The sequence below is a fragment of the Oncorhynchus kisutch genome, linkage group LG11 (assembly GCF_002021735.2).
Source record: "Oncorhynchus kisutch isolate 150728-3 linkage group LG11, Okis_V2, whole genome shotgun sequence".
Taxonomy (NCBI): domain Eukaryota; kingdom Metazoa; phylum Chordata; class Actinopteri; order Salmoniformes; family Salmonidae; genus Oncorhynchus; species Oncorhynchus kisutch.
The window spans coordinates 65,025,005-65,169,183 of record NC_034184.2 but is presented as its reverse complement, the minus strand read 5'-3'; the positions used below and the strand labels follow the sequence as shown (position 1 = coordinate 65,169,183).

Sequence of the window (144,179 nt, the reverse complement as noted above, 5' to 3'; positions counted from 1 at the left end):
AGCTATATCCCTATTGGTTACGACCGTTTATTCCCAACAACAAGACACTTGCCCTGTAGTTAGATCTCTCTCCCAGGGGGTTGTTTTCACACGGTGTGCGTGTGTGCATGTCTGAAGGATTCAGGCACAGATCTGATAACCTCCTCCCAGCCAAAGTGTGGCCAGAACAAACTTGCCAATAATGATCAGTATGTGATGAGTTCTGTGCGTGCCGGTGTGTGCGTGTTCTTCAGTGTAGACTGGATCAGAACTGATGAGGTCCTAAAGAAACTGCAGGGAAGAGGAGTGTTGTGTTTTGTTAAGATGAATCGAATCAAGACACGTTATTAAAACCTCACCTCCCTTTTGTCCTTTGAATATCCGTTAAGAATGTGGGAAAGTGTTTTGTTCTCTATTGGCGGTAAAATAGCCGTGTTTATTAGTAGGGTCCTCAGTTTTGTTTCTGACCACATGGGGACCTAACCAGACAAACTCTGGGCCCCAGCTGAGTTTTCTTTAGCTCAGGTCACATGGTCAGGGAGTCCTGTCACTACTTGTGAGGTTTTAGAGTAAAGTCAGATTCTGTTGTGTGGTATCCTTCTAGCTGGAATTCCTCTGTTGGATCAAAGTGTCAGAGCTCGTGAATATTTAGATCTCTGTAGGAGTTAAACATGGGATGCGCATGCCATTTGGGACAGTATTTAACCTCTCTTTGGTCTCAGGCCTACCGTCTCTGCCTGCCAGACTGGAAGCTTCCGACTGAGAGACGGAAAGAGAGGGAGGATGAGAGAGGGTGAGGGAAAAGGGGAGAGGGAGGATGAGAGAGGGCTAGCCCATTCTTTGATGCTTGAAAAGTGTCTTTGTCCTGCATTTGTTCTGGTTTTTGCGTTGAGATTCTCCCCCAGATAGGAGGGTAGAAGGAGAGGGAGGGAGGCCACAGGGTAAGAGAGCGGTATCCTCACTGCCCTCCCAACAGAATGAATGGAAGAATATCCTTCCTTGGTATTCTGCCAGAGGTGAACCTCGGCAGAACTGGCCAGGAGTTCACTTTTCTATGACTGTGTCCAAAATGTAACCTTTTTCCCTATATAGTGCACTAGTTTTGACCAGAACCTTACAGGATGTGGTCAAGAGTAGTGCACTATATAGGGAATAGGGTGGCATTTGGGACAGGCGCTATAAGTTTATGTGCTGATGGTACTGACTGGGTAATACCCACTGTGTAGAAGCACACTATCTTTAAACACAGCCAGCACCATTATTTAGCTTTCCCACTGATAAACAATGACGGGGTACTCTGAGGAGGATGACCCTCCACTGTGTGTGTGTGTGTGTGTGTGTGTGTGTGTGTGTGTGTGTGTGTGTGTAAACCCAGGCTGTCTCTGTTTGAACTGGGCTGGATAAAGACTCATCCATTTTAATATATTGCCCCCACAGCGGTCAGGCTAGAGGGAACAAACACAAAACCAATGGGGGAGAGCTATTTAGTTAAGAGAATGAGCTCCAGAGCTCCTAGTGAAAGGAAGAGGACCACAGTCTTGTGTTTGTGAATACAGAGCTGTGGAACTGTGTTTGTGGAGTTGGGTTGTCAGATTCAGTTTGTGGAGTGAGGTTGCCAGGTTCAGGAGTTAGTCAGATCCATAGAGCTCCTATAATTCACAGAACCTCAATCTCTTCTTTTTGGTTTTCGCTTCGCTGCCTCTCAGCCCCTGTGGAGATGACATCAGAGTTTACAGGGATTCTCTGTGCCGAGTGCTGAGCTTGTAGACATGACTGCCAAGAATATGACAAGCTGTGTGTATGTGTGTTACTCATGTTACTTCCTCTTTATTCTGATTCAGAAACAGCGGATGATCAATGTCTCTGCTCATCAACTGTGAAGTGATATTGTTAGAGGTGATTGAAATAAATACATCAATGTGCAGATAATAATGTACATGTATTTATTACACAGCAATTGAGATGTGTAAAGTAAATCTGTATTTCTCCATGCTGTGATGGACTAAAGGGTTATTGGCTGAGTAACAAATTGCCCCCCCTTTTCCCTATGTAGTGCGCAACTTTTGCCTAGGGCCCAAAGTTGTGCACTTTGTAGTGAATCGGGTGCCATTTGGGACCTGGATCTGGTGTTTGCCTGAACTCTACAGAGGGCACGGCTAAAGTGTACAACCCCTCTCACTAATCCTTGTGCCCTCCGGACCTCTCAAAGCCAGGGTCAAATGATAGAGGTTAGGGCCACTTCCCACAGTTCTGGCCGTGTGTGATGTCGCCAGGGTCAAAGTGTCATGCCGGACAACGGCGTGACGCTTTGGCGAACGGTCCCTTCAAAAAATATGGGAGTATGGAGTAGTACTTTGTAGCAGCGGTAGAATTTACTAACCACTTGACCTGAAAATACTCTGAGGTCCTGACTTTGAACTGTAATTGAGTTAACAACTGCAAAAAACAGTAAAAAATAATCATTTAGCGTACACAGCTCTCTGGCACCGCACACACGCAGACACGCATGCACACACGCACACACATGCAGACACGCATACGCACACTCACTTGTGGAGCCTGCGAGTGATTTGGAGTGACAATGCAAAGCGAAACCCTCATCGAGGTTGTGTGCGAGATCATCAGTGCTTCATGACGTACGTTTCCATAGGATCAAGACGGCGGCCAGAAGCTGAAGCCTTGTGTCTGAGGATGAATGACAAGTAACATGACGACCACTGCTCACTTTCGAGACGGTCCGTGTCCCAAATGGCACCCGATTCCCTATGGTCCCTGGTCAAAAGTAGTTCACTCCAAAGGTAACATGGTGCCATTTGGGACGCTCTCACTGCGTGATAATATAAAGCAGACCATGGATATATAATTCCAATTCTATGGTACAGACAGGCTTGTTTAAGTTGGTTGTGGTGTGTGTGTGTGTGTGTGTGTGTGTGTGTGTGTGTGTGTGTGTGTGTGTGTGTGTGTGTGATCTCCGTGTGGCTGATAAAACTAGAGGACAGACTGCATAAAACATGGGACCCAGACCTGTGAAGAGACCGCCAGGATAGGTCTGATGTTAGAGTCCAAGACAGAGTGTGCGTCCCAAAAGCCACCCTATTCCCTTTCGAGTGCATTAGTTTTTGCAGGGCTGATGGGGAGTAGGGTGCCATTTGTGACTCAGATCAGTTACTAACTCTTGGGTGGTCCGACACCACTTTGAGACAGCACAGGGTTAAAGCTTTTTTTACCCTTCAGGACACCGTATCTTCCCAGTTTACCAACCCTGTCTTGCTTAGCCTTACCTATAGCCTACCTCAAGTGTGTGATGCTTGACGCACTGAAATTCACATTTCCCATGAGCTGGTGGGTTGCAAGTCACATGACACTTTATTTCTTACTTAGCGTGCTACTTTTGACCAGAGCCCTGTAGTGACCCCATGGACTGGGAGTCATTGTCAGCTGGCTATGCCTCACACACTGTGTGTGTGTGTGTGTGTGTGTGTGTGTGTGTGTGTGTGTGTGTGTGTGTGTGTGTGTGTGTGTGTGTGTGTGTGTGTGTGTGTGTGTGTGTGTGTGTGTGTGTGGCAGAATGGATTACATGGACGCTTTGGAAAAGTGTATGGAAAACACTACAGGGCATTACATATTTAGTTTGGTTTTTACCCCCATTTGTTTTTATTGATTTTGTAGTTGTCAAGTTGCCTGGATATAATTTGGGTTGTGGACCATTCTTGATAAACACAGGAAACTGTTGAATGTGGAAAAACTCAGCAGCTTTGTACTTCTTGACACAAACCAATGCGCCTGGCACCGACTACCATACCCCGTTCAAAGGCACTTAAATCTTTCGTCTTGCCCATTCACCTTCTGAATGACACACATTCTCAATCGTCTCAAGGCTTAAACGTCCTTCTTTAACCTGTCTTTCATCTACACTGGTTTGAAGTGTATATAACAAGTGACATCAATAAGGGATCATAGCTTTCAACCGGATTCACCTGGTCAGTCTGACATGGAAAGGTGTTCATAATGTTTGTACACTCAGTGTCATTTTATATTCAGTTCGTATTCACCTGCCACTCAAAAATAAAAAACTGTTTTTTTTAAAGGTAAATACAAAGTATTGATCATTATGATCATATTAAAGAGTAAAAAAGGAATAATACATTTAGAATGTAAAGGAAAAGCAACAAGAAGTCCATCATCCCATTCCCCCGACCCCTGGAAACCGTGGTTACCACCCCCTCTTAGCAACTAGGGCTGCTTGTCTGTCTCTATGGGTTACCTGAAGCCTACCTATCTTAGTATGATACCCTTTTGGGCATATTGTAGGGTAGGCTATATGGCAACTATGTTTGCTTTAACATCAACCTTTCCTTGCTCTGTTCTGTTATTTGACTTCGTCTCACTTTCATTCGGTAATCGCCAAGCTTTCAATAGAGTAAATCCTCAATGGCACCCTATTTCCTTTATAGTGCACTACTTTTGACCCGGACCACAAGTAGCGCACTATAAATGGGAAGGGTGCTACTTGGGATGCAATGCTTTCATTAACAGCTCGTACAGTTGGTGTTGCCGCCTACAGTGAAGTGGCAATGTTGTCCATAAGTACAGATAATGCATGCGTCCCAAATGGGCCCTATTCCCTACATCGACCTTATGGGCCCTGGTCAAAAGTAGTGAACTATGAAGGGAATAGTGTTCCATTTGGGATGCAGGACAATGTTATATTCCTTTTTAAATTTAGATAATTTCTTTAGGAATCCAAAATGAACCTTCCTACAACGTTCAGCCATGGGAGTGTTCTCCATCAAAGCATAAAACAGGAAGAGTTGATTTAATGCAGTAATAATTGAAACAATTCATTGCGATTTCTAAATTAGCCTGGTTTGATTCATTATCATTCTAGCCTAGCCAGATACATATTGGTGACAAAGGGTACACTATTCCTACATGGACCACTACTTTTTGCCCACGGTCTATGGGAATAGGCTGGTCATTTGGGAAACACATAGCAAATACTTGATCAAATAACTATTTACACCGCTACAAACATGTACAGTATTTTTAAATATAGGCTTGCGTTTAAAATGGCACCCTATGTAGTGCATAGGGCTCTGGTCGTCAGTAATGCCGTATATAGGGAATAGGGTGCCGTTTGACTTTCCCATTGACCACCTTCTATGTCTGGTTGAGCACCAGCTGAACATCTTGCCCAGGAGACAGCCTTTACATTCTGGCTCCATCCCAAATGGTACCCTTTTCCATTTACGGTGCACAACTTTTGACCACTACTCTCTAAAGTACTGTACTATATAGGGAATAAGGTGCCATTGTGTACGAACACTTTGGCTTATTTTGGCATGTAGAAGATACATTATTTATTAGAATAGCACAATATGGGTGTGGGCATATACTGTGCTGAATGTCAGATACGTCAGGAAATGCTCTCACACCCTCTCGCCCTCTCTCTCTTTCTCTCCCTCTCTCTCTCTAAATGAAATGAAAGTGTTCAGTCGATCCGTCACGGATGTAGTGAGGATTGCTCGGCCATCTGTACACACACACACACACATCTGGGTCCATATAGGACCAGGAAATGAAGAACAAGGAAGTATTAGGAGCTTTATTTTAGGATATGAAAGGGACTGGAAAATAAAATAAAAGATTACACTGTTTTCCCAGAGTACACCTGGGCTCTGGTTGCATACATAGGAGGGATATAGGGATAGAGGGATAATTCTAGTGTGCTGTTGGTCTGAATTCCTGAATTCTTTGTAGGAATGCACTATCCCTTCCTCCTTCCTTTGAGTTTTTCATCCCTCTTTTACCTTCGGTTCTTATCAGCTGACGTACATGTCTCTATCCTGCTCTTACCTGCCCTCTTTTCAGATCAGTGTAGATGATACATAGGAGACCAGGATAGGAAGCCATTCTTGCTTACTAAGATCCACCCTGAGTTGCTGGCATGATTAACGGAAAATGCTATTGTTTCCATAGACTAGAGAGACAGCCCATTGAAATGGGATGTGCCCTCTTGGAGTATTTGACTGTCATTGAACAATGTTTCCAGAGGATGGTGTCCTCCCCCTTTACCACCACTCATACCTTGTCAGTGTGCCCGAGATTCCATGCCTCAGGAAGATAGATAAGCCGTCACTGTGTGGATGTTCGGAATTCTTTATTTATTTATTTATCTATTCTATCTGTTTCTCTCTCTCTCTCTCTCTGTTCACTTCAGCCCAAATGAAGGTGCAGCCTATGTAATGATAAAACCACATCACTTATCTCTAGTTGGTTGGTTGTGGCAGAAAGGATTTCATGTTTTACAAACCAACTGAACTGTAGTATCTAACCTGTGTTGAGACACATTACACTTAGGGAGAGAGAAAGAGAGAATGAGCGAACACCATCTCTCTCTTCTTTCCTTCTCTCTCTGTTCCAACATGTATGATCAGAATCTCTGGCCCGCATTGGCCACCAGATATCACCTGGAGAGAGAGAGTCTGCAGACTGATATGAGCATGGAGGGATGGGGGATAGGAAGTGAAAGAAGAGAGAATCCCTCTGTCAGTGTTTTATGAAAGAGACGGGCATCAAGACATCTCTCCGAAAAATGTACAGAAGTCTCCTTTATTTATCTCTTCCCTCTTACCCCTCTCGCCTTCCCTCTCACTCTGTGTACAGCAATTCCAAGTGTGTGTGTGTGTGTGTGTGTGTGTGTGTGTGTGTGTGTGTGTGTGTGTGTGTGTGTGTGTGTGTGTGTGTGTGTGTGTGTGTGTGTGTGTGTGTGTGTGTGTGTGTGGATTGCAGGTTAGGGGAAGTGAGGGGCTGGTAAACTCTCCCTCTCTCTCTTTTGTCCTGTCCTTCTCCCCCTCTCTCTCGCTCTCTGTCATCCCTGGGGCACTCTTCTCCTCTGACAGTTGTTCGGACAGGAGAGGAGAGGCACAGTTCCTCTCCCCTCCCTTAAAGCCCATCCTGAGAAAAGAAAAGCAGCCGGTTATCAGGGGACTAAAGATCCCTGCTAGACAAGACAAGGGAGCTGCTTCCCAAATGACACCCTATTCCCTTTGTAGTGTACTACTTTTGACCAAAGCCCATTAGGGTTGTGTCAGAAGTAGTGCACTACATACGACATAGGGTGCCATTTGGGACACAACCGAGGGAGCTGCCTCCCAGCCAACCAGGACAGTGGAACAGAGCTCGAAGCCCCGGCATGTTTACTAAGATCTAAAACCTTCCCTCTAAAGCTCTGTTTGCATTTTATTCAGTGCGCCAGCTGAAAGGTACACAGAAAAAGCCCCTCTCTCTCTCTTTCTCTCCCGCTTTTCTCTCTTTGACTCGGTTCCAATGGGACATTTAGTTGACAGAATGTGTACTAAAGGGAGTTATATGCCTAATTGGATTATTAGGCAGTGTTGTTTGAATGCGGGTGTACACACACACACACACACATACATACACAAACAGTTTTCTTTCCAGGGCGGAGGGCTCAGTTGTGGTTTCCTTAGGATGGGCCATTTGATGCTGTGTGACACTCTCAAATCTGAACTTCTGGAAACGTTCAACATTTGTTCCCATGCAGTTCTATTACTGCAGCTCCAGAATCTGCTAGAGGTTCTGTATGCTGTTGAATTCATTATGGGATATGAAGCCTTGTGTGTTTAGGCGTTCCATTTCTGTGATGTCGATAGATTCTCCTCCTCTGTCACTTCATTCGCACGGAACTTACAATGCTTCTTGGGGATCCACTTTGTTTTACTGTCACACACACGCACACAACATCAGAACTCGGTGCCTGTGTCCCAAATGGCACCCTATTTCCTGTATAGTGCATAAGGCTTTGGTCATAAGTTCTGCACTATGTAGGGAATAGGGTGCCATTTGGGAAGAAAACCAGTGACTTGGTCTATCCAGTATGTCATTTGACAGATGACCGATGATGCTGTCGGCACATAAAACACACAGGCATTGCTGGAATGCTGCGAAAGAGAGACTCCCAACCTCGCCATAATAAACGTCATCTACCTATTGCCGCTCTGCCACTGAAAAACATAAGCAATCCGAGAATACTGTTTAATTCTTTGATTTAACTCTCATAATTATTATTGTCTTAGGATTACTGGGATGGGAGTGTGTGTTTTTGTCTCTTCTTTGTGTGTAGTACTACCTCTGATTGTTGCTGCAACTTGTCGTTGTGAGTATCAGTGTGTCCCCCAGTGTAACTGATATACTGGGAGGGGGGGGGGGGCACATCCTTCCTAACACACTGACTGCCTTTGTCCTCACTAAGTCTAATTATAAAGGGCTCCGTAACCAACACTCTACATTTTTACATTTGAGTCATTTAGCAGACAGTCTTACCCAGAGCGACTTGCAGTTAGTGCATTAATTTTTAAGATTAGCTAGGTAACACAACCACGTCCCAGTCATAGTGTCCGTGTCTGAATACACAAACTTGCGTCCTAAACAGTAGACCGTTTGAGTGTGCAAGTAGACAGTGAAATGGCAGGCGACAAGCTTCTGCTGTGGTGTTCAAATGTAGGCTGAGTAGTTTTTATTTTCTTTTTTTTATGATCATGAAGACTGCATCACAGGCTACATTTTTGAAAATTGAAATATTCTTTGTTTTGGATTTCTGGTTTCTCACTGAAAAGTGTTTCTTGTTCTCTGGACCTTCTTCAGAGCATTTAAACTGAATACTAAACCATCTCTTGATTTTCTAAATGTGTCGGCAACAGGGACTCGGGATGTGGCTGTATTGTTCATGTCATGTTAATCAGGTCTTTTGACTTTAACATGTGGATTATTCTAGTATTGTAGGCCACCTTTTTAATTTATGGGTCAAGCCTCGGCAGTCATTCTGATCTCGTTCCCAATGATCAGTGCTTTGGTTTATTATTTTGCTGTCCAGCGGTTCTGAATTTGCAATTCACCCGACTGTCCACATTATTCTGTGAAATAGGCGTTTGATTTGAACATTTTGAAAAGTGTTTGTGTGTACTAGGCTATTTGATTTAAGTTATATGTGTTACAGCACTTTGGTTTCACTAATAAATATGTTGAAATGGAAGCAAGGACTCTCCTCCCTTCTTCCCTTCCCACCCGCATGCAAATCACAAATCAGGCATAGTCTCTCTGCTTCCTCTGGGTCAGGAACCCAACAACACCCATTTAAAAAAAAACACAGCCACAACGAGGGGTTTCATCTTCCAGAACCAAGAGAGGAAGGATTTTTACAAGGTTTAATTAAATGCAGTGGAGAAAGAACTTTCTTTTAACTAGTCATTTGGGCTGGAGTGTTTGACCAACATTGGCCAGTAATGTGTGCATGTGTGTATGTGCCTCAAATCAAATCAAAATGTATTGGTCTCATACACAGTTTTGCAGATGTTATTGCAGGTGCAGCGAAATGTTTGTTTCCAGCTCCAGCAATACAGCAATACAATGACAATTACACACATTATCCAAAAGTCCAAATAGAACAAGAAATGGAGACATATCAGAGTAATAGAAACATCGTCCGGGAATATAAATATATGTGTACGTGAATGGTGTGTGGAAACATCGTCCGGGAATATAAATATATGTGTACGTGAATGGTGTGTGGAAACATCGTCCGGGAATAGAAATATATGTGTACGTGAATGGTGTGTGGAAACATCGTCCGGGAATAGAAATATATGTGTACGTGAATGGTGTGTGGAAACATCGTCCGGGAATAGAAATATATGTGTACGTGAATGGTGTGTGGAAACATCGTCCGGGAATAGAAATATATGTGTACGTGAATGGTGTGTAGAAACATCGTCCGGGAATAGAAATATATGTGTACGTGAATGGTGTGTAGAAACATTGTGGACAGTCTATGAATAGAAAAGGTCTGTACAGCAACACTTATATAGGATCACCCCTGACTAGAATACAGCATGTACAGTTGAAGTGGGTTAAACAATATGTAAACATTTTATTAAAGTGACCAGTGTTCAGTAGGCTCTATGGTGCACGGTTGAGTGCCGGGTGATAGCCGTCTAGTGACGACTGTTCAAGAGTCTGATGGCCTGAAGCTGTTGATCCCCTCCACTGTGGCTGTGTGGATGTGGGGGACGTCCTGTCTCCTGTAGTCCACGATCCGCTCCTTAGATTAGTTATTTTCCTGGCCTCCAGGGGGCTTTCGCCTCCTCTGTAGGCTGTCTCGTTGTTGTTGGTAAATCAGGCTGTTGTGTCATCAGCAAACTTGATGATTAAGTTGGGTACGTGCGTAGCCACGCAGTCATGGGTGAACAGGGAGTGCAGGAGGGACACGGTGAGCACGCACCCCTGTGGGGTCCCTGTTTTGAGGATCGGTGTGACCGAGGTGCTGTTGCCGGCGCGCGTGAGTGTCCTGTGTGATCTCATTGACTATCTGCCTCACACACAAATCCTTATTCTATCTCTCACCATGCTGCTGACAGCATGCTATACAGGATTATGACCCTGTCCAAAATGGCACCCTGTTCCCTATAAAGTGCTACGTAGGACTCTGGTCAAAAGTAGTGTACTATATAGGGAGTAGGTTGCAGAGGAGATGGGCCTTCCTCCTTCCCTTCCTCTCTTCTCATCCCTCCTCCTTCCTTCCCTCCTCTCTCCTTGTCTGCTTCCGAACTGGAACCCTGTTACCCATATAGTGCACTACTTTTGACCAGGGTCCTGTAGTGCACTATATAGGAGCTAGGGTCTCATTTGGGACAGATCCCTTCTTCCTCCTCCCTTCCTCCTTGTTTCTGTATCAGCCTGAGGGGATTAAAACCTGCATCCGGACACGGAGCGTCGCGCTGCGAAGACGAGACCTCCCAAAAGCCCCTTGGAGACGGGTCTGCATCCCAAATGGCACACTGCTCCCTGCACAGTGCCCTGGTCAGAAGTAGCACACTATATAAGAAATAGGGTGCCTTTTGGGATGCAGATGAGGGAATGGCAACAATAGAGCCTCCTCTCTCTCTCTGGGTTTCTAAGGTTCAAGACATTTGGAAGTCTAAGGAGACTTACTGACCCAGTTTGATTGTGTACTCGAGCCTTGTGAGTGGAGAGGGGAAGAAAAGTGAAGATGATAAGAGAATAGATGAGAAGATAGAACACATCCCATAGTTTTCACATTCTCCACTTTAAGATCCAAAGCCAGGTAGACTGGTGCTAGCTAGGCATGCTGAACCTCTTATATCCCATTCAGTCTGTTTGTTTCCTAGTCCGAGTGCAACAGCAACCCTTCACCAGCTATACAGACAGACATGGACTGACCCTTATCTCTGGCCCTTTCTAGGTTCGTCTCAAATAGCACCCTATTCCCTACACTGTTTAGTGCACTACTTTGACCAGGGCCCATAGTACCCTATTTCTGGAATAGGGTGCTATTCGGGATGTGTTCCTCCCAGACAAACAGATGTATGTAATGACAGCCTCCTATCCCTCCTCTCCTCACCAGCCCTATTGAGACAAGACAAGTTGTTTTGTCTACTGAGGGAGGTAAAGTGTGTATGCTCCAATACATGGTGTGTAGCTTGTCAAGGGTCTCTTCGCTTAGTCTCTTTAATGGTTCCATTTCTGTCGTAGGAGGTTCGAAGGCATGTCCGAGGCTTTCTGTGATAAAAGGAAGAGCCGAAAGGTCCTGGATGGCAGGTACTGTAGCTTGGCCAAGTCCTCTCCCCTGTAACTATTCCTCAGGTCGTTGCTGTAAATGAGAACGTGTTCTCAGTCAACTTACCTGGTAAAATAACGGATAAATAAAAAAAACATCATAAAAAAAACCTCCAGGACCTCTATGCCAGGCGCTGTCAGAGGTAGGCCCCTCCCCCCAGAAAATTCTAAGACTCCAGCCACCCAAGACAGAGACTGATCTCTCTGCTACTGCACGGCATGCGGTACCAGTGCACCGCGTCTGGAACCAACAGGACCCTGAACAGCTTCTACACCCAAGCCATAAGACTTCTGAACAAGACTGCTAAATAGCTAATCAAATGCCTACCCAGACTACCTGCATTTACCCTTTTTTTAAATTAACTCTCTTGCACTGACTCTATGCACACACACTAGACTCTACCCCCACACTCACACATACTTACACTGACACCCCAATACACACATAAACACACACACACACACACACACACACACACTAGACTCTAACCACACACTCACACATACTTACACTGACACCCCAACACACACATAAACACACACACATAAACACACACACACACTAGACTCTACCCCCACACTCACACATACTTACACTGACACCCCAACACACACATAAACACACACACACACTAGACTCTAACCACACACTCACACATACATACACTGACACCCCAACACACACATAAACACACACACACACTAGACTCTAACCACACACTCACACATACTTACACTGACACCCCAACACACACATAAACACACACACACACTAGACTCTACCCCCACACTCACACATACTTACACTGACACCCCAACACACACATAAACACACACACACACACTAGACTCTACCCCCACACTCACACATACTTACACTGACACCCCAACACACACATAAACACACACACACACACACTGGACTCTAACCACACACTCACACATACTTACACTGACACCCCAACACACACAAACACACACACACACTGGACTCTACCCCCACACTCACACATACTTACACTGACACCCCAACACACACATAAACACACACACTGGACTCTAACCCCACACTCACACATACTTACACTGACACCCCAACACACACATAAACACACACACACACTAGACTCTACCCCCACACTCACACATACTTACACTGACACCCCAACACACACATAAACACACACACACACACACTGGACTCTAACCACACACTCACACATACTTACACTGACACCCCAACACACACAAACACACACACACACTGGACTCTACCCCCACACTCACACATACTTACACTGACACCCCAACACACACATAAACACACACACTGGACTCTAACCCCACACTCACACATACTTACACTGACACCCCAACACACACACATGCACACACTACATACGCCCACACACACACAACATGCGCACACATGTGTACTAATGCCTCCACACAAACACACGCTCACACCACATACGCTGCTACAGCTCAGTCTATTATCTATCCTGTTGCCTAGTCATTTTACCGCTACCTATACATATCTACCTGTACATTAGCTACCTCAATGACCTCGTACCCCTGCACATCGACTCGGTACTGGTACTCCCTCTATATAGCAAATGTCTTTTTTTACTCTTTATTGTTATTTGTTATTCACTGTGTAATTATTCCTTGTCACTTATTTTCATCTTTACCTTTAACTCTGCATTGTTGGACCCATGAGTAAGCATTTTGCTGTTAGTCTACACCTGTTGTTATTGAAGCATGTGACAAGTAAAATGTGATTTGATTTGAAAGAGGAGAAAGGGGGGTTAGACTCATTACAAAACCAGGGGGAACGTGGGGCTACCAGGCCTACCTGAGTCCATTAGTAGCATGTAGAGTTGACAGTCCCCTCTCCCTTTCTCTCGCTATCTCTCTCCTTTATCTCTCTCTCTTTCTCTCTAACATACTCGCTTATTTTCTCCCCTTTCCCTCTCTTCTCTCTCTCTGTTAGTGGCATGTAGAGTTGACAGCCCCCCCCCCCCCACCACCGCCATCTCCCAATAACACACAAGGCCAGACAAAGACCCCCAGACAGGAAGTGGGCTGCATCACATACCCTGTTTTTCTTTTTCTCCCTTTCATTCTTGCACCATTCATCCTTGTCCAGCACTTTCTCTGTCTTACATACACTGACACTCCCTCCCTCTTTCAGTCTCTCACTCGTGTCCACCACACAAACACGCACCCACCTTCTCTCTCTCTATGTAGTATGAGTTGAGTTTCTCTCAGTCCTAATTGACAAAGAGAGAGGATCCAGAGGCTGAGGCCGAGACTTTGAAACATGTCCCTTTGCATTAGACTTCAATTTTTGCATCCCGACAGGGAAAGGGGGACACCTAGTTAGTTGTACAACTGAATGCATTCAACTGAAATGTGTTTTCAGCATTTAACCAAAACCCTCAGAATCAGAGCGGTGCAGGGCGCTGCCTTAATCGACATCCATGCCATCGGTGCATGGGGAACATTGGGTAAACTGCCTTGCTCAGGGGCAGAATGACAGATTTTTACCTTGTCAGCTTGGGGATTCGATCCAGCAACCTTCCGGTCACTGGACCAATGCTCATACCCTCCAGGCTATGTGACGTCTAAATGACACCCTATTTTCCTATATAGTGCACTGCTTTTGACCGGGGTCCATAGGGAAACCCAGAGAGCTCTGGTCAAAAGTACTGCACTATATAGGGAATAGGGTGTCATTTGGGACGTAGCCTGCACTACACTGTCTGACGGGTTGAAGTGAGTGGTTAGAGTTCATTCATATCACGTTACTCTGTAACAGTTATGTTTACCATGCCAAACCCTCTCATAGCAGATTGCACTCAGCACGATTTCAATTGCGTTTTTTTAAAGCATTATTTCCATAGACTGTTTTAGAGCTGGATATTCAAAGAAAATAAGGTGGAATCAAAATGGTCAATCGTTAAAAAGTTGACTTATACCAGTTTGTCCCGAATGGTAGGTTGCAGGTTGAGTTTATCAAGGCTGTGGCAAGACAGTAAATGAACTGGTGCAATCTAACACAATGTCATGAGGCTAATGTCTTACTTGGTGTTCCTGCATGAGAGAAGTAGAATACACTGACACATTGTGCAGGCTAATGGGTTTATTATGAAAATGATGTGGGATATGTGGATTTGGAGTGAAGCTATTGCAAAGGTGAGATATATATATTCAAATACCTCAGCTAATATGGTGTCACAAGGAAGTTAATCATTCATGAATGTGTCTCTGTGAAGAGAAAGATGGTGTCCGCTAACTGTATATGAACCACACTACATAGGAAGTGATTCTCTTTGAGGAAACTATTTGATCAAATCAAGGTAATTTATTTACAGGTAATTGAACCAAAAACATCCTGTTGAACAACTATCAAAATTAGGGCAGATTTGCATATCTGGTTGAATCCCTCCTGAGTACAGAGCAGCACATCACACTTCATAACACACTAACTGCTTCCACACAATGAGACAAGTGTCCAAAGAGCTTAGTTAAATAGCCAAGATGATAAAAAACAATGATTATTTTTCTTGGAACAACATGACCTTCCTTTGCACATATTGTATGCAGATGATGGACACACTTCTAGAACGATCTCTATTTCACAAGGAACTCTGTGTGGTTGTGTCCCAAATGGCACCCTATTCCCTATATAGTGAACTACTTTTGACCAGAACCCTAAAGGAGTAATTAGAAATGATGTAATACTCTACTCCCCTTGTAGTACACTAATTTGACTCGATTCCCTTTGTAGTACACTACTACTACAACCAATGATTTCTATACACAGTGCATTCGGAAAGTATTCAGACCCCTTGACATGTTCCATATTTTATTTTGTTACAACCTTATACTAAAATGTATTAAATAGTTTTTTCCCCTCATCAATCTACACACAATACCTCATAATGACAAAGCAAAAACGTTTTTCTTTAAAAAAAAACATTTTTGCAAATGTATAATAAAAAATAAAAACTGAAATCACATTTACATAAGTATTCAGACCCTTTACTCAGTACTTTGTTGAAGCACCTTTGCCTGCGATTACAGCCTTGAGTCTTCTTGGGTATGACGCTACAAGCTTGGTACACCTGTATTTGGGAAGTTTCTCTTCTTCTCTGCAAATCCTCTCAAGCTCTGTCAGGTTGGATGACAAGCGTCGCTGCACAGCTATTTTTCAGGTCTCCCTAGAGATGTTCAAGTCCAGGCTTTGGATGGGCCACTCAAGGACATTCAGAGACTTGTTCCAAAGCCACTCCTCTGCTGTGTGCTTAGGGCCATTGTCCTGTTGGAAGTGTCCAGAGTGTTCTGAGGTCCTGAGTGTTCTGGAGCAGGTTTTCATCAAGGATCTCTCTGTACTTTGCTCCGTTCATCTTTCCCTCGATGTTGACTAGTCTCCCTGCCACTGAAAAACATCCCCACAGCATGATGCTGCCACCACCATGATTCACCGTAAGGATGATGCCAGGTTTCCACCAGACGTGGCGCTTGGCATTCAGGCCAAAGAGTTCAATCTTGGTTTCATCAGACCACAGAATCATGTTTCTCATGGTCTGAGAGTCTTTTAGGTGTCTTTTAGCAAACTCCAAGGGTGGCTGTCATGTGCCTTTTACCAAGGAGGGGCTTCTGTCTGGACACTCTAACATAAAGGCCTGCTTGGTGGAGTGCTGCAGAGGTGGTGGTTGTTCTGAAAGGTTCTCCCATCTCCACAGAGGAACTCTGTCAGAGTGACCATCAGAATAGTTTCCAACTGAACTGTACACTAGATAACTGATAGGGGGTGCTGTGTTCCATCTTGGCACTCCCCCAACATTGTCAAAAATATTTTGGAACCTATAGAAATGCATTTATTCATTTTCTACTTTTGCCTCATTTATTCTATTACATACACCTTAACACATACTTAAAAATTATATTATGTGAGCTAAACATCTTTACGAAACATAGATTACTGTTACTATTGCCCCTACAACAACGAAAATACATGAAATACATGTCATGTTGTCCTTGAAACATTTAATAAAAAATACTGTAGAATTCCATTTATTCCTATGGAGGACTGCTGCCACTGGGGAGTGCCAATATGGCCGACTGGTGGCTTCAAAGTCTTTCATTGGCCAATGCATAGCATCAGCAATACAGGGTTTATGTACATCATTGACTACTACACTACTACTAAACTGCTACTTTTCCTCTTGCAGTACACCACAAAGCCCCTTAGACAACTGTTATCAAATTATGGGCCTGAACCAGTTGTGGGGTTGTGACTCTAGCTTAGATTAGAGATAGTGTTATATTAGCTTCATTAGATTTAGTTCAATTAGCTACAAATGTCATGTTGCTTATCTGGGGGGTTCCAGGGCAGTTAGAATCAGGTAGAGATGAAGAGAACAGAAGATAACCTCTCTGTGGGTAGAGGTAAGCAGATCAAAGACATTCTAACCCACCAGATGAGTGACAGCCATGTAATGACCAGGGCCCACAGGGCATACCCCAAGGCACTCTGGGATACGAGAACAACCGTCTGAGGATGCGTCACAAATGGCACAATGTTCCTTATTGTGCACTACTTTTGACCAGAGCCCTATGGGAATAGTGTGTCATTTGGGACACGGACAGGCAGACCATGGGAGGATGGGCTGAATCACTGATTTGACACATTTTGAGGATGAGACTAATTCCTATCAGGAATATTAGATATTGATCTTGGTATGTGAGAACCGTCCTGACATTGATCTTGGTATGTGAGAACAGTCCTGATATTGATCTTGGTATGTGAGAACAGTCCTGACATTGATCTTGGTATGTGAGAACAGTCCTGACATTGATCTTGGTATGTGAGAACAGTCCTGACATTGATCTTGGTATGTGAGAACAGTCCCGACATTGATCTTGGTATGTGAGAACAGTCCTGACATTGATCTTGGTATGGGAGAACCGTCCTGACATTGATCTTGGTATGTGAGAACAGTCCTGATATTGATCTTGGTATGTGAGAACAGTCCTGACATTGATCTTGGTATGTGAGAACAGTCCTGATATTGATATTTTATGTGTGAGAACAGTCCTGACATTGATCTTGGTATGTGAGAACAGTCCTGACATTGATCTTGGTATGTGAGAACAGTCCTGACATTGATCTTGGTATGTGAGAACAGTCCTGATATTGATCTTGGTATGTGAGAACAGTCCTGACATTGATCTTGGTATGTGAGAACAGTCCTGACATTGATCTTGGTATGTGAGAACAGTCCTGACATTGATCTTGGTATGTGAGAACAGTCCTGACATTGATCTTGGTATGTGAGAACAGTCCTGATATTGATCTTGGTATGTGAGAACAGTCCTGATATTGATATTTTATGTGTGAGAACAGTCCTGACATTGATCTTGGTATGTGAGAACAGTCCTGACATTGATCTTGGTATGTGAGAACAGTCCTGATATTGATCTTGGTATGTGAGAACAGTCTGGATATTGTGTAAATATTTAGCCCATATACAGTATTTGTGGTTTTTGTCTTCACGTATAAGAAACCAAGGCCTGTACACTGACAAGAAGCTTTGGTCCGTGTAACAGATGCTGCCGCACATACACAACCACATGCGTGTGTGTTGTGTCATACAGTACGTGTAAAGCCACGTGCGTGTGTGTTAGTGGGGAACATGCGTGTAGCAATAGGCGGGTGGCGTGAGCTGGGTTCCTCTACATGCGTGTGCAGCGTGTTCAGCTGTCGCCCAGGACCCGGGGGCACATTAGGAATTCACTACGGTCGCTTCGTTCCTCCCTCCTCTCACCCTTCCTCCGGAGCGACCCCGGTGTGTTTGTCTGCATGTGACCCTAACCGGGGCTTCAGGGTCCTGGGAACCAGTGAGGGGACCAGGGCCACTGATAAATATAGACTCAGAAGGGTATTATTAGGAACTACCCTACACACACCAACTCTACAGCAATGTCACCTTGGCTTATCCTACTACATCCGCCACTGACCAGCTTGGCTTGCCCCCCATCATCCTCTGGGTGTCACTTTGTGTTACACCTTGTGTTACAAGCTGACAGACACTCCCAGCATGCACCATTCAGCTAGCACTTTGATCCTGGTGCCTCTCAAATGGCCCCCTATTTTTTGTAAAAAAAATTAAGTAACCTTTATATAACTAAGCAAGTCAGTTAGGAACAAATTCTTATTCACAATGACAGCCTACCCGGGCCAAACCCTCCCCTAACCCGGACGACGCTGGGCCAATTGTGCGCCGCCCTATGGGACTCCCAATCACGGCCGGTTGTGATACCCTGGTTCGAATCCAGGCTGTGTCTGTAGTGACTCCTCTAGCACTGAGATGCAGTGACTTAGACCCCTGCGCCACTCGGGAGCCAAAATATTCTCTATATAGTGCACTACTTTTGACCAGGACAGAGAATCGAGTGCCATTTGGGATGCCGATCCTGTCCTCTTCTCGACACCTGACACCAAGCAGAGCCCACCATACCACCCGCCTGCCGTTCAGTCCTAGAGCAGGGCGTTAGTGTGATGTTAGCATTCAGTACTCCATGTGTAGTACAAGACATGCTAATGTCACTCAGGTCTGCACATTCAAGTCTGCATTCAAACCCCCCTCCCCCTTCTTTTCTGTTCCTCTCCCTCCGTTCCTCTCCCTCCGTTCCTCTCCCTCCGTTCCTCTCTCTCCCTCTCCTGTCTTAGCTTCCTCATTGACGTAGAGCTAGGAACAGGACTATGACACCATGTGTGTCTCATTCAGGAGGTAATGAATGGGGCTAGTGAACCGAGTAGCCCCCCAAAATTGCCTGCACCTGCAACAAGCCCCACTGAGGGGTGAGGAGGCTGGGGGAGGAGGCTAGTTGAAACGGTCATATCCAGGGGCTGGGGTGTTTTGGAGTTGGGGGTCTGAGTTTGTGGGGGGGCGGGGGTGTTGTTGGGGCTTGGTGTGTGGAGGAAGAGCAGGGGTGGGGGTTGAAGCTGGAGGGATTCCCCTAGAGGTAGTTGGGGAGGGGAGAGAATACCAGGGAAAGTTGTGGTGATATGAGGCTGAATCTGTGTCCCAAATGGCACCCTACTCCCTACATAGTGCAGAACTTTTGTCTCCTCAGAGAAGTAGTTTTGGGTGGGAGGGAGGGAGCGAAGGAAGGAGGGAGGTGGATAAGTAGTGTTGGGAGGGAGGTGTAGAAGTAGTGTTGGGTGCCGTTGGTCTTATTTAGCCATCTGTTGGGCCATATCACAGTTTTTTTTTGTTCTCACTCCATCTCTCTATTCAATTCAATTCAAAGGGCTTTATTGGCATGGGAAACATATGTTTACATTGCCTAAGCCAGTGAAATAGATAATAAACAAAAGTTAAATGAATGGTAAACATCACACTCACAAATGTTCCAAAGGAATAGAGACATTTCAGATTGCCATATTAAATCAACTGAGTAGCCCCCCAAATCAAATACCATTTTATTTGTCACATTTGCCGAATACAACAGATGTAGTAGACCTTACCGTGAAATGCTTACTTAGAAGCCTTTAACCAACAATGCAATTCAAGAAATAATTGAGAAAATATTTACTAAATAAACTAAAGTAAAAAAATAAAAATAAAAAGTTACATGATAAAATGACATAACAATAACAGGGCTATGTATAGGGGGTACCGGTACTGAGTCGATGTGCGGGGGGGTACAGGTTAGTTGAGGAAAGTTGTACATGTAGGTAGGGGTAAAGTGACTATGCATAGATGATAAACAGCTAGTAGCAGCGGTGTAAAAACAAAGGAGGAGGGGGTCAATGTAAATAGTCCAGGTGGCCATTTGATTAATTGTTCAGCAGTCTTATGGCTTGGGGGTAGAATTCCAATTCGCATACCGCCCCAACAGATCCACAGATGACGGGATGCTCTCGATGGTGCAGCTGTAGAATTTTTGAGTATCTGGGGACCCATGCCAAATATATTCTGTCTCCTGAGGGAGAAAAAGTGTTGTCGTGCCCTCTTCACGACTGTCTTGGTATGTAGGGACCATAATAATGTGTTGATGTGAAACTTTCGACCCGCTCCACTACAGCCCCATCGATGTTAATGGGGCCTGTTCGGCCCTCCTTTTCCTATAGTCCACGATCAGCTCCTTTGTCTTGCTCACATTGAGGGAGAGGTTGGTATCCTGGCACCACACTGCCAGGTTTCTGACCTCCTCCCTAGAGGCTGTCTCATCGTTGTTGGTGACTAGGCCTACCACAGTTGTGTCGTCAGCAAACTTAATGATGGTGTTGGAGTTGTGCTTGGCCACACAGTCGTGGGTGAATAGGGAGTACAGGAGGGTACTAAGCACATACCCCTGAAAGACCCCAGTGTTGAAGCTCAGCGTGCAAGATGTGTTGTTGCCTACCCTTACCACCTGGGGGCGGCCCGTCAGGAAGTCCAGGATCCAGTTGCAGAGGGAGGTGTTTAGTCCCACGGTCCTTAGCTTCGTGATGAGCTTTTTGGGCACTATGCTGTTGAACGCTGAGCTGTAGTCAATGAACATCATTCTCACATAGGTGTTCCTTTTGTCCAGGTGGGAAAGGGCAGTGTGGAGTGCAATTGAGATTGCAGATCTGTGGATCTGTTGGGGCGATATGCGGATTGGAGTGGGTCTAGGGTTTCTGGGATGATGGTGTTGATGTGAGCCTTGACCAGCCTTTCAAAGTACCTCATGGCTACAGACGTGAGTGCTATGGGTCGGTAGTCATTTAGGCAGGTTACCTTTGCATTCTTGGGCACTGCGACTGTGGTGGTCGGCTTGAAACATGTAGGTATTACAGACTCGGTCATGAAGAGGTTGAAAATGTCAGTGAAGACACTAGTATGTGTCACACCCTGATCTGTTTCACCTGTCCTTGTTATTGTCTCCACCCCCTCCAGGTGTCGCTTGTTTTCCCCAGTGTATTTATCCCTGTGTTTCCTATCTCTCTGCCAGCTCGTCTTGTATGTTCCAAGTCAACCAGCGTTTTGCCCCGTACTCCTGCCTTTGCTATTCTCCTTTTTCTAGTCCTCCCGGTTTTGACCCTTGCCTGTTCTGGACTCGCCTGCCTGACCATTCTGCCTGCCTTGACCTCGAGCCTGTCTGCCACTCTGTACCTCCTGGACTCTGAACTGGTTTTGACCTTTTGCCTGTCCACGACCATTCTCTCTAGCCTACTCATTTTTGGATTATTAAACAGCTTCAACTCCAACCATCTGCCCCCTGTGTCTGCATCTGGGTCTCGCCTTGTGTCATGATAATTATGTCTAGATACAGCGTTGTAATGATGTACAAAAGGGAAAATAAACATATGGGTTGTAATTTACATTGGTGTTTATTCCTCACTGGTTGCCCTTTTCTTGTGGCAACAGGTCACAATCTTGCTGTTGTGATGGCACACTGGGGTATTTCCCCCTATAGACATGCGATTTTATCAAAATTGGATTGTATATGCAGTTATTTTAGCCAATTTAGATGCTGTTCACCAATTTCTTTAGCAGAGGGTGAGAGCTAGTGAGAGAGAGAGCATTTATATTCTCGACAGCTCGTTCTAATATTACTTCTATTCTATTCTACATTACATTTTAGTTAACTATTTATACACACCACATATTTATTTACATACTGGATTCTTGACATAGCTCATTCCTAATATATCTACTGTTGTCCATATAATTCTTAGTATATCTGGTGTAAATTCTCCAGCTATACTGCACATACGTATAGATTGCATTTTTTTTCTGCTACAGTGCTCTTTGGGTTGTTAATTGTATTCGTTTTGATATTTCTTCATTTCTCTCTTTTTAACTTTTTGAATAACGTGTGCATTGTTCTGTATTGGTAGCTCTTACCCCCCTGTTGGGGGACACAAGCATTTTGCGACACCTTCGATAACCTCTTCAAATGCTTGTACGCGACCAATTTTGATTTGATTTAGGAGCGAACAACATGTGTGAATGGAACACTGCTAGGGAATGCAAATATCTCCACTTAGAAGCCTTTTTGTTTCATGTTTTACACCACTGATGAACTAACTCCATGTGTTCCTCTATAAAAAACGATTTTATTTGTCACTTGCGCCGAATACAACAGGTCACCTTAAAGTGAAATGCTTACTTGCAAGCCCTTAACTGTAGCAGTACCCCTCCTTAACCAACAATGCTTTAAGAATAAATACACAAAATAAGAAAATAAAAGTAACAAATAATTCAACAGCAACAGTTAAAGAACAAGCGAGGCGATATACAGGGGGTACTGCTACAGAATCAATGTGCGGGGGCACCGGTTAGTCGAGGTAATTGAGGTCATATGTAGGTGGAGGTAAAGTGACTATGCAGATATACAGGGGGTACTGCTACAGAATCAATGTGCGGGGGCACCGGTTAGTCGAGGTAATTGAGGTCATATGTAGGTGGAGGTAAAGTGACTATGCAGATATACAGGGGGTACTGCTACAGAATCAATGTGCGGGGGCACCGGTTAGTCGAGGTAATTGAGGTCATATGTAGGTGGAGGTAAAGTGACTATGCATAGATTATAAACAGGGAGTAGCAGCAGCATACGGGTCTTGGTAGCCCTTTGATTAACTGTTCAGGAGTCTTATGGCTTGGAGGTAGAAGCTGTTAAGAAGCCTTTTGGACCTCGACTTGACGCTCCGGTACCGCTTGCCGTGCGGTAGCAGAGAGAACAGTCTATGACTAAGGGTGGCTGGAGTCTTTGACCATTTTTAGGGCCTTCCTCTGACAGAAAGGACCCTGTTTGTGAACAGAGCCCCAGGACCAGCTTTCTTAGGGGACTCTTCTACAGGTCCATCTCTCTGTAGGTAATTGCTTTGTTATTGAAGGTTTGGGAATCACTTCCTTTTAGGTGGTTGTATAATTTACCATCTCTCCCCTGCCCTCTTTTTAACTTATGGTGATAGCTGTGTGTGTGTGTGTATATAGTCACTTTGTGTTAGTACTGTGTTGGATGTGTATTAACCCAGCAGTGGTAACCCTTTGGTACCCTGCTGAAAGATGATCAAGATCCTCACTGAGTTAACCCTTCATGGATCAATGAGAAAAACAAGGGGGTGTGAGAGACCCATTGACACCTACTGTATTGCAAGGAAGTGTGAGTAGGTTGCTCAGAAAGACATTCATCTTCATTGAAAGTACATTGACGACATTAAGGACATTGAAGACATGTCTTAAAGACATTCATCTAGGTCTGTTTATTTGATTGTTTCGGGAAGTCTGGCTATAATGGGATTTGGGACTTGGAAGTCTTTTACTAAAGGCAGATAGGTGTGGAAAGGTGAGATCACAGCCTACCACTGCCTGCTACTTGCACTCAATGTAACCCTTCACTATCGGGGATTGTTCACTGATAGAACGAAGGAAGAAAAGAAAGAGGGAGCTATCTCTCTTGTTCTCTCGGTCTAGCTCTCTTCCCCTCTCTCCCACTCTTGCTCCCTCCCCACCTCCTATTCAATTCAAGGGCTTTATTGGCATGGGAAACATACAGTTGAAGTCGGAAGTTTACAGACACGTAGGTTGGAGTCATTAAAACTCGTTTTTCAACCACTCCACAAATGTCCTGTTAATAAACTATAGTTTTGGCCAGTCGGTTAGGACATCTACTTTGTGCAGGACACAATACATGTTTCCAACAGTTCTTTACAGACAGATTAATTCACTTATAATTCACGATCACAATTCCAGTGGGTTAGACGTTAACATACACTAAGTTGACTATGTCTTTAAACAGCTTGGAAAATTCCAGAAAATTATGTCATGGCTTTAGAAGCTTCTGATAGGCTAATTGACACCATTTGAGTCAATTGGAGGTGTACCTGTGGATGTATTTCAAGGCCTACCTTCAAACTCAGTGCCTCTTTGCTTGACATCATGGGAAAATCAAAAGAAATCAGCCAGGACCTCAGAAAAAATTGTAGACCTCCACAAGTCTGGTTCATCCTTGGGAGCAATTTCCAAATACCTGAAGGTACCACGTTCATCTGTACAAACAACCGTACGCAAGTATAAACACCATGGGACCACACAACCATCATACTGCTCAGGAAGGAGACGCATTCTGTCTCCTAGAGAGGAATGTACTTTGGTGAGAAAAGTGCAAATCAATCCCAGAACAACAGCAAAAAAACTTGTGAGGAAACGGGTACAAACGTATCTATATCCACAGTAAAATGAGTCCTATATCAAAATAACCTGAAAGGCTGCTTAGCAAGGAAGAAGCCACTGCTCCAAAACCGCCATAAAAAAGCCAGACTATTGTTAGCAACTGCACATGGAAATAAAAATCGTACTTTTTGGAGAAATGTCCTTTGGTCTGATGAAACAAAAATAGAACAGTTTGGCCATAATGACCATCGTTATGTTTGGAGGAAAATAGGGATGCTTGCAAGCCGAAGAACACCATCCCAACTGTGAAGCACGGAGGTGGCAGCATCATGTTGTGGGGGTGCTTTGCTGCAGGAGGGACTGATGGACTGCACAAGGAAGAAGCCACTGCTCCAAAACCGCCATAAAAAAGCCAGACTACGGTTTGCAACTGCACATGGAAATAAAAATCGGCGGGAATTATGTGTCTCTAATATGGTCATACATTTGGCAGGAAGTTAGGAAGTGCAGCTCAGTTTCCACCTCATTTTTGTGGGCAGTGAGCACATAGCCTGTCTTCTTTTGAGCGCCAGGTCTGCCTACGGCGGCCTCTCTCAATAGCAAGACTATGCTCACTGAGTCTATAGATAGTCAAAGCTTTCCTTAAGTTTGGGTCAGTCACAGTGGTCAGGTATTCTGCAACTGTGTACTCTCTGTTTAGGGCCAAGTAGCATTCCAGATAGCTATGTTTTTTAGTAAATTCTTTCCAATGTGTCAAGTAAGTATCTTTTTATTTTCTCAGGATTTGGTTGGGTCTAATTGTGTTGCTGTCCTTGGGCTCTGGGGTCTGTAGGGGACTCTTCACCAGGTTCATCTCTCTGTAGCTGATGGCTTTTTATGGAAGATTTGTGAATCGCTTCCTTTCAGGTGGTTATAGAATTTAACGTCTTTCTCTCTTGCTCTCTCCCCCCTGCCCTCTTTTAACTTAAGGTGATAGCTGTGTGTGTGTGTGTGGATGATTTATCACACTAAGGTGTGAGGGCTGTAGCCTGATCTGCTCTCTGCCCCTGTGTGTGTCTGTCTGCAGATGTTGCTAGCTAGTGCTTTAGTGCTAACGGTTGTCACACCATGGGGCCAACTGAACCTAAAGCTTTATTAGTTTGATTCCCTCGAACACAAACTCTGAGTGGGACAGGGGGAGGGGTAGAAAACAGGACATGGGGAGAAGGGGGATAGGTGGGTAGGGCTGGGAGGGGAGAAGAGGGGTAGGGCTGGTAGGGGAGGGGAGAAGGGGGATAGGTGAGTAGGGCTGGGAGGGGAGAAGAGGGGTAGGGCTGGTAGGGGAGGGGAGAAGGGGGATAGGTGACTAGGGCTGGGAGGGGAGAAGAGGGGTAGGGCTGGTAGGGGAGGGGAGAAGGGGGATAGGTGAGTAGGGCTGGGAGGGGAGAAGAGGGGTAGGGCTGGTAGGGGAGAGGAGAAGGGGGATAGGTGACTAGGGCTGGGAGGGGAGAAGGGGGAGAAGGGGGATAGGTGGGTTGGGCTGGTAAGGAAGGGGAGAAGGGGGAGAGGGTGGTGGCTCGTCAGGGGCTTAGGTGGAATATGGGACTGCCACTGTACGTGAGTGTGAAAGGGTGTGTGTGTGTATCCAAGTATCTTTTGGAATTCTGGGGAGCTATGTGAACAAAAACTGTTCAGTTGACAGTGCATTTTTTGTCAACTGTCACAATAATTTTTCATTCTTTCTCTCAATTTTCAATTAAATTCAATTAAATTCAAGGGCTTTATTGGCATGGGAAACGTGTTAACATTGCCAAAGCAAGTGAGGTAGATAATATATAAAGTGAATATATAAAGTGAAATAAACAATAAAAATTAACAGTAAACATTACACATACAGAAGCTTCAAAACAATAAAGACATTACAAATGTCATATTATATATATACAGTGTTTTAACAATGTACAAATGTTAAAGGACACAAGATAAAATACATAAGCATAAATATGGGTTGTATTTACAATGGTGTGTGTTCTTCACTGGTTGCCCTTTTCTCGTGGCAAGAGGTCACAAATCTTGCTGCTGTGATGGCACACTGTGGAATTTCACCCAGTAGATATGGGAGTTTATCAAAATTGGATTTGTTTTCGAATTCTTTGTGGATCTGTGTAATCTGAGAGAAATATGTCTCTCTAATATGGTCATACATTGGGCAGGAGGTTAGGAAGTGCAGCTCAGTTTCCACCTCATTTTGTGGGCAGTGAGCACATAGCCTGTCTTCTCTTGAGAGCCATGTCTGCCTACGGCGGCCTTTCTCAATAGCAAGGCTATGCTCACTGAGTCTGTACATAGTCAAAGCTTTCCTTAATTTTGGGTCAGTCACAGTGGTCAGGTATTCTGCCACTGTTTACTCTCTGTTTACGGCCAAATAGCATTCTAGTTTGCTCTGTTTTTTTATTAATTCTTTCCAATGTGTCAATGTGTCTCTCTCTCTGCCTCTCTGCCCTGTATCTCTCTCACTCTCTGTCCCTCCCTCTCATTCTACTCTCACTTTCTGTCCCTCCCTGTCCCTCTACTCTCCCTCTGCCCCCCCCTCTCTACTCTCACTCTGCTCCCCCCTCACTCTACTCTCACTTTCTGTCCCTCCCTGTCCCTCTACTCTCCCTCTGCCCCCCCCTCTCTACTCTCACTCTGCTCCCCCTCACTCTACTCTCACTCTCTGTCCCTCCCTGTCACTCTCTGTCCCCCCTCTCACTCTACTCTCCCTCTGCCCCCTCTCACTCTACTCTCACTCTCTGTCTCTCCCTGGCACTCTCTGTCCCCCCCTCTCACTCTACTCTCCCTCTGTCCCCTCCCTGTCTCCCCAACACACAAACACACACTCTCACTCTCACTTTCCCTCTCAGGTTACTGTGGCTAGGGGTTTTCTGTACTTGTGTCTCTCCCATAGTGTGTGTGTGTGTGTGTGTGTGTCTCTCCCCTCTCCCCTCTCCCCTCTACCTCCTCTGTCCTTGTCCCTGCCTCCTGGCAGCAAGGAGCCACCCAGTAAGCCAGCCTACAGAGAGCTGTGATTGGTTAGGGTGGAGTGGGACTGGACTAGAGGAGGCGGTAGGTCTGCTCTGCCTCTCTGCTCAGGGACGTGTCTCAACAGATGGTTGGGGTTAAAGAGTGTTATCACATCGTAGAGAGGATTAGAGCCGAGAGGTTGTCCTCTTCTTCTTCTCCTTCTTCCAGAGGAGCTGAGCTGTGTGGTCCACCTCTCCTCTCCACTTCTCTACCACCAAGACCAGAACTCTGCATGAGAACAAGAAGAGAAGAGGAGACGGGGAGAAAAAAAGAGATCCTTATCCTTCTTTCTCACACTCTCACTCCAGCACTCTGCTCTCTTGCCTTCCAGGTAATGTGAAACGTTTTCTTTGACACTTTCTTTCACCTTCTATTTCCCTTTTTCAGTCTTTTTATGCTTCCAGGTTTCTTTCTGCTGTCAAGAGCTCTGGTTTTCCCAGTAGAGTCTAGAGAGTTTAGAGGTGAGAGAGAGAGTCAAACACCTCTCTTTCTCGGTCTGTTGGCAGTGATTTATGGCAGCATGCAGAGATGTGCTTCTGTTCACTGAGAGACAGAGTTGTTTCACAGTCGCTCTACTCAGCACAAGACTGTGTGTGTGTGTGTGTGTGTGTTTGTGTGTGTCGCAGAACTTCAGAGTTTTCTCTGTGAATGACAGGAATTCCCTCCGTTGCAACATTCCACAGTCCTCAAGGAGTCGAATTTTAGAGAGCTGGAGCAACATTCCATGAATGGAACATTGTTGTTTCATAAATACTGCATGGCTTCCTTCACCATTAATTTGGAGTTTCTGAAACGAAGAAAGCAGTGAGTGCAGTGAAATATGTCAGAGGTGGTTGCGTGTCCATTTGTGACGAGTATGTTTTTATTTTATTTACGCAAATATATCAAGTTTGAATTATTGGGAATTTCATATAAATCTCATCTCATCCACACGTCGTGTTTGATTCCGCAGATTCTTAACCCATGCTAGTGAACATTTTATTTTGGAGTTCGATTTTGGACTTGTTGAACAAACTAAAAAACTCCCCTTGGTTACCGCAACTCACCCACACAATCAGCAACACAGAGTACATTGATAAATCAAACTAAGTGTGTTTGGTTATTTGGCTTACAGTGGCAGTAGAGCCAGACTGACTTAATGAATGTTGCTGTTCGGATCGTCTTCCCAACTGACTACCAAATGGCACCCTATTTCTCTATATAGTGCGCTACTTTTGAACTATGGACCCTTGTCAAAAGCGTTGCACAATATAGGGAATAGGGTGCCATTCGGGACTGTCAGAGAGTGCTCCTGCAGAATGTACGCCTGACTTCAGCCATTTAATTCCATTCAAGTGAAAAGGGAGTCATTGAGAATGGAGTGGGAATGTGATGTATAGTATTTATACCTCTCGCTCGGGACACTGTGTGTGTGTGTGTGTGTGAAGTGTTTGTGACCTGACATTGTGCAGCTGTTTGGTGAAGAGGAACAGAGTTTAGTGAGAGAAAGCTTTTGTGTGGATATGTGTTTACCTTTCTAAGTCAGCCATTGGTCCACTTCCTGATTATCATCAAAGAGTGGGCTAATGCAACCAGCTTTGCATATAGATCCTCCTGTGTGGATTTTCACACCAAGTCTGTTGTATTGATGAGGGGGCTGATGAGCAGATAATATAGAGGGGCTGTGAAAGGTTGCTCGATTAGCACGTCTGCTAAATGACTCAAATGTAAATGTAAAATGGTTTGGCTGTATGAGTAGCAGAGAAATTTGATCCAATTTCTTACTGACCTAGTGACATAACATTTATTGAAAAATCTGCCATAAATCCTCCCACAGTAACTCATTTGGAAGAGGAAGTTTTTTTATTTGACCTTTATTTAACTAGGCAAATCAGTTAAGAACAAATTCTTATTTACAATGACGGCTTACCGGGGAACAGTAAGTTAACTTCCTTGTTCAGGGGCAGAATGACAGATTTTTACCTTGTCAGCTCAGGGATTCGATCTAGCAACTTTTCGGTTACTGGCCCAACACTCTAACCACTAGGCTACCTGTCGCCCCTTTAAAGAAAAGTTAAACGTTTCATACAGCATCTCTTTCAGTGGTATTGGTGGAAGAGAAACTTCACCACCAACTCTAGCTTTAACACGACCGATGTAAAACCTATCAAATCAAATGTATTTATATAGCCCTTCTTACATCAGCTGATATCTGCTGTACAGAAACTCAGCCTAAAACCCCAAACAGCAAGCAATGCAGGTGTAGAAGCACGGTGCCTAGGAAAAACTCCCTAGAAAGGCCAAAACCTAGGAAGAAGAGAGAGGAACCTAGAGAGGAACCAGGCTATGAGGGGTGGCCAGTCCTCTTCTGGTTGTGCTGGGTGGAGATTATAACAGAACATGGCCAAGATGTTCAAATGTTAATAAATTACCAGCATGGTCAAATAATATATAGGTTAGCAGTAAAACCTTGAAATCAGCTCTTGCCTTAACAGGCTAGCACTGGAGTAATATGATCAAATTTTTGTGTTCTAGTCAGGATTCTTGCAGCCGTATTTAGCACTAACTGAAGTTTATTTAGTGCTTTATCCAGGTAGCCGGAAAGTAAAGCATTGCAGTAGTCTAACCTAGAAGTAACAAAAGCATGGACTAACCTTTCTGCATCATTTTTGGACAGAAAGTTTCTGATTTTTGCAATGTTACGTAGATGGAAAAAAAGCTGTCCTTGAAACAGTCTTGATATGTTCGTCAAAAGAGAGATTAGGGTCCAGAGTAACGCCGAGGTCCTTCACAGTTTCATTTCATATGTTCCATAAGTATATATGTAATTCTGTGTAGAGCCTCTGTACATACAGTCCTAGGGTTGTGTGGAAGATCTCTGTATGTACGTAGTTACTGGTATATAAAAGGGAGATTCTCTCTCCTCTGCCCTAGATTAAGTAAATGGAAAGTTTATGCAGTGGCGCAGTTCAAAGCCTCTGCCAATTGGATGCACCAGGAACAATTAGGGTAAAATGTACACGACTGGTTCTGATTTCCGTGCCTGTCCGTCCGTTCCTGCCATGTGCTATCGTGTCGGGGGAGAAGGCTCGATGAGCACTATTGAGAGATTGAGAAGACGGTCGTCGATTTTAGGAAGAGAAGGCTACAGTGAGATTGAGAAGGTACAGCAGATAAATGGTACTGTAGATTGTACTGTATCCAGTGCCAAGTAAGTCCTCCAAAGTGCTCATTTTGACCGGCATCTAATTTGACAAAACAATTGAGATGTACAGTATTTTAACTGTTCTATTTGCCAAATTCAGTGCAACAGTCGTTGTTCTGCTTTTATTTGCCATAGTTTGTGGTGAAGATTATGCTTCGTCTAGATTATACCTAAAGTCTAGATTCTAACTCAATTCTAGTGGTTGATAGTGCCAGCTCTTATAGGGAGACCCTCTTATAAATTGTAGTGAAGTAGTAGTTATGTGGTCACTTGTCATAGCCAAATCATATTCAACACTATTCCCAGGAAAGTTTTCTTTGAGTTTGTGGTGCATATTGTTCTTAAAGTGCTGGTGGAAGGTATTTCCAGCCCGAAGAGCTGTAAGAGGGGAGACCCTTCACACAGGTTAGTGTTAGCGTGTTGGCAGCGACACAAGCAGCTGTTAGGTATAACGTCAGTGGGGTTCCAAGGGGGCAGCGCCGTGCCAAGACAAACATTGTCCCAGTAGCGATCTACCTCTCCTCTGCCTCGTTCGCTGTCGTTTCCGTCTGACTCGGGCTCTCTCTCTCTCTCTCTCTCTCTCTCTCTCTCTCTCTCTCTCTCTCTCTCTCTCTCTTTCTCTCTTTCTCTCTCTCTCTGTGTGTTTGTATTCACGCACTTGGCTTGAGTAGAGAGCGAGAGAGGGAGAAGGAGAGTGAGGGAGAGAAAGGGAGAGCGAGGGAATGAGCGAGCGAGATAGATACAGGCTGACTGAGTCTTTATAACAACACAGAGAAAATCTTAGTCATGCGAGAGGAACAGTGTGTGTGTGTGTGGCGGGGTATGCCAGCATAAAGCCTGCATGGCTGTATGTGTTGACTGACTGGTGGAAAAAATATCTATCGTGTGTTTAAGACCAGACTTTGGAACGTGTGTAAAGCATCTTACCTTCCCAAGTCTCTCATTTATGAAGTCCATATACAAAACATAGGACTATAGTTATTCCCCCCCTTATTTTATGTTTATAGAATGCCCCTTTATCCTCAAACCAGAACCACATTTTCACGGGTATTATGTCAAACAAACGGCTGTTACTATAGTGGACGACGTTTCATAGCTTTCTGACTGGCTGGATACTGTTGTACTTTATAAGACAGGGTAGAGTCGGTGGTCAGACTCTCTGCTAGTGTAACAAACTGCTTGGTGTAACCCTGAACTGTAAACCGTCACGGTCAAAACATATTGATGCCGCGGTAGCTAAGACGGGGAGAGGTCTGTCCGCAATAAAGCGCTGCTCTGCTGTCTTACGGTCCTACAGGCCCTAGTTTTGTCACACCTGGACTACTGCCCAGTCACATGGTCTAGTGCCACAGAGGGACATAGGCAGTTTACAGTTGGCCCAGAACAGAGCAGCATGGCTGGCCCTTAAACGTACATTGAGAGGTAACTTCAATGACATGCATGTCAATCTCTCCTGGCTCAAAGTAGAGGAGAGATTGACTGCATCACTACTTGACTTTGTGAGAGGTATTGACATGTTGAAATCACAGAGCTGTCTGTTGAAGCGACTAGAACACAGCTCGGACACCCATGCATGCCCCACAAGACATGCCACCAGAGGTCACTTCACAGTCCCCAAGTCCAGAACGGACTCTGGAAAACGCATTGTACCACACAGAACCGTGACTCCATTAACTCTATTCCACATCAAGTAACTCATGCAAGCAGTAAAATCAGAGGAAGAAAAAAAACAGACACACACACACACGCACACGCACACGCACACGCACACAGGCACACAGGCGCACGCGCACGCACACGCACGCACACGCGCACGCACACGCACACGCACACGCACACGCACACACGCACACATGCACACATGCACACATGCACACACGCACTAGCACACTCACTCTACACACATGTAGGTATGACAGTATTATAAATGTTGTATTTGAGATATTTAGTGACGTAATAATGTTATGTGAACTGTTTTATTAAATGTTTTGCTTAATGTGTTTGGACCCCAGGAAGAGTAGCTGCTGCCTTGGCAGCTAATGGGAGATCCTTAATAAATACAAATACAAACACAATGTCTCTCTGGGACCAATTGGGAAGGAGAGAGGGAGGGATGGAAAGAGAACAAGCAGAGATGATGACAGAGACTAAAGACAGACCATCTCTGCATGGTTTACATGCGGAGAAGGGTAAAGAGGCAGAAATTGGGATGGAAAGAGAGAGTAGATGGAAGAGATAAAGAGAGCATAAACGACCGTGTGAGTGACACTGTTTAAAAGAGCTGTCTCTTCTCAGCAGGCAGTGTTTTAGGAAGGAAACTCAACCACCCTCCTCATCCCTCTCTCTCTCTCCCTCTTATTTCTCTCTCTCCCTCCCACGTTCTCCTTCTCCCCGCCCCCCTACTCACTCTGTCCTCCCTCTCTCTCCTCTTTCCTGGTTTATCTCTCTATCCAGTCTTGATGACAGTACAGCTCCTCTCTGCAGGCTGATTGCATGGTAGAGACCAGAGAGATTGTCTATCCTCCTCTATCATCCTCTATCAAACTAAATGACCAGTATTTACCAAACAGCAGGCAGTGAGCTCATCTTTACCAGGTTGCATCCCAAATGGCCCCCTATTCCCTAAATAGTGCCCTACTATTGACCATGGCCTATAGGGCTCGGGTAAAAAGTAATGCCCTGTATAAAGAATAGGGTGCCATTTCCCCCGAATAACCTCATATCCTTTGTGTGATCACAGTCTTTAGATCTGTTTCAGAGAGACACTTTCTTTCTCTTTCGGTTGCCTTGTAGTTGGTAGTGTTCTATCAGAGATAGAGAGACTGTGTGTTGTTGGTAGTGTTCTAGCAGAGATAGAAAGACTGTGTTGTTGGTAGTGTTCTAGCAGAGATAGAGATACTGTGTTGTTGGTAGTGTTCTAGCAGAGATAGAAAGACTGTGTGTTGTTGGTAGTGTTCTAGCAGAGATAGAGATACTGTGTGTTGTTGGTAGTGTTCTAGCAGAGATAGAGAGACTGTGTGTTGTTGGTAGTGTTCTAGCAGATATAGAGAGACCGTGTGTTGTTGGTAGTGTTCTAGCAGAGATAGAGATACTGTGTGTTGTTGGTAGTGTTCTAGCAGAGATAGAGAGACTGTGCGTTGTTGGTATTGTTCTAGCAGATATAGAGAGACCGTGTGTTGTTGGTAGTGTTCTAGCAGAGATAGAGAGACCGTGTGTTGTTGGTAGTGTTCTAGCAGAGATTGAGAGACCGTGTGTTGTTGGTAGTGTTCTATCAGAGATAGAAAGACTGTGTGTTGTTGGTAGTGTTCTAGCAGAGATAGAGAGACTGTGTGTTGTTGGTAGTGTTCTAGCAGAGATAGAGAGACTGTGTGTTGTTGGTATTGTTCTAGCAGAGATAGAGAGACCGTGTGTTGTTGGTAGTGTTCTAGCAGAGATAGAGAGACTGTGTGTTGTTGGTATTGTTCTAGCAGATATAGAGAGACTGTGTGTTGTTGGTATTGTTCTAGCAGAGATAGAGAGACTGTGTGTTGTTGGTAGTGTTCTAGCAGAGATAGAGAGACTGTGTGTTGTTGGTAGTGTTCTAGCAGAGATAGAGAGACTGTGTGTTGTTGGTAGTGTTCTAGCAGAGATAGAGAGACTGTGTGTTGTTGGTAGTGTTCTAGCAGAGATAGAGAGACTGTGTGTTGTTGGTAGTGTTCTAGCAGAGATAGAGAGACTGTGTGTTGTTGGTAGTGTTCTAGCAGAGATAGAGAGACTGTGTGTTGTTGGTAGTGTTCTAGCAGAGATAGAGAGACTGTGTGTTGTTGGTAGTGTTCTAGCAGAGATAGAGAGACTGTGTGTTGTTGGTAGTGTTCTAGCAGAGATAGAGAGACTGTGTGTTGTTGGTAGTGTTCTAGCAGAGATAGACTGTGTGTTGTTGGTAGTGTTGTAGTATGAAGCTACAGAGCGAAACTGTCGCCGTAAGGTTTCCTTGGGTTTTTAAGAGCAAGAAATGAATGCACTCACTGGCACGTACACTCTGCAGTGGTCCGTGCTTCTACACCTGCATTGCTTGCTGTTTGGGGTTTTAGGCTGGGTTTCTGTACAGCACTTTGAGATATCAGCTGATGTACAAAAAGGCTATATAAATACATTTGATTTGATTTGGTCTGCTCCGGGTGCTCACAATAGCAGTCTTCCTTTCTGGACCTATAGGTGTCATGGAAGGTAAATGAGAAGGTAATGAGAAGCTAATTGAGACCCTACATCCTCCACCTCTGTGCGTTTTGTTTTAAGTAGTGTCTCTCCTTTCTCGACCTTGATGAGCAGTTGTGAATTTCCGTGTTTTGGACTGTAACCTCGCTCACAAGGTAGAGTGCTGTGCGTTCAGTCAGAACAAAGTTAGAGCCTGTAGTTATGTAGCGAGTTAGTTGAAAGACACATGGGCCCTTTAGTTTGTTGCAGTGAGTGAGAGTGAATGGGAGGGGAGAGCGGGGGAGTCCTTCGTTGTGTTACTGCACGTGGATGCAGCAGGGGCTTATAGCGAGAACAAGAGAGAGGGGAGGGAGGGAGGTGGAGAAAAGGGGGACGTTGAGAGCAAAGAAGCGGGGAGGAGAGAAGAAAGGGGAGGTGTGAACATGGGAGGAGAAGAGGAGGGGGATGAAGAGAGGAGAGAGATGCCTCTTAGGAGGGTTGTGTCAGGGGTGAGTATGTTGTGATCAGAGCATGGGCCTCACGTTATTATACTGTTATTTAGGCGCACATTCACACACACACACACACACACACACACACACACACACACACACACACACACACACACACACACACACACACACACACACACACACACACACACACACAATACATATGCATGCTTATGGACCCACACAACCATCTTTTGAGCAAAGGGCAGGCATGGGAGCAGAATCAGGCAAACATGGTTAACATGTGTGTACACACACGTGTACACACACACTAACCACAACCACTTGCCCTCCCCTCCTACCCACCAGAGGCCTGCAGTGTCCCTGCCTTGTCATCCCTGTTCCCTGGGGAGCAGCAATCTGTTTGGGATTGTCAAGAGAAAAGGGTCCTGCCTGTATCACGTACCACGAGGCAGGCTGTCAGAATGCATCCATCCAATGGAAGTGGGCTGAGGGTTTGGGAGAAGTGGTGGCCCCTGGAGGATCCAAACCTTTCATCCACCGACTATACAGAATGGAGATAATAAGGGAGAAAGGAGAGAGATTGAGGGGGGAAGGAAGGGAAAAGAGGGGGAGGAGAGAGGAAGGGAAGAGGGAGGGATTTGTGATGAACACAGCCCACGGCTCTTTATTATGCTCTCTCTCTCTCTCTCTTCTCTTCTCTTCTCTCTCTCTTCTCTCTCTCTCCTCTCTCTTCTCTCTCTCTCCTCTCTCTCCTCTCTCTCTCTTCTCTCTCTCTCCTCTCTCTCTTCTCTGTCTCTCTCTCTCTCTCTCTCTCTCTGTCTCTGTCTCTCCTTCCTCTTGATGGTTGGACAGCTCTACTAATAAAAGCCAGCATGCATTTGCTTCAGCTCCTCTGCTCCTTTTCTTCCCTCTGCCCCTGGAGCGCACACACATTCAGATGCTGCCAGTGCCCCTCGTGTGTGAGACTGTGTGTGTATATTAGTGTGTTATGTGACCATGTGCGGGCGCATGGCCCCTAGTCTTGTGGTCTGTTTACTAGGGTCTTCATTTTATAGAGTCATTGTGGCCTTTATGGTCTAGGGTCTTATGGTAAAGGGTCTTTATGGTATAGGGTCTTTATGGTATAGGGTCTTTGTGGTCTAGGAGCTTTGTGGTCTAGGATCTTTATGGTATAGGATCTTTATGGTCTAGGATCTTTATGGTCTAGGGTCTTTGGTCTAGGGTCTTTGGTCTAGGGTCTTTGGTCTAGGGTCTTTATGGTCTAGGGTCTTTACAGTATAGATTCTTTATGGTCTAGGGTCTTTACGGTCTAAGGGTCTTTATGGTATAGGGTCTTTATGGTATAGGGTCTTTGTGGTCTAGGAGCTTTGTGGTCTAGGATCTTTATGGTATAGGATCTTTATGGTCTAGGATCTTTATGGTCTAGGGTCTTTGGTCTAGGATCTTTGGTCTAGGGTCTTTATGGTCTAGGGTCTTTATGGTCTAGGGTCTTTACGGTCTAGGGTCTTTATGGTCTAGGGTCTTTATGGTCTAGGGTCTTTATGGTCTAGGGTCTTTGGTCTAGGATCTTTGGTCTAGGGTCTTTATGGTCTAGGGTCTTTATGGTCTAGGGTCTTTATGGTCTAGGGTCTTTGGTCTAGGATCTTTGGTCTAGGGTCTTTATGGTCTAGGGTCTTTATGGTCTAGGGTCTTTATGGTCTAGGGTCTTTGGTCTAGGGTCTTTGGTCTAGGGTCTTTATGGTCTAGGGTCTTTACAGTATAGGGTCTTCATGGTCTAGGGTCTTATGGTCTAGGGTCTTAATGGTCTAGGGTATTATGGTCTAGGGTCTTTAGGGTCTTTATGGTTTAGGGTCTTCATGGTCTAGGGTCTTATGGTCTAGGGTCTTTAGGGTCTTTATGGTTTATGGTCTTTAGGGCCTTTATGGTCTAGGTTCTTTAAGGTCTAGGGTCTTTAGGGTCTTTAAGGTCTAGGTTCTTTAGGGTCTTTATGGTTTAGGGTCTTTAGGGTTCAAGGGTCTTTGGGTCTTTAAGGTCTAGGGTATTTAGGGTCTAGGGTATTTAGGGTCTAGGGTCTTTATGGTCTAAGTTGGATATAATATCTCTGCTGTAAATGTCCTAAACAGTGATAAGCTGAGGACTGAGAACGATTGAGCGATAGAACTCTACGTGGGGGAATATTGTCTTTAAGGAGTGGTTGTCTAAATTACTAGGGGGTTAAGGCTGGCAGGTGCTGGAGTGTGTGCCAGGACAGATAAAAGTAATTGAATTACAAATGACGCTACGCACGCCTCGAAAAGCCACACGCATAGCGCCCAGGGCAATGGAAACGAGAGGAGAACACTTGGGGTACAAATTACAGGTTCAGTACGCCTGAGTTTGACTGACTGACTGTGTGTGTGCATTTCTGACTGACATAAAGTATGTACTCACACACATTCACAGACTTTGTGTGTGTGTGTGTGTGTGTGTGTGTGTGTGTGTGTGTGTGTGTGTGTGTGTGTGTGTGTGTGTGTGTGTGTGTGTGTGTGTGTGTGTGTGTGTGTGTGTGTAGGCCTATGTGTGAGAGACATGGACAGCGGAGTGAAAGGCCTAGCACAGACGCCATGGGGCGAGAACGCACCAAGATATCTTTTACAAGGTATCATGTGTTACTCGGTGGCGGTCATGGTTGTAGATTGTTTATGACAGCCTCGGTCTGGCGAACCTTGTTCTCAGGGTCTCTGTCTCTCTGGGTTTCCTGAGAATACGCCTGCACATGCTCCACATTCTGGCGGTGTAGCGTTTCACGCTACCGTTCCTAGGACACGGGCACTTTAGCCGGGAGCTTGCTGATAGAGCTGCTACCTCTCTGTCTGGAATCTACAACTGTAGCATGAAAGAGCAGTGGACATTTTCATAAATGTGTGTTTTAGTGCACACATGGAATCCAGAGTACATTGAGATGTAAAGTGTAGTTAATACTGCCTGCAGTTCCTTAGTCTATATCAGTTGATGGCATGAATCAAGTTGTATGGTGCAACTGCAGTACCCTAGTTTGTAGTACCCTAGTTTGTAGTACACTAGTTTGTAGTACCCTAGTTTTAGGTCCGCCAGTACCAGAAGACAGTGTTTCCCAACCCTGGTCCTCCAGTACCCCCAACAGCCCAACCCTGATCCTCCAGTACCCCCAACAGCCCAACCCTGGTCCTCCAGTACCCCCAACAGCCCAACCCTGGTCCTCCAGTACCCCCAACAGCCCAACCCTGGTCCTCCAGTACCCCCAACAGCCCAACCCTGGTCCTCCAGTACCCCCAACAGCCCAACCCTGGTCCTCCAGTACCCCCAACAGCCCAACCCTGGTCCTCCAGTACCCCCAACAGCCCAACCCTGGTCCTCCAGTACCCCCAACAGCCCAACCCTGGTCCTCCAGTACCCCAACAGCCCAACCCTGGTCCTCCAGTACCCCCACAGCCCAACCCTGGTCCTCCAGTACCCCAACAGCCCAACCCTGGTCCTCCAGTACCCCCAACAGCCCAACCCTGGTCCTCCAGTACCCCCAACAGCCCAACCCTGGTCCTCCAGTACCCCCAACAGCCCAACCCTGGTCCTCCAGTACCCCCAACAGCCCAACCCTGGTCCTCCAGTACACCCAACAGCCCAACCCTGGTCCTCCAGTACACCCAACAGTACGTATTTCTATTGTAACCCTAGACAAACACACCTGATTCAACTCAATGAGTTGAATAAGCTGTGTTTGTCAAGGGCTACAAGTGAACTGTGTTCTGTTGGGGGTACTGGATGACCAGGGTTGGGAAACACTGCCCTAAGGCATTGCACAGGAGGCATTGGGATGTAGGTTTTGTTTTTGCTACTCTGTTGATTGACACATGGATTTGCTCTGGATTTCCAGCTTGGTCCAAAGGTACTCTGTAGAGAGAATTGGTTTGCGTCCCAAATGGCACCCTGTTTCATATGTAGTGCACTACTTTTGACCAGGTACCATAAGGAATAGGGTGCCGTTTGGGAAGCACACTTGTTGTATCGAACATAGCACTCTGAAATGTCTTATGTTAATCCTGGTGTTTAGATTACACTTGAGATCGGCCCTAACTCCATTCTTGTGGTTGCTGTGGTGTAGCAATTTGTCACACACACGCACGCAGTCCACAAAGTCCACAAACAAGACCCAAATTGCTCTATGCCATGTCAAAACAATTGTCCTGCCCTTTTAAACAGATCTGTAGAACAAGTGGCTCTGTTCTGGAGGAGGAGCATTAATCATTCGAGAAAGACTGTTCACGTCCCAAATGGCACCCTATTCCCTGTATAGTGCTCTACTTTTGACCAAATAGGGAATAGGGTGCCATTATTATTTGGTCATTATAGACTTAGTTTTGTTAACTAGATCAGCAGTTTATTTTCTTACGCCAGTGTCAATGAATAACCTGCTCTAAATAGCAAGCATGACTATCCTCACCGACTACACCACTGAAACACACACACACACACACACACACACACACACACACACACACACACACACACACACACACACACACACACACACACACACACACAGATGAATGACTCAACACCAGGGCCGATCCTTAGTCCAACAACTTGTTCCTTAAAGCTTCTCTTTCTTTCTCTCCTTCTCAGAAAGAAGGCCCCATGTTCATGAGAGGGATTTTAGTCTTAAATCTGTGCCACACTTCTCATGTCAGTGATCAGTGCAGAAACATGCATTCTGGGATTACTGAAGTGGGTAAACTACAGAGGTTTTTATAAAAATACGAAAATGCTAATGACTTAATCAAGGCTGGGCTGAAATGCTAATGTCTCTCTGTCTGTCTCTCTGTGTGCTTGTGTGCCTCTCTTTGTCTCTGTCTCTCTGTGTGTGTGCCCGCCCCTCTCTCTCTCTGTCTCTGTGTGTGCCTCTCTCTCTGTCTCTGTCTCTGTGTGTGTGTGTGCCTCTCTCTGTCTCTGTCTCTGTGTGTGTGTGTGCCTCTCTCTGTCTCTGTCTCTGTCTCTGTGTGTGTGTGTGTGTGCCTCTCTCTTCGTCTCTGTCTCTCTGTGTGTGTGTGTGCCTCTCTCTCTGTCTCTGTGTGTATGTGTGTGTGCCTCTCTCTCTGTCTCTGTGTGTGTGTGTGTGCCTCTCTGTCTCTCTGTGTGTGTGTGTGCCTCTTTCTCTATGTCTGTCTCTGTCTCTCTCTGTCTCTGTCTCTCTGTGTGTGTGTGTGTGCCTCTCTCTCTGTCTCTGTCTCTCTCGGTTTCTGTCTCTGTCTCTCTCTGTGTGTGTGTGCGCCTCTCGCTGTGCCACCATGCTGCTGATTTCATGGGAAAGAAGTATATCTCTTTATTAACAATGACCTCAGTGGAAACCCATTGAAACAATTTGCTCAACTTCTTTTTTGTGGTTTTGGGGAGTCATTTATGCAATATATATTTGAATTGTGGCACACAGAGAGGAGAAAGCCACCCGACACGAGTGAGTTTGACTGGCAGATTTGGTCCATAGACTGTTTTAAATGGGAGAACCAGGGTTATGTCCTAAATGTTACAATATTTCATATGTAGTGCACTACTTTTGACCAGAGGCCATTATGGTTGTGCACTATATAGGGTGCACTGTATGGGGATTAGGATGCCATTTGTTACACACCCATGTGGTTGTCTAGAAAGGCTATATGGATGAAAATAGATACTTAGAGTATATTGTAGAATTATGATCTATACCGTACCAGTCAAAAGTTTGAACACACCTGCTCATTCCAGGGTTATTCTTTATTTTAAAATGTTCTACATTGTAGAATAATAGTGAAGACATCAAAACTCTGAAATAACACATCATGTAGTAACCAAAAAAGTGTTAAACAAATCAAAATATATTTTATATTTGAAATTCTTCAAAGTAGCTACCCTTTGCCTTGATGACAGCTTTGCACATGCTTGGCATTCTCTCAACCAACTTCACCTGGAGTGCTTTTCCAACAGTCTGGAAGGAGTTCTCACATATGCTGTGCACTTGTTGGCTTTTTTCTTTTTACCACAGTCATGTAATGAGCAAACTGTTGTAGTTGCAGCTGCAATCTGTTTGTCCTAATCACTCTGCATGTCCATCAAAGACCACATCTCTGTAATTGCTTTTCCTCGATTTTTCTTCTCTCGCTCTCTCTCTCTCTCTCTCTCTCTCTCTCTCTCTCTCTCGCTCTCTCTCTCTGTCTCTCTCGCTCTCTCTCTCTCTCTCTCTCTCTCTCTCTCTCTCTCTCTCTCTCTCTCTCTGTGTCTCTCTCTCTCTCTCTGTGTCTCTCTCTCTCTCTCTCTCTGTCTCTCTCTCTCTGTCTCTCTCTCTCTCTCTCTCTCTCTCTCTCTCTCTCTCTCTCTCTCTCTCTCTCTCTCTCTCTCTCTCTCTCTCTCTCTCTCTCTCTCTCTCTCTCTCTCTCTCTCTCTCTCTCTCTATCTTCCCTCTCTCTCTCTCTCTCTCTCTCTCTCTCTCTCTCTCTCTCTCTCTCTCTCTCTCTCTCTCTATCTCTCTCTCTCTCTACTCTCTCTCTCGCTCTCTCTCTCGCTCTCTATCTCTCTCTCTCTCTCTCTCTCTCTCTCTCTCTCTACTCTCTCTCTCGCTCTCTCTCTCGCTCTCTGTCTCTCTCTCTCTCTCTCTCTCTCTCTCTCTCTCTCTCTCTCTCTCTCTCTCTCTCTCTCTCGCTCTCTCTCTCTCTCGCTCTCTGTCTCTCTCTCTCTCGCTCTCTCTCTCTCTCTCTCTCTCTCTCTCCTCTCTCTCTCTCTCTCTCTCTCTCTCTCTCTCTCTCTCTCTCTCTCTCTCTCTCTCTCTCTCTCTCTCTCTCTCTGTGTTTTTGTACTTCCTCTATTAATGCTCTCCTGGAACTCTCTCTTTAAACTTTTCAAGAGTATCATCAGGGCCTCCAGATGAGACACCAGGGCCTCCTAATGACTTAGCAGTTTGGGTCTAGTATAGACACCAGGGCCTCCTGATGAGACACCAGGGCCAGTTTTTCCGAAGTCATTTCGCTCATGCATAAGCGGGACATACCGGTGCTGGCTCATGAGCAGATCAAGAACACAGCTGGAATGCCGATTTAAGCCGTTTTACATGTCCTAATAATTCAAAAGATTGCTCCGAAAACCAGGTGTTTTAGTCAGCGTGTTTACTTCAATGTTTGACCTTCCTCCAATTTAAGATAAGCAGAGTAAGGTGTTTACATGACTATTGCCATACTTGACCGACTGCCATAATCAGTTAAATATCATACTATTACTGTGCATGTAAACATTCTCAATGTCTACTGTTCATTTGCAGAGGGCCCGCATCTGAATGGTTCCACTTGTGGCGTGTGGTCCTGGTTGGTTGATTTATTACTAAGTCAAGCAGTTTGTTAGCTATAGTTAGGCTTATATGTTAGTTGCATCTTAGCTAGCTTGTTGTCTAGTAAGGATTGGTATTATTAACAGAGACATACTATGTACAGCGCTTTCAGAGGGAGAAAGTGTGTATCTTTCCACCACACACATACACGTTCCCCCTCACGAACACACAGTACACACACACACAGTACACACACACACACACACACACAGAGTCAACTCCCGACTTTTCCGAAACAGCCGTCCTCTTGTGTGTTTTAATCATTTCCCTCTCAGCGTTCCCAGCAGAGATCCCAACGGACCACCTGGTGGCCGGGCTGCTTCAGCCTTTGATGTCTGTGGGAGCTGGATTAATTGAATGATATATTTATATGGACACATAATTAATGATGAGGGTCTAGCAGCCTGGGGCTAAGGGCTGTAAGGGCACTACAAAGGGGCTCTCTGAGGGTCTCAGGGCGAAGGGTGTAGGGTTTAGGGGTTGAACTCGGGCTACCGGTACGGATTCCGCTTTCACAGAACCAAGGCACTCCTTTAGTTATACAACTAATGTGTTGGTGTTGTTGCAATCCAGATCTCTGTTGATTTATAGTTTTCATAGATCAGTTGTCAGTACTGGGCTTGAATCATATTTGTCCTTACTTTGTGACGGAGGTGTCACTGGGAGTGAGTGTGAGAGTGTGGTAACTAAAGAGGCAGCACTCCTTCAGTCCGTGGGCTGGACAGCAGTGTGGGAGAGAGATCCAGGCTTGACCCGCGCCCTACCCCTCTACCTCCACTACTCCCTTCTGCCCCGGCCTACTCAGGGCACCCTGGGCCCTCCTCACAAAGGTTCTTCTCAGTGTACCAGGCCCCGTGGCATCCGCCCAGCCAAATTCCCCAACAGGATTAGAGCAACATTTGGAACAAACCTCAATATTAAGCTCATGTGGCTCCATAAAAACTCCCCCACCCCCCCCTTGGAAAAACAAGTGGAAGTAATCAAGGCTGGGCTGAAATATGGGAGCGGTATCAGAACCAAATCAGTAGATTCTGTCTCTCCCTCTTCTACACACAGCGATCTCCTCATACATTCTCTCTCATGATTTATTTGTCATCTCGGCACACACACATATTCCTAATCTCTCTCTCTGTCTCTCTCTCTCTACCTCTGAGATTATCCTTCGTTGCTACACAGCCCATAGCTCTCTCTCTCTCTCTCTCTCTCTCTCTCTCTCTCTCTCTCTCTCTCTCTCTCTCTCTCAATAGGTGGTCAGGCCCTCACTGAAGTACAGTACACTCAGAAACCATGGCAACAAAGCTAGCTAGCTAGTGCAGGGATGGCTGGCTGTCTGAATGGTCGACTGGTAGGCTGCTGGGAAGGCCTCTAACCACACAGCGTCCTGTGCCCTGACCGTGCACTGACCTGAGTGGTTATGTGGCTTTGATCGCGGCTAGTTTAGACTAACCTCAGCCACCTGGGCTGGGATGGGCCTCCTGAGCTACACACACACTCACACACACACACACAACACACACATGGGTTACTTGGGGGGTGAGAAAAGGAGAATGAGTGTGTGTGTATCTGTGTGTACATGCTTGTGTGTGTGAAGTCATCCCAAGCCAAGGAGGGAGACGGAAACCTTTACAAGCCCCTGAAGGACAATGGTGGATGGCGGTTAAGGAGTGTTTGGGAAGCCCTCTGATTGGCTGTGCATTCCTTACAGCCACAGGTAACGCACGACCCTCCACACACATACAAACACAGACCGCTAGAGCACTACGTGGCGGACGGATTGCATCTGGCTCAGTCTTCTGTTTGGCAGCACCGTCCTGCGCATTTATTAGTCATTACTGAACAATGGAGGAAATAAAAGAAAGAGGGAAATGGAATGAACATGGAACAAGACACCGATTGATCCTTAAAGATCCTCCTCTTCCCCCTGAAAGTGAACTGTCCCGATCATCAGAACTCCTTATATTCTTCTGGAACCCTCCATCCATTTTGTTCCGTGTCTTGCTGAACATGAAAAGTTATATTGGAGGAGAGGTTCTGAGTGTCAAACCTAAACCAGATGTCACTGGGACCCTGAGGTAAGTCCCTCATTCATGATAGGCCTGCTCGTTAGGGACAAGCCCCCCCCCCCCCCTTCCCTCTCTTTTTGATTCTCACTCTTTCTCCCTCTCTCCCTCCTCTCTCCCTCTCGCTCTGTCCATCTCCAGCCTAGCCAAGATTAGTCCAAATGGGGACTGCAAGAGATCCTAAGAAAAATCAAATCAAATCTCTCCCTCTCGCTCTGTCCATCTCCAGGCTAGCCAAGGCAGAGAGGAAGAGCGCAGATGAGAGGAGAAAGTAGGGCCTGATGGCATAGTTAGAATGCTACGTGCTGCTGGAGTGTGTAATGTATGCTACCATAGCTCTGTCTCACTCCCTATACAGCTGCAAGGCTTTCCTTATAATTCATGGTTAGTAGTGAAGGGAGAGGTTGTTTTATATTGGGGGTGAAAGAATAAGACATTAGTCATGAGAGTAGAGGATTATCATGCTGTCTACCATTAAGCACCCTAAGCGCGGCACCTTATTCTCATAGGGCTCAGGTCAAAAGTAGTACACTAGTAAAGGGAACAGGGTGCCATTTGGGACACTGACTCAGTGTTGATGGCCATTAATCTGAAAATTGCACATTTCTTACTCCATCTGGCAGCTGTGTGCGTGTCAGAGGGACTGACTGGAAACTCCATAGTGCCCTTTTTGTTTTGGTCGACTTTGAACCCCCGTCCCCAGGCCCTTTTCTTCTCCTGGACGGCTGGTCCGTCCCCAATATTCTACTACTGCAGCTGAACCCTTGATGAGTACAGTAAAGGAGTAATGAGTAATTTAAAGGCTCATTAGCGGAGCTAATCCTCCCAAACAATTAGGAAGCAGAAACAGTATGACTCTGCAGTCAGGTTGAGTACCAAATGCCACACTATTCCATATGGGCCCTGGCCAAAAGTAGTGCACTAAATAGGGAATATAGGGTGCTATTTGGGACATCGCCCCTGTGTCTGGCATAAAAGACCTCTTGTTTCCTACAGACGTATAGAACTATGTTCTAGGGGGATGTTTGTGGGGCGAAGATAAATGTTTTTGCCCCTCTTACTAAGTTGAGGGTCTTTGGTCTATAGTTTGCTTTGGTTGGGTTCACTTAAGCTTTCTCAAGAGGTCATTCCTTTTAAATGTGTCAGTTTGGTCTGAAGGAAAAAGGTTAAGAAAAACAATGCTGCTCTTAAGAAAGGAAAAAAAGGAGAGATTCTTGACTTCTGATCAAGAATTCTCATATTTCCTTCACATTTGGAGATGTTCTATCACTTTTCTGAAAGATGCCAAATACCTTCCATATGCAAAGCATTTGAAATGCCAGATAACAGAAGAACACAGTATTCTAGTCAACTATTCCCTCAGGTTGGAACACATCCTGAAGGTTATCATTAAGTGCGTCCCAAATGGAACCCTATTCACATAGGGCTCTGGTCAAAAGTGGTACATTACATAGGGAATAGGGTGGCATTTGGGACGTACAGTGCTTTCAGAAAGTATTCATACCCTTCGACCTTTTTGCATAATTTGATGTGGTACAGCCTGAATTCAAAATGGATTAAATATATATTTTCTCTCACCAGTCTACTCAAATTCTACCAGTAGCCTTGTTTTTTTTTAGGTTATTGTCCTGCTCATGTATTCAGGTGAATTCATCTCTGTTGGAAAGCAGACAGAACCAGGGTTTCCTCTAGGATTTTGCCTGTGCTTAGCCCCATTCCGCTTATTTATTTTGTCCTGAAAAACTCACCTGTCCTTAACAATTATAAGCATTTTCATAACATGATGCAGACACCACTCTGCTTGACAATATGGAGAGGGGTACTCAGTAATGTGTTGTATTAGATTTGCCCCAAACATAACACTTTGTATTCAGGACAGAAAGTGAATTGCAGTATTACTTTAATGCCTTCTTGCAAACAGGTTAGTATTGTAGAGTAACTACAATGCTGTTGATCCATCCTCAGTTTTATCTTATCACAGCCATTAAACTCAAACTCTTTTAAAGTCATTATTGGCCTCATGGTGAAATCCCTGAGTGGCTTCCTGCCTCTCTGGGAAGTGAGTTAGGAAGGACGCCTGTATCTTTCTAGTGACTGGGTGGATTGATACACCATCCAAAGTGTAATTAGTAACTTAGCTTTTTGTATTTTTACCGTTCTACCAATAGGTGCCCTTCTTACATGCTGACCACACCGCTTGCGTCGCTTGTGCGAGCGTTGCAAAATAAATGTACACATGTATGTTATTCAATCATTGGACCCACACTGCTCGCGCGCGTCAGCGACCGTCTGTGTAGCCAGGCGCTAAAATAGAAATCGGTCCAATTTTTGATGCGCTGCAAGTCCGGTCACTCCAGTCTCCTCATTGGTTTTTAGGAGCATATACCCACGTGGGTGATTGAAAGATGAACTGAGGTCCACACTGCAGTCGGTTGTAGTAATGCTGTAAAGTTGGTTGCCAACCTCCATAAAAAGTCCAAAGAAGAAAAAGAAGCCTGAAGAAAGGAGGAGAGATGATGAGAAACGAACTTGGTTGACCCTTTTATCTGTGGATTCATTGTCGGAGTAGAGGACCTTGTGCATTTCAGGAAAAATAACAACTCAATGTTTGTATCCCAGGACAAATGAGCTAGCAACAGCAAGCTAATGTCCCCAAATGAATATAGTTGGATCAGGGTTTGTTTTGATATTTCAACCTGCGTGTTCTGCTTGCTTCTGGTGTGGGCGAACAAAATCAACGTGCACTCGCGTCCGGTTTGGTCAGCATGTTAGAGAGACATTGTAAAACCTTCCTGGTCTTTGTGGTTGAATCTGTTTGAAATTCACTGCTCTACTGGGGGACCTTACAGATACTTGTATGTGTGGGGTACAGAGATGAGGTAGTCATTCAAAGCTCATGTTAAACCTTGTTATTGCATAAAGAGTGAGTCCATCCAACTTATTATGGGACTTGTTGAGCACATTTTTACTCCTGAACTTATGTATGCTTGCCGTAACAAAGGGGTTGAATAATTGACTCAAGACATTTCAGCTTTTCATTATTAATTCATTTATTAACATTTCTAAACATAGGCCAGTGACGACAAAAATCACAATGTAATCCATTTTAAATTCAGGCTGTAACACAACAAAATGTGGAAAAAGTCAAGGGGTGGGAATACTTTGAGATAAGCCTCCATTGTTCCTGGGTCTACAGCAAGGCTACCCCTGCTCTCTCTTTCTCTCATCTCCCATGGTGTCATAGGAATGTCAGGACATCACTACTGTCAGGGGCTGGAATCTGGTTGTCAGAGGTTAAAGTTCAAGGTGTGTGTGTTTAGGGGTCTCGTAGATGAGTGGGCATCATTGCTGGAACTTCACTTGAATATTAGAAATGGCTGAGTGCGTAACATATTTTTCCATTTCCTGTGTCCCAATGAGAACTGAAGTTGACCTTTGTTCTCTGAAGGTAAAAAGTCAGTAGAAAAGTGAACCAAATCAGGTCAAATTAACAGTGAATCATGTTCAATTGAGTTAAAGGGAGAGGAAGGTGACAGATGGAACCCTCCTGTCTGTCCCAAACAGCCCCCTATTCTCTATATATTGCACTACATTTGATCACAGCCCTATGGGGCCTGGTCAAAAGTAGTGCCTTTTATAGGGAATAGGGTGCCATTTGGGACACTGGCTTTGAAGACAGCTGCCTCAGCACAGTGTCAATGTGCTCCCCCGTCCCATGATCAAGTTTTATAGCATTGTATTAGCGCTGTAATTCCAGTTGTAAGGAGAATGTGGCGATTCGGGGCTGTTAGAGTGGCATATCACACAATGACACTCTTTATCTGCCTCTCAGCTTCTTCATTCCTCAAGAAGTCCCATGAAAAGACCATTGCTACGGATCATTGCCGTGGCTAATTGATGATGCATCCCAAATGGCACCCTGGTCTTTATATAGCACACCTCTTTTGACCAGAGCCCTCTGGGGCAGCTTATGGGTCCTGGTTAAAAGTAGTGCACTACATAGGGAATAGGGTGCCATTTGATTTGGGATGCAGTGTGAATGTGGGTTGAGTGCGAACATTAGACGGACCCTTTTGAGTATAGCCCCTTGTTGGGTTGTTTAGAGTCTTCCAGTGACAGTGTAAGGGAGTTAAGTGGGCTTCATCATGCGTGTGTGAGTAGGGTGTTTTTTCTCTCTGTAATCTAGTGTTTCTAACATCAAATCAAATTGTGCCGAATACAACAAGTGTAGACCTTACAGTGAAATGCTTACTTACAAGCCCTTAACCAACAATGCAGTTTTAAGAAAAAAAGTGTTAAGAAAGTATTTACTAAATTAACTGAAGTAAACAATAAATAAATACAAATATAAATGAGAAAAAAAGAAGAAAAATAACAAATACCATCTAGCGTGTCTTGTGTATGTACACGTCTGTGTTTTCGCCTGTGTGTGTGTGTGTGTCCCCTGCCAATCCCTGCCTGAGGGCTGAGGTTCTAAACAGTGCCAGTGTTTGTACAGGGCTGTGAGGATGTCTGGACAGGCTGTCCCGGACAATGCCTGTCCAAAATACTCTCCAAAAAAGCTCTTACTGCTCCATCTGAGATTTACGTCCCAAATGGCACCTTATTCCCTGCATAGTGCACTATGGGCCCTGGTCAAATGTAGTGCACGTTTTAGAGAATAGGGTGCCATTTGGGATGCATGCTAAGAGCTGCTTATTACCATTACACATCTCTATGGGGAGACAAGCAGATGGAAAACCAATGACCAACACAGTTATGCAGATACAGGTTACATCCCAAATGGCATCCTAATCGCTATTTTGGCACTACTTTTGACAAGGGCACTGGTCAAAAGCTGTGCACTATGTAGGGAATAGGGCATAGTTAACAAAGATTATGTTTAGAGGGAACCAAAAACAGAGATTTAGGCTGACATGATTTGGTGACCATCTGTTCTGACAGACAGATCTGTGAATGCTTCAGTATATCTTTGCCGTCTGCTTTGGGCCGACAGACGCTAGCTAGCTATGACGAAACACAGTGGTCAGATAGGGTAGGTTGTCAACTTCGACAATCTCTCTTATTGCTGATTAGGAAGGAAAGAAGATGCGTTGGATGTGGAATGGTGGAGAAGGTAGACATTGATGGGTTGACTACAGAAAGAGTGGGTAAACTACTGTAAAATCCATTCCCAGGAGTAATACAGCCCTCAGCTTAGCCTGAGGGTATGAGTAAGGAAGGTGGACCATGACAACCAGGACATTGTAATAGCAGGTCCATCATCTCCCAGTGACAGGAGACCTTCTGGACAGCCATCTTGCTGAGTGGCACCATACTGATCTTCATTCTGACCTAATGAGCTGGAACAAAATAGTGGCTCTACCACACCTGAGCCTGGCCCTCCCTCATGGAGAGACCCTCCTTTCTGGGCCAAAACCCCAGTGGGTGTCACTGCCTTTGTCCCTCCCTCTGCGCCTCTCAACTTTAGCAAACAGGCCCAGAGCCAGTTCCCAACCTAGCACTAGGGCTTTCTCCAAGGAGTAAAGAGGGAGCAATGGCTGAATTAAAGGCTGCATACCAATATATTTTTGTGTTTTCCTTCATGATCAGCATTAAGGGAACATATAGGGTAGGTTTTCAACTTTAACTTACTCACCATTCAACATACAGTTTACTCTTAACCAAACAGTAAGTTATGTCTCCAGTTTAAAACCGGTCTATTAAGTCATATTAACGTACAATACAATGTTTTTAAAACATTTCTCTTTGCATTGTTGGGAAAGCTTTTCACTGTTAGTCCACACTTGTTGTTTTACGAAGCAGGTGACAAACAACATTTGATTTGATAAACTTGGTAAGCAATGTTATCAAGAGTGGAATAATACTATTTACCCCAGTCAATACCAGATGGAAAGTTCTATCAACACCAGCGGACCATAAATCACCGTCTTTCCAAAGCTTCAGAGACTCCTTGGCATCTTTCTGATCGTGGTAAATGTAGAAAAGGCAATAAGCCAGTGGTTATTTATACTGTGGTTATAATCGACAGTGACATCACAAATGGCACCCTATTCCCTGTACACCTCCCCCCACTACCCCCCCACCCACCCCCCCTACCTCCCCAACCACCCACCCACCCCTACCTCCCCACCGCCCCCCACCCCTGTCACGCTTGACGGGCTTGGGATGCCTGTTGACTGACAGGTGGGAGGAAGGGCTGTGATTGGTTCAGGCTGGGGCCTGCGGGAAGGCATTGGAGTGTGGAGAGAGCCAGAGAGAGAGAGAGAAGAGAGAGAGAGAGAGATGGTTGATGTGTGATAGAGTTGATCAACACAGGGAGAGAAGCAGATTCAGGCCTCTATACTGGATGTGTTTTCTCGTGAAAGGATATGAAGGGGTTAAGAACAAGATGACATTATAATACTGATGATGTCAACTCAGGTGAGCCCGTTCTCTAGTTCTCTCTCTAATAGTTGCCTTAAGATCGGTCAGAGTCTGTTGTCTGTCGTTTGTGTTTCCCTGCATGTTCTTGTCCAGGTTCAGGCTTGGTTGAGGACTCTGGGGCTGATCTTCATTTAAGGGTTGAGTATTTCACTCAACACCCAGCACATGCTGGAACTGTTATAGGTTGTCCCAAATGGTACCTCATTCCCTTTATATTGCACTACTTTTGACCAGAGCTCACAGGGCTCTAGTCAAAAGTAGTGCACTATATAGGGAGTGCCATTCGGGTCGCATTCATAGTAAAGTTTTTCAACGTTTGGAGTGGCTACCTCAGGATGGTCTTCTGGTCTGTTTGTTGAACAATATATATACAGTGCATTTTGAAAGTATTCAGATCCATTGACTTTAACATATTTTGTTAACCTCACTATTTTATGCCTTACTCTAAAATATTTCATTTATTTAAAAAAATATATTTTTACCCCCAATTTCGTGGTATCCACGAAATTGTTACTCGGGAGAGACAAAGGTCGAAAGCCTCCGAAACACAACCCAACCAAGCCGCACTGCTTCTTAACACAGTGTGCATCCAACCCGGAAGCCAGCCGCACCAATGTGTTGGAGGAAACACTGTGCACCTGGTGACCTGGTTAGCGTGCACTGCGCCCGGCCCGCCACAGGAGTCGCTAGTGTGCGATGAGACAAGGATATCCCTACCGGCCAAACCCTCCCTAACCCGGACGATGCTAGGCCAATTGTGCGTCGCCCCACGGACCTCCCGGTCGCGGCCGGGTGCGACAGAGCCTGGGCACGAACCTAGAGTCTCTGGTGGCACAGCTAGCAGTGCGATGCAGTGACCTAGACCACTGCGCCACCTGGGAGGCCACTCTAAAATATATATATTTATTTTATGTCTTCATCAATCTACTCACACTAATCCATAATGACGAAGCAAAAACTGTTTTTTTAGACATTTTTGCAAATGTATTACACATTTAAATCTGAAATATCACGTTTGCATAAGTATTCAGACCCTTTACTCAGTACTTTGTTGAAGCACCTTTGGCAGCGATTGCAGCCTTGAGTCTTCTCCCATTCTTCTTTTCAGATCCTCTCAAGCTCTGTCGGCTTGGAAGGGGAGCGTCGCTGCACAGCTATTTTCAGGTCTCTCTAGAGATGTTTGATCGGATTCAAGTCTTGGCTCTGGCTTTCAGAGACTTGTCCCGAAGCCACTCCTGCATTGTCTTGGCTGTGTGCTAAGGGTTGTTGTCCTGTTGGAAGGTGAACCTTCGCCCCAGTCTGAGGTCCTGAGTGCTCTGGAGCAGGATTTCATCAAGGATCTCTCTGTACTTTGTTCCGTTGATCTTTCCCTCGATCCTGACTAGTCTCCCAGTCCCTACAGCTGAAAAACATCCCCAGAGCATGATGCTGCCCATCATGCTTGACCGTAGTGATGGTGCTAGGATTTCCTCCACACTTGACACTTGGCATTCAGGCCAAAGAGTTCAATCTTGGTTTCATCAGACCAGAGAATCTTGTTTCTCATGGTCTGAGAGTCCTTTAGGGCAGTCATTTGCCTTTTACTGAGGAGTGGCTTCCATTTGGCCACTTTACCATAAAGGCCTGATTGGTGGAGTGCTACAGAGATGGTTGTCCTTCTGGAAGGTTCTCCCACGATTGCTCAGTATGGTCGGGCGTTTGGCCAAACCTTTTCCATTTAAGAATGATGGAGGCCACTGTATTCTTGCGGACCTTCAATCCCAGGATCTGTGCCTCGACACAATCCAGTCTCGGAGCTCTATGGACAATACCTTCAACCTCATGGCTTGATTTTTGCTCTGACATGCACTGTCAACGTTGGGACCAAATATAGACAGGTGTGGGAAGGGGTATGAATACTTTCCGAATGCATTGTAGTCTGCATATCAAAATGGCACCCTTTCCCCCTACTACTTCCCATAGGGCTCTGGTCAAAAGGAGAGTGCAGTACGTAGGGAGTAGGGTGCCCTTTGGGACACAGACATAGTGGAGTTGGGGTGTGATTTGTGAGCAGATGGATGTAACTTCTGGGAAGTAAATATGTTTAAATGTAGCGGTGAATCTGGGACGGTTGTTGACTGTATTCTGGAAAGAGAACAGACTGGTTTACTACCGCTTTGATACGGCAGTAGTAAACCACTTTCTCCTCACTCACTCTTATTCTTTCTATCCACACTGAGTGTACAAAACATCAGGAACACCTGCTCTTTCCGAGACAGGCTGACTAGGTGAATCCAAGTGAAAGCTATGATCCCTTATTGGAGTCACTTGTGAAATCCACTTCAATCAGTGTAGATGAAGGGTAGGAGACATGGGCCAGCATCCCTGTGGTACGCTTTCATCACCTTGAAGAGCCCATGCCCTGATGAAGCAGTATGCAATATTAGTTAAGTGTTCCTAATGTTTGGGCACTCAGTACACGTTACTGTCTCACTTTCACTCTCATTGTTGCTCTCTCTCGTTGTCTCTCTTTAATTACATGTTGTCAACAGTGTGTCAGTAAATACTGCATCTCGACTAACTCCTCCTTTCTCTCTCTCTCTCGCTCTCTCTCTGTCCGTGTCTCTCTGTTCGTATCTCTCCCTCTGTCTCTCTCTCTCCGTCTCTCTCTCTCCGTGTCTCTCTTTCTCTTCTCTCTCTCTCCCTCTCTCTCTCTGTCTCTCTCTCTGTCTCTCTCTGTGTGTCTCTCTCTCTCTATTTCTCTCTCTCTCTCTCTCTGTGTCTCTGCCTCTGTCTCTCTCTCTCCCTCTGTGTGTGTCTGTCTCCCTCTCTTCTCAGACTCCTCCTCAGAAGTGAGAGCTCCAGTGGGTTTCCTCCCTCCGCCATGCTGCTGGTGTGTGTGTCCTGGCTGGGCCTGCTGTCCCTGGGTTGGGACCAGGGCTGTTCAGCATTCAGCACCACCAGAGCCCAGGGAGGCCTGAGGGGACGCATCCAGAGGGACCGCAGGAACATTAGGCCAAACATCATCCTCATCATAACCGACGATCAGGACACGGAGCTTGGTAAGACTGTCATGCTGATCCCCTGGAGGTCTGCTGTATAGCTGTATGAATCTGGGTTGTATTCATTAGTGCACAATGTAGCGAAACGTTTTGTAACAGAAAATGAGAACAAGCATTTTTGCTGGACAAATTCAGGTAGGACCCTCACTCTTTCTGCCCGTTTCCTTCCATTTGGTTCCTAGTGTACATCTCTCGGTCTGTCCTACGGAGGTCTGGGACTATAGTGGTGGTGTTGTCTTGGTCACTACCACTATAAGGTGCTCTGTTGATCAGTGTTGTAATCTACAGGGTGCATGGTTGGCCCTGCTATCTACTGTTCTGGGACTGAGAGCATCCTCACCTCTCTCTCGCTCTTTCTGTCTCCCAGACATAAGCGCAAGCAGACAGAGGGGCCATCTGGCCTTGTGGAGCGGTGTACAGTGTTTGTGTAATGGATTATGGTTACTTATTACTCTGACAGAATAGGATGGGATGTGAAAAGCTCCAATCCTATTTCGACCGCAGTGTTTCCCCACAGGGAAATGCAATGTTGCAATCCTCCTCCTCTGACAAAAATCCATCTCCCACACTGTCTGTCACTACAGAGCAGCAGGTTAAGAAGTCATGAAGGAAGATCTACAAATGGAACAGAACAGTCTGAACTGTGTCAGTTGTAATTTAGTTACATGGGTCACTGTTAAGTCTATAAGACCGCAGTCTGTGATGATTGGCGTCAGCGACACACGGAAATGTTTCTGGAGAACTGTTCAACTTGCTGTTCGTCTTTTAATGTCTTTCTTTCCTCATTTCTCCCTTCTCCTCGTTCCTCCTCCCCGCTAGGCTCTCTTCAGGTGATGAATAAGACTCGTAAGATAATGGAAGATGGAGGCACCTCGTTCACCAATGCCTTTGTGAGCACGCCCATGTGCTGTCCGTCGCGCTCGTCCATGCTGACTGGGAAGTACGTTCACAACCACAACACCTACACCAACAACGAGAACTGTTCATCGCCGTCCTGGCAGGCCCAGCATGAACCACGCTCCTTCGCCGTCTACCTCAACAATACAGGATACAGGACAGGTAAGGTGGCACACACAGTCCCTGCCAGAGATCCGTCAGTCACCAGCTCCCCAAATGCCTGTTGACAATCACTCCTGTTTTTAGTCAAACACACATTTTTTACAGGAACCGACCCTCCATTCGCCTGTCTCCCTCCCCATATATTTGTCTCCCTCCCCATATATCTGCCTGTCTCCCTCCCCCTCTATCTGCCTGTCTCCCTCCCTCTCTATCTGCCTGTCTCCCTCCCCCTCTATCCGCCTGTCTCCCTCCCTCTCTATCTGCCTGTCTCCCTCTCTCTCTATCTGCCTGTCTCCCTCCCCCTCTATCTGCCTGTCTCCCTCCCCCTCTATCTGCCTGTCTCTCTCCCCCTCTATCTGCCTGTCTCCCTCCCCCTCTATCTGCCTGTCTCCCTCCCCCTCTATCTGCCTGTCTCCCTCCCTCTCTATCTGCCTGTCTCCCTCCCCATATATCTACCTATCTCCCTCCCCATATATCTACCTTTCTTCCTCCCCATATATCTACCTGTCTCCCTCCCCATATATCTGCCTGTCTCCCTCCCCATATATCTGCCTGTCTCCCTCCCCCTCTATCTGCCTGTCTCCCTCCCCCTCTATCTGCCTGCCTCCCTCCCCCTCTATCTGCCTGTCTCCCTCCCTCTCTATCTGCCTGCCTCCCTCCCCCTCTATCTGCCTGTCTCCCTCCCCCTCTACCCTGCCTGTCTGCCTCGCCCTCTACCCTGCCTGTCTCCCTCCCCCTCTACCCTGCCTGTCTCCCTCCCCCTCTACCCTGCCTGTCTGCCTCGCCCTCTATCTGCCTGTCTCCCTCCCCCTTTATCTGCCTGTCTCCCCCCCCCTTTATCTGCCTGCCTCCCTCCCTCTCTATCTGCCTGCCTCCCTCCCTCCCTCTCTGCCTGTCTCCCTCCCTCCCTCCCTCTCTGCCTGTCTGCCTCCCCCTCTATCTGCCTGTCTCCCTCCCTCTCTGCCTGTCTCCCTCCCCCTCTATCTGCCTGTCTCCCTCCCCCTCTATCTGCCTGTCTCCCTCCCCCTCTATCTGCCTGCCTCCCTCCCTCTCTATCTGCCTGTCTCCCTCCCCCTCTATCTGCCTGTCTCCCTCCCCCTTCATCTGCCTGCCTCCCTCCCTCTCTATCTATCTGCCTGTCTCCCTCCCTCTCTATCTGCCTGTCTCCCTCTCTCTCTATCTGCCTGTCTCCCTCCCCCTCTATCTGCCTGTCTCCCTCCCCCTCTATCTGCCTGTCTCCCTCCCCCTCTATCTGCCTGTCTCCCTCCCCCTCTATCTGCCTGTCTCCCTCCCCCTCTATCTGCCTGTCTCCCTCCCCCTCTATCTGCCTGTCTCCCTCTCTCTCTATCTGTCTGTCTCCCTCCCTCTCTATCTGCCTGTCTCCCTCTCTCTCTATCTGCCTGTCTCCCTCCCCCTCTATCTGCCTGTCTCCCTCCCTCTCTATCTGCCTGTCTCCCTCCCCATATATCTGCCTGTCTCCCTGCCCATATATCTGCCTGTCTCCCTCCCCATATATCTGCCTGTCTCCCTCCCCATATATCTACCTGTCTCCCTCCCCATGTATCTACCTGTCTCCCTCCCCATATATCTACCTGTCTCCCTCCCCATATATCTGCCTGTCTCCCTCCCCATATATCTACCTGTCTCCCTCCCCATGTATCTACCTGTCTCCCTCCCCATATATCTACCTGTCTCCCTCCCCATATATCTACCTGTCTCCCTCCCCATATATCTACCTGTCTCCCTCCCCCTCTATCTGTCTGTCTCTATCCCCATATATCTGCCTGTCTCCCTCCCCATATATCTGCCTGTCTCCCTCCCCCTCTACCCTGTCTGTCTGCCTCGCCCTCTATCTGCCTGTCTCCCTCCCTCTCTATCTGTCTGTCTCCTTCCCCCTCTATCTGCCTGTCTCCCTCCCCCTCTATCTGCCTGTCTCCCTCCCTCTCTATCTGTCTGTCTCCTTCCCCCTCTATCTGCCTGTCTCCCTCCCCCTCTATCTGCCTGCCTCCCTCCCTCTCTATCTGCCTGTCTCCCTCTCTCTCTATCTGCCTGTCTCCCTCCCCCTCTATCTGCCTGTCTCCCTCCCCCTCTATCTGCCTGTCTCCCTCCCTCTCTATCTGTCTGTCTCCTTCCCCCTCTATCTGCCTGTCTCCCTCCCCCTCTATCTGCCTGTCTCCCTCCCTCTCTATCTGTCTGTCTCCTTCCCCCTCTATCTGCCTGTCTCCCTCCCCCTCTATCTGCCTGCCTCCCTCCCTCTCTATCTGCCTGTCTCCCTCTCTCTCTATCTGCCTGTCTCCCTCCCCCTCTATCTGCCTGTCTCCCTCCCCCTCTATCTGCCTGTCTCCCTCCCTCTCTATCTGTCTGTCTCCTTCCCCTTCTATCTGCCTGTCTCCCTCCCCCTCTATCTGCCTGTCTCCCTCCCCCTCTATCTGCCTGCCTCCCTCCCCCTCTATCTGCCTGTCTCCCTCCCCCTCTATCTGCCTGTCTCCCTCCCCCTCTATCTGCCTGCCTCCCTCCCTCTCTATCTGCCTGCCTCCCTCCCCCTCTATCTGCCTGTCTCCCTCCCCCTCTACCCTGCCTGTCTGCCTCGCCCTCTACCCTGCCTGTCTCCCTCCCCCTCTACCCTGCCTGTCTGCCTCGCCCTCTATCTGCCTGTCTCCCTCCCCCTTTATCTGCCTGTCTCCCTCCCCCTCTATCTGCCTGTCTCCCTCCCTCTCTGTCTGTCTCCTTCCCTCTCTATCTGCCTGTCTCCCTCTCTCTCTATCTGCCTGTCTCCCTCCCCCTCTATCTGCCTGCCTCCCTCCCTCTCTATCTGCCTGCCTCCCTCCCCCTCTATCTGCCTGTCTCCCTCCCCCTCTACCCTGCCTGTCTGCCTCGCCCTCTACCCTGCCTGTCTGCCTCGCCCTCTACCCTGCCTGTCTCCCTCCCCCTCTACCCTGCCTGTCTGCCTCACCCTCTATCTGCCTGTCTCCCTCCCCCTTTATCTGCCTGTCTCCCTCCCCCTCTATCTGCCTGCCTCCCTCCCTCCCTCTCTGCCTTTCTCCCTCCCTCCCTCTCTGCCTATCTGCCTCCCCCTCTATCTGCCTGTCTCCCTCCCTCTCTGCCTGTCTCCCTCCCCCTCTATCTGCCTGTCTCCCTCCCCCTCTATCTGCCTGTCTCCCTCTCTCTCTATCTGTCTGTCTCCCTCCCTCTCTATCTGCCTGTCTCCCTCTCTCTCTATCTGCCTGTCTCCCTCCCCCTCTATCTGCCTGTCTCCCTCCCTCTCTATCTGCCTGTCTCCCTCCCCATATATCTGCCTGTCTCCCTGCCCATATATCTGCCTGTCTCCCTCCCCATATATCTGCCTGTCTCCCTCCCCATATATCTACCTGTCTCCCTCCCCATGTATCTACCTGTCTCCCTCCCCATATATCTACCTGTCTCCCTCCCCATATATCTGCCTGTCTCCCTCCCCATATATCTACCTGTCTCCCTCCCCATGTATCTACCTGTCTCCCTCCCCATATATCTACCTGTCTCCCTCCCCATATATCTACCTGTCTCCCTCCCCATATATCTACCTGTCTCCCTCCCCCTCTATCTGTCTGTCTCTATCCCCATATATCTGCCTGTCTCCCTCCCCATATATCTGCCTGTCTCCCTCCCCCTCTACCCTGTCTGTCTGCCTCGCCCTCTATCTGCCTGTCTCCCTCCCTCTCTATCTGTCTGTCTCCTTCCCCCTCTATCTGCCTGTCTCCCTCCCCCTCTATCTGCCTGTCTCCCTCCCTCTCTATCTGTCTGTCTCCTTCCCCCTCTATCTGCCTGTCTCCCTCCCCCTCTATCTGCCTGCCTCCCTCCCTCTCTATCTGCCTGTCTCCCTCTCTCTCTATCTGCCTGTCTCCCTCCCCCTCTATCTGCCTGTCTCCCTCCCCCTCTATCTGCCTGTCTCCCTCCCTCTCTATCTGTCTGTCTCCTTCCCCCTCTATCTGCCTGTCTCCCTCCCCCTCTATCTGCCTGTCTCCCTCCCTCTCTATCTGTCTGTCTCCTTCCCCCTCTATCTGCCTGTCTCCCTCCCCCTCTATCTGCCTGCCTCCCTCCCTCTCTATCTGCCTGTCTCCCTCTCTCTCTATCTGCCTGTCTCCCTCCCCCTCTATCTGCCTGTCTCCCTCCCCCTCTATCTGCCTGTCTCCCTCCCTCTCTATCTGTCTGTCTCCTTCCCCTTCTATCTGCCTGTCTCCCTCCCCCTCTATCTGCCTGTCTCCCTCCCCCTCTATCTGCCTGCCTCCCTCCCCCTCTATCTGCCTGTCTCCCTCCCCCTCTATCTGCCTGTCTCCCTCCCCCTCTATCTGCCTGCCTCCCTCCCTCTCTATCTGCCTGCCTCCCTCCCCCTCTATCTGCCTGTCTCCCTCCCCCTCTACCCTGCCTGTCTGCCTCGCCCTCTACCCTGCCTGTCTCCCTCCCCCTCTACCCTGCCTGTCTGCCTCGCCCTCTATCTGCCTGTCTCCCTCCCCCTTTATCTGCCTGTCTCCCTCCCCCTCTATCTGCCTGTCTCCCTCCCTCTCTGTCTGTCTCCTTCCCTCTCTATCTGCCTGTCTCCCTCTCTCTCTATCTGCCTGTCTCCCTCCCCCTCTATCTGCCTGCCTCCCTCCCTCTCTATCTGCCTGCCTCCCTCCCCCTCTATCTGCCTGTCTCCCTCCCCCTCTACCCTGCCTGTCTGCCTCGCCCTCTACCCTGCCTGTCTGCCTCGCCCTCTACCCTGCCTGTCTCCCTCCCCCTCTACCCTGCCTGTCTGCCTCACCCTCTATCTGCCTGTCTCCCTCCCCCTTTATCTGCCTGTCTCCCTCCCCCTCTATCTGCCTGCCTCCCTCCCTCCCTCTCTGCCTTTCTCCCTCCCTCCCTCTCTGCCTATCTGCCTCCCCCTCTATCTGCCTGTCTCCCTCCCTCTCTGCCTGTCTCCCTCCCCCTCTATCTGCCTGTCTCCCTCCCCCTCTATCTGCCTGCCTCCCTCCCTCTCTATCTGCCTGTCTCCCTCCCCCTCTATCTGCCTGTCTCCCTCCCCCTTCATCTGCCTGTCTCCCTCCCCCTCTATCTGCCTGCCTCCCTCCCTCTCTATCTATCTGCCTGCCTCCCTCCCCCTCTATCTGCCTGTCTCCCTCCCTCTCTATCTGCCTCCCTCCCCCCCAGCCTGTCTGTCTGCTGTGAGAAATGCAAACATGGTGTGGGTGCCAGGCTCCTGTCGGGGCTCATCAGCTAGTGTCTGCCTGAGTGATGGCTTGGAGGGCAGGCATGTGGGGAGGCGTACAGGCTCTGGGCTGGGCAGCTCAATGGGGTCCTGTGGCTTGCAGAGCGAAGAGGGCTGTGGTTTTGGAGCTGATATGTTGGTCTACAATTAGCTCTCTCTGGGTAGACTGGCCCCGTGCCCAGGAGGCTGCTACTGGGGAGAGATAGAGAGATAGTTAGGAGAAGAGAGAGAGGGAGGGACAGAGTTCGAGGCATACAAACACAACACATTGTCAACAAACAGTTCCAGGTACAGGATTCATGGGGCTGAGGTGTTTGTGGGGTGTTAGGGTCAGAGAAAGGTCACACAACAGGGAAAAAATTGCAGATATTTATCGAGTCAGTTCACTACCCTACTCTGTGGTTATGAGAAACATTGCTGATATTTATCGAGTCAGTTCACTACCCTACTCTGTGGTTATGAGAAACATTGCTGATATTTATCGAGTCAGTTCACTACCCTACTCTGTGGTTATGAGAAACATTGCTGATATTTATCGAGTCAGTTCACTACCCTACTCTGTGGTTATGAGAAACATTGCTCGTCAAGCTTCCAAAAATTGCCAGTGAATCATTAGATTTAGAGACATTTCTTACAGGTTCTAAATCAGACAATAAATCAGAGCCAATATATCAGCCTCCTCTCATCTCTGTAGTCTTTTCAAGGATAATGTTTTAATGTCTGTGAAGCCAAAGTAACATTTCTACATGAAGGCTTCTCTAATTGTAATTCTCTTTTCTCTCTCTCTCCTCTGTTCCATCCCAGCGTTCTTTGGGAAGTACCTGAACGAGTACAACGGCAGCTACATCCCTCCTGGGTGGCGGGAGTGGGTGGGGCTGATCAAAAATTCCAGATTTTATAATTACACCGTCTGTCGGAACGGTTACAAGGAGAAGCACGGTGCAGAATATGCCAAGGTATGTCTGCATGCCTGCCAGTGGTGTGTGTGTGTGTGTGTGTGTGTGTGTGTGCGCGTGCGTCCAGTCCCTGTCTGCCCTTAAAGATGCCCCATTAATCTCAAGCACCTATTTGTTCTTCCTTTATGACTGAATGTAATTGAATGTAAGGTCTTTTCCCGACTAATTGCAGGGTTCCTATTGGTTTATGTCTCTGGCGTGCCCTAGCCAGGCTAGGAATCCTGGGTAAATTTAAGGGGAAGTGTTGAAATTAGTAATTTGAAGTGGCGTCTCGGGAGTTTGCTCTGAGAGACAGTTTTATTTTATTGTGGCGTGCCACAACGTTTAAAGATCGTAAAGCAGACGTGTTGGCTGCCTCCAGGGGGTTAGAAGTTACATTACCCTTAGAAATGACCACCCTGCTTTATCTCCCTCTCTCTCTCTCTCTCTCTTGCTCTCTGCCTATCTGTCTCTTTATGTCTCTGTCTCTCTCTTGCTCTCTGCCTATCTGTCTCTTTATGTCTCTGTCTCTCTCTTGCTCTCTGCCTATCTGTCTCTCTCTCTCTCTTGCTCTCTGCCTATCTGTCTCTTTATCTCTCTCTATGTCTCTGTCTCTCTCTCTGTCTCTCTCTTGCTCTCTGCCTATCTGTCTCTCTCTCTCTCTTTCTCTCTCTCTCTCTCTCTCTCTCTCTCTCTGTCTCTCTGTCTCTCTCTCTCTCTGTCTGTCTGTCTCTCTCTTGTTCTCTGCCTATCTGTCCCTTTATCTCTCTCTCTGTCTCTCTCTTGCTCTCTGTCTCTCTGTCTCTGTCTCTCTCTCTCTCTCTCTCTCTTGCTCTCTGTCTATCTGTCTCTTTATCTGTCTCTGCCTCTGTCTCTCTCTCTCTCTCTCTCTCTCTGTCTCTCTCTCTTGCTCTCTGCCTATCTGTCTCTTTCTCTCTCTCTCTCTCTCTGTCTCTCTCTATCTGTCTCTCTCTTGCTCTCTGCCTATCTGTCTCTTTCTCTCTCTCTTTCTGTCTTTCTGTCTCTCTCTCAATTTCAATTAAATTAAATTTGCTTTATTGGCATGACGTAACAATTATTTTGGATATTTACAATGTAAAAATGAGAATCAAAACAACAATAACCAAGTGTCAAAATAACCATATATTGAACAATAACAATAAGCATACAGTAGAGGACATATGTAGGTTGATTGGTCTGTCAGACACTGTCCCTCAACTTATGGCAGGCAGCAATGTAGTGCGCTGCCAACCCACAGCTCTCTGTGTCCTCCCCCAACAGGACGGGTGGCCTACTCTCATCAGAGAGGTCTTTGAAACCTTGAATAAGGGTTTCAAATTTGGGGAAATGACACTCTCTAATTATTTTATATTTTTGACATTTTGTCAGGAAATGCAGCTCTCTCTCTCTTTCTGTCTCTTTCTGAGGTTGTGGAGTTCGTCTGCTTCTGTTATTCTTTCTCTATCTCTCTCTCTTTCTCTCTCTCTGGGTGTTGTGGAGTCTCTCCATGTTACTGTACATCTCTGGATGGCTAAAGGAAGGGGAATCATTTTGTCATGTCAGTGTCAGACGCTGGCTAGGAGTGAAGTGATAACTCCATGATTGTGGAGGGGATGGGGCTTCCGCATGGCATCAGGAGGGCGTCCCCCCTCTCCCATCTCTCTCTGTGTTTTTAGTAAAAGCAGTCAGTCTTTCCCAGTGCTGGGGTGCATCCCAAATGGCACCCTATTCCCTATATAGTGGACTATTTTCTGACCAGAGCCCTATTGACCCTGGTCAAAAGTAATACACTGCATAGGGAATAGGGTGCCATTTGGGATGCACTCCCCTGCTCTGTGTCAATGTCCTGCCAGCTAGCGTAGTCCAAAGGGCATGGGTTCATGTTGACCAGGGTGTTTCAGTGGCTGTCAGAAAGATGGGTAAATAAATGCTTGGCATGGTACTCAGACGTCAAATGGCTTGTCTTGTTGAGTTAGACAGAGGTGTTAAATTACCCACGAGTTGAGGCTGAGGTGTTTACGGGATTGGGAGACGAGTAGACGAGCATGTTGTTATTTCAGACCCAAGTGGACCCTATAAATTAAAACCTGTGGCGGGCAGTGGACACACACAGGCGCGCACGCATACTGTAACACACACGCACGCGCACACACACACACACACACACACACACACACACACACACACACACACACACACACACACACACACACACACACACACACACACACACACACACACACACACACACACACACAGAGAGAGACACACACTAGCCAGATCCCATTGTGTAGACTTGTGGACAGTGATAGTGATTTGGATGGCAGTCCTCCTGTGTACAGTTCACTGGGCAGTCACCAGTCACAGTGGGCAGTAGAGGGTCAATAGACGGTGAGAAGTTCAGGGAACATCTCTCTGTGTGTACAGTGGGCAATGCCAGGGCATCGTCAAATTCTGTTGACCTGACCATGTATTCACTACCAGGAACTTTCCGTCTCCATTTGTAACGCTCTGAGTTGGGACTCGGGATGTGATGCCCAAGGTTTTCACTCCCGCCCTCCGCTTCTCCAGCTTCTTCAGGCTTGCCTCTCACTCCATGACAGACTGACGGCCCCCATTCAGTGTCCCTTCAAGCTGAACTTCCTAAAGAAACTCTTCAAGGAGCTGTGGTCTTCATGGGAATGTTTTTTTTTCTCTCTCTCTCTCTCTCAAGTTGCCATAACTATTAGCTAAGCATGACTTTAACCAGTGGCACGTTAGCATGGCACCATTGCACACTGTCAGCCCTGCCAGGAGCCCTGTCAGGTCAAAGTGAACCTAGGGTTAGCGGGGATTTCCCTGAAATGGTGTAAATCAGATTTAACGTGATTCATCTTGGAGCTATTAATGGTTTTATAGCTGACTTTAATGACTTACTGGCTGGAGGGAGGGAGAGGCTGGTAGATTGCACGCACATGGCATTACCATGGTATTATCGTCTTACTCTACTCCAAACCACCATGACTCTGACCTGAGTTACCCTCCAGCAGTCTCAAATGACACCTTATTCCCTATACGGCGCACTACTTTTGACCAGGGGTCCATAGGACACTTGTTAGAAGTAGTGCACGATCTAGGGAATAATGTTTCCATTTTTGTGCCACAGGGCACAGACGTAGGCTAGTTAAAGTGACGGGAAGTTAGTGAACACTCTGACGTGAACTTCCCATTAGAGTTTCTCTGGCTTAGTTTTAGACATATGGGATTACTGGGTCAGTGGTCGTGACATACCGCTGCTAATATCGTCAAGGTAATGAATGGTAATAGGCATACTGCAACACAGCACACTGTCTAAGAGGGGATACATATCTCTTCCCCTTTCAGCTCTGCTGAAGCCTTGGAGGACGAGGCCTCTAGGAAACAGCCTTAGAGAGAGGACACATTATAACCAACGCCAGGTCCTATTGCATCTGACCACAGAGCATTGGGCTGAATTTCTGGTTGTGTTTCCCCAACAGTTCGCCACTTTTGGTGGACACCCAGCAGGTGATCTGCTGCGCGTGGCTGTTCACGGCTGACGTTAGTTTTTTAAAATGTTATTTAATCTTTTATTTGACTAGGCGAGTCATTTAAGAACAAATTCTTATTTACAATGACGGCCAAACCCGGACCACGCTGGGCCAGTTGTGCACCTGGATTCGAACCAGGGTGTCTGTAGTGACGCCTCTAGCACTGAGATGCAGTGTCTTATACTGCTGTGCCACTCGTTCCCTCTCTTAAACCAGCCATCCTCAGCCCCAGCCCTTAACCTATCCGCAGCCTGACCCAGAGACCCTGTTAGCGTTACCCCGGGGAGAAGGGTCTGCCTGGGGGGTAAAGCGTGAGGAGAACCAGGTGTCCTTCCTATCTCCTACCCCCTCTCCCTCTTTGTTCCACCCTAGGGTTAGTGCACTGCAGCTAGGTTGAGGCTCCTAGCGAGGCCCCCACCTGACCTGACCGGCCCCAAGCCCATTGCTCCACAGTCTTGCCTGATCTGTACATTCCTCCTTTCTTTTGAGAGAGAGAGGGGGGGTGTGTGTGTGTGAGAGAGAGAGAGAGGGGGGGGGGTGTGAGAGAGAGAGAGGAGTGTGTGTGAGAGAGAGAGAGAGGGGAGGTGTGTGAGAGAGAGAGAGGTTGAGGGATAAAGTGAGAGAGAGGAAAGGGAGAGGGGGAGAGAGAGGGGGAGACTTCAGTGTTGTCATAACACCGCGCCGGCTGAGACCACTGACCTCCTCTCACCATCAAGTGTTAGTGTCAACACCGGTGTCATAGTCAATACTGTCCCCCCGGCTCACAGGACCACTCATGAGGCAACCGCTTACACACACACACACACACACACACATGCACACACGCGCGCACACCCACACACACACACATGCAGAGCTCACATGCACACACACACTGCAAACACACACAGGCGAGTAGCCAGCTGCTAACTCAGTGGATTGCTACTGGATTGGGAGTTAGGAGGAATTTGGAGAGCAGAATAGTGGCTTCTCCGTGTCTAAAGTTTTGTGTAGATCTGGGCTGCTCTGGTTAAAGTAGCACCTTATTTAGGGAAGAGGGTGTCATTTGGGGGACATCCCTGGATGGGGGACATCCCTGGATGGGGGACAGCCCTGGATGGGGACAGCCCTGGATGGGGGACAGCCCTGGATGGGGGACAGCCCTGGATGGGGACAGCCCTGGATGGGGACAGCCCTGGATGGGGGACAGCCCTGGTTGGGGGACAGTCCTGGATGGGGGACAGCCCTGGATGGGGACAGCCCTGGATGGGGACAGCACTGGATGGGGGACAGCCCTGGATGGGGACAGCCCTGGATGGGGGACAGCCCTGGATGGGGGACAGCCCTGGATGGGGGACAGCCCTCGATGGGGGACAGCCCTGGATGGGGACAGCCCTGGATGGGGGATAGCCCTGGATGGGGGACAGCCCTGGATGGGTACAGCCCTGGATGGGGGACAGCCCTGGATGGGGGACATCCCTGGATGGGCACTTTGGGCACGATGAAGCACTTTCTATGGATCGTCTCCATTAAACACGATCTGAAGTCCAGGACTAAAGAAATCACCCCTTGTAACCTAACCTGTACAATACAAACCTATTTGTCCACACAATGAGTATTTAATACTACGTTTCCCCCTGTTGCAGGACTATTTCACGGACCTGATCACCAACGACAGTATCAACTTCTTCCGGATGTCCAAGAAGGTTTACCCTCACCGGCCAGTGATGATGGTCCTCAGCCACGCTGCCCCCCATGGCCCAGAGGACTCAGCCCCACAGTACTCAGAGATGTTCCCCAACGCATCGCAACACATGTGAGTCAGACACACTATGCACGGACACACACATGCGCGCAGAGATACGTGCATACACACACAGACAGATGCATGGATTCACACACAAACACAAACACTGTATTTGCTGCAATGGGGAATTTTCCCTCCACATATTTTCTAAACATTATTACAGTTCTGTGTACTCCAAGACGGTGTCCTTAATGGCACCCTATTCCCTACATATACAGTGCACTTATTTTGACCATAATCCCATTGGACCTAGTCAAAAGAAGTGCACTACATAGGGAATAGGGTGCCATGTGGGATACAGACCCTTCCCCTGGTCGTTAGATGATGACAGGCTGCTGAAACGCTCCTCTGGCAAATCCTTCTGACTGGCAGCGGGAAACTGATGTGATTTATCATCTAAGAATAGTCAGGGAACGTATCTTCCTGGGAGAGGACACTGAGCTCCCAGGCCAAGCCCACGGTAGTGGAGCTCTCATCCAGGAGCATCAGAACTGTGGCAGCCCTCCGATCATAGAAATAGAATCATGATAGAATTTTGATTCTATTCCTATGGTTCCGAACAGGGCTACGCTAGACCTCTCCATTGGCGCTAACCCAGCGGCCTCCCTCCCAACCTCCCTGCTCTATATCCCTCCTCAGCTCTGTGCTGCTCTCCTCCACTCCTGGAAGTTGTGTCCTGAGGCTAGAAGACAGGGTGGGAGACCAGAGTCAGGTTTAGGCAGTTTGTTCTCTCTTTTTGTCCTTCACTCTCCTGCCCTTCATTCATGATCTCTCGCTCTCCCACTCTCCATTTCTTTTTCTTGTTCTCTATATCACACTCTCTGTCCCTCTCTCTCCTCTTCCTACTCCCCCCGCTCTTCTCCCTTCCTCACCCTCTCTCCCTTCATCCCTACCTCTCCCTTTCCCCTCCCTCTCTCCCTTCCCCCTCCCCCTATCCCTTCCCTCTCTCTCCCTCCCTCTCTGCCTCTCTCGCTTCCTGCTTTTTCATTCCCTGGGACATCCTGACCCTGTCTATATCAATCAGCCCCTTCTCCCCATGGCTGTAGGGATGTGAGGAATGCATTGTATGTTCTGGAGCAGGCAGGCCTTTGTGACATTATTCATGTATTTTTAGCACAAGCCTCCAGGCTTGGGAGGGGGGTTGAGGGTCCAAGAGTTGGTGGTGAGGGGGGGGTCGGAGGTGAGGCAGGAGGGGGTGTGGCTGGGGGTACTAGGCCCCCGGATGTGTGAGTGGGTAGAGATAGGGAAAGAGTGGGGGGATATTGGGGGAGGGTTTTAGGCCTCTTGGGTGGGGGTGGGGGGGTCATAGGGGGTTGCCGAGGTTACCATGTGTGTGGTGAGCACCAGGGTCAGTGTAGTGGGAAGAGGAACAGGTGCCAGGCATGGTCTGATGTGGGTCACATGTCTTCATGGGCATTGGTGCACCATTGATGGTTCCCCTACCCAGAGATTGTGAGTAGCATCAAACCAGCCTTTTTCCAAGTAGAGCACTAGGTTGCAGGCTTAACGTCTTACTTATGGAAGTTCCCCTCTCCTCTGATTGAGTTGTGGTAACTCTTGCCCTACTCCCCTTCCCTCCTCAGACCTCCATTGTGTTCTTCACCCGCCCAGCCAGGAGGTCTAATAAGCCCCACAAAGAGGCTTGTCTCTGGGCACAGGGCCACCGGGGGCTGGGGTCTAGGCTGGGCACCTCTGAGGGAACCAGGAATGTTGGGGTCAGGGGAATGAGCCCAGCTCATATCAGGAGAGGCCTATAGGACACATACACCTGTCACACTATACCTTTATACGTCAAGGTTCTCAGGGTCAGTGTCTGGCTGCTTCCCAAATGATACCTTATGGGCCCTGGTCAAAAGTAGTGCGCTATATAGGAAATATGGTGCCATTTTGGACACAGAATACATCTAGCCAGGGTTCTAAAGGGTATTAGTTTGGGATTACCTCTCTGGCTCTCAGCGTTAGTGTTCAGCTTAGACTACAACCACACCACACAATTTAAAGGGCTATACATTCAGCTGGGGAGAGAGCAACCTTAGTTTATTTTCACCCTACAGCTAAATGTTCAGCTTTGTCTTGTTCAGACACCACACAATACCGAGGTGTAGCTAGCTCATAGTCAGAATATGTTTAGACATCTACTGCCAGTCAAAGTGTATTAGTACACCCTAACAAGTACTTAAAGAAATAAAACCACTTCTTGTGGTTTTCTGTGAGGGTTTGTCAGGTTCCTAATTCACGTCCCAGGGCTCCCGAGTGGCGCAGCGGTCTAAGGCACTGCATGAGGCATCACTACAGTCCCTGGTTCAAATCCAGGCTGTATCACATCCAGTCATGATTGGGAGTCCCATAGGGCGGCGCACAATTGGCCCAGCGTCGTCCGGGTTTGGCCAGGGTAGGCTATCACTGTAAATAACAATTTGTTCTTAACTGACTTGCCTAGTTAAATTAAGGGTAAATAAAAAATCTAATAAAAAATCCAGTTGTTCCTATTCCCAGGGTGCGTCCTAAATGGCACACTATCCCCTATGGGCCTTCGTCAAAAGTAGTGCATCACATAGGGAATAGGGTGTGATTTGTGATGCAGAGAGGGAGAGCTACACCTTGGGTCAGGAATGTTAATGATGTTAACATCAAACCGTTCCCTCAAACTACAGACGCCCGTTTTTGATTTACGACAGACAGGGTTTAGCTGTTTAACTGCTTTACTGTGCAACCTTCTAACAGCTAAATGCACTAAGTATTTGCAGCATCAGGGAATGTCGTGTGAAATATCCTTGTCTGAACTACCTGATGTCTGTGGAACGTTCCTCGTCAGCATCTAAACCAAAAGCCAGCACCACAGTAGACAGGTGTACTGAACCTGTCTCTATAGACCTCTTCACAGCTACCAGCAACGACACACACACATCTGTACCAGCCAATGCCACAGTTGATGTCTCTTTACACCTCTACATCTACCAACAACTCTCTCTCTCTCTCTGTTTACCCACGTCTTGTCTTCACAGTCCAGGGCTTGTAACCAACTTGACTTGTGGGCCCAGAATCCAACACGGCTATTATTTTCTTAAGCATGTGCCAACCCTCAAATGACTCCTCTGAGCCAAGAGGTCTGTCGACTCAGTGTGAGAGGAGGGGGGGATGGAGGGAGAGGGGGGATTTTTCTTAGTAAACATCTTGGTTATTGATGCTTGTCAAACAGAGCAGACAGCAGGGTAGAATCCACAGACACCTGTGGCCCAAAAATGGCACCATATTCCCTACATAATGTAGTAGGGCACTACTGTACGTAGGGAGTAGGGTGCCATTTGGGAAACAGCCAACAGACAACAGACACCTGCAGATGGCTGAGAAATGACAGACAGGTGGTTGCTGACTACTACTGCTGAAACCTTAAAGGGTTACACATACACACACACACACACACACACAAATGGTTTCTTTATGGCTAGTTGGTATTCGGATGACTCTTGCATGTTTTGCTTCTCTTGCCTCCTCGAGTTGCAGGACTGTTAGTGAGGGTTGAACAGACCCACTGTGTTTGTTCTGTATTTCATAGCCTCTGCATTGCAAGGTCTAGGTCCTCATAGGGAGAATTTGGGGTGCATCTCAAGCAATGGTGACCGGTGGCACTTTACCATGAGCCCATCCTCTACATTTAAAAGCTGGAACAGAATGAAATGGAATGTTATCAAACACATCAAGCTTCACTCCAGCCATTATAATGAGTCGTCCCCTTCACCAACCTCCTCTTTGTCATCCAAACTGATGTACGGAGAACAGAATGGATAAAAACAAGATCTTTAAGTAACTGTTTTGTGTTTCCTCTCCTCTCCGCAGCACCCCCAGTTATAACTACGCCCCAAACATGGATAAACACTGGATCATGCAGTACACCGGCCCCATGAGGCCCATCCACATGGAGTTCACTAACTTCCTACACAGGAAGAGACTACAGACGCTCATGTCAGTGGACGACTCTGTTCAGAAGGCAAGACAATCTGTTTCTAGCTACACTTTCTAGTTTTAATTTGTGTTGGGAGGGAGATACTGTGCAAAGCTGTCATCAAGGCAAAGGGTGGGCTACTTTGACTGAATCTCAAATATAAAATATATTTGGATTTCTTTAACACTTTTTTGGTTACTACATGATTCCATATGTGTCCTTTCATAGTTTTGATGTCTTCACTATTATTCTACAAGGTAGAAAATGGTAAAAAATCATGAAAAAACCTGGAATGATTAGGTGTGTCCAAACTTTTGACCGGTACTGTATGTGCAGTAGTAATAAGCTCATGAGGTGTGAGTTTGTCTATTTGTCTCTTTGTGTCTATTCCTTGCTCACACACACACGACTGTGTTTTCCCCAGGTATATGAGATGTTGGTAGAGAGTGGAGAGCTGGACAACACCTATGTAATCTATACTGCTGACCATGGCTATCACATCGGTCAGTTCGGACTAGTAAAGGGGAAGTCAATGCCCTATGACTTTGACATCCGAGTACCCTTCTTCCTCAGAGGGCCCAATGTCGAGCCTGGAGCAGTGTAAGTAAGCCTCGTCCAAGCCAGACCTGGCCGTAGTGAGGCTGCTTGATGTACAAGTACACCCCCTGAACAGGACGCTAGTCTGTTCCAGAACTTTACCCCCGATCTTTCTCCTTAAAGGACAAATCCACTCGAAAAACTATCTTACCATAACCAACAACAATGCCAAATTACACTGAAAATGGAACTCAATGCCACTTTGTTTGGCACTCAGCATTAAAGGGTAACTATTTTTCTTCATTCGCCCTCTGTTGATACAGTCCCAACATCAGCAGTCATGATTTCAAGAAATTGGACTTTCAAGAGCAAAGTGTCACAACATTTGGTATTGTTGTTGATTATGGTGTTGGTGTGGTTGATTATGGTGTTGGTGTGGTTGATTATGGTGTTGGTGTGGTTGATTATGGTGTTGGTGTGGTTGATTATGGTGTTGGTGTGGTTGATTATGGTGTTGGTGTGGATGATTATGGTGTTGGTGTGGTTGATTAGGGTGTTGGTGTGGTTGATTATGCTGTTGGTGTGGTTGGTGTGGTTGATTATGGTGTTGGTGTGGATGTTTATGGTGTTGGTGTGGTTGTTTGTGGTGTTGGTGTTTATGGTGGTGTTGTTTATAGTGTCTATGTTGTTGTTGATTATGGTGTTGGTGATGGTGTTTATGGTGTGGTTGTTGTTGTTTATGGTGTTGGTGTGGTTGTTTATGACGTTGGTGTGGTTGTTTATGGTGTTGGTGTTTATGGTGGTGTTGTTTATGGTGTCTATGTTGTTGTTTATGGTGTTGGTGTGGTTGATTATGGTGTTGGTGTGGTTGATTATGGTGTTGGTGTGGTTGATTATGGTGTTGGTGTGGATTTTTATTTTTTTATTTTTTTTTATTTCACCTTTATTTAACCAGGTAGGCTAGTTGAGAACAAGTTCTCATTTGCAACTGCGACCTGGCCAAGATAAAGCATAGCAGTGTGAGCATACAACAAAGAGTTACACATGGAGTAAACAATTAACAAGTCAATAACACAGTAGAAAACGAAGGGGGGGTCTATATACAATGTGTGCAAAAGGCATGAGGAGGTAGGCAAATAATTACAATTTTGCAGATTAACACTGGAGTGATAAAAGATCAGATGGTCATGTACAGGTAGAGATATTGGTGTGCAGAAGAGCAGAAAAGTAAATAAATAGAAACAGTACGGGGATGAGGTAGGTGAAAAGGGTGGGCTATTTACCAATAGACTATGTACAGCTGCAGCGATCGGTTAGCTGCTCAGATAGCTGATGTTTGAAGTTGGTGAGGGAGATAAAAGTCTCCAACTTCAGCGATTTTTGCAATTCGTTCCAGTCACAGGCAGCAGAGTACTGGAACGAAAGGCGGCCAAATGAGGTGTTGGCTTTAGGGATGATCAGTGAGATACACCTGCTGGAGCGCGTGCTACGGATGGGTGTTGCCATCGTGACCAGTGAGCTGAGATAAGGCGGAGCTTTACCTAGCATAGACTTGTAGATGACCTGGAGCCAGTGGGTCTGGCGACGAATATGTAGCGAGGGCCAGCCGACTAGAGCATACAAGTCGCAGTGGTGGGTAGTATAAGGTGCTTTAGTGACAAAACGGATGGCACTGTGATAGACTGCATCCAGTTTGCTGAGTAGAGTGTTGGAAGCCATTTTGTAGATGACATCGCCGAAGTCGAGGATCGGTAGGATAGTCAGTTTTACTAGGGTAAGCTTGGCGGCTTGAGTGAAGGAGGCTTTGTTGCGGAATAGAAAGCCGACTCTTGATTTGATTTTCGATTGGAGATGTTTGATATGAGTCTGGAAGGAGAGTTTGCGGTCTAGCCAGACACCTAGGTACTTATAGACGTCCACATATTCTAGGTCGGAACCATCCAGGGTGGTGATGCTAGTCGGGCATGCAGGTGCAGGCAGCGACCGGTTGAAAAGCATGCATTTGGTCTTACTAGCGTTTAAGAGCAGTTGGAGGCCACGGAAGGAGTGTTGTATGGCATTGAAGCTTGTTTGGAGGTTAGATAGCACAGTGTCCAGAGACGGGCCGAAAGTATATAGAATGGTGTCGTCTGCGTAGAGGTGGATCAGGGAATCGCCCGCAGCAAGAGCAACATCATTGATATACACAGATTATGGTGTTGGTGTGGTTGATTATGGTGTTGGTGTGGTTGATTATGGTGTTGGTGTGGTTGATTATGGTGTTGGTGTGGTTGATTATGGTGTTGGTGTGGTTGATTATGGTGTTGGTGTGGTTGATTATGGTGTTGGTGTGGTTGATTATGGTGTTGGTGTGGATGTTTATGGTGTTGGTGTGGTTGTTTATGGTGTTGGTGTGGTTGTTTGTGGTGTTGGTGTTTATGGTGGTGGTGTTTATAGTGTCTATGTTGTTGTTGATTATGGTGTTGGTGTGGTTATTTATGGTGTTGGTGTGGTTGTTTATGGTGTTGGTGTGGTTGATTATGGTGTTGGTGTGGTTGATTATGGTGTTGGTGTGGTTGATTATGGTGTTGGTGTGGATGATTATGGTGTTGGTGTGGTTGATTATGGTGTTGGTGTGGTTGATTATGGTGTTGGTGTGGTTGATTATGGTGTTGGTGTGGTTGATTATGGTGTTGGTGTGGTTGTTTATGGTGTTGGTGTGGTTGTTTGTGGTGTTGGTGTTTATGGTGGTGTTGTTTATAGTGTCTATGTTGTTGTTGATTATGGTGTTGGTGTGGTTATTTATGGTGTTGGTGAGGTTGTTTATGGTGTTGGTGTGGTTGTTTATGGTGTTGGTGTGGTTGATTATGGTGTTGGTGTGGTTGATTATGGTGTTGGTGTGGTTGATTATGGTGTTGGTGTGGATGATTATGGTGTTGGTGTGGTTGATTATGGTGTTGGTGTGGTTGATTATGGTGTTGGTGTGGTTGATTATGGTGTTGGTGTGGTTGATTATGGTGTTGGTGTGGTTGATTATGGTGTTGGTGTGGTTGATTATGGTGTTGGTGTGGTTGATTATGGTGTTGGTGTGGTTGATTATGGTGTTGGTGTGGATGTTTATGGTGTTGGTGTGGTTGTTTATGGTGTTGGTGTGGTTGTTTGTGGTGTTGGTGTTTATGGTGGTGTTGTTTATAGTGTCTATGTTGTTGTTGATTATGGTGTTGGTGTGGTTATTTATGGTGTTGGTGAGGTTGTTTATGGTGTTGGTGTGGTTGTTTATGGTGTTGTTGGTGTTGGTGATGTTGTTGGTTATGGTGATGGTGTTTATGGTGTGGTTGTTGTTGTTTATGGTGTTGGTGTGGTTGTTTATGACGTTGGTGTGGTTGTTTATGGTGTTGGTGTTTATGGTGGTGTTGTTTATGGTGTCTATGTTGTTGTTTATGGTGTTGGTGTGGTTGTTTATGGTGTTGGTGTGGTTGATTATGGTGTTGGTGTGGTTGATTATGGTGTTGGTGTGGATGATTATGGTGTTGGTGTGGTTGATTATTTTGTTGGTGTGGTTGATTATGGTGTTGGTGTGGTTGATTATGGTGTTGGTGTGGTTGATTATGGTGTTGGTGTGGTTGATTATGGTGTTGGTGTGGATGTTTATGGTGTTGGTGTGGTTGTTTATGGTGTTGGTGTGGTTGTTTGTGGTGTTGGTGTTTATGGTGGTGTTGTTTATAGTGTCTATGTTGTTGTTGATTATGGTGTTGGTGTGGTTGTTTATGGTGTTGGTGTGGTTGTTTATGGTGTTGGTGTGGTTGTTTATGGTGTTGTTGGTGTTGGTGATGTTGTTGGTTATGGTGATGGTGTTTATGGTGTCGTTGTTGTTGTTTATGGTGTTGGTGTGGTTGTTTATGACGTTGGTGTGGTTGTTTATGGTGTTGGTGTTTATGGTGTTGTTGTTTATGGTGTCTATGTTGTTGTTTATGGTGTTGGTGTGGTTGTTTATGGTGTTGTTGTTTATGGTGTTGGTGTGGTTGTTTATGGTGTTGTTGGTGGTGTTATTGGTTATGGTGATGGTGTTTATGGTGTCGTTGTTGTTTATGGTGTTGGTGTGGTTGTTTATGATGTTGGTGTTTATGGTGGTGTTGTTTATGGTGTCTATGTTGTTGTTTATGGTGTTGGTGTTGTTGTTTATGGTGTCTATGTTGTTGTTTATGTTGGTGTTATTTATGGTGTTTGTTTCTCCACAGGAACACTCAACTGGTGTTGAACATTGACCTGGCTCCCACTATCCTACACATCGCTGGGCTGGACACTCCTCCAGACATGGATGGGAAGTCCATCCTCCAACTACTGGAGCATGAGAAAACTGGCAACAGGTACACATGGACACATATTTGTATTCTATTTTCTTATTCATATCTTTATCAACAGGTACACATGGACTGCCACCCGAATTTCACCATGATGTCCCCTAAGGACAAAGTTTGTATTTTTATAGAGGGAAACTTATAATATGTATTTTTATGTGGGTGAAATCTGCCCCCCAAAAAAGTTAATTGGACAATCTTTGCACATTCATGGAATCTTAAAGGGACAGTCTGGGATTGGTACATCCACTTTGTGGTTTGAATGCCAGATTCCCCTTAAAGTTTTTAGCACTATGGCAAGGAAAAATTAAGTATACAGAACACACAGAACAAATTTCAGTTTGTTATCACTTCTCCACAAAACCTCAGCAATACTAGAATCATCTTGTGTAATAACTTACTCTGTCTGGCTGTACACTGAAGACCAACATAGCTCATGGTGTGTGTTCCAAATGGCACTCTATTCCCTATATAGTGTGCTACACGGTAACCCTGTAGTGCACTAAATAAAAGTAGTGCACTAAATAAGAAATAGGTTGCCATTTGGGATGCACACATTGGTAAGTCCACAGGCAGACCCATGTGAATTACACGGACTAAAGTGGATTTTGTTTTTCCAGATTCAAACCCAATCGGAAACCCAAAGTCTGGAGGGACACATTCCTAGTGGAGAGAGGGTAAACTGATGTCCTTTCTTCCTATCCCCTCCACGCACGCACCCACACCCACACCTACACACACACACACACACACACACATGAATGCACATATACACACACAAAGACATGCATGCACGCAAAAAGCACACACAACACCACAGATCCAAGTCTGCAGTTAGTACAGAAATGTGTGACACCATTTGTACATTTGGTTGAATCCCAAACGTGTCAGGCAGCGGACGAGCATTCACACAGTCTTCGTCCCAAATAGCACCCTATTCCCTATATAGTGCACTTCCTTTGACCAGGGCCCATAAGGTTACCCAGAGGTGTGTGAATGCTCGTCGTCACAGCGAACCAGACATTCTTTCCACTTATTTACTACACATACTGTACATACACACGCACTTCCAGGCCACAGTGTGTTGGGAAGACCGTGAGGGAGAAGGTTGGGAATATCATTTTTAGCGTTGTTTGATCTATGCTAGGATCTATATATGCCTGCCTGGTGCATCGGAACAGTTCTCACAGGCAGGAGTTGGCACACAGTGCTTTAAAGGGACATCTTTGTCTGTCAGCCTGCTCTTTTGGGCCTGTATTTCAAATGTGGGAGACCGAGGCTGTGACCCAAACAGAACCTTACTCCCTATATAATGCACTACCTTCGACTAGAGCGCCATAGGGACAGCAATAGAAAACGTGATCACAGCCAAGCCCAGGCCCAGGCCCCTGTGCTGTGTGTCAGTAAGACTCAGAAGCCCTGGTCAAAATGTGTTCCCTACATAGGGAATACCATTTGGGACATATACATTGCCTTTGTCCTCCTTGTTTAGGGCCTGTGTTGCAAGTGTTTAAGGCTGGGAAGAGAGACAGCGTCTGTGTCTCAAATTGCACCCTATTTCCTATATAGTGCACTATATAGGGAATAGAGTGCCATTTTGGAGGCAGACGGTAACCTGGAGTTGTCCCTGTCTGTCTGTGTGTCCTTGCTCTGGCTGATGGGAGGGGAGCCAGCTGGATACAAGCATGGCAAAGCAGCGGAGTTATACATGCACAACATCGACGTGGGCTGTGGTGTTCGACATCGTCTGATGATACCTGAGGAAGGACAGGAAGTCTCATACGACACACACGCACAGGAGGTGTTGCTGCCACTGTGTGTAAAGAAGCATTCGTGAGGGAGCACGCCAGTCGTGAGAGAACCGAGGCCTAGAGCACGGAGTCGGAATAGGACCTGGTGTGTTTCTATAGGCGTTGTCTGTATCTGTGAACACTCTGAGCTGCGGTAATGCCAGGGGCACACTGAAGGAAACCTCCCAGCTCTGAGACATGTAGCAGGAGAGAAACCTTTGTGCCGTTTGGGATGCAACCCCTCACGCTGAAGATTATCTAAAGCCATTCCCTCCGGCTCATTCCCTGCTGTGTTTAGTTCCCTGCCATAAAGTGCTTGAAATGATAGTGTTATTGAGCAATACCTACTTCCTATACCTTCATATTTCTATGTACAGAAACCTGTTGATAGTGAGGTATTTACAACTGTCCTCGGCTGTAATTTTAGCTTCAACTACGGTCTAAGCTAGCGGACGGCAGCTACATCTACACTAACGCTACTTTGTGTCCTCCGAGTGCCAGGAAAGCCAGCTCGGGCATCTGGCCCAGCCCAGCTTCACACCACCACTCACCCTACCCATCTCTACCCAGCCCTGGCCAGCTCTGCCCAACCATGGCCAGCTATACCCAGCCCTGGCCATCTCTGCCCAGCCCATCTCTACCCAGCCCTGGCCAGCTTTGCCCAGCCTTGGCCAGCTCTGCCCAGCCCTGGCCAGCTCTGCCCAGCCTTGCCCAGCTCTGGCCAGCCCTACACAGCCCTGGCCAGCCCTACACAGCCCTGGCCAGCTCTACCCTGCACAAAGCACATTGACCTCCTCCTGGCTTTGGCACACTGGCACCACTCTAGCCCTTAGACCCACACGGCCCTGCCAACCAACAGTCAACTATACTGCCAACCCGCACTGCCAACCCTGACTGCATTCTCCGGACGCACAGGCATAACAACTATGACAACAGAACACTGTGACCCTAAAGTACAACCTGTCGCCTTGCCTTTGAGAGTGTCTGTGACTGCTGTCCTGTCTTGTCCTGTCTGACAGGTTACAGGAAGCGGAGAAGTTACAGAAGCTAATGTAGCTCTCTATGAGATGTTCGACGAGCAGGTGTCTACGTACTTTTGGCCATGTAGTGTACACCACAATAGCAAAGTGATGGATGGCTCAGTAGTTTTGAAACAGGAACAGGCTAACACTGACAGGGCTATCAGTATGTTGAGGTTGAACACTGACCCCAGTAGAAGCATGATGGATGGCTCAGTAGATTCTCTCCATTGTTGAGTAACAAGAGGGCAAGGGGGTGTCTCTCAAATGGCAACCTTTTTCCCATCTGGTGCATTACTTTTGACCAGGGCCCATTGGGTTATGGTCAAAAGTAGTTCACTATATAGGGAATAGGGTGCCAATTGGGAAGCAGACATACAATAGTACTGTGATGGATAGCTCCATATATTCTCTCCATTGTATAGTAACACAGTGGAGGGTCTGGTGAGGCTTATCTCAACAGTCATAAAGTATGTATCTGTTCCAAATGGCACTATATTACCTACATAGTGCACTGCTTTTGACTAGAGACCTATGGGTAAAGTAGTACACTATATAGGGAATAGGGTGCCATTTGGGATGCATCGATGAAAAACCCCAGTGTTCAGGCGTCATACACATGGTGGATTAAACAGCCTAAAGCCCTACAGGTCAGAGGTCACCAGTCTTTCATTTCAGGCACAGCAGTGTTCTGTCGTTAATTACCCCATCACACAAACAGCAGCTGGAAGGCAGGAGGCCTACTGCAACACCAGTCAATGTCTGCGACCCAAATTGGGCCCTATTCCCTATATAGTGCGCAACTTTTAACCAGGGCCCCATGGTTGAAAGAAGTCCACTATATGGGGAATAGTGTGCCATTTGGGACGCAAGTCATTAGAGTGGAGGCCTGGCATGGGAAGCTACTTCTCCGTAGATTTTCAGACACAGCTTGTCCTGTCTGCAGTATACTCCTGAGGATGGAAGAGGCAGTTCAACCACCCAGCATACCAATAGCCTGCCCCTACTCTAACCCTCAACTCTACCACTGTCCTAACCAATACCTGTCCCCTAATCTGACCTGTCCCTCACCTGTGTTCCTCTACAGTAAACTCCTAAGGCAGAAGGAGGATGGTGGAGGCAGTCCAACCACCCCTCACACCAACAGCCTTCCCAAGTACAAGAAGGTCAAAGAGGTGTGTCAACAGGCAGAGTTCCAGACGCCCTGCCAACAGCCTGGGCAGGTATGTGTATTCACACACATGCACATGCACACACAAAAACACTCACATACCCACACACACTAGCATTGAATATTTTCCCGGTATTTTACAAATGTTCCATCCCGAGAATAAATACCTTTTCTCCCGGGTAACCCTGTATTTCCCGCCAAAACTGGGAGTGTCATTCAAAAGCATTATAAAGTGTACAAATAGGCCTATGTCTGGATTTGATTAGAGCTTTGGTTGAAAATTCAACCCGGATGCTACCTGAGCCCGATGAGCCCTACATTACGGACATTTTATGAGCCCTACATTGAAGGCATTTAATGAGCCCAGGCCCAAGCCCAAATGACTGTGCCATTACCCAATACGTATGTGATAAAGGATACTGCAGATTGCAAAGGACAGAAAAACATAAAAGTCCATAGATGTAGCTAGCTAGCTATAGATTATGCTCTCTTCGGTAAATAAATTAAACTAGCTCCACGAGGCTCATCTTTTTGAGGGTGAACTGTATTACTGTATTATATTATATGAACTTTAATTACACGCATAGTTCCAACCACGATGAAGCAGGGAGAGAGCATGAGATTCTGCTGCAGCACGAGGCCTACAAAGTTACAAGAATAGGCTAGCAAATTTAGATTTTAATTTAGAAATATAACACGATAATTAGTAGACTGGCGCATGTGTAGGCCTACCTTTCATAATATTTCCCCTAATGTTATTAGCCTACCTCCTCTTTCTCTCTCTATTTTTCCTTCATTCCTTCCTCGCTTTCGACACTTAAATACATTCTAATGATATTCTTGAGGGCATTCACTTCTCTTCAAGAAGATGAAATGGTTATGGCTCTGAATAAATAACTGCTATAGCCGACCGCCATCGCTCTTCTTTGAAACATTCAGCAAACAAGCGCTTGCATCCCTATTCGCAAAGTCTATTGGTCTAAGAAATGCAAAAAAAAATGATGTCCAGCAAGCTATTCCTGTCTAGATTTTCCTGCATGGGACTCCAAGAGCTTAGGAGCGTTTTTTAAGGCCATCGGTAATTAGCTTATTATGGATAACCCATCATTAATAAGCTAAATGTATGGCTAATACTGCATTGAATGTATTACCTGAAAGTGGTAGATTAGGATATCTCTCTGTCTCTATCTATCTGTCTATATATATATATATATATATATATGTCCTAGCCTGCCTCTTTCAGGTAATACATTATATACCTATACAGTACGAGTCAAAAGTTTGGACACCCCTACTCATTCAAGGGATTTTCTATATTTGTACTATTTTCTACTAGTGAAGACATCAACACTATAGAATTATGTAGTAACCAAAAAAGTGTTAAACAAACCCAAATATATTTTAGATTATTCAAAGTAGTCACCCTTTGCCTTGAAGACAACTTGTCACACTCTTGGCATTCTCTCAACCAGCTTCATGAGGAATGCTTTCCCAACAGTCTTGAAGGAGTTCCCACATATGCTGAGCACTTGTTGGCTGCTTTTCCTTCAGTCTGCGGTCCAACTCATCGCAGACTGAAGGTTGAGGTCGGGTGAATGTGGAAGCCAGGTCATCTGATGCAGCACTCCATCACTCTCCTTCTTGGTCAAATTACACAGCCTGGAGGTGTGTTTTGTGTCATTGTCCTGTTGAAATTAAATTATAGTCCCACTAAGCGCAAACCAGATGGGATGGCGTATCGCTGCAGAATGCTGTGGTAGCCATGCTGGTAAAGTGTGCCTTGAATTCTAAATAAATCATAGATAGTGTCACTAGCAAAGCACCCTTACACCATCACACTTCCTCCTCCATGCTTCACGGTGGGAACCACACAGGTGGAGATCATCTGTTCACCTACTCTGCGTCTCACAAAGACACGGCGGTTGGAACCAAAAATCTCAAATTTGGATGCATCAGACTTAAGAACAGATCTCCACTGGTGTTTCTTGGCCCAATCAAGTCTCTTCTTCTTATTGGTGTCCTTTAGTAGTGGTTTCTTTGCAGCAATTAGACTATGAAGGCCTGAATCACGCAGTCTCCTCTGAAGAGTTGATGTTGAGATGTGTCTGTTACTTGAACTCTGTGAAACATTTATTTGGTCTGCAATTTCTGAGGCTGGTAACTCTAACTCTAACTGAACTTATTCTCTGCAGCAGAGGTAACTCTGGGTCTTCCTTTCTTGTGGCGGTCCTCATGCGAGCCAAAGTCACCATAGCGCTTGATGGTTTTTGCGACTGCACTTGAAGAAACTTTCAATGTTCTTGACATTTTCTGTATGTACTTCATGTCTTAAAGTAATGATGGACTGTCGTTTCTCCTGGCCTATTTGAGCTGTTCTTTTACCAAATAGGGCTATCTTCTGTATACCCCCCTACCTAGTCCCAACACAACTGATTGGCTCAAACGCATTAACAAGGGAAAAAAAGAGATTGCTCGCGCCTGCACTGATTTAACGGTATGAAAGCAACGGCTGTTTTAAAAGTCCGTAGTTGCAGTTTTTTAAATTTTTAAGTATGATATTTACACACCAAAAAAAACAAGGTGACCCCCGAAAGCCAGATGGAGATTGGTAAAGTAGATGCGCATTTGGTCTTTATATTACTATAGCATAGTGTTGCAGCAAATGTCGGGCTACCCATCACAAGAAAAAGTGTCACCAGGATGAGATGATAGGTCAACATGCGTTGTGAACTGAGTTTCATACTGAGATGGGCTGTCCCCACCCTGAGCGTTGATGATTGGTCATGCAGCTGCCGCAGCGAAGGCTGATTTGGACATGGCATATCATTTAACCTCCATTACATGCCGTGCTGTACATATAAATCATTTATTATAATTCACCGGTTTCTCGCAGTTATTTATCCCGGGAAAAGGGAGTGGTTTTGGTCCATAAATCTCGGCAACCAGGTTCCCGCCATTCAACCGTAACACACACACCATAGAGTGTGTAACGAGGTTCCCTGAAACACACACCCACCTGAATGTGGACAGAGTTCCCCCTGTTGCTGTCTTTAATGAAGAATTACGTCTTACATGTGCACACTTACAAGCTGCCTGGTTCACATTAGAAAGCCCTGCTGGCTGCTACCTGAACATTGGACCAATTTGTATTGTTCATGTCTGCCAACTCTGTGGCTGTACACCAGTGGTTAGTAGCTGGTCTAACCACTAAAGAGAGAGAGTGTGTGTGTGTGTGTGTGTGTGTGGCTGGTCTACCAGGACCTGCCAGCCTTTTAATGGGTTTGGGATGAAAGGGTCCCAGAGAAAAATTAGTCCCTCGTTCAAACGGTACAAAAATGTCCAATTACTGGACATTTGCAGTAAATGGCTATTTGACTTATGGCTGGCTGCAGAGTCTATGGCTGTTGTGTGCTTTGGCTAGGACAGACTACAACGCAGAAGAGGAATTATACTCTATGGAAAAGATTGTTACTGAAACAAAGAAGTTGAGGAAATCCAATGTGTTAGGTTATGTGGGGGAACCCGCTTTAGTCTTTAAATAGCATGCAAGATTGCGGGGGGGGGGGGGGGGGGGTGATGGTTTAGTGTGTGCATGCAGCATATGCAGCCAGCGAATGTGTAATTATAACACATACATGTGGAGGTTTAGTCCTAGCTAGCTATAGCCCTTGTCTGGTATTATTTAACCGTGTCTCCTAGTTAGTAGCCTCCCTCTGTCTCTGTGGGGTGTTCCTTTAGAAAGAACAATATGGAGGGAAAGTCTATTAAAGTCTTAAAACAGCTGGTTAGAACACACACACACACACGGGTCTGTGGTCAATAGACACCTGTCCACCAAGGGTCAAATCCATGATTTAAAGGGGAGGGCTAAAGCTCAAAGCACTTCAAAGCCTTTGCGGTCAATGTATTTAAAGGGGAGTAGACAACAGCAACTGTTACCTAAAAGACATGGGGACCTTGGAAGTGTTTTCAGAGTGAAAGGGCAGTATGACAGCCTATAGGACTGTGTGACTGTGGGAAGAATATGAGTGGCTTAGTAAGGTGGCTGTCCCAAACCGAACCCTATTCCTCATATAGTGCACTACTTTTGACCAGAGCCCTACCGATCCAGGTCAAAAATAATGCATTAAACGTGCCATTTGGGACGGGAACGTTTGTATTTATAGATGTCATAAACTCAAGGTTCCATTCTGTCTTATTCTATTCTATAAGAATAGGACTCCCTTCCTGCTGGCTCTCTGCTCTGATCTCTCACCCAGTTCATTTGCAGCAGGCTATCTCTCTCAATCTGTAAATTAATGAATCATGTGTGTCAGTCTGCAAGAGCTGTAGCAGCTTGGGTCTGACACTTCTAGAGCAAGTCTCAGCTTGTAGGGTCTCCTCTCTCTCTCTCTCACCCTCTCTCACTCTCACTCACTCACTCACTCACTCACTCACTCACTCACTCACTCACTCACTCACTCACTCACTCACTCACTGTTTTTCACAGTCTGTCAGAGTGGAATGTGGCTGAAAAGTCCTAAAAGCACTGCACAGCAAGCCTCTCTCTCTCTCTCTCTCTCCCCCTCCTCTTCCTCCCCGCCCCCTCTCCCCTCCTTACGACTCTCTTCCTCCCTCCCTTGCCCTCTTGATATAACATGGCTGTCAGGGCCATCTGTCAGTCAGCTGTCTGTCAGTGAGCGTCTGAGTGAGTGGTCCACAGAGGAAACCCGATCCTACCCATAGTCCTTTGTTTGGCACTCTCGTTCCCACACTCACCAGGCAGCGAGCAACCGTCTGCACTGCCATGGTCCGCAGATATGTCCCCCCCTCCAACCTACATCCTAAACTGCACCCTATTCACAATATAGTCCACTACTTTTGACCAGAGTCAAAAGGTTGTAGGCCCTGGTCACTCTAGTGCACTATATAGGGACTAGGGTGTCATTTGGGATGCAACCCCAAACACTTTAAGCCAAATTATCACATTACTTACTTAGCCGAATGAGCTTTCACTTTCTTTGACCCCTCCCTTTCAACTTGACTGATTCATGGAGTTGGGGGTAGGAGACATTGTGGATGTGCACCACTAACTAGATTATGCTGGTGATGCAGCTGGGGGTTTGGAACATAGACAGACAGGGAGACAGGTAAAGAAAGAGACAGGGAGATGGAAAAAGAGACAGAGGTGGAGAGAAAGACAGGTAAAGAAAGAAGACAAGGAGACGGAGAAAAAGACAGAGGTGGAGAAAGACAGGTAAAGAAAGATACAGAGAGACAGGTAAAGAAAGAGACAGAGACGAAGAGAGAGACAGTAAAGAAAGATACAGAGAGACGGAGAGAGAGACAGAGACGGAGAGATAGACAAGAAAAGAAAGAGACAGAGAGAGACAGGTAAAGAAAGAGACAGAGAGACAGAGAGAGACAGGTAAAGAAAGAGACAGAGACGGAGAGAGAGACAGGTAAAGAAAGAGACAGAGACGAAGAGAGAGACAGGTAAAGAAAGAGACAGAGACGAAGAGAGAGACAGGTAAAGAAAGAGACAGAGACGAAGAGAGAGACAGGTAAAGAAAGAGACAGATGGAGAGAGAGACAGGTAAAGAAAGAGACAGAGACGAAGAGAGAGAGACAGGTAAAGAAAGAGACAGAGACGAAGAGAGACAGGTAAAGAAAGAGACAGACGGAGAGAGAGACAGGTAAAGAAAGAGACAGAGACGGAGAGAGAGACAGGTAAAGAAAGAGACAGACGGAGAGAGAGACAGGTAAAGAAAGAGACAGAGACAGGTAAAGAAAGAGACAGACGGAGAGAGAGACAGGTAAAGAAAGAGACAGAGACAAAGAGAGACACAGGTAAAGAAAGAGACCGAGATGGAGAGAGAGACAGGTAAAGAAAGAGACAGAGACGAAGAGAGAGACAGGTAAAGAAAGAGATGGATAGACAGGTAAAGAAAGAGACAGAGAGTGAGACAGCGACAGAAAGCGGTATAGACCGAGAGATGGAGAGAGAGAGAGACAGCGGGAGAGAGAGACCAAAAGATGGTGAGAGACCGCGAGAGCGAGACGGAGAGAAAGACAGAGGGAAAGGGTTTTTCACTTGGTTTACAGACAGCAGACTGATCCAATTCATTTGATGTGGTGGTTCTGGTTTATCTTTCTCTTCAGTTTTGGGATTCTGTTTCCCACCGCGTCTGTCTGTGATCTGGTTGAGATGTCTGTCTGTCAGAAGCACTGTGCTGTCTGGAAATCTGTAAATGTAATGCAGAGGAAAGGAAAGGCCTTGGGCTCAAATAGGAATCAATGTCTCGCTCCCGTTGTCCCACTTTCCATATGAGACTCGAAGGGAACAGTTCGTTTTCAGTCCAACTTTTTCCCCCATTGAATACAGCAGTCCAACATACGTGTTGTCTGGCACGGACTCCAAGAAAGCGTATCTGTTGACAAAGTCATGATGAGAAAGAGCGCGATTTCATTAAGAAATACACTATAGTAGCGATTCTCGCGATGTTAACAAAGCACAAAGAGTCAATCTGTTTCCCAAATGGCACCTTATGAGACACATTCAATGTCTACAAAGACCTTTACATTGGAGTGGAGTAAAAACGATAACTCAAATCATCAACCACTATTATAACCATCCGTCTCCTTGTCTCTCCTCTACAGAAGTGGCACTGTGTGGAGGAGATCACAGGGAAGTGGCGTATCCAGAAGTGTAAGGGAGGTGGTCTGAAGGAAGGCCCCAGGAAGAGGGCCCGGAGCCTGAGGTCCCGCAGCAGCTACGACAGTCGGCAGAGGGACCCTTGCGACTGTGGCCCTGACAGCAGCCTCGACAAACCCTCCAGGTCCGACCGCCCAGGGCGCTCACATCGCCAGTTCCCACCTTCCTCTGGAGGACGAGGTGAGTAGAGTGGAGGGATGGGGGTGGCGGCTGGGGATGGGGCTGAGGGTGGTCCAGGCCAGGGAGTAGTGTCCTGAGCCAGCTTGCTCAATGGTAGCTGGGTAGATGTTGTTACAGGGGCATAGAGAATGGAGATGGACAGTTATGGTAACATATATCCATCTGTGGACTTACCACTCTGTATTTAAAGCTGTGTATGTTGGGCTATGGGAATGACAACCATGTCCATGTCTGCCAGAGCCTAAGCTTTGATTTACTGTTCAGGATTACTCAGGCTCTAAAGAGACACATGCAGGGAAGAGACAGAGGCACGAATAGAGCCCCTGTCATTAGATCACTGGTCTGGTGGAGATAGCTCCTGACAGTAGATCACTGGTCTGGTGGAGATAGCTCCTGACATTAGATCACTGGTCTGGTGGAGATAGCTCCTGACATTAGATCACTGGTCTGGTGGAGATAGCTCCTGACATTAGATCACTGGTCTGGTGGAGATAGCTCCTGACATTAGATCACTGGTCTGGTGGAGATAGCTCCTGACATTAGATCATTGGTCTGGTAGAGATTGCTCCTGACAGTAGATCACTGGTCTAGTGGAGATAGCTCCTGACAGTAGATCACTGGTCTGGTGGAGATAGCTCCTGACATTAGATCACTGGTCTGGTGGAGATAGCTCCTGACATTAGATCACTGGTCTGGTGGAGATAGCTCCTGACAGTAGATCACTGGTCTGGTGGAGATAGCTCCTGACATTAGATCACTGGTCTGGTGGAGATAGCTCCTGACGTTAGATCACTGGTCTGGTGGAGATAGCTCCTGACAGTAGATCACTGGTCTGGTGGAGATAGCTCCTGACAGTAGATCAATGGTCTGGTCATTTGGAATGTTGTGGCACCACCTAGTGGTGGCAACATTTTGCTCATGGAATTATCACATTCAATTCAGTTCAGAAGGGCCATTTGTTTCCAGATTAAGTGACAGGACAAGATCTAATGACATACATACCCAATTACACATACCGAATACCAACATACATGAGTAAAGAAATGAAAAAAGTCTGTTAATTAACTCTCTGTGATATTTGGTTATCAATTAGGCTACAGGCCTCGATTCGTCCACACAAGATCCACCAGATCTCTGTCCGTGGAGTTTGAAGGGCAGATCTATGACATTGACCTTGCGGCAGATGACCAGTCGGCGGTCAGGAGACGTGTCATCAGAAAACGCCACTATGAGCAGGAGGACCAGGAGTTGGCTCTGGAGTCAGAAGACGGGTCAGAGGAGATGCTGGCGGACGATACCAACACCGTGGGGTACCCCAACTCTGTCAAAGTCACACACAAGTATGTACCCCAACATATACCCCAGCTATACCAAAGGCACACTTGGAAGACATACATCATATAGTTCCTACCAAGATCATTTTTGGAAGCCCTGTCTGTTTGACTTGCTTTGGGGGGGGGTTGTCCTGGGTTGTAGTTTTTCACCTGGGTTGCAGTTAAGTTGCCTGGCTACCCATCCACATGGCTCCGGCCAAACGCCCCGCCCACTAACGTTTCTTCTCCACCATGAGTCTGGATTTCCTTCCTCCCCGACTTGTTGAGAATGTGAACACATTCGGACCGTTCTAATTGGTCACAGAAACCGATGGGTTGGGCAAGAGCCGGCCTACACAGAACATGAATCGGCACAAACAACTTGTAGGGCAGCAGGTTTAGACCGATGTACGGTGCAATCGCTAGCGCAACTACAAACTCATAATGAGTCGTCAGGCAAGCAGTTCAGCCCTTTGTGACTAATATATTTGTAAAATGTGGTTAGTTGATTCCTCTCTGTCCTCTCTCTCCTTCTCCGTCCCTCTCACAGGTGCTACATCCTGATGAATGACACCGTCCACTGTGAGAGAGAGATCTACTCTTCATCCAGAGCCTGGAAAGACCATAAGAGCTACGTGGACCAGGAGGTTAGTTGGTGTCTGCATCTCGTCTCCTCCTCCCTATCTCTCCCTCTCCTCTCCTCCTCCCCATCTCCCCCTCTCCTCCTCCCCATCTCTCCCTCTCCTCCTCCCCATCTCTCCCTCTCCTCCTCCCCCATTTCTCTCTCTCCTCCTCCCCCATCTCTCCTCTCCTCCTCCCCATCTCCCACCTTGCCTACCCTGCAAGTTGAAGTAGATGTTGCCTTCCATTACAGATAGAGGCCCTGCAGGACAAGATCAAGAACCTGCGAGAGGTCAGGGGTCACCTGAAGAGGAGACGACCTGACGGGTGTGACTGTGGTAAGAACAGGTCAGTAATGTACCTCATTGAGGGCCCCCAAATATGTGTACTATTCTTAAATATAGAAAAAATGTTAATCTGCACACTGGTATAATGCTCCCAAAGTGACAATAATGACTATGACAGAGGGGACTCTGTAAAAGTAAACCCTAGTATAGTGCATTGTCATATCTGCTGTTTTCTGTGTGGCCATCTCTCAGTCCTTTGTTGTGACCCTGACAATTGTTACCTAGACTGCATTTACACGGGGAGCCCAATTCTGGTCTTTTTACACTTATTGGTCTTTTGACCAATCAGATCAGATCTTTTGACAATAATTGGGCCAAAGATCAGATTGGGCTGCCTGTGTAAATGCAGCCTATGAGTCATCAGTCTTTATTATTCATCTTGACTCTCCTGAGTTGAAGCTTTCGTGGAAAGGAAACAAAACAACCGGCATATTTAGTTGCTCTTCCCTCTCTACTAAAACCAGCTACTATAGCAAAGGAGAGAGAAACAGAGAGAAGGCAGAGAGGTTGAAGAACAAGAATGATCAGCTCCATCCCTTTAAGTGAGTTCGTCCTCTCCTTTAATTCAGTGTGTCCGTGTTTGCCACACATCGTCCGTCGCCCATCCCTGTTCGTCTCAACCATATTAACACTAAGGTTGCATCACAAATGGCACTCTATTCTCTATATAGTGCACTACTACCCTATAGGCCCTTGTCAAATATAGTGCACTACTACCTTATAGAGGGCATAGGGTGCCATTTGGGATGCATCTTTAATACTCTGTGAGTTTGATACGTTTCATCGCCAGTGTGGCCCCATTTGTCTTGTGCGTTATCCTGTCTTGTGGTACGTCTGCATGGTACTTGCATGGAGTGTGCATGCTCTCCAGTCAAACCCAGGCCTGCCTTTCAGTGCAGAGATCTGGAAGTGATCGTCCCAAGCAGCAGCATGGAAACAAAATAGTGACTCAGTGGAAGGAGGGAAACAGCCCGTCCCTCTAACACAGCCATCGCCTTGCACCAGGTGGTTGAGTCTCTCACTTCTCATCAGGGCCCATACGGCTCTTGTCAAAATTCGTGCACTATATAGGGAACGGGATTCCATTTGGGATGCGCAAAGGAGGCACAGGGAACGGATTAGAATGCCAATACGAAGCAGCTGTGTTATGTAGTGACCGGTGTGCTTAGGAAAATGTGGCTAGGGAGAAGGGCAGAGGCTAGAATGGCCCAGAGAAAAATGATAATGTGGTACGAGAGGAGCTAGAACCTGTCATGTTCTTGGCTCCACCAGAGTTTGGGAGTTCCCGCCGATGGTTCCATCCATCGCCGTAGTAACTGACTGGCAACATGGAGAGGGCACTGCGAGGGCAGAGAGGGTAATGATATAACTCTGTTGGGTCGTTACTGTAATCTGACTGGTGGGTGTGTCTGTCCGTCATGCAGGGAGGTTGCCCAGGAAGTGGATGGGAAGACCCAGCTGTTGAACGAGATCAGGAGGAAGAAGAAGGAGAGGAAAGAGAGGAAGAGGCAGAAGAAGGGGGATGACTGTAGTCTACCTGGTCTGACATGTTTCACTCACAGCAACGACCACTGGCAGACTGCCCCCTTTTGGAACCGTATGTTACTATGTTACTACACCTACATGTGTACTGCACTAAGTAGTTACTACACCTACATGTGTACTGCACTAAGTAGTTACTACACCTACATGTGTACTGCACTAAGTAGTTACTACACCTACATGTGTACTGCACTAAGTAGTTACTACACCTACATGTGTACTGCACTAAGTAGTTACTACACCTACATGTGTACTGCACTAAGTAGTTACTACACCTACATGTGTACTGCACTAAGTAGTTACTACACCTACATGTGTACTGCACTAAGTAGTTACTACACCTACATGTGTACTGCACTAAGTAGTTACTACACCTACATGTGTACTGCACTAAGTAGTTACTACACCTACATGTGTACTGCACTAAGTAGTTACTACACCTACATGTGTACTGCACTAAGTAGTTACTACACCTACATGTGTACTGCACTAAGTAGTTACTACACCTACATGTGTACTGTACTAAGTAGTTACTACATCTACCCGTGTACTGTACTAAGTAGTTACTACACCTACATGTGTACTGTACTAAGTAGTTACTACACCTACCCATGTACTGTACTAAGTAGTTACTACACCTACATGTGTACTGTACTAAGTAGTTACTACACCTACCCGTGTACTGTACTAAGTAGTTACTACACCTACATGTGTACTGTACTAAGTAGTTACTACACCTAAATGTTACTGCACTAAGTAGTTACTACACCTACGTGTATACTGTACTAAGTAGTTACTACACCTACATGTGCACTGTACTAAGTAGTTACTACACCTACATGTGTACTGTACTAAGTATTTACTACACAGGTATTGCACTATGTAGTTACTACACCTAAATATAACTGTACTAAGTAGGTACTACACCTACCCATGTACTGTACTAAGTAGTTACTACACCTACATGTGTACTGTACTAAGTAGTTACTACATCTACCCGTGTACTGTACTAAGTAGTTACTACACCTACATGTGTACTGTACTAAGTAGTTACTACACCTACCCATGTACTGTACTAAGTAGTTACTACACCTACATGTGTACTGTACTAAGTAGTTACTACACCTACCCGTGTACTGTACTAAGTAGTTACTACACCTACCCGTGTACTGTACTAAGTAGTTACTACACCTACATGTGTACTGTACTAAGTAGTTACTACACCTAAATGTTACTGCACTAAGTAGTTACTACACCTACGTGTATACTGTACTAAATAGTTGCTACACCTACGGTACATGTGTACTGTACTAAGTAGTTACTACACCTACATGTGTATTGTACTAAGTAGTTACTACACCTAAATGGAACTGCACTAAATAGTCACTACACCTACACGTGTACTGTACTCACATGCATTCTAATTTTAGTCATTCAGCACTGTAGCCTACACAGTAATGAAGCCACATTCATACACACATATTTACCCACCACTCCCACAGCTCAGTAAATACCATTGGTTGAATAAAGGGTCTGTATCATCAGAAGTGATGACCAAGTGTATCAGTCTATTGAAGCAGGCTATTATTTTGGTTTCTCCCATTTAGAGGGTTCTCTCTCTCTCTGTGTGTGTGTGTCTGTGTGGGTTCTATTGGTTAACCCTGTCCTTCCTCTCCTTCAGTTGGAGGGTTCTGTGCGTGCACCAGTTCCAACAACAACACCTACTGGTGTGTGAGAACCATCAACGAGACACACAACACCCTGTTCTGTGAGTTTGCTACGGGCTTCCTCGAGTACTTTGACCTCAACAACGACCCCTACCAGGTGAGTGGACCATAGACATGGAATCAATTCTATTTTCTATTTTACTCCATTTTCTGTTCTATTCTGTTTCTACGGAGTGGACTACTCACAGGCACCTTTCATTAGTAGGTTGTTTTTATCAATTACGATGTATTAACCTGTGTGGATGTGTCTGTGTGTGTAGCTGACCAACGCGGTGTACTCGGTGGACAGAGAGGTGTTGAACGCCCTCCATGCTCAGCTGATGGAGATGAGGAGTTGCCAGGGACACAAGCAGTGTAACCCCCGACCCAAAGGCCTGGACACAACAGGTAAACACATATACTACAGTACTAGTAGTAGCTACACTGCTACTACTACTACTACTATTACTACTCTCTCTACTGGGTTACCTCAGAGTATGGTAAAGTTGCCCCTAGACGCTGATTGTGGGTCAGTTTGTCATTTCCCTCGCTAATGGTTAAGGTGAGGATTGGGGGAGTCGAAGCTGATCCTAGATCTGTACCTAAGGAAAATGTCACCCTTGAGTGGTTTACTTACATCTGGTCTACAACAGAATAGAGACTGAAACGGATCTGAAGACTAACCACTGCAGTGGTTGATTATGGTAAACAAGTCGTACATACAGACCAAATGTGTGTGTTGTTAATAAAACATGTTTCTCACTTTAGGGTTTAAAAATTCCAGTAACTTTTCCAAAATTCCCAGGTTTTTCAGAGCTCCCGGATGGAAGATACCTGGAATCAGGATGGAATAAGCAGGAAATCTGCGTTAAAAGTTACTGGAATTTTGAAGCCCTAAACTGAAACAAGATACTAGGTGTATGAATAGCACTATTTGACCCAGGTTCAGTCCTGACCTGTACCTGCATGTCATTAGTTGCATGTAAACAGGGGTGATTCTCTCACTGATGTACGCAAACATTTCAACATAGGAAGGAAGGTCGAGGAGGTCATCATTAAGTCCTCTGTCTGTCTCTCTTATGTCTCAATTGTCTGTTTATTTCTGTCTAAAAACACACACACACACTCCCTGTCTTAGTTCTGACCTCAGGGATTCGTGTCCAGTCCGCAGCACCCCGATGAGACACACTATGAACATTTTCTACTTTCACAGGAACTTGGACATCCATAATGTTTTCATCACTGCGTGATTTGTATCGGTGTTATCCAGAGTTTATGGTCATTGGATTTCCCCTGGGTTTTACACAGTGAATATCTTGGTTTGTTTTGTATTGTAGTCATGACCCACACAGGGAAACCCTCTGCAGCCAAGCCGAGCCAGTCACTCAGAATGGTACGGCAACAACCTGAAATCGAGCTTTGAATTGGTTTCTGATATAATGATAACCTAATATTGTGTCCCTCATTTCAACTCCTTCTGCTGTGGAAGTGGTTTAGGTTTTCATCCCAAAATGGCACCCTATTGCCTTTGTAGTACACTACTTTTGACCAGGGTCTACATAGTTCTGGTCAAATGTAGTGCACTACATAGGGAATATGGTGCCATTTGGGATGCATACCCAATAGTGTGTCCCTCAGTTTAACTCATTCTGCTGTGGGTAGTGGCTTACAATCAAAATAAGCATCCCTCTAAATTGGCATCCCATATGGCACCCTATTCCCTATTAAGTGCACTCCTTTTGACCCGGGTCTATAGGCCATTTTGGACATCCCCCAAGTATTTTGCCACGTTCCCTATCCTATTGTGTGCTCTGGCCAGACACCCTGCCTTCAGTGACTCACACAGTGTTAGCTATGAGAGCTCTGTCAACAAGCCTATTGAGCCTGGCTACTCTGATGACTACGTCTAGCTTTTCACCACCATGACGCCTATTTACAGCTAAGTGTCCCTGAGAGATGATATCACACTAGCAGCAGTTAAAAACCTTGCCACGGTGATATGAGCTCTTGGTTTTAAACTTGCGCTCAGTGAACTTGTTATACCAGCACAGTAGACGTACAATAGTTTACATTTCTGTGAAGGTATTTTTTTGGGGGGGGTATTGGCTTTGTGCTACGAAGTTTAAGAACAAGTTGTCATATCACTGCTTGATGATTTGGAAACATTAACAACATCATGTGTTTGTGTTTTGGACTCACCCATGGACATCATCATCACCTGAATGACTGATTTACCTCCAAGGGAAGCTGGGACCCTTCCTAAAGACACACTCTCTATCTAGCTAGCTACAACAACAAAAAATGATTGCAGTAAAAGTGCCTTAACTGCGGTCGACTGTCGTATTTTAGACGCAGTAATTGCAGAAAAGCTGCCGAACTGCACTTATACTGCACTCGAACTACAGTCACACAGCAAAATGACTGCAGTAAATATGTTTTTATTTTGGATGCAGTATTTACAGCATACTGCACTCTAACTGCAATCTTTTTTTGTAAGGGAACCCAAAGAAATATACCTTCATCCCTATCTTTCCATCCCCTCCACCCTGCCCCAACCTGCACCTCCTCTCCTCCTTGTTCCACCGCTCCCTCCCTCTCTCCATCCATCCATACTCAAATTGCACCATCATTTCTCCTCTAGGGGCCTAGCGGGGTCTGTCATGTCCCGTGCATGAAGAGGCATCTCCAATGTGAATGATTCCTTATTTTCTCTTATCCCCCCTCTTTGATTTGAGAAATTAACATTGAAACTGCTCTTATTTTCCTGATCAGGAGGTAAAGATGGAGGCAGCTATGAACCACACAGGTATCCACACTTCTTTTATGATCTCTCTGGATATGTCCCAAATGGCACTCTATTACCTATGGCGTGTACTACTTTTGACCAGAGCCCTATGGGTCCTGGTCAAAAGTAGTGCACTACGTAGGGTATAGGGTGCCATTTGGGACGTAGCCTCTCTCTTTGAAAGAGGCTTCTCTTCCTAATAACTGCATGGGCCAACTCATTGACTCATTCGCACTAATAATCCATAAGGCGCCGAGCTGCTTGGTGTGTGACTGCATGCCGGGGAAGTTACCTACGCTAACTAATAATCAATTGATTGGATCTTTTGAACTCTTCTTAATTGAAGGTAGCTTCTTCCAATGTCATCGTGAAGTCTGAGGGGGTATCATCTTTCTACAATGCAGCCAAATTCTCCATAATTACAGCAGAAACATGTTTACCCGTCTGAACCCCCCCCCCCCCCCAGATCATACACCAACGTATCTGCTGTTTGAGTCAAACACCAACGTGCACATCTCTTTCTGTAGCTCCTTGCACCACCACATGCATCAGTCATATCCATCAGAATATCTGTCTGAAAAGTCACTTTTTGGCCGGTCTTGGCTTAACCACTAAGCTCAACTGGTATTGCCCGGCTCCAAGTTGAGAAGAAATGTATATTTAGTCAAACTGAATTGGACCTTTCTAGTCAGTGTGGCAGTTGTCAAGAAACATCAGTTTAATCACAAGTTTATCCTCAAAAACAAAATGCTGATATTAATTATAGCATTATATTTGATAGACATGAAGTATGTAAGAGCAGAAAACATTTTCACATAAGGAACCCCCCTCCTCACACACCTGATAAATGTGTGTCCCCTGCATGTGAATGAAAACGCATGACAGCATATAGAGTCAACCATTCATTCATCCATTTCATTCATGCATCGCACGATCACGGACATGTTACTAATATAACATCACCATCTTCCACACTTACCTGACCAAAGACATAGGCTGTCTCTCAAATAGCACCCTATTACCTATGTAGTGCACTATGTAGGGAATATAGTGTCTGTCATTTGGGACGCACCCATGCATAAGTACATCAACTTACTTTTAGTAAGCCATAATGACACTCAGTCATTGTACTTGTGCAACATGGCATCGCTCAAAATGGCATCCATTTTCCTCATGGCATTATTAGAGTAGTAGAATGGACACGAGTTGCGGGGACTTCGTTGTCCCTCTTCCTCACCTCTGACCTATTGACCTCTGTTTCTGGGCACCTGCTTACCAGGCAACAGTGGCATCGAAAGTGGTCAAAGAGGAGACCAAGCCAGTCCTTCCTGTGAGTCTCTTAGCCTATAGTATACTGATATAAAACCCTCCCCTATTTTCCCTCTTTATAGCAGGGTGACCTAAATCTGGGCCTCGAGTCCAGTTCCCCTGCTTATTTTTAGTCCTTTAGTAAGGGACTGATTTAGACCTGTGGCACCAGGCGAGTGCCATTAACTGCCAGGTAAAAATGACAAATGGAACTAGACTCAAAGTCCAGGTTTGAGTATCCCTGCTCTTTAGTACTTCGTACATGCCCTGTAGGCCAGAGTGAGTTTGAAAGAGCTCCCTCTAGTAATCAACAATGATACAGGGTGTGTCTATCAGGGTTAGGGGGGTCGGTTCCATTTCAATTCAGTCAAGGACTTGTCCAATTGTTGGAATTTGACTTAATTTACTAAAATGAAATGGAATCCACTCCAACCTTATTGATAGTAAGCATATACCCTAACTATGATTCCAATTTTAGTATATTGGCCGTAACTGTATTTTTCTAATGCACCACACAGCAGGCTCATCATTCACTCTCTCCTTCCTCAACAGTCCTTTTTTTGCAGATGTTCATCATCCTATTTTCCTCCCCTCCTTTATTTCCCAGATTCCATTTTCTTTTGTTCCAGGTTACCTGGATACTCATTGGAAAACAACAAGCCTATCATCAGTCTTCTTTTTTTAGTTTAGCTAGTCTAACGGTAGATCTGAGAATTTTATGTATCTTTGAGGAAATATTGTCATTTTATGTCAAGATGACTTGTGTTTGCTCTGCTGCTTATGGCTTCAGCTTGGGTGCTGTGTTTACCGGGCCAAACTGTGTGTGTGTGGGTGGTGGGAGGGGGGGGGCACTAACCCCAAGGAGCTGACTGCCATAGAGGAGGCTGCAGGCTAGATTCTGCTGCTGGGCATGACTGCATGACATGTGACCCAACACAATCACACACTTCCCCTAATTACACCACACACTCCCAGTCCCATACAACATTACCACCAACTCTCACACTCCCACACACTACCAGTCAGATACAACATTACCACCAATTCTCCAACTCACACTCCCATACACTACCACACTCCCAGTCCCATACAACATTACCACCAACACTCCCACACACTTCCATATTACCACCAACACTCCCTGCTCCAGCCCTTGACCCTCTCATCCTCTCCCCTCATAGCACTCAGCCAGTCTGGGACGGACGAGCGGGTTAAGCTGCCCAACCTGACGGAGGAGGAGGTGGACTGGCGAGGTCTGGAAGAGCTGTATAGTAGTGTAAACCAGAGCCTGTACCAGCACAGGACTGAATACAGCCTCAGACAGGACGACTGGCACATCTTCCAGAAGGATGTAGATAATATGTTTGCACTGAGACACGTTTTAGACTCGAAACTTCAAAACAACGACGACAACCAAACCCATAAGCTTGACTTAAAGGATGACCCGGCATCGGCAACTTCCCTGGCAGAGCAGGGTTCCGGGTCTGGGGCTGGGGGGCTGGAGGAGGGCAGCGGAGGAGAAGGTACGCCCAGCCGGGACATCTGGCCAGAACCGGTCATCCTGAATCGGGCCACAGAGGGATTACCAGAGACCCCATGCACTACCCATCCTGCCCCTAGCACACCCCCACCACCACCTCCTCCATTAACACCCACACACCCCACACCTCAGAGGTCAGAGGTTAAAGTTCAACTAGAATCTGTGAATGACCTCCCTGACGAGACTTATCCATTAGACAGACCCCCCAGAGTGGTGTCTGGAATGTCAACAGGTCAGAGGAGAGGAGGGGTCAGAGGGGGGGAAGTGGTTGCTGGTGGTGAAGTGTGGTTGGCCCATCAGCTGGAGGAGGACTGGCTAGATGGCGAGGGGGAGGGGCTAGTCTTCAGCGGGAACGGGAACAACGGCCTGACTGAGATGGAGACGCGGCACGACGACCTGCTCCGCACCCACAACAGCCTGGAGATGGGGCTGGGACTGGGGTCTTACCCAGGCCAGGCCCAGACCCAACAGAGCAGTCTCATCCAGGGACTGGAGCTGGGACTAGACAAGGAGGAGGAAGAGGACATATTCCAAGGCCAGGGCTACCTCCCCCTCTCCCCACAGACACTGAGGCCCAGAGTACAGGCCTCCACCACCACCACTACTACCAGCACTAGGAGCCCGCCTCAGACTCAGACTGGCGCCCCACAGGGGACTGGGGTGGTAGTGCATAACCCCCAGCTCCAACAGGCACATCTACAGATAGAGGTACAGGTCGAGTCCCATGCCCAGCTCCAGGCCCTGGACTATGAGGGTAGTGGGTCTCCCCCCCAGCCCTCTTCCAACCACACCCAGTGAGACACATACGGACAAACGCACGTGCTGGCCTGACATTGGGCGGCCCAGCCGGTCACCATAGAGACACAGAGAGACACAGAAACTGGGGGACATGGAGAGCCAAGAAGGCCAACGATGATGCCACCACCTGTCAGTCTGACTTAGAGCTGTATTATTCATGAGTATTAAAGTTATTATTATTGTTGATTGTTTTTTACAGGTGCTTCCATTTATTATTAGAAGAACTACAGTGTTATGTTGTTTTTCCAAAATATATATTTAGAAAAAGAAAAGCCTTAATGCAGCTGAAATTAATAAAATATGGGAATTTTAATAAAAGTCCAAGTGGATAACACCATTGTTTTAAATATATATTTTTAACAATAAAAACAGGTTTTCTAGTATGAAGGTTAGTGGTCATTTAGCGTTACCAGAGAGGAAGAGGCGAAGCGAGAGAGTTTACCACGCTGAACATCTGTCCACGTTAAGCTAATTATTAAGCAAGCGTGGGGCAATGAGTGCCCAATTTTGTCAAGATGAAAATGTAAAGCTATTTTGATATGTGAGGCTTATTTGATCTAATAGAAGTTTCTTCATGCTTAGGTTGTTACGAGTTTACCGATATAAGTGTAATGCACGTGACATCCCAGCAACTTTGATAGTTTTTTTCAAAGTTATACCTGTCGAATTTCAAGACGGTCTATGCATTATCAGGAGGCTAGCATAGGATCTCACTCCATTGAATACAGGCGGTTGACATCAACACCCCTCATTGAATATTCAAAAAAGTATTCAAATACCGACATGTATCCACCAATCCAAAGATAGCCCACCGTTACGCTCTGTGGACAATGAATCCCATTGTTAGGGCGGAGACACAAGCTTCTTGTCATTATATCCAGTATCTCTGGCATTACCTAACACCTTTGTGTGCTACAATGGCGTTGGCTAATGCTAACGTCTTGGTATGTGTTTCAATAGAGTTGGCTAATGCTAACATCTTGATGTACTACAATGGAGTTGGCTAATGCAAACACCTTGGTATGCTACAATTGAGTTGGCTAATGCTAACGCCTTGGCTAATGCTAACAGACTCAGGCCGGGATTAAATCCGATCAGCGTTAGATCTGCGTAGAGTGCTTGACATGTAAAGGTCATTTCCAATTGAGCGTTTGCCATGAATGAGATCTCCACGAAAGTGGAAACATCACTTTAAAAAGTTGACAAAGGAGGATAGGCTTGAATCCCGGGCTCAGTCATCTCTCGACCAATTATCACAGTGCAGTCCCATCAGAAATATAACCACTGACAAATCAGATGATCACAATAGTTTGACCATAAATGCACTTTGAACATTTATTTAGCTTTTCCCTTGTACTGACCGTTGCCTTTAGTTGAAATGTTTGTGGTTTGGAAACACGTATTCACTGTAACTCCAATGGCATCTCAAAGCTAAACACTGATCATTGGTATTTCATTTTTAACACAGTGAATTCATTTAAATGGTAAGTTGTTTTCATGGATACTTGCTACTGCAACACTGAAAGTTCAGTTTTTTTAAAAGTTAGCAATGCATTGCTAACATAATTTTGTGAGTTGTAATTATTTAACTTAGTTCACTATGTTATGTTACTCTTCTAGCTACAGTAACTTCAAGTTCACTTTTTGTTCTACACTCAGCCATCATCATCACCTAATTAAATAAAAACTTCAGATATTAAGCACAAATGAACTACCGCACACAAAAAAACTCACATTAGACCAGTATTCCCTATTGCATTGATAATCAAGGATGCACATAATCATCCCCAAGTTACATCTCAAAAAGAGACAACGACCACAAAGCCAAAACCTAAATATGTCCCAAATGGCACCCTATTCACTTTAAAGTGCCTTACTTTTGACCAGAGCAACATGGGCCCTGGTCAAAAGTAGTGCACTACACTATATAGGGTGCCATTTGAGATGCCACCCCTAATCTTTTCCTCCATTGCTTGAATAGCATATGACATTACTACTATGAGGTGATCTATGCGTCATTTATGATACTGTCTGTTAGACTATACTGTATATTCTATATGCAATAAGCAAAGAATCATAGGATTTAATCCACACCACTCACATTACATATCATTGGGTATGTTTGCATTGGCCTGTGTCATCGCCACTCATTCTTACATCTTCTACTGATGGTTGCATTTTGGTTCAATGTTGCTTCCACCTAAAAGCAACATTCATTGATTCTTACTTAGATCAACAATTGTTACTGAAGCAGTATTTTCCTCCTTTCCTTATTCTGTGTGTAGAAGTGTTGCAACAATTCTGGGTTCAGGAAAGCCAAGAAGCTGTTTCAAAATAAACGTGTCAAATATTTTAGTGACATTTCAGCTTACTTAATTACCATTTCTTCATACATTCATAAATCCATCAATCCTCCCACACTCCTGTAACTTAGGTTTGCCAGAAATACCTGTTGGAATATTCCCAGAATCAGGATAGAATAAGCAGGAAATCCAGTATCCTCCAACCACGATTTCTAGAAAATCTGGGATAAAAAATAAATAAAACCCTAGACACACCCTACCACATTATGGAAGTGCTTGATCACCCCCCCCCCAAATTTTTTTTTTGCATAAACATAAACCAGACCCAAATCTCCTTTTTACAGTTTTTTAATGACACATATCAAGTATTCAAGGCATTTGTAAACCAAGGGTCCATTAGTTTAAGTTCAGAGTTTCTCCGTCTCAAAATGTGCATCAGCCAACTAAAATCGTTGACGTAGTTGCACATGATAAAACATTACTTTGGAAGTTCCCATTAGATAACCTGACACATTTAGTCCTATGCTAACCTGACCAGGTGGCAGTGATCATGCCCGTTAACAAATTCTGCATCAGCCAAATGCTAACGTAGTGGGCCACTTTTCCACGAGAGCATCTTTAACATGACTCAAACGGCACCATCTGCTAATTAAAGTTACTAAAATACATGCAACATTTCAACTGGATGGATAGGTCAGTGTTGTAAGTCTGGCTTCTGGTAATTTTCTTTTTTTTTCCCTTCATGAGCTTCATGAGATCCTCTAACCCACGGTTACTGTACTCCGAAGATTCACATCACCTTAGTGGCATACGCTAACGATGTACGATAAACTTAATAAACGTTTTATAGACCTTTATCTTTTTCCCGTAAAAGCACATGAACGTGTGTGAAATGGATGAGCAAAAATGTGCCTCTTCAATTTTAGTAGCCTAGTCAAGGATTCATTGTCATGAAATATTGGCACACTACAATTGTGACAGATCAAGTGGAACAAAAGTAATTTAATTTGGAAGTTTAAAATATACATCTGGTGGCCAAGTCGACCTATTTTAAGAAATGCCATTGGTTGATGGATATAAAGTCTAAGATCTTGATAGGCTGATGTGGAATTTCTTACAGGAAATAATCACTGCCGCCTGGTTAGCATATGGCTAAATGTGCCAGATTATATAATGGGAACAGCTAACATATAGCATTTTACAAGGTGCAACTATGTCACCGATTTGAATTGGCTGATGCGCATTTTGAGACTGAGAAAATGTTCTAATGTTCGCAAGTATGGAGCCCAAGTGTCCACAAATATGGTTTCGACTTCTGCTCCTGAGGAACACAAATCAAGGGCTGCAGACCTCCAGTTTGCATCCCAAATAGCAGCATATTCCCTATATAGTGCACTACTTTTGACCAGAGAGCCCTATGGGTAGTAGTGCACTATTTAGGGAATAGGGTGCCATTTGGGATGGAATACACTGTCAGAGTACACTGTCAGTCTATGAAATAATGAAAACACGTTCTGAAGAAATACTGATCAAAAGAGAGCGAGAGAAAGGAGAGAAAGAGATGGAAAGCAAGTCTACAGTCTACCTTGGAGAAGTGTTGCGAGAAGGCTAAGGCTACATCTGCAATTGCACCCTATGCCCTATAGTGCACTATATAGGAAATAGGGTGCCATTTCGGACGCAGTTCAAGCCTTCCTATAGTACTGCTTACACCTTGTTGAATGGAGGTAAAGGGCATCCTGGGTAACAATACCATCCTGTCCCAATTGGCACCCTTTTCCTTACATAGGTCACTACTTATGGCCAGGTTGCGTGGGAAATAGGGGATGCATGGGGACTACTTTTGCACTACCAGACCCCTATGTGCACTATTAAGGGAGTAGGGTGCCATTTGAGATGCAAACTAAGTCGTTTTGGATGGAGCCAAAGAGAGGGCTTCAACACCAACCAATTCAAATGGACCTATCAACAAAAAAACATATTGCAAAATACAACCCACTAGACCAATCCCCCAAATTCAATGTAACAGGTCGTTCCTATGTAAAATACTGTAGGTCATTCAGGCACAGAGAAGCAAATATACGGTTTCCTTGTTTTTGTATTTTGAAGTCATTTTATGATGTCGTCTACAATGGTTAGGGTTAGTTCATAAATACCTACTTCTAACTAAGTTTAAGCTCTATAATAAGTTGGCTTTATATCTTTAAATATTTACATGATAATAGTTTGGGAACAGTTAGCTACTAATTCACGATCATACTAATAAGAAACCATAACTTGGCATTTTTCAGCCAAGTATCATCATAGACACACAGCAGTCTCTTACATAACTTGAGGACAAAGACATTTAGGCTGGGATTTAATGCCATCGCAGCCTTTGGACAATGTGCCATTTAAAGTAACTTCCGATTGAGCCAACATATGCAGCCTTTACTGTGACGGTGGTCTCCGCGGACGTGGGAACATTGCCTTTAAAACATGCATTGTGGACAAAGCCCGATCGGGATTGAATCCCAGCCTAATTCATAACACTTTACCACTGCATCAGATAAATCCGCTGTTCTTTGGAAACCGGTTTTAAAAGCGCAAATATATAATTTATATGAGGCATGCCTCATGCCAAACAAGGTATAAATACTGTAGTTGCTGTTCATAATGGTTTATCTTCTTAAAAAGTGTCCTAGAAAACAAAAACAAGTAGTAAATTCACAGCAGCAGTCCAGTTGTACAAAAACAGTATTAGTAGTAGGTCTGTGTAGGGTTGCAAAATTCCAGTAACTTTCACAGGTTTTCCAAAAATTCCGGGAGGATTATGGATATCATGCTTATTCCCTCATGATTCCGGAAATCTTCTTAATGGAATTTCTGGGAAACCTTGGTAAAGGGTAGACCGTTCACTGTCTTTTTCACTCCGGGCTGCAATTCATGTTTATGTCCAGCAGAGGGTGGGTCCCAGTCACTCCTGAACTGAATGATTAAAAAAAAATCTGTTATATTGTTTCTTGTTATTGTGACTTATCTGTTGATATAATGGGCTTTGTTGATTTATTCCTTACTACACTACTTCTTAAATGCCTAAATGTCAATACAACAATGCTGAAATGAAGCAATATTGGACCTAGAGAGTCAGTTTGTAAATGGGCTGGGTTCATGCTAGTAGATACCCATACACTTCCAGTCATTGAGCTAACACTAGTTAGCATTGGCTCGCAAAACTACCTCTAACTTCCTTCATCAAAATGGTATCCACGAGTTCATCTGACTTTGGGGAAGTAGATTGCCAAAATCCCAAATTACCCCTTTAACATAAAAAGGGAAATTCAATTCAAAACAAATTCAATACTTTTTCAAACAAGTAAAAAGCAAAACAAGACATTTTGTAGATATTTGCAGTTAAAATGACAGCTTTTAGTTCTCTTATGTCATATTCTTTTGGATGAGGATTATGACTGAGTTTTCCCTTCCAGCAAAAACCACCTAATGTTATGTTATAAATACAATACTGTGTTTGTGTTCCCCATTGCCCTGGAGTAAAGTTAAAGTCCTAATGAAGACTAACTCCACACAGACTAACTATCTATGGTGCAGACCACCACTCCTGACTAGGTGGCCAGTTCGTTAGTAACTCGTCTTTGGATATAGGCAGAGAGGAAGAGAGAGGCCCAACTCGAGGGGAAATATGTCTCCCTCGTTTGTTCGTTGTTTCACCCACCAAGCCTTGCTTGGTACGGAGGTTAATAAGAGTATCGAATTTGGTCAATACATTTTGTTTATGGCTTATTTGCTACATGAGGTTTACTTGATCTAATAAAAGTGTTGTAATGCTTAAGTTGTTACGAGTATACTGATATAACTAGGACACATGACATCCAACTTTGAGAAAAAAACACTTCATATGAGGAGTTGTCTCAAGATGGCTATGCATATTCATGGCATGAGGCTAGTAGCATAGCATCTCTGCCCATTGAATATATCGGTTCACGTCAACAACCTTCATCGAATATTCAGGATTACAATAATGAAATGTATCCACATATCCAAAGAAAGAATAGCTGGGAGCTAGACAGCCAGTCGTGCTGCTTTGTGGACAATGACTCCGGTTGTTAGGATGGAGAGACATGTATCTTGTCACTATATCCATAATCTTTGATATAGGCTAGTTAGCCTATACTGGTAGCTATTAGCATTAGCCAGTATCTGGCCCTTGGATATTAGCTAGCTAGCCAGTTAGCCTGGTAGCTATTAGCATTAGCTACTAACTAGCCATTGGATATAAGCAAGCTAGTTGGCTAGCAGGTTACCCTCGTAACTATTAGCATTAATCAGCTAGCCAGCAACCAATGATAGGCCCACACAGCCTGAGTTACTGTTTCAAATAAATGGGTGGCCCATTCTCTGCTCTGAACCAAGAGTTTAAACAGACGGTCACAAGGACAGACAGAACCTGACAAATGTCTCATGTATGACTGAGTTTTAAGTCGATATAATCCCCTCCTAAATAGTACTGTTTAATGTTGCTGCTAACCACATTCAATATTAGCTGGATATGCTCAGCTGTGGTATAATGTGATTGAATGGGTGATAGGCTGTGTCCCAGAAGGCACCCTATTCCCTGTATAATGCACTACATTTGACCAGAGCCCTATGGACCCTGGTCAAAAATAGTGCACTATATAGGGAATAGGGTGCCATTTGAGATGCAAGCACAGAGAGGGGTACAGTAAGTCAATACAGTACTGAGAGGTGTATGTCTGTCTGTATGGGAGTACACAGGAACTTGCATAGAATAGAACAGGTTTGTCAGTTAGTATGTTGTGCTTGAGAGAAACGCTGCAACTGTGATGAGGCATCATGGGTAATGTAGTACCCACATGTCCCTTCTGAGAAGAATAATATTAGAATATACTAATGCCCAGCCCATTTTACAGTACAGTAGCACCATGTGATCATGTTGATACACAAACATTTTGATTTATGAAGTGTATCAGGGTTGGAGTCAATTCAGGAAGTGATTTGAATTTAAAATTCCAAAATTGAAAACTTTACATAAATAGCTTATTTTCAGTTTGAGAAGTCATTGACTATCGATTCAGTTTGCTTCCTGAATTGACTGCCTTCAATTCGAATTGATCCCAAACACTTGTGTGTTAACTTCTGTACATGCTGTGTCGCTAGTGGGAGGAGCTATAGGATGGGCTCATTGTAATGGCTGGAATGGTATCAATGGAAACACTTGTTTGACTCCATTCCATTAATTCCATTTCAGCCATTACAATGAACCTGTCCTATAGCTCCTCCCACCAGCCGCCACTGCAGCTAATGATGTGCACAGCAGAGACAGACAGCTCTGTAGGTCAATAGGGAGTCGAGCTGTTCCCCTGTGACACGCCCATATAACTGTGGCCAGCTCTTTAATACCACAAATGCCCTCTGTCACTATCAGTCTATTGGTCTCTCTGCCTGTCAATCAGAGCCATGGAAATCACCGCCCCCACCACCTGATTGGTGTATATTTTAGAAACAGGGTGGAGACAAGAACAGGAAGGCACGTGTCACAACCCCCGGGGAGGAACAGGTAGAGGTGTGACCTAAAGAGGAAGAGGTGTGGTCTGTTTACTTCCTGCTCTCATATGTGGGCGGGGCTACTGTGTGTGGCATCAGCAGAGAGGGAGGGGTGGGTTTATTGCTCTGTTAACGAGGGTGATGGTGCTGTGACCCCGGTTGAGAAGGAGTGCCACGGGAGGGTGGTCGCAAGGCGGGATGAACACCGGGCAGGAGCGGGTTCGGGCGTGGCTCTTCTGGCCCCCCACGTGGCAGATGAGGTCAGAGACAGTGCCCAACGGGGGTAGTCGCTGGTGCCAGCGCTCCGCCTGCTCCTCCTTGTACTTGATGGAGTACCAGGTGAGGAAGATGAAGATGAAGCCAATGAACTTGAGGCTGGCGGCCAGGCCGAAGTAGACGAAGCGGAAGGAAGTGACGTCGTACTCCCAGCAGGAGCCGTGGACGCCACAGTCCTGCTGCCACAGCATACAGGTGGTGTCGATCACCGCCCCAAAATAGATGGGAGTGGGAATATATGCTGGCGGAAGAGAGAGGAGAGGAACAGTTAGAACACAAGTTCTAAACAGTTAGAACACAGCATACAGGTGGTGTTGAAGTATGTACACCGCTGGGGAGTGAACAGAGTGAGAGACAATGCCATCTGCCATTCAGCTATGCTGCCCAAACTAGTGTTTGCAAAATACTGTTGGTTGTGACTGATCCCTTTTAAGGTTTGTGTGCTTCTAAGTGCTAGACTGCAGCCGGAAACATGTTTTGAATGTTTAGAAGAAGTCTTGAGCTGGGTCTTACAGTGAAAACCAGTTTAGGAATAACCACTAGTCATTCTAGACTAATGTAAGCTACCCCATAGAAACTAGCCTATATGATCTGCATGGGCTATACTATGCTGACGATAAACAGGAGAAAAGTCAACGCAGCAGTTGTCTGTGCAGTACTGATGTGACACCACTGGGTGGCGCCATATATCCACTACTGAGCTGAGATGAGTCGGCCCTAGATGCAGATTTTGGGTAAATGGAGCATTTCCCCCACTACTGGTTAATGTTAGGATTGGCGGCGGGAAGCTGATCCTAGATCTGTACCTAGGAGTAATGTCATCCCAGAGCTATAGTGCATGAGCCAAATATTTCAGATAAGCAGAGTCTGAAGTTCACACAAACCAACCCTGGACTAAACACCTAGATCTAACGCATTCCTTCTGGGTCGAATGGTGGTACTGATTCTGACAGTATTATAGGTGACATACTGCATCGTACTGTGAATGAAGTTACACACACACACATGAGGCACACACCTTTTCAGGGTGTTGAAATATGAGAGTTCTATTCACATACCAGCAGTGAAAAGGTCAGAAGCAAGGTTATTATAGTAAACGAAAACTTAAATGAAAACTAAGCATAAACTGAAATAAAATAATTTTTAAGCCTGTTTGAAAAACTAAAACTATACTGCAACTCTTATCTTTGACTCCAAAACCAAATAAAATAAAAGCCATCATGAATTATGTTCAGTTCTTATCCTAAACTTTGGGCAAAAATCTAATGGGGTTTTCAAGCTTTTTATTCAGAGTTTTCACACTTTTCCATGTCTTGGCAGCATTTACCTGCCAGATTCAGATGTTTCAAATAGCCATAGATTGTGCATCACTATCACTACCTATTACTGGCTAACATTGAAGAAATACGCTACTTTCTGTCAGTAAACCTTAAATAAAAGAATATAAAACGAAATAGAAATGTTTTTATAAAACTCAAACTAAATAAATCAGGTCTGAAAACAAACTGAAACTAAAACTGAATTTCAAATAAAAATCGAAACGAATAGAAATGTTAAAAAAGAATGTAAAAACAAAATGCTAATACTTTTGGTCAGAATCATGTTCTAGTTTTACCAGTTCTAGTTTTACACTACAGCCCTACAGGCTGTTTCAGACCAGTCATGAAGGACCTTTTCAAATACTTGACTTCAGTGGTGGCTGGTGGAATTTTAACTCTAAGGAATGGAAAATCAAACATGTTTTTCATGTGTTTGATACCATACCATACATTCCGTTCCAGACCAAAATTACTATGAGCCGTCCTCCCCTCAACAGCCTCCACTGGTTGGTTGAGTGATGTGGGAACACTACAAGCTCACTGTGCCTGTAAAAATACCCAGTAACTCATAGAACTACATATAGAATCACATAATATGAATGATAGGATCTCTACGTAGAAACCTACCCAGAGTTCTTAACAGGACAAATTGCATCCCCAGAGCGAATGGTCTCTCCTGTTCATCCACAGACCTGAGGAGTGATGGACAGAGACAGATGGACGGAGAGTGAGACTGGATTACAGAGGAACACACTAAAATATAAAGTGCATACACTTCCTTATAAAAACTCTAACATATACACTGAGTACACAAAACATTAAGAACACCTGCTCTTTCCGTGACATAAGGGATCATAGCTTTCACCCGGATTCACATATGAAAACACTAACGTATAAACTGAGTACACAAAACATTAAGAACACCTGCTCTTTCCATTCTATGTCATGGAAAGAGCAGGTGTTCTTAATGTTTTGTATACTCAGTGTATATGTTAGAGTTTTTATAGGTGTATCCAGGTGAAAGCTATGATCCCTTATTAATGTCACTTGTTAAATTCACTTCAATCAGTGTAGATGAAGGCGAGGCGACAGGTCTTGAGACATGGATTGTGTTTGTGTGCCATTCAAAGGGCTAATGGGCAAGACAAAATATGTGCCTTTGAACTGGGTATGGTAGTAGGTGCCAGGCACACCGGTTTGTGTCAAGAACGCAACACTGCTGTGGTTTTCACGCTCAACAGTTTCCTGTGTTCATCAAGAATGGTCCACCACCCAAATGACACCCAGGCAACTTGACACAACTGTAGAAAGTATTGGAGTCAAAGCCCTGTAAATCTAACATTTTGCAATCTTGTTTAAACTGGAGCTGGGCTCCTTTAATCTGTTAAATGTTAGCAATCTGACCTATGATAGATGAAACCTTCTCAACACATTAATGGCGAATGCACATAATTCTGCACTTTTCACACACTACTACAGTCAACACCGGAATGGAATTCCTATGTCAGACTTCCTTCATGAGGAGTTAGGAAGAGTTAGATCAGTGTTCATGAAGGAAAGGGTTCAAGGGAAGGAAGCTGGGTAACACTTTACTTAGTAGCGATATGCTGCATTCATAAATCATTCATTTGCATGGCAAGGAGTTTTCAAGAGTTTGAGTGGCCACAGTCCTCCTACCTGAGAGTGACTATGATAGCGGAGGGCTGGGCGCAGGCGGTGATGAGTGTGACGATGAAGAGGAAGATGAGGAAGGGGATGAGGGTGTTACAGGTGCGGTCACACTTCCCCGACACCGCGAAGCCGTTCTCGTTCAGGTAGGTCTTAACGATGACCAGCTGCAGTTGGTTGCCTTGACCACCAGCGGGAGGGCTGATGACCTGTCGGCTCTGGACACACGTACACTCTGTGTAGTTTCTGATCTGTTGGTGGAGGAGATGAACGTGTTTAATACATATACACAGTATTTATTTGGACAGTGAAGCTACATCTTTTAACTTGGCTCTATACTCCAGCGTTTTGGATTTGTGATCAAATGTTTCATATGAGGCGACAGTACAGAATGTCACTTTTAATTATTTTTTCAGACATATCTCTTTTACCGTTTAGAATTGAAAGCACTTTACGTATCTAGTACCCTCATTTCAAGGTGTTATAAGTATTTGGACAAAATCAGTGTATTAAATTTAGTCAAAAGAGTAGTATTTGGTCTCCTCATCCCGGCACACAGTAGACAGCTTTCCACCACCCAGGGTTTTGCCCACAAAAGCGACATTTATGGAAACGGCAGATGTAGGAGGCATTTTCTAAAGATTGAATACATTTTGATATGTTCGACGGCTGGATTTGTCTTTTGTCAAAGGTTCTTCATTGCAACAAATGAGGGAACGTGTATTTCAAATCACTTCTATTGCAGAATAATTTTGAAGCTACGCCGGGCGGGGCACATGATGTTATCACGTCACATTTTGTCTTCTAGGTGCACTTTCTAAATGTCGTTACCAAACAAATCACTGGACAAGTTCATGGAAACATAGATGATGACTACGTCAAGCTTGTTGGATGCCTTTGCAGTTTGTTTTGGTTGTGTTTTGGATTATGTTGTGCCTGATATAAATGAATGGTAAATAATGTATTGTGTCATTTTGGAGTTGCCTTTATTGTAAATAAGAATAGAATATCTCCCCCCAAAAATGCTAACCTCCCTCGTTATTGATAATGGTGAGAGGTTAGCATGTTTTATGGGTATGATCATTGTGCATTTGTAACCTTCTTGCTAATCTTTATTCACGATTCATTTGTGATTATCCGTAATCATGATGGCATCCACATTCATGTAGAAGTGTTGAGAAACAATGACACCGTATACACACACACACACCTGGCCGTGACTACACTCTCAGGGAGAGTGGGATATGCAAAAAAAGACATTTCCATTTCACACCTCACACTTGTACACCCTCTAATTATACGCACACAAACACACTCTTCCATGTAAACACACACACACACACACACACACACACACACACACACACACACACACACACACACACACACACACACACAGACACAGACACAGACACAGTTTATGTGGTTTGCAGGAAAGGGCAAAGTTAACTTGCACACACACATTCTTTCTGGGAAACTTGCCAGTGGGACATTGTATTCCATCTCCTAGAACCCTTAATGCAGCAGAAACATTCAACTCTCACTGGTAATCAAACCCATCTCTGCTCCCTAGGCTACATCAAAGGCACCTTGGGATGTTATACTGTACTGTAGCTATGTGGTGAGACTTCTGCACTGTGGGTGCATTGTGTGCTCAGCCAAACACGCATTCTCTCTAAGGCCAGTGTTGTGCCTAAATAATCTAGGGGTGTGTGTGACCCATGAACACTGGTAAAAAGTAAGGCACTGTATAGGAAATAGGGTGCAATTTGTAACTCGCCCCTAGGCATTTCCCTGTCTAGCTTTGCTGTGATATCCTGTCTGATATTGTTTTTAGGATGGGTCTTCCTTCCCAGGGTTTACCTCTCAGAGAAGGGGAGAGGGGGTAGAAGACTCAATGTTATTGTAGGCTACGGCTAAATGGCTTACAATGGGCTAACATAACATATTAGATCATCTTTTCAGGTTTACTCCCCAATCAACTCTCACAGAGCTTAAAAGTACTGTACATATTTTACTGAATACCGTACAGACTCGTTCCCTTTTTTTTGTTTCTTTTGGCAACCAGGGTTATTGGGAATAAGATGCATTTTGAATCCTGAATAATCTTCAGGAGACAGCTGGGATTAAGTCATGAAACAGTTCTGAACAACTGTTCTATTGCTGCTAGGAAACCAGCACACCTTTCACTGAAGCACCATTGTGTGTCCTAAATGGCACCCTAATCCCTATATAGTGCACTACTTTTGACCAGAGCCTTATGGGCCTAGTGCACTAAATAGTCAATAGGGTGCCATTTGGGACGCACACAAATGTCTCCCAGAATGTCTAAAGGGCAGATACGGTTGTCGAGTTCCAGTGCGACTGTGCAGCTAGCTAGGGTTGGGCGATATGGCGTAAAAATCATATCTCAATTTTTTTCAAACTTATGGGCGATTCACAATATACATGTTTATTAGGCATGTTTATTAGGTACACCACCACGTTAGTGAAAATAGTTGCTCCTACAGACAGTGAGTCAGGTACCTGTGGCTTGCTATATAAAGCAGGCAGTCAGGCATCAAGGCCTTCAGTTACTGTTCCATGTAATGGGCAAAACGAGTGACCTAAGAAACTTTGAGCGTGGTATGATCTTCAGTGCCAGGCGTGATTGTTCCAATATCTCAGAATCGTCTCCTAGTCCAGTCTCCTAGTCCAGTCTTTACACTGTACAACAGTGTCTAGGGTTTACCAAGAATAGTACAAAAAACATCCAGTCAGCGTCAATTATGTGGGCAAAAACAGCTTGTTGATGTGAGGTCAAAGGAAAATGGCAAGAGTCGTGCAAGCTAACAGACGGGCCACAAACAAGCAAATAATGACACAATTTGTCGGTCTTTGTTACGGATGGGCTATTGCAGCAGACGACCACACCGGGTTCCACTCCTTTCAGCTAAAAACAAGAAGAAGCAGCTCAAGTGGGCACGCGATCACCAACACTGGACAATTGAGGAGTGAAAAAACATCCAACATATCCCTGTTCCTGTTGCGTCATGCTGATGGGAGAGTCAGGATTTGGCGTAAGCAATGGCTCCATTCTGCCTGGTGTCAACGGTACAGGCTGTTGGAGTAATGGCGTGGGGAATGTTTTCCAGGTATCCCTTGATACCAATTTAGCAACGTTTCAACCCAGTATTAGATGGATGTACCTAATAAACTGGCCATTGAGTGTATATTGCGATTTCTCTGGATACGCTTTGTTGCACAATTAAAGGTCAAAACACTGGATTTCAGACAATAGCAATACTCTAATGAATTCAGGGCTTGTGAAATTATACCTAGGCTAATAATTATTTCACCATAATTTAACCGGGTGCGTCAGTTGAGAACAAGTTCTCATTTACAACTGCGACGTGGCAAAAATAAAGCAAAGCAGTGCAACGCAAACAACTACGAGAGAGTTACACATGGAATAAACAAACATACAGTCAATAACACAATAGAAAAAAATCGATATACAGTGTGTGCAAATGAGGTAGGATTAGGGAGGTAAGGCAATAAATAGGCCGTAGTGGCGAAGTAATTACAATTTAGCAATTAAACACTGGAGTGATAGATGTGCAGAAGATGAATGTGCAAGTAGAGATACTGGGGTGCAAATATGGGGATGAGGTAGTTTGATAGGCTAATTACAGATGGGATATGTACAGGTGCAATGATCTGTGAGCTGCTCTGACAGCTGATGCTTAAAGTTAGTGAGGGAGATATGAGTCTCCAGCGTCGGTGATTTGTGTCATTTGTTCCAGTCATTGCAGCAGAAAACTGGAAGGAAAGGCAGCCAAAGGAGGAATAGGCTTTGGGGGTGACCAGTGAAATACACCTGCTGGAGCATGTGCTACGGGTGGGTGCTGCTACGGTGACCAGTGAGCTGAGAAAAGGCGGGGCTTTACCTAGCAAAGACTTATACATGACCTGGAGCCAGTGGGTTTGGCGAACGATATGAAGCGAGGGCCAGCCAACGAGAGCATACAGGTCGCAGTGGTGGGTAGTATATGGGGCTTTGGTGACAAAACGGATGGCACTGTGATAAACTGCATCCAATTTGCTGAGTAGAGTGTTGGAGGCTATTTTGTAAATTACATCGCCGAAGTCAAAGATCAGTAGGAGAGTCAGTTTTATGAAGGTATGTTTGGCAGCATGAGTGAAGGATGCTTTGTTGCGAAATAGGAAGCCGATTCTAGATTTAATTATATGACTTCAACCACCATAAGATCCACTAATTGTAAATCGTCAAATGTATTTGATACAGCTGCCACACAACAGACCACTTAATTCAAACAGCTGCCCAAATGACATCATTTATTGTCATTCAGTTAAAAGGGGCCTGTGGTTGTGTGCTGGCGCTAACAATGTGAGTTGAGCTGTCTCTCTACAATCTCTCAGGATCAAGGATACAGAGTCTTGAACGCGGGGAGCAAACACAATTCTTCAGGTCTCAGACAAGCCTACGCCTCACATTCACACGTGTACAGGTGTTGCCTGGTCCGTCGAGTGTGTACTTACCCCAGTGCTGCCGTTGCTCACCATGCTGCACCCAGCCAGGCAGGGGTTAAAGTAGGTGATGCTGTCAGAGCCACACACAGGGGCATACTCATGGATCTTACAGCCACAGTTCACATTACAGCCTCCAGTCAGGTTATGATGGGTCATAGTCAGAGTGGGCCTGGAGAGAGAGTTGAGTTACATTTCATTTTATTGGAGTAATGATATGTTGCACATCCGTATTTCCTACATTTTCAGAACAAACAAGGAATTGTAAGATAGATAAAGAGAGAGAGAGAGATGTGTAGAAAACATTATGAACATGACATAGACTGACCAGGTGAATCCGGGTGAAAGCTTTGATCCCTTATTGATGTCACTTGTTCAATCCACTTCAATCCGTGTTTATGAAGGGTAGGAGACAGGTTGAATAAGGATTTTTAAGCCTTGAGACAGCTGAGACATGGATTGTGTATGTGTGCCATTCAGAGTGTGAATGGGCAAGATAAAAATGGTAGTAGGTGCCAGGCACACCGGTTTGTGTCAAGAACTGCAACGATGCTGGGGTTTTCCAGGCTCAACAGTTTCCTGTGTGTATCAAGAACGGTCCACCACCATCCAGCCAACTTGACACAACTGTGGGAAGCATTGGAGTCAACACTCAGTGTGTGTATATATATAGATATAGATATATATACAGATATATATATAGAGAGAGAGAGATAGACAGAGAGAGGGATATATAGAGAGAGAGAGAGAGAGAGAGTGATAGGGACTGAATAAACGTTACAGCAGTTCTGTGGGAACCAGGTTCTAACTCAAACAATGATCTGATCCCTCTAAACACAGTGGGGAAGAGAAGCCTGTCTCCAGTTGACTCTGGGAGTTCCAACACTGAGCTCTATCGGAACGATAGAACACAACACCTCAATATTCTGAGAACTTTCCCGAATACCCTGCTTATTTCCTCCTGACTCCATGAATCTTCCAACTGGGATTACTGGAAAACCTGGGAACTGTTAAAACCGTAGTCAGGCTACAAACACCACCTTGCGAAAGCACACAGACAGGAATATACTTTTACATTCAAAACATACAAATAGCATGATATTTCCCCCCACGTATATCATTCCGCCACTATGCACCACTAGACCATGTTATGATGTAAGCAGTCACGTTGTTGCTGCTTTTATTTAGTCATTGAGAACACGTTCTCTTTTACAATAACGACCTGGAGCCCCTAAATCGAATGATCTACCGTGTCAATCTGTCCGGTTAGGTCAGTTCAGGTCAGGTTGAGATAACCCTTCAGTTGTGAGTTGGGTTGTTAGGTCTGACCCTGACATAACAAACCCCCGTCAAATTCCAGCACTAGGCCAACAGGCAGTGGAGGGGGCACAGAATGGAGTCAGTCTGCCCCTGCTTGGTGACCCACTCGCACTACAGTGATTACAGATCTCCACTCTAGACAAAGCCCCTGTGACTGGCTGGCTGCACCAGTTGGAGCCAGCAGATGTTACAGAAACCTAAAATAACAAGCCAAATAGTCAACAGGATACAGATTAGTATACTATAGCAGGAGAGGGGGCAGTGGATGAATTCCCTGCTACTGTAGTTATGTTTCCCTACTGTTGGTATAATGCCTTGGGCATTAGAGGTCAGAGGTGAACTAGGGTCAAACTAGTGTGAATCAGTAGTTATGCCACTATTGACATTCCTCATGATATTGCCAGTAAACCCAGTCCTCTTCATCATCAGCTCACAGCTTCCTGTTAACTGATCTATACACAGACTCTCTGAGACAAAGGAATGCTCAGAACAGTCTGTCTGGGACAATAGTCAGGTCAGACAGGACAACGCTGACTCTCTGAGACAAAGGAATGCTCAGAACAATCTGTCTGGGATACTGGTCAGCTCAGTCAGGTGCAGAAGTAGAAAAGAGAAGAGGGTCTGATACTGTAGAGTGGGTTAGAGACACATTACATACTGTCTGCGTCCCAAATTGCACCCTATTCCCTACATAGTGAACTACTTTGACCAAGTCCCAGTAGTCCACTATAGCATAGTGCACTACCAGGCTGTATCACAACCGGACGTGATTGGGAATCCCATAGGGCAGCGCACAATTGGCCCAGCGTCGTCTGGGTTTGACATGGGTAGGCCGTCATTGTAAATAAGAATTTGTTCTTAATTGACTTGCCTAGTTAAACAAGGGTGAAATTAAATAAATAAATATGTAAAGGGAATAGGGTCCCATTTAAAACGCATCCACTGTACAGCTGTTGCTTTGGATCACATACGCTATACATGTTAGCAGTGTGTGTGTGTGTGTGTGTGTGTGTATCCACAATTTCCATGCCATCCAGGGACGCAGGATGGGGACCAAGCATGAGGAGTGATGATTACACAAACACCCAACACCTTGATGGGACTATATAAAACAGAACAGAAATAGAAGGTGATGTGGAGATGAATCCTCTGTGTTCCACAGCAGATGATAGTGTTGCGTGCGTGCGTGTGTGAGTGTGTGTGGCTGCTAATGGACCAGTCACGCCAACACCACGCCAATAGAACGAACGGCTGTTGAATAGGTGTTGATGATGGTTAAAATAGAACACTGGTGTTAAATAATGCATTCGCTCACAGTGGCAAATGATAAACCATTGAAGAATAGCAATAGTCTTCAGTGATATAAGGACTCATAGTAGTAATCATGTATAAGTCTTGTAGCCAATACCATAGAGTAACATAGTAGTAATATCATACTGGGATTGCTGCTTGATATCAAGTCAGCTTTAGTGCTCAGTAACTTTCGCAAAAGGTAGACAATCTTCTCGGTCTGGTCGACCAAAATCCTCCACCAACCACAGCGTGACAAAAATACACCAGCCCCAGCAATACAAATTGACAATACCACTCTTGAAAATGTGGACCACTTTCCCTACTTTGGCAGCCTTCTCTCCTCCAAAGCCGACATTGACGCTGAGATACATCACCGCCTAAGCCATGCCAATGGAGCTTTCTCAAGACTGAGCAAAAGAGTCTTCAAGAACCGCGACATCCAGGCCAGAACCAAAATCCTGGTCTACAAATCAGTACTTCTCCCTATTCTACTGTATGGGTCAGCAATATGGACCACATACAGCAGCCATCTTAAAGCCTTGGTGTCACCAAAGATGGCCTCCGCAACAACATGAGGATCAGCTGGGAAGACAAGCCCATCAACATCAGTGTCCCCAAGGAGGCAAACATCAGTAGCACCACTCAACACCAGCTCTGGTGGACTGGCCATGGTGCCAACTCGCCTCCCGAAACAGGTCAGTGGGCTCCTGGAGGAAAAAAAGAAGCGATACCAAAGACGTACCGCAAAAAGTACTACAAAAGACAGGTCGACATGGAGAAAAACTGTCCAAGAGGGGGTAGCGCGGTACAAAGAAGACTTGGAAAGGAGAGACTTTCCATCAAGAAGGTCCAACCATCACTCACCCCCTGCTCATACTGCACCAAAATATGTGGCTCCCAGATCGGCCATCTGAAGACCCACAAGCAGGACCCATCAGGGGACAATCATACACGACCCAGAGTGACCGCCGATGATGATGAGTATATAGTAACGACTCTTACCCTGTGGATTTCACTGTGGTAATAGTCACAGTGATATCAGCGATCCTTATCCACTTAATGTAATAGTAACATCTGTGTAATAGTATTGTAGTAACTCTTACCCAGTGCTGTATGCGAAGTAGCTAGATGGAATAGTTATACTACAATACTACTACTCTGATATACTGTATCTTACTCTGTGGTGTATGGTGTATTGATGTAATAGTAATATCTGTAGTAGTATTGTACAAGTAATGCGGTAACTCTTACCAGGCGGTGTATGGTATGTTGATATAATAGTATACAGTACCAGTCAAAGGGTTTTTCTAAATTTGTAGTATTTTCTACATTGTAGAATAATAGTGAAGACATCAAAACTATGAAATAATACATATGGAATCATGTAGTAACCAAAAAAAGTGTTAAACAAATCAAAATATATTTTAGATTCTTTAAAGTAGCCACCCTTTGCCTTGATGACAGCTTTGCTCACTCTTGGCATTTTCTCAACCAGCTTCATGAGGTATGCATTTCAATTAACAGGTGTTGCCTTGTTAAAAGTTAACATGTGGAATTTCTTTCCTTCTTAATGCATTTGAGCCAATCAGTTGTGTTGTAACAAGATAGGGATGGTTTACAGAAGATAGCCGTGTTTGGTAAAAGACCAAGTCCATATTATGGCAAGAACAGCTCAAATAAGCAAAGAGAAATTACCGTCCATCATTACTTTAAGACATAAAGGTCAGTCAATATGGAAAAAGTTTCTTCAAGTGCAGTCGCAAAAGCCATCAAGCGCTATGATGAAACTGTCTCTCATGAGGATCGCCACGGGAATGGAAGACCCAGAGTTACCTCTGCTGCAGAGGATACGTTCATTAGAGTTACCAGCCTCACAAATTGCAGCCCAAATAAATTCTTCACAGAGTTCAAGTAACAGACACATCTCAACATCAACTGTTCAGAGGAGACTGCGTGAATCAGGCCTTCATGGTCTAATTGCTGCAAAGAAACCACTTCTAAAGGACACCAACCAGAAGAAAAGACTTGCTTGGGCCAAGAAACACGAGCAATGGACATTAGACCGGTGGAAATCTATCCTTTGGTCTGATGAGATTTTTGGTTACAACCTCCATATCTTTGTGAGACGCAGAGTAGGTGAACGGATGATCTCCGCATGTGTGGTTCCCACGTGAAGCATGGAGGAGGAGGTGTGATGATGCTTTGCTGATGACACTGTCAGTGATTTATTTAGAATTCAAGGCACACTTAACCAGCATGACTACCACAGCATTCTGCAGCGATACGCCATCCCATCTGGTTTGCGCTTACTGGGACTATCATTTGTTTTTCAACGGGACAATGACTCAAAACACTTCCAGGCTGTGTAAGGGCTATTTTCCCAAGAAGGAGAGTGATAACCTGGCCTCCACAATCAGCATATGTGGGAACTCCTTCAATACTGTTGGAAAAGCATTCAGATTAATCTGGTTGAGAGAATACCAAGAGCGTGCAAAGCTGTCATCAAGGCAACTTACCCAGTGGTGTATGGTATGTGTTGATGTTATAGTAATATATGCAGTATAGTAGTAAAATTGTAGTAGTAGTAACTCTTACCCAGTGGTGTATGGTATGTGTTGATGTTATAGTAATATATGCAGTATAGTAGTAGTATTGTAGTAGTAGTAACTCTTACCCAGTGGTGTATGGTATGTGTTGATGTTATAGTAATATATGCAGTATAGTAGTAGTATTGTAGTAGTAGTAACTCTTACCCAGTGGTGTATGGTATGTGTTGATGTTATAGTAATATATGCAGTATAGTAGTAGTATTGTAGTAGTAGTAACTCTTACCCAGTGGTGTATGGTATGTGTTGATGTTATAGTAATATATGCAGTATAGTAGTAGTATTGTAGTAGTAGTAACTCTTACCCAGTGGTGTATGGTATGTTGATGTTATCGTAATAGCTGCAGTATTATATTCATAGTATTGTAGTTTTTCTCCATAACTTACCCGGTCGTCTATGGTATGTTGATATCATAGTAATATATACAGTATAGTAGTAGTATTGTAGTAACTCTGTAGTTGTATTGTAGTAACTCTTTAACTGCTGCCTAGTTAAATAAAGGTTAAATAAAAAAAATAAAAACAACTCTTACCCAGTGCTGTATGGCATGTATAGTATTATATGTAGTATTATATTAGTAGTATTGTAGAAGTAGTAGTAGCATTGGAGTAGTAGTAGTTGTGTTGTAACTTACCCAGTGGTGTATGGTATGTTGATGTAATAGTAGTATCTGTAGTAGTATATTAGTAGTATTGTAGTAGTAGTAGTATTGCGGTAACTCACCCAGTGGTGTATGGTATGTTGACGTAATAGTAGTATCTGTAGTAGTATATTAGTAGTAGTAGTAGTATTGCAGTAACTCACCCAGTGGTGTATGGTATATTGATACCTCCCAGGTTGATGCTCTCACAGCCCACTATGAAGAGCGTGGAGAAACAGAGCAGAGACACCCCGCTACAGATCATAGCCAGCTTGGCTGACTCTCTGGCTCCCAACTTCAGCTTCTTGATGATGTAGCCCCCTAGGACGATACCCACCCCAGCACTGGGCACGATGATCACACCTGGGTTGAGGGAGAGAGAGCGAGAGGGAAAGAGAGAGGTGGGATGGAGGCAGAGAGAGAGGGAAAGAGAGAGGTGGGAGGGAGGCAGAGAGAGAGAGGGAAAGAGAGAGGTGGGAGGGAGGCAGAGAGAGAAGAGGGAAAGACGGCAAGAGTGATTGAGTGTCAATTATAGTTCAGGAAAAGCATTCAAGACAAGAAATGGGCAGAGGGCTTGGTATTAGAGGGATATTGTAACAAACATGGACAACAAGTTGTTGTGAAACATATTATTCATGGGTTGCACTTTCCTCACTCGGTCGCATCGTTGCCATTGTGATCAACGTTCTACAGATGCCTCAGCATATTGATAATGCCAAGTCTTTTTGAACGATGGCTGTTGACTGTTTCGTCAAACTTACACGATAGTGGCCTGGAAATACGATGGCATTGCTAAAGTAGAGTAATAATTAGTAGGAAACAACTTTGCCACCATTATGATGTCGTCAGGTTCACTTTAGAGAGTCAAATGGTCAAATGTCAAATGGTACCATTAGCTAGCAAAGTTAGTCAGAAATAACTAGCAATGCTAGTGGTAGCTACCTAAAATTTCAGCGTTCTCCACTCTAGACAATGTTATACTGCATCTAAAGTCAATCTGGAGACATCACAATGATGACAAAAGCTTGTCCTAATAATTATTTGCCTCCTTTTGAAATGTCGTGTCTCCAAACCACACTTTGACGAAATCTTCATCATCACCCATTGAGACTGCATTGAGTAGAATGCTCAGTTGGGCATCAGTCCTAAAACAAAAGTTCAAAACAATATTGTGGCAAAATGTAACCCATTAATAAATGTGACAAATAAGCTGTTGGGCAATAAAGTAGCAGGAGGTCAGTTACTGTACTGTATAATAGCAGTGAGTAGTGTGGGTTGGGGCTGTTATATTAGGGCCGGCTGGAGGAGGGCTGTAGTAGTTAGAGGCTGGAGCCGGGTTAGGGCAGCAAACACACCCACACCCTAGTTGACAGGCAGGGTAAGTCAAAGTTGACTGCTGGTAGCAGAGGCAGGACGGGGTCAGTGTGTAATTCCACTGGAAGACTAGGACCCAGAGAGGCTGCACATGCCTGACCTCTATCCCAGCCACAGGCCCTCTCGGGTGGGTAACAAGGTAGGGGGGACAGGGGATGAACAGGGATGGAGGGAAGACGGTAGGAAACATAGGATCAGAGAAGAGAGTGTTCTGAATACCGTGTGTGTGTTTGCATGGTTGGACACTCACATAGTATGTGCTATATCTCCCTCTCGCGTTCTCACTCACATACACACAAACACACACACATTCCCCATTTACATGATCTTTATATGAACTACAGATGTCGGACCTTAATTTGAGCCAACTTTCTACAGTAGGAAAAAAAACCTGCAGCAACAGGACATGTGAATAATTGTGTGGATTATACAGTGCCTTCGGAAAGCATTCAGACACACCACATTTTGTTACGTTACAGCCTTATTCTAAAATGGATTAAATAGTTTCCCCCCCTCATCAATCTAGACTCAATGCCCTATAATAACAGGCACAGATCTGGGACAACAAAACATTTCTTCAGCATTGGTCCACAAGAACACAGTGGACTCTTCCCCCATTTTAGAATGAGGCTGTAACGTAACAAAATGTGGAAAAAATAAAAGGGTCTGAATACTTTCCGAAGGCACTGTATTTAATGGACTGTAGCTTATGATGATCCTGTAAGTGCTACATGTGTTTCTGTGCGAGATCTTGCTTGCCTAAACACACACACACACACACACACACACACACACACACACACACACACACACACACACACACACACACACACACACACACACACACTGAAGCTGGAGTCTTATATCTCCCTCTCGAACTTTAAGCATCAGCTTACAGATCACTGTACCTGTACACAGCCAATCTGTAAATAGCACACCCAACTACCTCATCCCCATATTGTTACTTATCCCCTTGCTCTTTTGCACCCCAGTATCTCTACTTTCACATCATCATCATCTGCACATCTATCTATCCAGTGTTAATGCTAAATAGCAATTATTTTGCCTCCGTGGCCTATTTATTGCCTTACTGCCTTATTGTTTACTCTTCTACATTTGCACACACTGCACATAGATGTTTATATTGTGTTATTGACTGTACGTTTGTTTATGTGTAACTCTGTGTTGTTGTTTTTGTCGCACTGCCTTGCTTTATCTCGACTAGGTCGCAGTTGTAAGGAGTACTTGTTCTCAACTGGCCTACCTGGTTAAATAAAGGTGAAAAAATAAAAACACATACACCTCTCTTTGCCTCTTCACACCTCACACACACCTCTCTTTGCCTCTTCACACCTCACACACACACCTCTCTTTGCCTCTTCACACCTCACACACACCTCTCTTTGCCTCTTCACACCTCACACACACCTCTCTTTGCCTCTTCACACCTCACACACACACCTCTCTTTGCCTCTTCACACCTCACACACACATCTGTCTGCTAAAACTTCCCTCTGCTACTGCTGTCTTCTCTCTCACTTTCTCTATCCTCGCTCTCCGTCTTTCTGTCACCCTCTTGCTCACACTGGCATTCCTTTATGTGTGTGTGACGGGCCCTCTCGGCCGGGTAGCGAGGCAGGGGGGGGACAGGGGATGGAGGGAGGGGGTTGGAAACACAGGAGCAGAGAGGAGAGCAGCGTTCTACATGTTCTACACCTCGACAGCGTGTTATGTGCAGAGAAAAAGACCCCCTCTCTCTTCAGTGAGATCGCAAGACGGACCTCTTCTGCTTTCAGGACAACCCATGATTTAAACAGCATGTCTACAGTGGTGCTTATGGCTACAAAGAGGGAGGAAAAGTGGACAGAGGAAGAAAGGAAGGATAGAATGATGGATGAGACGGAGGACAGCACAAAGAAGGTTAGAAAGAATGTTTTAGCAGAAAGATTGTGTGTGTGTGTGTGTGTGTGTGTCTGTGTGTGTGTGTGTGTGTCGGTGTGTGTGTGTGTGTGAGAGAGAGAGAGAGAGAAAGAGATAGGTGTGGGTGATGATGCTACTATTTCTGTAGCTGTAACTAATGAGCCGAGAACAGTGAGAGTTCTCTCGTGCCCCTGAGAGAACGCAACTACACACAAACACCACAGCACATACACACACCACAGCACATACCTATGCACACATACTTGCAAACGGGCATGCAGGCATTTACACCCCCTCCCCTCCCCACCACACACTCAACACCTTTACCATTCCTACAATCCTATGACAGTATTCTCTTATCTCTTCGTAAAACAAGCTAGGATGTTCATACCCATAATGTTCAAAAAGCGTATCAGAGTAGGAGTGCTGATCTAGGATCAGATCCCCCCCCCGTACATGTGATCTTATTCATTATAATCCAAAAGACTACATTGATCCTAGATCAGCACTCTGTGATGCTTTGTGAATGGTCAGGTCAGCCCTCATCATTAAATGACTCTGCTCCTCCTAAGGTATCCTCTGTTGACATCATCATCTTACACTACTAACCTGTAGTACCTCTCTTCTTGTCTCTTGGCAACAGGCAGATGAACTAACGTCACCGTGGGTGCCTCACACACACACACACACACTTCTCCCTCCCTGGGCTGTCGAAGGCTGCCCTGTCAATATCGAGTTGTCAATCAATGACCTGCTAATTCCCAATAATACAGATTAGGGTGTTAAGTGTTATAGATTGGAAGAGACGATTCACTGATTAAGGTATAATAGCCCTCTGACCTCTATATGTGTTGATGGGTGGTGAGCTTCTGAAGCAATATGGCTGCCGTGGTACATGTACATATGTATACATGCGTTTAAAATACATGTTATTACAAATGCTACAGCAAAGGCAATGTGGAAACGATGTGTTTGTTGTGATCTGAGTGTGGGGTTGTGTCGCTAATGGGTGCCATTTGGGTCATTTGGTCAGTGCATGAGAACGTCTCAGTGAGAGGACAGGACTGTCGAGCTTACACACACACACAACAGTAGAGCTGACTAGAGCCCTCTGACTGTCCCTCTACACTACAGTACCATGACCCATCACTACACTGTCCTGTCCCCTCAGGTGTGTGTATGTGTGTGTGTGTAGAGCGACTCAAGAGACAGGAAGAGTAATTGAGAGAAGAAGACAGAGGGCTATATATTATTTTACCTTTATTTAACTAGGCAAGTCAGTTAAGAACAAAATCTTATTTTCAATGACAGCCTAGGAACAGTGGGTTAACACACACACACACACAGAAAGAGACACAGAGAGAGAGAGACACACACATACACAGAGAGAAAGAGACACACACACAGAGACAGAGAGACACACAGAGAGAGAGAGACAGAGAGAAAGAGAAAGAGACAGAGAGAGACAGAGACACACTCAGAGAGAGAGACAGAGAGAGAGAGACACACCCAGAGAGAGAGAGACACAGAGACAGAGAGAGACACAGAGAGAGAGACACAGAGAGAGAGACCCAGAGAGAGAGAGAGCGAGCGAGAGAGAGAGAGAGAGAGAGAGAGAGAGAGAGACACACCCAGAGAGAGAGACACATAGACAGAGAGAGAGACACAGAGAGAGAGACACAGAGAGAGAGAGAGAGAGAGAGAGAGAGAGAGAGAGAGAGAGAGAGAGAGAGAGAGAGACACAGGGAGAGAGAGAGAGGGAGAGACACAGGGAGAGAGAGAGAGAGAGAGAGAGAGAGAGAGAGAGAGAGAGAGGGAGAGAGAGAGAGAGAGAGGGAGAGAGAGAGAGGGAGAGAGAGAGAGGGAGAGAGAGAGAGGGAGAGAGAGAGAGAGAGAGAGGGAGAGAGAGAGAGGGAGAGAGAGAGAGAGAGGAGAGAGAGAGAGAGAGAGAGAGAGCGAGAGAGAGAGAGAGCGAGCGAGAGAGAGCGAGCGAGCGAGAGAAACAGTGTTAGTCTTACCTGTGTATATGCTGGCGTTAGAAGCAGGGATGCCAAACTGGGACTCTATGAACTTGGGAATGAATGTGATGAAGGCTGTAACGATGGCACATTCTGCTGTGTAGGACAGACTGACAAACAGGAACGTCGTGTTGGACAGGATCCTTATCGCTGCCTTGGGGAGGTCTGGGGAGAGACCAGAGACATGAGTACACTAATAGACAAACATACAGTAGACACACACACACATGTACACACACACAGACACACACACCTTGTATGCTTGGAGGTCTGGAGACGCTAAATGTTAATTAACGGTGAATTACGGTGAGACCGGCAGTCTTTTGCATGACAATAACCGTCTGACAAAATGTCATGAATGCCACAGCCCTATAAATAACCCACTGTTACCGGGCAAGGCAGGGTGGGACAAGGGACACTCACCTCAAATAACACCAATGACCTAATGAGGAATAACCAGAAGAAAAGATGGTGTGTTCTTGTGTGTTCAATAGCCCTGGGTGGTAACACATTACAGCTATCTAGACACACAGCTACTGTGCACTAATTGGACAATTTTTGCTCAATTTTTTCTATAAAACGTTAGATTTACATCAAGGAGTGATCACTGCTTGGACAGCAGCTGTTTATTATTGGTCACAGAGGAAACAGTTTCCTTTCACACCTCAGGAAGCATCATCAGTATCACAGAGATTTTACACACGCACACACACAATCCTCTGTGCATAGAGTGTGTGTTGTGCTGAGAGATTGTATATTTTGTGGAGTGTGGAGCCACTTGAAACACCACTTAAAGTTCAATTCCAAATATTTTTGTTGCACATATCTCTCTCTCCAGTCATAACCAATTCCGAATATGTGAATAAGCCTTAAGAAACCAGGAACTCCCCTGCTGCCTGAAGACAATAATTAGAGCTATAAACTCCTCCTAACCCAATTTCACCCTTTCTTTGTTTTATCGTTCATTGGATTAATCACGTGGTTGTGTGTGTGTGTGTGTGTGTGTGTGTGTGTGTGTGTGTGTGTGTGTGTGTGTGTGGTTGCGTGCGTGCGTGAACATATCTAGAATGTTTGGGTTCAAGAGGTCACGATGATACAATTTGGACTAGAGGTCGACCGATTAATCGGAATGGCCGATTAATTAGGGCCGATTTCCATTTTTCATAACAATCGGTAAACGGCATTTTTGGACACCGATCATGGCCGATTACATTGCACTCCACGAGGAGTGTGGCAGGCTGACTACCTGTTATGTGAGTGCAGCAAGGAGCCAAGGTAAGGTGCTAGCTAGCATTAAACGTATCTTATAAAAAACAATCAATCTTAATCACTAGTTAACTACACATGGTTGATGATATTACTAGTTTATCTAGCTTGTCCTGCGTTGCATATAATCGATGCGGTGCCTGTTAATTTATCATTGAATCACAGCCTACTTCGCCAAACAGGTGATTTAACAAGCGCATTCGCGAAAAGAGCACTGTCGTTGCACCAATGTGTACCTAACCATAAACATCAACGCCTTTCTTAAAATCAATACACAAGTATATTTTTAAACCTGCATATTTAGTTAATATTGCCTGCTAATGCGAATTGATTTTAACTAGGGAAATTGTGTCACTTCTCTTGCAACAGAGTCAGGGTATATGCAGCAGTTTGGGCCGCCTGGCTCGTTGCGAACTGTGTGAAGACTATTTATTCCTAACAAAAACAGCCAACTTCGGCAAATGGGGGATGATTTAACAAAAGCGCATTTGTGAAAAAAGCACAATCGTTGCACGAATGTACCTAACCATAAACATCAATGCCTTTCTTAAAATCAATACACAGAAGTATATTTTATTAAACCTGCATATTTAGTTAAAATGAAATCCAGGTTAGCATGCAATATTAAACTGGGAAATTGTGTCACTTCTCTTGCGTTCATTGCACGCAGAGTCAGGGTATATGCAACAGTTTGGGCCGCCTGGCTCGTTGCGAACTAATTTGCCAGAATTTTACGTAATTATGACATAACATTGAAGGCTGTGCAATGTAACAGGAATATTTAGACTTATGGCCACCCGTGAGATAAAATACGGAACGGTTCCGTATTTCACTGAAAGAATAAAAGTTTTGTTTTCAAAATTATTTTTTCCGGATTTGACCATATTAATTACCAAAGGCTCGTATTTCTGTGTGTTATTATGTTATAATTAAGTATATGATTTGATATTTGATAGAGCAGTCTGACTGAGCAGTGGTAGGCAGCACTTTTGTGCGTTTGCCAGCCGCTCTTCGCTGTGCTTCAAGCATTGAGTTGTTTATGACTTCAAGCCTATCAACTCCCGAGCTCGTTAGCGGGGTGCGCGCTAATAGCATTTCAATCGGTGACGTCACTCGTTCTGAGACCTTGAAGTAGTTGTTCCCCGCGGCTTTTGTGGAGCGATGGGTAATGATGCCTCAAGCGTAGCTGTTGTCGATGTGTTCCTGGTTCGAGCCCAGGGAGGGGCGAGGAGAGGGACGGAAGCTATACTGTTACACTGGCAATACTAAAGTGCCTATAAGAACATCCAATAGTCAAAGGTATATGAAATACAAATGGTGTAGAGAGAAATAGTCCTATAATTGCTATAATATCTACAACCTAAAACTTCTTAGCTGGGAATATTGAAGACTCATGTTAAAAGGAACCACCAGCTTTCATATGTTCTCATGTTCTGAGCAAGGAACTTAAACGTTTCTTTAAAGCTTTCTTACAAGGCACATATTGCACTTTTACTTTCTTCTCCAACACTTTGTTTTTGCATTATTTAAACCAAATTGAACATGTTTAATTATTTATTTGAGGCTAAATTGATTTTATTGATGTATTATATTAAGTTAAACTAAACGTGTTCATTCAGTATTGTTGTAATTGTCATTATTACAAATAAACAAATAAAATCGGCGGATTAATCGGTAGTGGCTTTTTTTGGTCCTCCAATAATCGGTATCGGTATCGGCGTTGAAAAATAATAATCGGTCTACCTCTAATTTGGACCCTAATTATTGAAAGTCAATAGCTAATTGTTTACTTAATTTGATTTGCCATCCCTCTCTAGTCACATGGTTGTGAGTATAAGGAGGACAGAAAGTTGGGGTTCGTGTTTGTGTCATGAATGTGCCAATGCGTTTTGACCCAATCATCCTTTAGTTTCAACAAGACATTGGCCCTCCCCTCCCCTATTGGTCAATCATTTGTCTAGTTCCCCCTCCTCAGTTTTGTCCACTTTTTCAGGATGGCAAAGAAAATGAATGCAAACAGTGGAGAGATCAATTCCTATAGTGTCTTTGGGCCAATGGATCAGGTACAGAGTGAGAGAGACAGGGTGAATGTAGCCTAGTGGTTAAGAGCGTTGGACCAGTAACCGGAAAGGTCGCTGGTTCGAATCCCTGAGCTGACTAGGTGAAGAATCTGTTGATGTTTCCTCGAGCAAGAAACTTAACTCTAATTGCTCCAGTAAGTCGCTCTGGATAAGAGTGTCTGCTAAATGACTAAAATGTAAATGAATGGGAGAGTTATTAAATCATTCAACCACATCATGATTCCTAAAAACAGCCAACAGAAACAACAGTGTGTTCAAAATGGTCCCCTATTTAGTGTAGTACTTTAGATCAGGGCCACATACGGTAATGCACTACATAGGGAATATGGTGTCATTTGGGACACGGTCATAGTGAGTCACAGTCGTTTTCAGAAGGTTGAAACAGCCACGTCAGTGGTCTCCTGCCTTTGGGGCACAAAGTGTTGAATTGATCCTTTCCACCCAAACACAAACATGCTGGCAGGCAGCCTGTACTGGACTCAAATACACATAATGAAAAGCCCAGATAGCCGTGCCTCATCTGCAGTTTCAGAGTGATAAAGTTAGATTAGTGTGCGCTGTGAGGGGGAACATAACTAAGTCCCCCAGAGAGGAGAGGAGAGTCACGGGAGAAAGACTTTGGAAAAGACTGGAGAGGAAATGAGGGGACTTTCTTTTTGACATAAGGACACTGTATATACAGACATCAATTAAAGGTTTTGAGCTTCACGCCGTGACACGTTTGTGGTAGAGGGTGGAAAATTGCGTCATTCCATCACACTATCGCAAGGGAGAGTTAGAATGTTGATTAGGCTTTGGTTATGTTTTTGGTTATGCTTTTGGTTTCTGTCCCTTGAAAAACAGAAAGAAAGAATTCTAAATAACAGACTGGCTTTATTTACCACAGTGTGGAAAGACTGATAGCCCCTCTATATAGAGTGAGTTTCTGAAAGACAGAGTCCTTCTATGCTGATGTTAAGAAGAAACTGAATGAAAGAGAGTCCAGCGAGAATACAGAGGGGGGAAAAAGGTTGCCCATATTTTCAAGACCTGAGCAATTTCATTTATTAGTTTTATTTATGAAATGTAATGTATTTGTTTAGGCTTGGCCTATTTAGTAGGCTATTTTTGCAGCATAAAGCTATATGTGTCAGCATAAAGCTGAGTGACTCACTCATTCCTGGCTTTGGATCAAAATAAATAAGTACCGACATTCTTTCTGATCATCTTTAATAAAGAAATGTTTTGACCGAGTTAATCTGCTCATGTTGTGTGTATGTGTTCAATTATATGTGACATTGTGGTTACAATGATGAATGTAAACCATCTGAATGAAATCAATCCTAATCATAATACAGTGATTTGGAAAGTATTCAGACCCCTTCACTTTATCCACATGTTGTTACATTCCAGCCTTATTCTAAAATGGGCTAATACCCACAATAACAAAGCGAAAACAGTTTTAATTTTAATTTTAGCAAATGTATTTTTTTTTTAAACAAAACAGAAATACCTGATTTACATAAGTATTCAGACACTTTACTGTGAGACTTTACTGTGAGCTCAGGTGCAACCTGTTTCCATTGATTGTCCTTGAGATGTTTCTACAACTTTATTGGAGTCTACCTCTGGTAAATTCAATTGATTGGACAGGATTTGGAAAGGCACACACCTGTCTATATAAGGTCCCAAAGTTGACAGTGCACGTCAGAGCAAAAACCAAGCCAGGTTGAAGGAATTTTCCGTAGAACTCCGAGACAGGATTGTGTCGAGGCACAGATCTGGGGAAGAGTACCAAAAAATTCTGCAGCATTGAAGGTCCCCAAGAACACAGTGGCTGCGTCATTCTTAAATGGAAAAAGTTTGGAACCACCAAGACTTCCTAGAGCTGGCCGGCCGGACAAACTGAGCAATTGGGGGAGAAGGGTCTTGGTCAGGGAGGTGACCAGGATCACGATGGTCACTCTGACAGAGCTCCAGAGTTCCTCTGTGGAGATGGGAGAACCTTCCAGAAGGACAACCATCTTTGCAGCACTCCATCAATCAGGCCTTTATGGTAGCCAGTCCTCAGTAAAAGGCACATGACAACCCGCTTGGAGTTTGACGAAAAGCACCTAAAGACTCTCAGACCATGAGAAACAAAATTCTCTGGTCTGATGAACCCAAGATTGATCTCTTTGGCCTGAATGCCAAGCGTTACGGCGGGAGGAAACCTGGCACCATCCCTACGGTGAAGCATGGTGGTAGCAGCATAATGCTGTGGGAATGTTTTCCAGCGGCAGGGACTGGCAAAGTACAGAGAGATCCTTGATGAAAACCTGCTCCAGAGTGCTCAGGACCTCAGACTGAGGTGAAGATTCACCTTCCAACAGGACAATGACCCAAAGCACACAGCCAAGACAACGCAGCAGTGGCTTCGGGACAAGTCTGAATGTCCTTGAGTGGCCCGGCCGGAGCCCGGACTTGAACCTGATTGAATATCTCTGAAGAGACCTCAAAATAGATGTGCAGTGACGCTCCCCATCCAGCCTGACAGAGCTTGAGAGGATCTGCAGAGAAGAATGGGAGAAACTCCCCAAATACAGGTGTACAACGCTTGTGGCGTCATACCCAAGAAAACTCAAGGCTGTAATTGCTACCAAAAGTGCTTCAACAAAGTACTGAGTAAAGTGTCTGAATACTTATGGAAATGTAATATTTCCGTTTTTTTTTTATTATACATTTGCAAACATTTCAAAAAACCTGTTTTTGCTTTGTCATTATGGGGTATTGTGGGTAGATTGATGAGAGCAAAACATTTTGGAAAAAGTCAAGGGGTCTGAATACTTTCCGAATACACTGTAAATAATCAGATGCGTGTTGCGAGCTGTCATTTTCCCTATTTTCTTTGCATCTCACCCTATTCCATACATAGCGCGCTACTTTCAACCAGGGCCCATAGGGCCATTTGGGATGGACCCTATCTGGAGAGGGGCAGAATAAGCATCACTCCAGCTTAGCTACAACAGATTGGTTAACTGAGGACCTCTAAGGCTAAGTCTATTTCAGGTGAATCCATGCTGATCAATGGGTTTTTAAGGATGACTGCATCACTGGTCTTCCATTGGCTAGCAGATTAGTGACTCATCATAGAGCTTCTGTTGGACAGCAGATGACTGAGCCATTATCACATTCATATTTGACAATATCCCATATGGTTCACAGACCCTCTTTTACAAAGGAAAACCAATGGACTGTTACATTAAATAGGTCGTCTACGGCCCTGTACACACACACAAACACACCTTTGATGTCCTTCCCGAAGCCCATGCCGGTCTGGACGTTCTGTCCCTCCCCCTTCTCCATCATAAAATCATCATCGCTGGACACGTCATCTACTGATGAAGTCATCTTCTTCTTCTTCTTCTTGTGGCGCGGAGGCAGCTTCTTAGGGAAGGCAAACATGGGGAAGATGACCAGGAGCATGGCTATAGAGCACAGCAAGAACCCACTCCACCTGGGGACCAAAGGTAGACATAGATAGATATTGTTAGAACACATCAACACACACGCACACACGGACACATGCACGCACACACACGCGCACACACATGAACACACCCTCTTACCAGTTGCCAACAAAGCGTGGGTCACTCTGGTCAATATGGACGACAGTTGTGGGGTCGACGTAGAAACCAATCAGAACTCCTCCTAACAGATATCCCGCTGCCGGCCCTAGGGCTCCCATCACATACATGACAGCTGGAAGAGAGAGACGAAGAAGGAAGAAGATTACTTCATTGCCCAATTGTACGCAGTTTGACTTTCACTTTATCTCTACCCCTCTGAAAAACACACATACAAACACAGGTTGGAGAGGTTGGAGCAGAGGGAGAATCAACCAATCACAACCAGGGATACTACAGAAATAGCCAACTACATGACATAATAGCTACAATGACCATAATCCATTGCGAGCATACTTGTCCGGTCTGTGTCTTTTATACAGAAGAATGCTTGATCAGAAGAATACTTGATCGATAGGAGAGCAGTTGCTTCGCGAGGTATCTCTATCTGAAAATACATGATCTAAGTGGTTGCAAGTCGCTATTCAGCAGTCAAAAAAGTGTGCCTTATTTACTTTGAAGAACAACTAAAACAGTGATTTTGTCCGACAGCCTAGGCAGCAGCTCTACAGGGATGAGATGAAGACTTCCGGGTTAAGCGAGCAGAGTGTCAAGAAGCAGCGCGGCAAGTCATGTTTCGGGAAGACGCATGACTCTCGACCATCACCTCTCCTGAGTCGGTTGGGGAGTTGCTGTTGAGACCGGATTGTAACTACCAATTGGATATCACGAAATTGGGGAGAAAGCAATCTCGTCTGAGTGTGCCAAAGCACAGAAAAACTGATGGATTGTTTAACACTTTTTTGGTTACTACATGATTCCATATGTATCATTTCATGGTTCTGATGTCTTCACTATTATTCTACAGTGTAGGAAATAGTCCAAATAAATAAAAACCCTTGAATAAGTAGGTGTCCAAACTTTTGACTGGTACTGTATGAACAGACAATCTGACAACACTCTGAATTTACGCTCAGATCGCACACACTGGATGCATTTACGAACACGCCCTTAGTTGTCTATCAAATATATTTAGCATTGATCAAATGGGCGGGCAGGCAGGCAAGCTCCCATTCAGTTGTCAAAATGTGGGTTTGGACAAGCATACATTGGCAGGCAAGCTGCAGAAGGACGTGCAGGCCAGTGCAATTTTGACAGCCAACTAGGTAAAACATTTGAGAGGGTTTATCTACTGTTCCCTCGATAGATTTTAGCTCATCTCGCTCCGGCTAGCATTAGTTGCTGACAAACTTGTTGATGTGCACGACTGAGGAAGAGAAAGACAACCTGTTCATGGTTGTTTGATCAATAGGACTGTAAAGTTCCCAGATGTAAGAGGACTCCCGTGGTATTTACAACATTTGCAGATATCCATTGAGCTTTATTTTGCGGTTTTTGGCGAAAGCGTTCTAATGATCTAAAGTTGCACTGTTGCTACTGGCTGTAAACAAACACACAGTCCAGTTCAAAGTGAATGATGGCAGGCCCATATGGCAATTGGCTTATTTGCATAATAGCCAATTGTAGCTCTGATTGGATATGGCGCAACGGTCTGCGTAGACTCCGGTACTGGACAAGACAGATGTTTGTATTAGGTTTTATTTACTGCAGTGTCTATTAATTGTCAAAACGCACTGCCGCTTTCCCACTCTATATTGCCATAGTAATTACACAAATTACTTACTATACGCCATTCCCAAACATTCTATGAATTTATGAAAAAAATATATATATATATTATATTATATATAATATAACCTTTGTGTGACTAGACAAGTCAGGTAATTCTTATTTACAATGACGGCCTAGGAACAGTGGGTTAACTGTGGGTTAACTGCCTTGTTCAGGGGCAGAACAACCAATTTTTACCTTGTCAGCTCAGGGATTCAATCTAGCAACCTTTCAGTTACTGGCCCAACACTCTAACCACTAGGCTACCTGCCACCCTAAAAAATGACCATATCTACTGAAAGTGTCATATTGTTCCTATGAACAGACTTGAATAAGATTTCACGTCGCAAAAATGCTGTCAGTTCCACTTTAAATAATACGAGATAAGGGGGGTTGACATGACTGTGCATATGAGAGTTGTAACCATTTAGTCTCCACATGTTTTTCCATGTGCCCCTATTACAACTGTTAATGACACAGCTAGTAAAGTGGAGGGGTGGCAAGAAGAGGTGGAAGACAGGAGGAAAGAGAGAAAGCTGACCGGGAACCTGTAGGAGCTATTCATTAACCAAGGGGCTATTACTACAACCATCTAAAACAGCTGACCTGGAACCTGTGGAAGCTATTCATTAACCCATGGTATATTACTACAACCATCTATAACAGCTGATCTTACATCACAACAATACAAATGGCACCCTATTCCCTACATAGTGCACTACGTTTGACAAGAGCCCCATGGACAGTAGTGCACTACATAGGGAATAGTCCCATCCATAACAACTGATTCTAGATCAGCGGGGACTTCAAATGAAGCCCGGGGCATTCAGACCATCACCTCTTAGACAATACTGACCATTACTTTACAGGAGAGACGGGAAAACGTTTTACAACCTGGTGGATACACACACACACGCGCGCGCACACACATGCATGAATGCACACACACGCACTTCTCTGGACATGTGGAAAAACCACCCACGGACATAGAGTAGCCTGGAAAGTCAAAACAGTTATGGACCTTAGTCAGGAGTGAGGACTTCTATAATTACACCTAGAACATTTCCTAAACTGCCCGCCAGGTGTGTGTGTGTGTGTGTGTGTGTGTGTGTGTGTGTGTGTGTGTGTGTGTGTGTGTGTGTGTGTGTATATATATATATATATATATATATATATATATATATGTGTGCTTGTGTCCAGAAGCTTATCCAGTTTCCCAAGCTGTGAGTATTTAAATGATGTCGTCATCCACAGAGCCTGTAGATACAGCAGCATTGGTCTGTTCACTGTGCGCCTGCTGTCCACCCCCCCCCCCCCCCCACACACACACAGACTCAATAGAAACACGTGTGTGTTTCTTCCATGGCGGGGCCTTCAGCAGCGTCACCACCGTCTTATCAGGGGCTAATTAATTAAGAGCGAAATAAGTAAAATCTCTAAGAGGTCCAAGGGGATAAAGGGAGAGGGAAAATTATTCCTTAAAGCACAAAGAACCCATATGTAAAGCCTCTTATCTGCCTGCCACACACAGAGAGTGAGAGACATAGAAAGAGAAAGACAGAGAGCGACAGCGAGAGCGTTACTGAGAGAGACAAAGAGAGACAGCACGAGAGAGAGAGTGACAGCGAGCGCGTTACTGAGAGAGAGCGCGAGATAGACAGAGAGCGACAGCGAGAGCATTACTGAGAGAGAGAGAGAGAGAGAGAGAGAGAGAGAGAGAGAGGCAGAGAGAGAGAGAGAGACAGAGAGAGGCAGAGAGAGGCAGAGAGTCAGAGAGAGAGAGAGGCAGAGAGAGGCAGAGAGAGGCAGAGAGAGACATAGAGGCAGAGAGACAGAGAGAGAGAGAGACAGAGAGAAACAGAGAGAGAGAGAGAGAGAGACAGAGAGAGAGGCAGAGAGAGGCAGAGAGTCAGAGAGAGAGAGAGGCAGAGAGAGGCAGAGAGAGACATAGAGGCAGAGAGACAGAGAGAGAGAGAGAGAGAGAGAGAGAGAGACAGAGAGAGAGAGAGAGACAGAGAGAGAGGCAGAGAGTCAGAGAGAGAGAGAGGCAGAGAGAGGCAGAGAGTCAGAGAGAGAGAGAGGCAGAGAGAGGCAGAGAGAGGCAGAGAGAGGCAGAGAGACAGAGAGAGAGAGAGAGAGAGAGAGAGAGAGAGAGAGAGAGAGAGAGAGAGAGAGAGACAGAGAGAGAGAGAGAGAGAGAGACAGAGCAGGATGTGTACCATTCCCTGGGCTAATAGAGCACAAACAGAAAAAAAGCCTCGCTCAATTTACATATACATAAATCTCCACCATAGAGAACAAATTCCCCAACAGATGCTGGTTCACTCACACCTCTCTCCATATCAAATCAATCACATAATTTCATATGCACAGAAAGCACCTTTCATAAAAGCCATATCGCTATCCAGACACAGTGAGTGGAGAGTCATTACTTTTTCATTGAATTGGGTGCATTGCAAATGCCATCCTATTCCTTTTGGGCCCTGGTCCGAAGTAAGGCACTATATAGGGAATAGGGTGTCATTTGGGACGCAGCCAAGTAGATAAAGACGGGTCCAGAATACTACATGAGACAGAGACAATGAAGAGGGTTTATTAGAGGTGTCAGGGACAGTTAGAGGTCTGTTTTTACTATCTCTACGATGATTAAAAGATCCATCCATAAAAGGATATGAGAACAGGCGCTAGTGTGTGTGCGAGTGTCTGTTTGTCTTTGTGTTTGCGTGTGTGTGTGTACGCATTTGTGTGAGTGTCTTTGCGTATGTGCGTGTGTCTTGTGTGACTTTGTGTGTGTGTGCGCATCTGTCTTTGTGTGTGTGAGTGTGAGTGTGAGTGTGAGTGTGTGTGTGTGTGTGTGTGTGTGTGTGTGTGTGTGTAATTGTGCCTATGTGTTATCATGTGTTTGTGGTTCATGGTGTATTTCATCCTGTTAGAAGCAGACCAATAAATGTTAATGATATAGTTGCATAAGCTACGGTGCCTTGGAGATCCTGTACATCAGCCTGTCAGCGCATCGTCAGCATATTGTCAGTGTGTGTGAGAGACAGAGCTATGTACAGACACAGTGAGCATAGCCTTGCTATTGAGAGAGACCTAGCTATGTACAGACAAAGTGAGCATAGCCTTGCTATTGAGAGAGACAGAGCTATGTACAGACACAGTGAGCATGGCCTTGCAATTGAGAAAGACAGAGTTATGTACAGACACAGTGAGCATAGCCTTGCTATTGAGAGAGACAGAGTTATGTACAGACACAGTGAGCATAGCCTTGCTATTGAGAGAGACAGAGCTATGTACAGACACAGTGAGCATAGCCTTGCTATTGAGAGAGACCTAGCTATGTACAGACAAAGTGAGCATAGCCTTGCTATTGAGAGAAACAGAGCTATGTACAGACACAGTGAGCATGGCCTTGCAATTGAGAAAGACAGAGTTATGTACAGACACAGTGAGAATAGCCTTGCTATTGAGAGAGACAGAGTTATGTACAGACACAGTGAGCATAGCCTTGCTATTGAGAGAGACAGAGCTATGTACAGACACAGTGAGCATAGCCTTGCTATTGAGAGAGACAGAGCTATGTACAGACACAGTGAGCATAGCCTTGCTATTGAGAGAGAAAGAGTTATGTACAGACACAGTGAGCATAGCCTTGCTATTGAGAGAGACAGAGCTATGTACAGACAAAGTGAGCATAGCCTTGCTATTGAGAGAGACAGAGCTATGTACAGACACAGTGAGCATAGCCTTGCTATTGAGAGAGACAGAGTTATGTACAGACACAGTGAGCATAGCCTTGCTATTGAGAGAGACAGAGCTATGTACAGACACAGTGAGCATAGCCTTGCTATTGAGAGAGACAGAGCTATGTACAGACACAGTGAGCATAGCCTTGCTATTGAGAGAGGCTGCCATTGGCAGACCTGGCTATCAAAAGAACAAAGAATATGTGCCCACTGTACACATTTTTTCCCATTTATTTTATTTATTTAACAAGGCAAGTCAGTTAAGAACAAACTCTTATTTACAATGACGACCTACACCGGCCAAACCCGGACGACGCTGGGCCAATTGTGCACCTCCCTATGGGACTCAAAATCACGGACGGTTGTGATACAGCTTGGATTCAAACCAGGGTGTCTGTAGTGACGCCTCAAGCACTGAGATGCAGTGTCTTAGACCGCTGCACCACTCAGGAGCCCATTGAGGTGGAAACCGAGCTGCACTTCCTAACCTCCTTCTAAATGTATTAGAGACACATATTTCCCACAGATGACAAAGATTTTGAAAACAAATCCAACATTGTTAAACTCCAATATCTATTAGGTGAAATACCACAAAGTGCAGTCATAGCAGCAAGATTTGTGTCACGTTGCCGTGTGAAAAGGGAGAGGAGCACAAACGCTAGAATGCCAAGAATGTGGAGAGAATGCCAAGAGTGTACAAAGCGGTCATCAAGGCAAAGCGTGGCTACTTTGAAGAATTCCAAATATCAAATATATTTTGATTTGTTTACAACATATGTGTTATTTCATAGTTTTGATGTCTTCCCTATTATTCTACAATGTAGAACATATTCATATTAAAGAAAAACCCTTGAATGAGTAGATGTGTCCAACCTTTTGACTGGAACTGTACATACATACACACATATAGATAAACAGTACAACCTCTCAAAGTGTATAAAAAATTTCAAAGTGGTGAAAAGACATTAGGTCTTTCAACCAGGCTGATAAAATGGGAGGTTTGATGGATTTCGAATTAAGCTAGATCTGCCGGCGGGCTATGAGGGAAGTTACAACGTCTGCTTTACTTCTAGTCAGACTAGGCAACAAAGATTGAACTCCAACTATATCTATCAAAGGACAAGGATGCAGGTCAATATCTAGAATTACAGAGTATTAAAAAAAGATGACCAATACTCAGCCAACTTAGAACATTCATATAACACATGGGTGTGGTCTGCTAGAGTGATTGAACATCTATCAAATGTGTCATTTGTGTCTGGGAGGAATTTACAACATTTTTCTTTGGTGTAGTGAATTTTCGGCAAGACCTTGAACTGAATTAAACTTAACCGAGCTCATGAGGATGTGGAGTTAACCCTAAGGACCTCCTCCCACCAGTAAGGTCATGTTCAAGTTCAATACTCCAGTCTGTCTTGATATTGTTTATTAGAGAGGGTTCAGAGGAAAGCATAACGTCATATAATCTAGAAATCAGACAAAATCTCTTCTAGCAACGTCTTGGTAGGTAGTTGAGGAAAGATGGGCAAATGAGAGCGAACAAAGTTAAGGGCTTGAAAATAGCGGGAAATAATGAGCCAAATTACATTTAGCTATGAGATCATTAAAACTGTCAAACTTCCCAAACTAAATCTTTAAAACATACCAAACCTCTCTCTTGCCACAAAAAGCCTGGTGGAGTTTGGAGGGTAAGAATAGGTGGTTGATACAGATGGGGCCTAGAAGAGAAAGGGGCAGAAAGTCTAAAATGTTGACAAAATTGTCTCCAGATCTTCAAAGTAGAGAGCACAATGACGTTTCCAGTATACTGCACTAACCCGGACGACGCTGGGCCAATCGTGCGCCACTCACGGCCGGCTGCGACAGAGCCTGGACTCAAACCAGGATCTCTAGCGGCCACTGCCCCACTCGGGAGGCCCGGTTTCCAGTATACTTTGAAAGTCACAAGGACAGTGGGGCACAAGTAGGAGAATTATTGGCTTGAGTGTGCTTCTAATGAGCACCAGTTGGTACTTCTAGCATTTTACCAGACCATAATCCAATAGTAAAGCAGTATATTCGGAAGTGCCAAACCTTCATCTCGTCTCCTTCTTTGAAGTACTGCTTGGTGATTTGCCTGCCCAAATAAAAGGACTGATGAGCCTATCCAACTTGGCCAAAAAATATTTCAGCAGAAAGATCGAAAGACATTGAAAAAGGTATAGAAACCTAGGTAAAATGTTCATTTTAACAGATTGGATTCTGCCAGCTAAGGAGAGAGTCAGACTATCCCAGCGTTGTAAGCCTGCTTTAACTTGTGAGACTAGACTTGCAAAGTTAGTTTTATGGAGGGTAGAGAGTGTGTTATATTCATACCTAAATAGGAAAAACCAGAGGGCAACAGACGGAAAGGCAGGGCTCCAGGGGGAATTTGCTTGGCAGCGGGGTTGAACGAAAAACATTCACTTTTTTAAATGTTCAATTTGTAACCTGAGAATTATAAAAATTTATTTAAAATATGCAGTATGTTACCAACCGAGTTCACAGTGTTTGTGAAATATAATAGTATATCATCTGCATACAGTGGCACTTTATGTTATTCACCAGCTCGGTGGATTCCAGTGAAAGTGGATAATTTTAAGGCCAAGAAAAAGCGGTTCTATCGCAAGTGCAAAAAGGAGCGGGGACATAAGACACCCTTGACAGGTCCCTCTGGAGAGGGGGAAGTATTTTCAATATTGAGAGTTGGTGTGTACGCTAGCCGTAGGAGCAGAATAGAGCAGACGTGAAATTGCACCCAAAACCAAATCTTCCCAAAATCTTAAATAAATAATTCCACTCCACCCGGTCGAAAGCCTTCTCCGCATCAAGATAAAAAACTATTTTGGGGTCTGAAGAAATAGAAGGCGAGAGTATAATGTTCAAAAGACGGCGTGGAAAACAGTTGTCACCCTTTGATGAACCCTGTTTGATCATCAAATATGACATACTGAAGGCAGGTTTCCAACCGGCATGCTAGAACCTTAGCTAATGGTTTAACATCAGCATTCAAAAGTGAAATGGGCCGATATCCACCACATTCTGACGGATCTTTATCTTTCTTGAGTATAAATGAGATGGAGGCTTGAGTTAACGTTGGGAGGCGAGAGCTCTGTGATAACGAGTCGGTGAACATATTTAATAGTAATGGGGTGAGTTGATCAGAGATTTTTTTTAAATACAAATCGACGGGAAAGCCGTCGACAAACTTCAGACCGTTTGTTATCTCATCTAGATGCAAAGGGCTGTCCAGAACTTTACTCATGTCCATATCTAAAAAGTTGTACATAGCCGTATTATCTGATGGGGGTTCAGATTTGTAGAGGTTAGAATAAAATGATGCAAAAGTTGAATTAATATTAAAGGGATCACTTGCAAGTTTACGGGACGAGTCATATACCTGAGAGATAAGATGAGATGCTGACTGGCGTTTAAGTTGGTGAAGTGTCATATACCTGAGAGATAAGATGAGATGCTGACTGGCGTTTAAGTTGGTGAAGTGTCATATACCTGAGAGATAAGATGAGATGCTGACTGGCGTTTAAGTTGGAAGTGTCATATACCTGAGAGATAAGATGAGATGCTGACTGGTGTTTAAGTTGGTGAAGTGTCATATACCTGAGAGATAAGATGAGATGCTGACTGGTGTTTAAGTTGGTGAAGTGTCATATACCTGAGAGATAAGATGAGATGCTGACTGGTGTTTAAGTTGGTGAAGTGTCATATACCTGAGAGATAAGATGAGATGCTGACTGGCATTTAAGTTGGAAGTGTCATATACCTGAGAGATAAGATGAGATGCTGACTGGTGTTTAAGTTGGTGAAGTGTCATATACCTGAGAGATAAGATGAGATGCTGACTGGTGTTTAAGTTGGTGAAGTGTCATATACCTGAGAGATAAGATGAGATGCTGACTGGTGTTTAAGTTGGTGAAGTGTCATATACCTGAGAGATAAGATGAGATGCTGACTGGTGTTTAAGTTGGTGAAGTGTCATATACCTGAGAGATAAGATGAGATGCTGACTGGTGTTTAGGTTGGTGAAGAGTCATATACCTGAGAGATAAGATGAGATGCTGACTGGCGTTTAAGTTGGTGAAGTGTCATATACCTGAGAGATAAGATGAGATGCTGACTGGCATTTAAGTTGGAAGTGTCATATACCTGAGAGATAAGATGAGATGCTGACTGGCGTTTAAGTTGGTGAAGTGTCATATACCTGAGAGATAAGATGAGATGCTGACTGGTGTTTAAGTTTGTGAAGTGTCATATACCTGAGAGATAAGATGAGATGCTGACTGGTGTTTAAGTTGGTGAAGTGTCATATACCCGAGAGATAAGGTGTGATGCTGTTCCCCTGGCTTTGCCGTTAAGATTAGAATGAAAAACCTGTCCAACCCATGCTTTACGCAATCTAGTAAGGTTGGTAGCACGTAGTTGCGTTTCATGAAGAAATACGATATCAGTATTCAGGCTCTTCAGATGTGAAAATACTCTGGAGCTCTGAATTTGCTCCCCATGAATGTTCCATGTCACCAGTCTGACTGGAAGCCCCAAAATACCATCCTGACTTGTTGTTGAACCAGACATTTGCTTCCCCTCCCTCATCAACCCCCATTCTCCCCCTTTCTCCCCAACATACTTTACTTAAATCTTCTTGCGGATCAGTGGGAAGCTACCGTCCCACCTGGCCAACATCCGGTGAAATTGCAGAGCGCCAAAACTATAAATATTAAACTTTCATGAAATCACAAGTGCAATACATCAAAATAAAGCTTAACTTGTTGTTAATCCAGCCGCCATGTCAGATTTCAAAAAGGCGTTATGGCGAAAGCAAACCATGTGATTATCTGAGGACAGCACCCAGCACACAAATGCATAACAAATCATTTTCAACCAGGGAGTTGCGACACGAACGTCAGAAATAGCGATATAATATATGCCTAACCTTTGAAGATCTTCTTCTGTTGGCACTCCAAAAGGTCCCAGTTACATTACAAATGGTCCCTTTGTTCGATAAACTCCTTTATATCCATAAAAACTCAGTTTAGCTGGTGCGCTTCAGTCAATAATCCACTAGTTTTCCCTCCTTCAAAATACATACAAAATGAATCCCAAACGTTACCAATAAACTTATCTAAACAAGTCAATCAATGTTTATAATCAAACCTTAGGTACCCTAATACGCAAATAAATGATCAAATATAAGACGGAGAATCGTTATTGTCTTTACCGGAGAAAAATATCAAAGAACGCACTCTCATTCACACGCTTCGAAACAGTACAGCCAAAATGGGAGCCACCTAATAAAACAACAAGTTCTGGCTCATTTTTTCCAAAAAACAGCCTGAAACTCTTTCTAAAGACTGTTGACATCTAGTGGAAACCCTAGGAACGGCAATCGGGCACAATTTCACCCTATTATAAAAGTGCCAGCCATTGAAATCAGTGGTATGATTTTTGGGGGGGGGGGGGGGGGGGGGGGGTGGTGGTGGTTTGTCCTTGGGGTTTCGCCTGCCATTTCAGTTCTGTTATAATCACATACATTATTGTAACAGTTTTAGAAACTTCAGAGTGTTTTCTATCCAAATCTACCAATTATATGCATATCCTAGCTTCTGGGCCTGAGTAGCAGGCAGTTTACTTTGGGCACGCCTTTCATCCGGATGTCAAAATACCACCCCCTATCCCAAAGAAGTTCATTTATTTCATCTGTTGTTATATGTATGAAATGATTTTCAGTATAGTTTAAGTTCAGGTTCGAGGCAGTTATACAGGGTGATTATCAACTGGGCAAGGCACATTCCACTGTCGGGAGAAGGAGGGGCAACGGGGGGAAAACCATATAAAATTGACATGCCCTCATAAAACTGGTTATAGATCCAGTTCTGTTTTTGATATTAAGATTCTAACAACAGCAGTGTGTTATATATATATAGACTGATTTAGGAAAAGTCAAGGACTGAGGGAGGAGTGACTTTAAAAATGGCAGGGTAATAAAACAATTAAAATCATGAGCAATCAAAATGACTGCTTTAGCGGTTCTAGTGTTAAGAGCACAAAGCACTTCATGCAGTGTTTTCTAGCACCATATGGTGTTTATCCAGACCAAGTCTAAGTACTGCATTGTAGCTACACAGTAACAATAAAGTCAAGGTAATACAAGCAGCGAGCTCATTATGATGAATGACTTCAATCACATACACCATTACTCTACTGACCCTATCTGTCCATTCTCATACAACAC

At 45.2% G+C, this 144,179-nt stretch overlaps 2 protein-coding genes across 5 annotated transcripts; one reads left to right on the top strand and one right to left on the bottom strand.

Annotated features, from left to right (window-relative positions):
- Nucleotides 1–27,912: 27,912 nt before the first annotated feature.
- Nucleotides 27,913–101,095, top strand: sulf1 (sulfatase 1). Of its 4 annotated transcripts, none has more exons than XM_020494617.2 (19): nt 27,913–28,164; nt 54,333–54,556; nt 55,376–55,615; nt 61,641–61,792; nt 66,945–67,114; nt 70,943–71,093; nt 71,473–71,648; nt 75,803–75,931; nt 76,543–76,599; nt 79,819–79,954; nt 86,542–86,776; nt 87,870–88,116; nt 88,640–88,736; nt 88,964–89,058; nt 89,522–89,599; nt 90,482–90,654; nt 92,281–92,423; nt 92,587–92,713; nt 97,580–101,095. In XM_020494617.2, the coding sequence occupies exons 2-19, from the start codon at nt 54,379–54,381 to the stop codon at nt 98,734–98,736; spliced, it is 3,741 nt and encodes a 1,246-aa protein (XP_020350206.1). In that variant the 5' UTR covers nt 27,913–28,164; nt 54,333–54,378; the 3' UTR covers nt 98,737–101,095. The 4 variants fall into 4 exon arrangements, with proteins under 4 accessions (XP_020350206.1, XP_020350207.1, XP_031691968.1 ...); XM_031836108.1 differs by lacking the exon at nt 89,522–89,599 and adding an exon at nt 95,078–95,111 and having other exon boundaries at nt 27,917–28,164; nt 97,580–98,922; XM_031836107.1 differs by lacking the exon at nt 27,913–28,164 and adding an exon at nt 95,078–95,111 and having other exon boundaries at nt 54,379–54,556.
- Nucleotides 101,096–101,371: 276 nt separating this feature from the next.
- On the bottom strand, nt 101,372–132,640 carry LOC109899030 (solute carrier organic anion transporter family member 5A1). The gene is made up of 8 exons (XM_031836106.1): nt 132,501–132,640; nt 132,177–132,388; nt 125,567–125,731; nt 120,419–120,617; nt 114,407–114,566; nt 109,874–110,115; nt 108,824–108,888; nt 101,372–107,118 (listed from the first exon to the last, which is right to left on the bottom strand). Exons 1-8 carry the CDS (start codon nt 132,626–132,628, stop codon nt 106,697–106,699), a joined length of 1,593 nt encoding a protein of 530 aa, XP_031691966.1. The 5' UTR covers nt 132,629–132,640; the 3' UTR covers nt 101,372–106,696.
- Nucleotides 132,641–144,179: the final 11,539 nt, after the last annotated feature.

Excerpts from the sequence above, each read along its gene's own strand:
- sulf1 (XM_020494617.2), top strand. The coding sequence starts at position 54,379 with ATGCTGCTGGTGTGTGTGTCCTGGCTGGGCCTGCTGTCCCTGGGTTGG. Across the intron at positions 76,600-79,818 it reads ACATTCCTAGTGGAGAGAGG|TAAACTCCTAAGGCAGAAGG; the intron begins GTAAACTGATGT and ends GTTCCTCTACAG. Across the intron at positions 89,059-89,521 it reads TGTGACTGTGGTAAGAACAG|CTACTATAGCAAAGGAGAGA; the intron begins GTCAGTAATGTA and ends TACTAAAACCAG.
- LOC109899030 (XM_031836106.1), bottom strand. The coding sequence starts at position 132,628 with ATGTATGTGATGGGAGCCCTAGGGCCGGCAGCGGGATATCTGTTAGGA. Across the intron at positions 114,567-120,418 it reads AATATACCATACACCACTGG|GCCCACTCTGACTATGACCC; the intron begins GTGAGTTACTGC and ends CTCTCTCTCCAG. Across the intron at positions 107,119-108,823 it reads TGTCCTGTTAAGAACTCTGG|CATATATTCCCACTCCCATC; the intron begins GTAGGTTTCTAC and ends CTCTTCCGCCAG.